The sequence below is a fragment of the Hibiscus syriacus genome, unplaced genomic scaffold (assembly GCF_006381635.1).
Source record: "Hibiscus syriacus cultivar Baekdansim isolate YM2019G1 unplaced genomic scaffold, ASM638163v2 tig00016571_pilon, whole genome shotgun sequence".
NCBI lineage: Eukaryota > Viridiplantae > Streptophyta > Magnoliopsida > Malvales > Malvaceae > Hibiscus > Hibiscus syriacus.
The window spans coordinates 82979-190689 of NW_024062388.1; the positions used below are offsets into that span (position 1 = coordinate 82979).

Below are 107711 nucleotides of genomic sequence, written 5' to 3' on the forward strand. Positions count from 1 at the left end.
GCAACTCTGTTTTCTCTGGTATATGGGATGGAGGCTGTTTTACCTATTGAGGTAGAAATTCCCTCACTTCGGATTTTGTCAGAGGTAAAGCTTGATGAGGCAGAATGGGTCCAAGCTAGGTATGACCAGTTGAATTTGATTGAAGAAAAGAGATTGAAAGCTATTTGTCATGGTCAGATGTACCAAAAACGTATGATACGGGCACATGGTAAGAAAGTTCGCCTTCGAGAATTCCATGAGGGAGATTTGGTGCTTAAAAGGATTTTGCCTATTCAGAAGGATTTCAGAGGAAAATGGATGCCCAATTGGGAAGGACCTTATGTTGTCAAGAAGGCCTTTTCTGGGGGAGCTTTAGTCCTAACTGAAATGGACGGATCAGAATTACCATATCCAGTGAATTCCGATGCTGTTAAGAGATATTTTGCTTGAAGAAGAAATAAAAGAGAAAAAAGAAAAAATGATGGAAAAAACGAAAAGAAAAAAAAGAGAGGAAAAATGGAAAAAGGAATTAAAAGAGAAAAATGAAAAAAGAGAAATAAAAGGAGGGTTCAAGACGAAAACCCGAAAAGGGCGTCTTGGAACCAAAGGAGGTCTCAAGTTGAAAACTCGCAAAGGGCGACTTGAGTTGAGTTTGGAATTCAGAATTCGTGCATGGTGGAGGTTCTGAATCAATTTTGGAAGTGGAAAGAGCTCCTGATATGGATAGTAACAATGACAGTTGGTGATCAGGAATGAGACTAAAGATTAATGAGTCTCGATTGAAATAACCAAGAGAAATTGAATGCATATGAGATTCAATACTGGTTTAGGGCATCCAATGATAGAGATTTGGGAGTTTAGAAGTAGCTTCATACTCGTAAGCATCACAATTTTGGAGATCCTTCTGACAGAAGCTACACTCGAGATATTCTAACGGCGTGCCAGTTCAAAAGCATTTGCATTATTGATATTTGAAGACGCCTACTCTTTTGGTTTTTTACTGTTTCCAGTTAAAAGTTTGCCATTTAGTTGCCTAAAATTCTCTGTATTTATATAAATAAAGAGATGTCTTTTCTTGATAATTTCCTTTTTTGCAAACATCTTATTTTGAAATGTTAAAACATATGGCTTAACTTGAAGTACATGAGGTCATTTTGTATTATTGTGCAAAAGGTTTTGGAGAATGTAGGTATTCTGAAGTTGACAATGGTTTAAACATGTGAGCTTGTGTGGTTACAGGAAAATGAGATCTTGAAGTTCGTAGAAAATTTCAGCCATTAAAAGATGACCCAAGGAGGTTATCATTGGTCGAGAAGTTGGTCAGGGATACTGACGGGTTTCAAGAAAGAAATAAGTCAAGGTACTGTTAAGCCGAGAGATATGGAATTGAGATTGTTAACTGGGGTGAACTGGTCAAACGTTCTGTGCCCAAGATGAAGCCGAGTTCCATCGAGATCAAAAGGAGATAGAGTTCCTTCAAAGAAGAAAACGCATTGAATTGCATAATTGCATACATTTTAGGCATGAGTAGGATCATGGCATTCATAATCGCATGATGGCTTAAATATCTACAGGTTTCCCAGGGATAGTTGAGGATTGAAGATATGAAAGCATCGAGATGAAGATAACTGGTCTTGAGATTTTGACAAGAATGATGTTTATACGAAAATTGAGTCAAAGCAGATTTAAATATCCAATGGCTCCAGACAAGTTTTCACGATGGAGATGGATTTTCAAAAAATATCTCAACTTCTAAATTTTTTAGTATAATATTTTTCAAATATACATTCATGATGAATAATGTTTGATTTTCAGGTTTGACCTTTGAAGCAAATCATCTATAAGCCTTCACGAAAGAGTAGTGAAGCAAATTCGTTCGTTGAAGATTGAGTCCTATACTCTCTGAATGAATAGGGAGCGGACAAGTTCGTTGAAGATTGAGTCCTATACTCTCTGAATGAATAGGGAGCGGACAAGTTCGTTAAAGATTGAGTCCTATACTCTCTGAATGAATAGGGAGCGGACAAGTTCGTTGAAGATTGAGTCATATACTCTCTGAATGAATAGGGAGCGGACAAGTTCGTTGAAGATTGAGTCCTATACTCTCTGAATGAATAGGGAGCGGACAAGTTCGTTGAAGATTGAGTCCTATACTCTCTGAAAGAATAGGGAACGGACTAGTTCGTTGAAGATTGAGTCCTATACTCCCTGAAAGAATAGGGAGCGGACCTGTTTATTGAAGATTTTTCGAGTTCTATACTCTCTGAAGGAAGAGAGAGCGGACCCGTTTTATTAAAGATTGTTCAAATCTTATACTCTCTGAATGAATAGAGAGCAGACACGTTTTATGAAGATTGTTCGAGTCTTATACTTCCTGAAGGAATAGGGAGCAGGCTCGTCATTTGAAGATTTTTCAAGTATTTATCCTGACGTAACATTCTCAAGACCAGACAAATTCGGTCATCTTTTGATCTTTGCTCTATTCTCGTTACACGACAATGAACAAAGAGGGGCAGCTATAGATGCTTAATTTGTCTGGGTAGTTAAGAAACCAGAAAAAATTAGAGGGAACGGTTTGTAGAGAGTGGGGGTATTGTGAGTTATCAAAAAAATTGTAAATGGGGGATGGTCAGTTTTTTTAGATATAACCATCACAAATTACAGGGGAGCGGGAGGAGAGACCTTTCATACTTCACGGGGAGAGAACAAAAAAAAACAAGAGAAAAACAGAGAAAAAGGGGAAGGGAAGACCGCCACTTTTGGTTGATTTTTTTTTTTTGAGGAAATAGAAAAACAGAAATGACATTGTACTGAAATTTACTTCTATTTTGGAGATCAAAGGAAACAGAATTTACTTGTTTCAACAAACCAAGGCAATTCAAAGCCAATTCTTCTAAGGTTCATTTTCTTATCATTACGTACAGTAGCATTTCCTTCGCCAATTTTCAATTTTCAATTTTTTTCTTTTTCGAATAAATCAGTAAATAAATTACATGTTATATTTCTAAAAAGTTCCATAAAAAATTAGGAAATAGGCAAGAGATTTAGTCGGTTTACCTTTTTCGCTTTAATTATCGCTATTGGTTTTGCCGAGATGGATAGTGAGAACTGGTCATGTGGCCTAGCCAGAGTGAGCGTTGGGGTTTAGTGCGGTCGTCGGGTTGTTGTGTACAGTAGTCGGCTTTATTAGGCTAGAGTTGTGTGCGGCCAAACCCTCGTCGGGTTTAGATGGTGTTCTCATCGGAGTCGAGCGTAGGAGAGGGTGAGAGGCTCTTTAGGCTGTGAAGGTGGTTGTGAGTGAGGAAGAGTTAAGGGACTGTTGGAGGTCGTTTGGTTTGCTCAGTCATCGCTGGTGTCCGGGGTTTTGAGTTTGAAGGTTTGGTTTTGTATGGTGGTCTAGTTTATTTTAGGTTTTGGTCTTACAGTGAGGTTGGTTTTGATCACCGGCTTGCGGTGGCCGGTTGAGGTTGTGAGACCCTTGAAAGCTCTGTTGGGGTCTCGGCGGTAAGTGAAGAAGAAGAAGGGGAGAGCGGCTGAAGGGATAAGGGAAGTGAAATTAGGGTAACTCATCACCTAAAAAATCATATATTAGGATTAGTGAAACGGCAGCGTTTAGTGGGCAAAGGGGAATCCGTGTTTTAGGTATAATAGCTGATTAGACCCTTGTAGCTTCAACCTGTTCTGTTGTGGTCCCTAATTCGAGGTTTTTTTTCTTTTTGGAATGCTAATCTAGTCTCCTAACTTTCAGCGTGTCTTATTTTAGTCCAGTTGCATATTAGGGCCATTTTTGCACTGTTTTTTACATTGGGTATGTAATTTACAGAACTTTAATTTTGGTCCTTGAATGAATCTTTTGTGCCTTCTTAATTTAGTCTTCATATTTATGAACACTTTTCATGTTAGTCCTGAAATGTTTTTATGTTTTATTTTTGAAATGTAATTTGTAATTTTGGTTGTTTGACAATTTAGTCACTTAGCATGTTTTTTAATTTAATAGTTAATTCCTACTTTGCATGCTTAGTTTAATTTTATTTTATTATGGTCCTTCATGGTAATTTTGAATGTGAAGTCGAGTTATTAATAGTATGTTTTATTGTATATATGGTTTTATTCTAATGTATGTTAATGTCGTAAATACATATTTTTTTTATTTATTTTTTTAGAAATTTGTTTGAGTGCATGGCATATTTTAATTAGTTTTTGCATGACATTATTTTGCATAATATGCATGATAACCTCATTTGCATAACTTGACATATATCACATAATTGGATTAAGGGTAATACTCTTTTAATTTAAAATTGTTGAAGTGGGCAGTCATAACTGATTTGAGGTCCGCTTTTAATGATTTTAAAATAAAAGTGTATCCCGAAAGTGAAACAAAAAAATTGATTTGTCACCTAAAATTCGGGAACGAGAGAAAAAGAAATGTTCGTTTATTTAAATATATCGAGGAAAGGTTGTTATATCTTTAAGATCTGGTCTCGATATTTGTAAATAATCGAACATTCTTTATCTTTCTAAAATGACTTGGTAATTTTAATTTAATTCGTTTGAGTGTTCTTGAATGTTTTTAATTTTACATTTTTGTTTTATGGGATCAAAATTCAAATTAACTTCGAATTTGTAAAGTTTATTGCAAAAACGTTAATTAATCGACTAGGTATCGATTTAGGGCGTTGTGGGGGTGCTAATCCTTCCCCGCACGTAACCGACTCCCGAACTCGGATTTTGGTAACGCAGACTTTAATTTGTTGTTTTAATTAAAATTAATTTTTATTTAAAATAACAAGCATTTTTGGGTGCCCAATCACACCCTAATCAAAGATTGGTGGCGACTCTTTGAACTGTATTTTTTCGATCATAAAGGAAATCCAAAATTTTTCGAAACGAGAGGTTTTCAAATCACATTTGTTTTTAAATTAAAAATCAATTGAAAGAGGTAAATTAAAAATTAATGGGGCTTTTAAATCTCACATTTTTTCACCATTTTAAGAAAAAAATCGTTTCGACATATTTATTTAGAAATATCAGAAAAGGACTTCTAGGTGCCTTAAGACAGCTCTTTTCTTCGATATTAATAAATATTAATATAATAATTTAAATAAAATTAAATTATTATTTTTTATAATATTTAATTTTAAAATACCAGAATAGGACATCCAGTTGTATTAAGACTGCCCTTTTCTTCGATATTGAAAAATAAATATTAAAATAATTTATGTAAAAAAATATAAATTATTATTTATTATATATATATTTATATAACTACATAATAATAATAAAAATAACATTTAAATATATAAACAAGTAAAATTAAAAACAATAAAAATACAATTAGAACTATATATTTAAAAGCAGTAAAATAAAAGAAAATATTTAAAATTAGTGACTAGATTATAATAAAATTAAAATTCAATACCTAATTCATAACTAATTATTTAAAATTATAAGGATTAAACATGCTATTTTCCTTATTTATTAATTTAGTGACTAAAATAAAATTATAAAAATAAAGAGCAATAACTTAAAGGACTAACTTTAAAGAAATTAAAATTAAAGACAAATTAAAAATAATTATTGAATATAAAAAGACTAAATTAAAATAAATAAAATATACAAAGTTAAAATTAAAGCATTCAGTAAAGGACTAAATTGAAAGAAATAAATAAAAATAGCACCAAATTGTATTAGAAATAAATAACAAAAACATGAATGACCAAAATATAATCAACAAAAAATAGCATCCAAAATTAAAATATAACAAAATGCAAATATGATTGGAATGTAAACAAATAAATCTGCATGTCCGAAATTAAAATAAAATAAAGTGCAAGAGTAACCAAAATGTAGTTTGTGGCTAAAGTATGGGGACCTAAGTGATGGTTAGACCAAAAGTAGTTATCAGAACGCGAAAGGAGACTAAACAAGGAGGACTAACTTGCGAGTTTCCCCAAAATTTATATTAAACCCCATTTTCATTCTGTTTCACTTTCAAACCCACCTAAACAATTCATGGGTCTTCCTCACGCAGCAGCCGCTCCCAACACAGCTCACCAACGTCGGCAGCAAACGCTCTCCAACCACCATCACCGGTGGTCGGTCTACTTAGACAAACCCCCTATGACCCTCAAACTTTCTCTCCTTCAACTCTAAACTCAAAAATAAGACCTCTAATCCACATGCAAAACATCATAACCACTAACCCGAATCCATATAGATCTCTATGACACCAACTCCGGCGAAGATATGACTCGAGCTAAGGTAAACGCATTCTTCTATTTTCTTATATATTTTTTATTCGAACATTGCTAAAAATAAGTATATAGAAAGTAAAAAAAATGCTCACTGTTATATTTGGTATATTGCTTCGAAAAGGAAAAAAAGGAGGAGGATCCCTCTTTTACATATTTGTTCTCTTCGAAAAATGGTGGCCGAGAGAAGAAGAGCCTCTTTTTTACATTGTGATTGGGGTTTTTATAACCCTTTACAATTATGAAAATAAAAATCTAAATTAGTTGTTGTTGTTTTCTGATTTGTTGATGAGGATGCTAGGACGTGGACGGTGCTCAGGAGTCCACGGGTGGAGCTACCAGAAATTACTGGAATGTGGAGGGATAGATGGGTTGCTTGCTGGAAGTTACTGGATGGAGGGGGAACAACTGGTTTGGGAACTGCTGGTGTTTGTTAAAACGTGGAGGGGGCAGCTGTTCTTACTGGAAGCTGCTGAAACGTGGAAAAAGGGTAACCATGGGTTGCTGTCGGCGTGGAGTGGAAGCTGCTAAAATGCTAAGGTAAAAACAAAAATGGTGATTACACAGAACATTGTCTTCCTCGTGATAATCACTTATTGGCAGATCCCCCAACCTGAATATTTGCAACTTGGAAAAACTAGATATCAAATTCTGTGGGATTCTTTCGAGATGCTCCATGTAACTCAAGTCCAATATTTTCAGTTTGGTTAAGGATGTCATTTCCATTGGCAACTCTGTTATATCAATTTCGGATAGATCAATACATTCTAGAGAAATCAACTGTGAAAGTCCCTTTGATAGTGCTTCTAATTCACTGTTCCACGACAAATTCAAAATAGTTAAATGAGACATAAACCGAAAGAAGCCATCATTGATCACCTGCAACTTATTTTGGCCAAGAAACAAAGTTCCAAGGTTAAGGCATTTAGAGTTTCCTCTCAGAACTTTAATTTGATTTTGGGTCACCGACACCCTTTTTGCACCTTCCTATGCCTTACCATTTGGCTCCACCAGTAATTGAGCCCCTTCTTTTACAAAAAAAACTCTTCTCTTTCTCTTCAATCTCCCATGTTATCCACAGGCTCATGTCACAGATCACATCATGCATCTTCACACATTCTTCTCCCTCAACTGATTCACGGGCTCTTTCCAATAAACATGCATTGAGGAGAGAGTTGATAATGTGGTCTTCTTCCATTTGGGCTTCACTAATTTTATCAGATTCAAACATCACTTCACAAAATCAATACTCCACTAATCTCTTTGTGGGGATACCATGATCTTCAGGATACAGGCAACAATATAGGAGGCAACATTTCATTGTGGGATCTAGATAATCATAACTGAATTTTAAAAGCGGAAACACCTCATTTTCCATTTTGGGTAACGCGGATCGCTTCAACTTCTCGATTGCATATCTCCATTCCCTAGTTGTTGTCTTGCAAGCCATGGCACGACCGATTGTAATCAGATAAAGAGGCAGTCCACCACACTCTTTGGCTACTTGCTCGGCTAGTTTTGGATTATCTGGATGGCTATTGAGGGTTTCATCTTCAACCTTGTCTTGCATCAATTTCCAAGCCTCTTCTGGTTTAAGACACTCCACCTTAAATTTTTTTTGAGCTTCTATTTCGCCACAAACCTCAAACGATCGAGTGGTGAAAATAAGTTTGGAAACCCAACTTTGCTCAAATCAACCCTTTCCCATAAGTCATTCAATAATACAACGAATTTTTTGTTGCGCAAGACTATCCTCAGCTTTCTGCTCAAGGCTTCTATTTTTCCAGTATTCATCGGAAAAACCAATTTTCCCACCAATACTATCTTGAATCTTCTCAACATTGTAATCTTTAGGCGCTGCCCAAATTACAATATTGAAACCCTCCAAGTGTGGTGCTGAAGTTGTTGATTTGAGTCAAGAGTGTTGTCTTTTCGACGCCTCCTAAACTGTAGAGGCCAATGATCCCCACATCTTTGTCCACGATGCAGCTCCATACATTGTCCATTGTGGAATCATCTCCAAATGAAACATTTCCGCTTACTGACTCGTCTAGCTCCACGAACATGTCTTTCCTTCCACACATGTGATTGCTTGCACCACTGTCAAGATACCAGGAATTTGCTTGGCCACCATCACTTTCCTTTCGTGCTAGAAGAAGAGTTTCTTTACCCTCTATCTTTTCCTTCACGTAGTTGGCCTTCTCCTCAATTTTGTTGTTGGGAGCTCTACATTCTGAAGCATAAAACTTCTGACAATTATAACATCGAACTTGAGATTTGTCATGCCTTGAGTTCGGATTGATTCTTCCACGGCCTCGTGTTGAGCTTTCTCCTTTCTCATATGTTTTGTTGGAATTGTTGTTGTTGTAATTCCAGCCTCGTCCACGACCTCGACTTCCACCTCGTCCATAGCCTCTAACTCTGCCTTGGCCACGTTAGTTTCTATCATTGCGTTGGCTTTCATGCATATCCTTGAGTTGCAGCTTGAGGAGTTGCTCAGTAAACTCATGCTTCTTCTTATGCTTCTCTTCGTATGCTTGCAATGATCCTTGAAGTTGCTCGATCGTCATTTCTTCCAAGTCTTTAGTTTCTTCAATCGTCACGACGATGTGCTCAAATTTGGGATCCAACGAACGGAGTATCTTCTCTATTATCCTCACATCTTCTAACTTTTCACCATTTCTTTTTAATTGATTAGAAACAACTACTACTCTTGAGAAATAATCTAAAATAGACTCGGATGCTTTCATGTGTAAGGATTCGAATTCACCTCTTAATGTTTGGAGACGAACCTTCTTCACTTGCTCGAATCCTTTGTAAGAGGTTTGCAGCTTCTCCCACGCTTCCTTGCTAGAGATTGCACTTGAAATCTTTTCAAAACCATCATCATCTAATGCTTGATAGATGAGGTAGAGAGCCTTCTTGTCTCTCTTTCTTGAATCCTTCAAAGTTGTCTTTTGATCTTGTGTAAAGAGTAGCAAAAACAACATCATCTGCAATCTCATTATAACCTTTCTCTATGATATCCCACACATCTTGTGATCCAAGAAGTGCTTTCATTTTGATACTCCAATTGTCGTAGTTGTTGTTGTTGAGTGTCGGAACTTGGAATGGTGCCATACCATTTGCCATATTTTCTCAATATAATGACTTGATTTTCAGGCAGCAGTTTTTCGGCGGTGCGTCAGAACTCAGATTGAGAAAATTCTGACGGCGTCGGATTCCTCTCGTCGAGACCTTCGATCTTTCCAACTCGCTCTGATGCCACTCTGTTGGAAATGAAACACTCACACAAAGAAATTTTATTGAAACTCAAACAAATATTACAAGAACACTCTCACTCAAGAACAAGAACTACAACTCACTTTTATAAGACTTTGCTTCTTCACTCACTTAGAAGCTTTTAATTTTTCTTGATGCTTAAACTAAAATGAGGAGGGGTATTTATACTACTTAAGAACTATCCTACACCTTACAAATAAATTATTCCAAATAATCCTACACCACACAAATAAACTAATTCAAACCATTTGAAAATAAGACATACCTAACTTTAACCTAACTAAATTGATGTCATTGCTTACATCAATTAGGGGAAGATGTCATTGCTTACATCAATTTATTTTAGGTGTGGGTTTGGGTTTGGGTTCTCATAATGGATCAAGTTTATGATCCAACACATCTTCAATCAATTTTCAGCCTCTGTTATCATAGTTGCCGCTTGTGAAAGCCATAGCTGAACTTCATGGAGTCGCTTCAGTTGCCGTTATTCTTCCAGATCAACCCTCCATTGCACGTCATCCCTTCGTGCCTTCAGTCCATCAAGAGTAGCAGATAAAGTAGGGAGAGTTTGTTTAAGCTTGCACACACAATTAGCCTGCCCAACAGTGGAATCCCAGCCTCGGATGAGGATATTGTTGAAGCTAAATTGTACAGAGAGGCAATTGCCCATGGTTCTGGTAAACAAAACAAAGGAAACAAATGAGATAATTATTAAAAACGTATATTACAACACCTCGCATTACCTTATAGCTAGTTTGTTTTAGGACTACATGCCTGTATATATATTTATACAGCCAATTAGATGAAAATAGAGAATGGATGAAGGAAAAGTGAGTTTACCTCAGCAGGACTTGAAGGCGTGGAACAAGTCTGGGATACTTGAAGGATTCTTCTTCCTCACACAATTGATCACCTCTACGATCTGCTTTTTTTCCGGTAATAATGACTCTCACTGATCGGCGTTTATCGTTCCGCCTCTTTGTATTCTACTTCTCTGTTGGGATCCCCTACGGTCAACCCTTTCTTGGTGCTTGTTCTTTCGTGTTTTAAGGGTCAATGGGTGTATGAAGAGCTGCCAGATATGACATACGATTTCGAAACAATTATATGGACATGAATTGATTTACATGTCATGTTTGAGCATGCTATTTGATGATATGATCAAAATAGGAGTTAAATGCTAAATTGATCTTGATTAATAAAAGTAAGATTATTTGGTAAATTTTTATCTTGTAAACTAAAGGAAAAATATTAAATATAATTGATATGTTATAGAACTCTGTGTATTTTACGATTATCTTCGTGCTTTGCGTTATACAATCAACTTTGTGCTATATTGATATTCCACTCTTTGGAGTTAGAGGTGAGCAAAATTCGACTCGACTCGAAAAATCAATCTTTTAGACTCGAATCGATTTGAGAAAACTCAACTCGAATTAACTTCAAGTTGTAATTTTATAAACTCGACTCGAACTATGTGACTGCTGCTACCTTCTTCCCTGATTTATTTATTTTTTGGATAATTAATCTTTATTACCCAAAATAGCAGATCCCGGCTACAAAAATACAATCAGAGTATCAAAAGAATGGGGAACCTATGAACAAACAAAATTAAACTATACCCCAATTGTTACATAGAACTAGATTTGTGCTATCATTTCTGTTAATATTCCTATTACTTAGAACAGTTCCTACAATCATCTTAACGTTGTTGATGATTTCTTCATCGCTTCTGCTTTTCCCCGTAAAAATCCTTCGGTTTCTTTCCTCCCAAATGGTGTAATTAAAACCGCACCAAGAGAGCCTCAAAATAGTAGAAATCAGGGACTTACCTTTCCAAGACTTGGCTGCCCACTCCAGCAGGCTGGACCAGGAAGTGATATGCTTGTTCAACCCCGACAGATGGAGCAGTGATCTCCAAATAGAAGCAGTTTGCATACAAGTGGCGAAAAGATGGTCTCTAGTTTCAATTTCATCCGAGCAGAAAATACACCCAGCATTGGAAAGAACCCCGAAACGTTGTAATCTGTCTTTGGTTGGGAGACGATCCAGAATGATCATCCAAGAAATCATGCTATGCTTCGGAACATGGAGAGAAAACCAGATCAGATTATGCCAAGGGACTTTGCTGTTTTTGGGTCGAATCTCTTCCCAAATTTGTTTAGTGTTAATTGCAGAAGCAGTGGTCTGGCTATGGTTCGTAATTTCAGAATACGCCTAAATATCCAACTTGAATTCGGCGGTTCTGTCATGGTCCAGAAATATCTTACATCTTCTCTTAGTTTCATTTTGTTCTGCAATTACTGGTTTGGTTCTATAATTATTTGATTTGAACTGGTTCTATTGCTTGGTAGCTGATCCATCATTTCAGGTCATTCCAAGTGCACTATGCTACCAATGTCTACTTCTTTTAATGGAAATATTTAGCACATTTAGTATCATGAAAAGGATTGCAAGAATGTCATTTTGAGTAGAGAAAAGTGGTGAGCATGATAGTTGGATTGAGTGAAAATCCAATGCTTGCAGCCATCCTGTACTTATAACTAATTGAAGTGGACTTGGAATGAGATGGTTACCATTAATTCCCCATGTTAACAAGTTCATGTCTTTCTTTTCATGTATGTATTATGCACATATATGTCTGCTTTAGAAATGATGATTATGTTGTTAGTTGAATGGTGTACAGTGAAAGAGATGCAGATTGCATTTACTGATTGTCCAGGGGTTGAGAAATACAAGAACAAAAAACATGACGTCTAATGAAAGGGAAAAAAGTCAGCCTGTAAAGAGTTCTAGAATAATTTCAAAGAGGGCAGAAAAGCACGTCGACTGGCATCATTCTCCCATTCTAGCTCCTCCCACCATTCTCGAAGTCCCTTAATGGTGACGTGATTCCCTTTTGCGCTGTCGGAGTTGAGGGGAAGCTTCTTCAGTTTCGGGCAGTTTAGTGTATGAATATGATTCAGACATGGGAAGGGCAGGGCACCCCAGTATATGCTCTTCAATTCTGGTAGAGAGGATAAATGAAGATTTTCAAGCTTCATAAATGGTGTAGGGTATGGAATTCCGACCACATCTGCAACTTCTCCAAGTTTACTCTTACTCAATATTTCTTCCATTTTTACACACGCAACAATCTCAACAGACCTTAGATTTGGAGCAAGAATCAGCCAGGTAACGTCCTTCAGTTTTTGACACTTTGCAATTCTAACTTCCCTCAATGTGTAAAAGAGAGTAGTATAATCAGTAATAAGAGAAACCCTGCTATGTTGTGTTCCAATCTGCATCTCCTCCATATTTTCACAGAGCAAGATATGTAATCTCTCCAGACGCTCCGTATTTTCCAAACATAAAACATCAAACACAATTGACTCCCTGAAATCTCTCAACTCTAGTGCTTCGGTGCAGCATCGAAGCAAGTGGATGCTTAGAAATCTTTCTAAAGCTGACATGCTTCTTATTGGTGGTATCCTTAGTATCTTCAAATGTTGCAAACTTTTCAATTCCTCTATAAGCTTTTCATTATTATCCCCATCCAGAACATTGTCTTCCTCCTGATATCCTTCTGACATATACCACAATCTGAATATTTGCAGCTTGGAAAAACTAGATATCAAATGTTGAGGGATTTTTCTGAGAGAGTGCATGTCACTCAAGTCCAACATTTTCAGTTTTGTCAAGGATTTCAACTCCATTGGAAACTCTCTTAGACCGGTCCTCGATATATCAATACATTCCAGAGAAATCAATTGTGAAATTCCAATAGGTAGTGCTTCTAAACATATGTTCACCGACAAATCCAAAACGGTTAGATGAGGCATGAACTGAAAGAAGTCGTCGCTGATCACCTGCAACTCATTTTTTCTAAGAAATAAAGTTCGAAGGTTTGCACATTTAGGTGTTTCTCTCAGAACTTTAATATGATTTTGCATCACGGACATTCTTTTTGCACCATCCCATGCCTTAACATCTGGCTCTTCAAATAATTGAGCCCCTGCTTTTACAAAAAAGCTTTTTTCTTCTGCTTCAAGCTCGCATGCTATCCATAAACACATGTCTCGGATCACGTCATGCATCTTCACATATTCTTTTCCATCAAATGATTCTTCTGCTCTTTCCAATAAACATGCACTAAGAAGAGAGTTGATAATGTGGTCTCCTTGCATTTGAGCTTCACTAATTCTATCGAATTCATTCAACAACCCTTCACAAAACCAGTATTCCACTAATGTCTTTGTTGGAATTTGATAATCTTCAGGATACAGACAACAATATAGGAGGCAACATTTCATTGTTGGAGTCAGATTATCATAACTGAATTTTAAAAGCGGATATACCTCCTTTTCCATTTTAGGTAACATCGATCGCTTCAACTTCTCGATAGCATATTTCCATTCCCCGGGAGTTGTCTTGAACACCATAGCACGGCCGATTGTAATCAATGCAAGAGGCAGTCCACCACACTCTTTGGCTACTTGTTCAGCTAGTTTCGGAATATCTGGATGGCTGTTGAGGGTTTCATCTCCAACCTTGTCTTGGAACAATTTCCAAGCCTCTTCTGGTTTCAGGCACTCCACTTTAACTATCTTTCGAGCTTCCATTTCACCACAAACTTCTAACGATCGAGTAGTGAAAATAAGTTTGGAACCATTTTCTTGGGTTGGTTTTGGAATCCCAACTTTGTTCAAATCCACCCTCTCCCATAAATCATCCAATAATACAACAAATCTCTTGTTGCGCAAGATCCCATAGATATTCTCAGCTTTATGCTCAACACTTTTATTTGATCCACCCAAAACACCAATTTTCACACCAATCCTGTCTTGAATATTTTCAACATTGTAATCTCTAGACACCAGGGCCCAAATTACGACATCGAAATGATTAGGCGTAGTGCTGAACTTGTTGTTGATTTGGGTTAAGAGTGTTGTCTTTCCAACACCTCCTATGCCGTAGAGGCCAATGATCCCCAAATCTTTGTCCATGATGCATCTCCATACGTCGTCAATCGTGGATTCAAGAGAAATTGGCTGTTCATCAGGTCTCACTACCACAGAAGCTACAGGCTGACTCTCTGCTACCTTCTCAAAAGCACCTTTACTCATGTGGTCTTTTATGTCTCGAAGCATTTTGGCCACTTTCTTCCCAAACTTGTAGCTAGCCACACAATTCTTGGAAACGCAGCTGCCTAGACACAGGTTATCTATTTCTTGTGGACCATCTGCAATCAAATTTTCAGCCTCTGCTATCATAGTTTGCGCTTTCGAAAGCCATAGCTGAACTCGCTCAAGTCGCATCAGTGACCGTTGTTCAGCCAGTTCGACCTCTCTTTGCACGTCGTTCCTGTGAACCCTCATTTCTTCAAGAGCCGCAGATAAAGTTGCAAGAGTTTGCTTTAGCTTGCGCACATAATTAGCCTGGCCGACAATGGAATCCCAGCCTCGAATGATGAAATTCTCGAAACCACATTGTATGGATAAGCAATTGCCCATGATTCTGGTAGCAGAGAAAACCCTTCCAACTATGATGGGTATTTGTTTATTTTCAATAAAGAAATTAAGAATCTTTTGGTTGGTACGAATTGGTAGGGGCATGGTCCATGACATGACATGATACGAAAACGACTTAGAAAAATCAGGCAGAGCTGATAATCACCCTTTCAAACATGAGCTGTGTTTGATTGAGAAGTCTCGTGTTCCTTTCAAATTTCTTCCGCTAGATTGACATTGCTTCCCATATCTGTACTGCTGAAAAATATCCTGCAATTGAGACTATGGTTGTAAATGAGACGAGACAGATCGCGAACTACTCGAGATCGACTCGATCAAGGCTCGATAAATACTTGGATCGAATGGACTCGACTCGACTCGAGCTCGACTCGACTCGAGCTCGACTCGAGTTCTTAACAAATCGAAACGAGCTACTTGATATTCGACTCGAAAAGCTCGTGAGCAGCTCTAAAATATAATATATTAAGATTTTATTTTTAAAAAAATAAATTATTAATAATATTAATATTTATGTATTGATTTTTTTTTTTTAAAATACAGTAATATTTTCATGTATTTAAGGTTTATGTTTGAGTTTGAGGCTTTAATCGAGTTAAATTTAAGAAAAAAAATCATTTTAGAACCCTTTCGAGCTGCTCACGAGCTTCAGTTCAGGATTTCGAGTTCGAGTCGAGCTTGAAATTTTTAAGCTCGCGAGTTTTCGAGTCGAATCGAACTCCATTTAAGAGTTTTCAAGTAGAGTTGAGCTCAGCAACACTCGAGCTCGACTCGGCTCGTTTACACCCCTAATTGAGACCTAGAAGAGCATCCCTAGACATATAACCTCCATAGCTTTATATTTAGGAGAATCATGATCCTTCGAGATGACTTCTGACAGGTAACACATAATCTGTCAGAGTCAAAAATCAATAACAATTAGTCAAATCAATTAGTAATGGATCTAGGTGTTAAAAATAAGATTAAATAATTCAATACTCTATTCTAAAAAAAATTGGATATGCAAATTTTATCATTTTGTCCATTTTCAATTATAAGTAAACTAAATTTAACAATTTTCCTAAAATAAGTACATACATTTGCCCCTGAATAGACATGCTAACCTACAAGCAGTTATAATGATCCTGCGCTGACACCAACACTAAAAGAATGGTCGAAATCTTTATGAAATCTATCTTTCTTCCTACACTTTGAAAACCAACATTACTAACTGTTTGATCATCGATTATAACTCTATGTTCAAATCATAAGAGATAAACCGTTCAAACCCGACATAACCATGTAGTTGCATGAAGGTATTTGATTACTTTGAATTTTGAAACCGGGTTTCAATTATTTGTAAGATTTTTTCCACTTCTTTGAAGCCCCTCAACAATGATGGGTATTTGTCTATTTTCAATAAACAAAAGTGGAATCTTACTCAGCAACTAGTTGGTTTGTGCATGGCCCATGCATTTAGTTTGCAATTACTATTGATAGAACTATGAGCATACTCTTAAAATTTACATTTTTTAATATTTGTTATTAGAGACTCATTTTTTCAATACTTGTTATTATGAAGAAAATTTATTTTTTCAACATTTATTATTATGAACAATTACTTAAATAACGGTCTGTAACCAGAACAATAATTATTATGCAGTGGTAATGACATAGTCCAAATTGTGATATCCACAATTATCATGTCCACAATAGTATATATTACTCCTATTAAGAATCAACAACCACGATACTTGTAGTGACTGTAATATCATCTGTTATGTTCACAATAGCGAAAAACTCAACTAAACCAATGAAACAAATGCAAATTGGAATTTAAATCTCCAAGTTTTTTAGTTTCCTCAGGGTCCCCATAATCCTACGAAGAGGTATGTCAGGCTGAAAAGATGGCATAAAAGCATTTCGAGTGGCTTCATTCTCCCATTCTAGCTGTTCCCACCAATCTTGGCTTCCTTCAATGGTGATGTGATTTCCTTTCGCGCTGTCAGAGTTGAGAGGAAGCTTCTTCAGTTTTGGGCAATCATTTATGCAAATACGTTTCAGACATGGGAGGGGTAGGGCATCCCAGAACATGCTCTTCAATTCTGGTAGATCGATGAAAAAAATAGTTTCAAGCTTCAGAAATGGTGTAGGGTACGGAATTCCCACAACATTTGCAACTTCTCCAAGTCTTCCCTCGCTCAGCATTTCTTCCATTTTTGCACACCTGGTTATCCAAAGAGACCTTAGATTTGGAGCAAGAAACAACCAGGTAACGTCCTTCAATTTGTAACAACTAGAAATTCTAACTTCCCTCAATGTGTGGAAGCGTGAAGTATAATCAGTAATAACAGAAACCCCTCTATGCTGCCTTCCTATTCCCATTTTCATTTCCTCCATGTTTTCACATCCCATGATATCTAATCTCTCTAGACCTTCCACGTTTTCTAAACATAAAACATTGAACACATTTGTCTCCCAAAAAGACCACAACGTTAGTGCTTCAGTGCAGCATCGAAGGCTTAGAAATCTTTGCAGAGAAGACATACTTTGTATTGGTGGTATCCTTAGTATATTCAGATGTTGCAGACTTTTCAATTCCTCTATAAGCTTTTCATAATCATTACGCCAATCCAGAACATTGTCTTCCTCTGGATAACTTCCTGTGGCCAGATACCCCAACCTGAATATTTGCAACTTGGAAAAACTAGATATCAAATTCTGTGGAATTCTTCTGAGATGCTGCATGTTACTCAAGTCCAACATTTTCAGTTTTGTCAAAGATTTCAACTCCATTGGCAACTCTTTTATACCGGTCCGGGATATATCAAGACATTCTAGAGAAATCAATTGCGAAATTCCCTTTGGTAGTGCTTTTAAATCTATGTTAAATGACAAATCCAAAACAGTTAGATGAGGCATAAAGTGAAAGAAGCCATCATTGATGACCTGCAGCTTATTTTGGCTAAGAAACAAAGTTCGAAGGCTAGGGCATTTAGGGGTTCCTCTCAGAACTTTAATCTGATTTTTCATCACCGACATTCTTTTTGCAGCTTCCCATGCCTTAACATCTGGCTCCTCTAGTAATTGAGCCCCTGCTTTTACAAAGAAACTCTTCTCTTTATCTTCAAGCTCGCATGCTATCCACAAACCCATGTCACGGATCACATCATGCATCTTCACATATTCTTTTCTATCGGATGATTCTTCCACTCTTTCTAATAAAGAAGCCCTAAGAAGAGAGTTGATAATGTGATCTCCTTCCATATGGGTTTCACTAATTTTATCTGATTCAAACAGCCCTTCACAAAACCAATACTCGACCAATGTCTTTATGGGAATATGATAATCTTCAGGATACAGACAACAATATAGGAGGCAACATTTCATTGTAGGAGGCAGATAATCATAACTGAATTTTAAAAGCGGATATACCTCATTTTCCATTTTGGGTAAGATCGATCGCTTCAACTTCTTGATTGCATAATTCCATTCCCCAGGTGTCGTCTTGCAAGCCATGGCACGTCCAATTGTAATCAGTGCAAGAGGCAGCCCACAACACTCTTTGGCTACTTGTTGAGCTAGTTTCGGAATATCTGCATGGATATTGAGGGTTTCATCTCCAACCTTGTCTTGGAACAATTTCCAAGCGTCCTCGAATTTCAGACAGCCCACCTTAATTTTTTGTCGAGCTTCCATTTCGCCACAGACCTCAAATGACCGAGTAGTGAAAACAAGTTTGGAACCATTTTCTTGATTTGGTTTTGGAATCCCAACTTTGTTCAAATCCACCCTCTCCCATAAATCATCCAATAATACAACGAATTTTTTGTTGCGCAAGACCCCAAAAATATCCTCAGCTTTCTGCTCAATGCTTCTATTCTTCCACGATTCATCGGAGAAACCAATTTTTCCACCTATGCTATCTTGGATCATCCCAACATTGTAATCTTTAGACACCAAAGCCCAAATTACAATATCGAAACCCTCCGGTGTGGTGCTGAACTTGTTGTTGATTTGGGTCAAGAGTGTTGTCTTTCCGACGCCTCCGACGCCGTAGAGGCCAATGATGCCCGCATCTCTGTCCACGATGAAGCTCCATACCTCGTCCATTTTGGATTCAATAGCAATTGGCCGCTCCCCAGGTCTTACTACAACTGAAGCTGCGGGTTGAGTCTCTGCTACCTTCTCAAAAACCCCATTACCAGTGTGATCCTTTATGTCTTGAAGCGTTTTGGCCACCTTTTTCCCAAACTCGTAGGTAGACAGGCAATTCTTGGAAACGCAGCCGCCGAGACACAAGTTATTTATTTGTTGAGGGCCATCTTCAATCAGTTTTTCTGCCTCTGCTATCATAGTTTCTGCTTTTGAAAGCCATAGCTGAACTTCATGGAGTCGCTTCAGTTGCCGTTGTTCTTCCAGATCAACCTTCCATTGCACGTCATCCCTTCGTGCCTTCAGTTCATCAAGAGCAGCAGATAAAGTAGGAAGAGTTTGTTTAAGCTTGCACACGTAATTAGCCTGTCCAACAGTGGAATCCCAGCCTCGGATGAGGATTTTCTCGACATTTAATTGTATGGAGAAGCAATTTCCCATGATTCTGATAAATACTTGGGGAGAGGATCTGGAATTTTTGGTGAGTGAAAGAAAGCAAATAAAACTGAAGACAAAAAAAGAAACCTAAGAGATTGGACTTTGTTTTCAAGGAAAGGGGAAACAAAAAAGAACAGAGAAGAAATCAAAGTTGCTCAAAGAAATTAAGGGTCCAACGTTTTCCTAATACTTCTAACTGGAGCCCTTGTTTGAATACATTTTCAAAAGGTTGGGCCCATATTTGAGCAGATTAAAAAATATTAAACCCTTATTCAATCCTTTTAAAAGGTTAGACCTTTATTCGAACGTACACAAAAACAGTAAACTCTTATTAACTTTTTTGAAAAGTTAGATCCTTAGTTAAGTAATCTCTAAAACATTAGGTCCTTATTTGAGTGTTTAACCAAATTCTAACAAATAAAAGTAAATGGTGAAAATCACGGAGATCATCACTCAACTATCTTCTTCCTTCTATTTAGGTTTCTAAACTTTCAAACTTTTCAATTTACTAACTAAACTTTTCTATTTTCTATTTAGGTTCCTTCTATTTCCTTCTATTTATTTGCTAACAAATAAAGTAGATTCTGACTTTGTTTCTTTTGTTTTGTTTAGGGAAAGAAAATTCTTGAAGGTGTAGACAACCCTATTGGTCCTTATGGCACAAAGGTTGGTATGGGTTGAAAATGTCTTTCACAGTGTATTACAGTTGGAAATATCTTTTGGACCTTGTATGTTTCATCTTATATAGAAGGATTGGCAGATAGTTTTTGACCCTTTATTTATTTTATTTTTTTGCTAGAAGATTTGCCCCTTTATCATGCATTTGTTCTGTTTTTCTGTTTGTATAGTTTTCTGCATAGCTTCAGATCTTGGATTTATTGCACTTCTACCTGATGATTTATGTTTAAATCATGGCTAGCTAGTAATATTCTTCTGTAAATTTAACATTTTGTGTTTGTGACTTTATTTTTTTATGGTGATAAAACCGTTGTTTTTACCCAAAAATACCCAACCGTTAAATAATTACATGTAAGGCACCGATCGCCCTATTTTTACCGATCTAACGCCTTTTTAACACCTTTTGTGACAAGGTGACAAAAAGGCGTTGATCACCATCCGTGCCTTCCTGGGGTTCGTCCGAGCTGGCGCCACGTAGGGATAAAACTTGGATCACCATTCGTGCCTTCCAAAATTACCCCAACCGTCCGCTTTAATTACCGCGTCTCCCTCCCATATAAATACCTCATCATACAATCCTCAAATCACACCAAAACGAAAATAGTCTCTTCTTATCACTCATTCTATCAAACCTCAAGTATGTTCTGTTATTAATCTTAGAAGGTAAAATTATTGTTATTATATTATAATCACTAAATAGTTAATTATTTTATTATATTTTACTGCCTAAACTTTTTTATGTTTTGCAATTATAAAAATGGAAGACAGATTGTTGCGTTTAGATGGGAATTATATCGCTGGTCATTTTGCCGATACGATAACAATTTATTTTATTTGTATTAGTTTTATTATTGTGTTATGTTAATTATTGCGCATATTTTATTTATTTATTTATTTAGTATTATTTTATATTTTAATTTGTGTATTATTTATTTAATTAGGAGAATAATCTTATATTAGATCCATTTATTCGTAATGCTAAGTTAGAAATATCAAGTCGTGTCTGGACGTATTTAGTAGAGGTTCGATTTGGTTACACAGCTAGATATAAAGGGCATTGTAACCTTGAAAGAAATCTTATTCTGCATTGGTCAAGAGGTGGAGACCGGAGACATGCACGTTTCATCTTCCGTGTGGGGAGTGTACGATTACGCTGGAGGATGTTTCCTTAGGGCTGTTGGTAGATGAGGATGTCATTTTGGGTGTGGATGATGGTGACTATAATTCATTGTGAAAAGAGTATCTTGGAGGTATTTCGCCTAATTTTAATGGTGGTTGAATATCGTTATCATGGTTGACGACATATGTTGAGCATTTGAGTGAAGATTGTTCCGAGGAATAGGCTAAAAGAGTAGCATGAGCTTGCATATTGCGACTGATAGAAGGGATCTTGATGCCTGTTAAATCTCACAACCACGTTCATTGTATGTGGTTGCATCACCTCGCCGATTTTCGAGTTGTCTAGTCATTCAGTTGCGGCTCCGCAGTTTTGGCATCTTTGTATAGAGAAATGTGTCGAGCAACAGATTATCAAAAAAATACTATCGACGGATGTCTCATGCTTTTGTAGTCATGGGCGTAGTATCGCATGCCCTTTTTATGTATGGTGGTGAAGAACTCGTTAGTCTTCCCGTTATTATTGAGGTAATTTCAATATTGAGTTCTATATAAATATTTTTTTAAGTATATAATGAATATTTTTTACACTGAATAGGTGATCATGCTTAAGGAAAGATCATCATGATATATCAGACGAATTAGAAGAAATTTGACTACTCATTGATCAAAAAACTGGTACACAGGTATGCATTTAAATTTTGTTATTTAACTTTAATTATCGTTATATAATTAAAATATTATTTTGAAAAGAATTTTATATATTTATTGTAGTTTCAATGGACTCCTTATGCTACTGACGAAATGAGACATTGTATCCACCTAATATGAGTGGCCCATTAGATGTATGGATGAAGATGGTCCCTCTGATATGTTATGCTATTGTCGAGTGGCATCCGACTGATCATGTGCTCAGGCAATTTGGTTTCATACAATCTATTCTAGAAGTGTATATGAATCTCGACAATTTGTATAACATTGATATACGGAGAAAAATAAGTCAATTGGCTGATGAAACAGAGAGAGTGGGTGATGATGTTGGAGGATCGACGTGGATGCATTCCCCTTAGAGAGTCAATTTATGTGGATCAGTATTCAGTTGTGGATAACTACTACCAGTGGTTGAACACGAACGGTAAGCCATTCATGCTTTCCGAGGAAGCACGAGCCCATATCATTTATCGACGTCGAGAAAGGTGTCCATTGTCCCAGTCGCATCGTCCCTCGACTCATGGATAGAGAGCATGCACTTCTGATTCGTCTTTAGCTGTAGCACCGAAACCATCACAGTAGCCACCGTCTACACCAGGTTACAATTCGCAGCCGTTCTAGATGGGGATGTAGCCATTTTATATGGCTCCACAGGTGTTTCAAATATTGCCACCTCCATTTCAGATGCCACCACAACAGGTTCTGATGCCATCATTGCAAGGTTTTATAACCCTCTAGATGGATATTACAGTTCCATGCTTGTAGATCCAACGTAGGCTTTATATGCTGTTTATTTGGCAGGTGATGCGCCGCCACAGACTCAAACACCTCAAATTCAATTTTTGCATTCATCGATGTTTATGTTTTCATTATTTTCACAGTTTTCTATGAGCGGTGGGATGGTTAGTCATACACCTCTAGGGTCATTATTCTATGGAGGTGGTACATCATCATCCGTCCTTGATCAACAAAATGTATCTGCTGATGATATGATGATGATGAGAGTGAAGAGTAAGAACAACTTATACGAAGAAACCCTCATCGAAATAGACAGCCACCGCCCTGTAGAACACATTCGAGACACAGAAATTGATAGAATTGTTTAGTTTGTAATTTTTTTTATTTATTTTTCTTTATTTAACAACAAATGTAATCTTTTTATATAATAATGACTTTTTTATTTATTTTGTGTCTATTAAATAATTTGTTGAATTGTTTTTATTATTTAGTTTGTCCAGTTTTTGTACTTAATCTTCACTTGAGTAGCACATTATTTGAACGTAAACGAAAATGAAATAACACAAACTGATATTTTAGAAAAATAATTTCATCGGCACAACAATTGTTACGTGATGATAAAAGAGATGAACATTTTTCCTATTATGGCCTAGGTTTCTACAATGCCCACTTCTTTTGTTTTCTTTGGACGTCTCTCGAATATTCATATCACAGTGAATTCGAATAGATTTTGGACGATCTGATTCCCTTAATAAGGACAGATCTGGTACAATCGAAAGCCAATTTTGCACCTCGTCTGGGTCTTTCTCATTACCTATGAGGATAACTCAAATTCATATACCTTAAATACTTCTGAAAGTCGGTATACGAGATCCACAAAATGGTTAAAGTCTTTAATGGTATAAGAGCAAGTCACTATGACATGGAGCATGGATACTTTAGAGCTTGAAAACCCCACAATCACACTACTTGTTTTGTAGATTAACTCTGAACGAGATAGATTCAATCCTTTAAAGAGGTTGTGGCATTTCTATGACACGAAATAATTCATGGGTTCGAGAGAAGATACTTACAAACATTCCATTTTAAGCGTCAATTCTCTTTTTTTATCTGTAACTAATTTTAGGTGATAAACATGACCATTTTGCATCAAAATTTGAGTTTTTCTACTGAGCTTGGAAAAAAGTGCTCCTAAACAAAAATACATCGTTTTAACCAAAGTTGTAACTAGTAAATAACATGCCTCCTTTAAGGTCAAATTAATAGCCTCATCCAAGTTGGTCATCACGTGTCCATATTAATATCAACCATCATATGCATTTGTTCACATTTCTTTGTTGATGAGGCTGATATAACTGTTTCATTGTTCGTTTTTCCCTCATAATTCTTGAAGTGTGGACTCAAACGTCTGAGGTAATAGTTTGTAACCTAAGCAATTTATGTAGTACTTATAGTTAAGTTCCCATAAAAAATTCTACAGAAATAAAATTAAGAAATGTTACATACCCATGCGCACAAGTAATTGACGTTCATCATTCTTCTTGAACTTTGATACTTCGTGGAAATATGTCAGACACAATACCGATGTTGGACATAGGGTGGTTGCCATATTGGACCCAAAGAGTTCATTATTTCTTTGATCCCAACTCTACAATCTGAAATGACACATATTTTTTCCTCGTGACAACATGTAAGCGTAAATGTTTTAGGAAAAAAACCCAAGAGTTTGTATCTTCTCCTTCAACAAAGGCAAAAACATTTGGATAATATTGTGATTATCATCTTGAACAACTGTCAATAGTAGAACTTGCTTGTATTTTCCATACAAGAATGTCTCATCAATATGGATCACGAGCTTGCAGTATTTCACAACATTAATGCATTGCGGGTAAGTCCAAAACAATCGGTAGAATTGGTATCAATCATGAAGCACTCGATCATTTTTGTATGCATGAAAAGTTTGGAAGTCCACTATTGTTCCAGTATTCAGTCTGCGCACTACCCTAAACCAACTTGGTAATTCGGTGTACAATGAATCCCACTCACCGTGTAGTTTTTTAATGGCATCATGCTTTGTCTTCCATGATTTCCTGTAGGAGACGTTGTACCCATATTGAGAGTGTATAGCTAAAATCAGCACTACAATAGCTATATGGGAGCTTGCTTTGACCAAGGGTATGATGGTTTGGCAGATAATGTCGGAGTCCAAGTTGGGATGGTCCTGGCTGATCCCTCTAGCACAGCATGTATGAGGACTTTTGTATATTGTTAGTTCACATATGTTATTTTTCCTCTTTCTCTTTGATACACGAACCATCCAATTACATCTGTTATCACGTTATACACAATAGTATATATATTATTCGGTGGTGGATTCGTCGACTCTGGAGTGAACAGAATTACAAATGTTGTAATTATTAATAGCAATCATTGCTTCTTCTTTAGATGAAACTCAATTCCGATATATAACTCACCATCATTGACTGATGAGTTAAATCTATAGTCACCAACATTAGGCATATCCGTAAATTATAGCTCGTACATTGCACCATAGTCAGTTTCATACATATGTGCTGGAGGTTTGGTGTGTACCGTAATTATGGGAACTTCATCTATATCATCATCATCATCAGAGTCCATGTTGAATTGCGGTGATTATGACTCAACAAATAGTCCAATCTCAGTACCATCTGACCTGGCTCGCGAAGAGGTTCTTTTGGTAGAGATGAGGGTTCCTCTACGATATTGATATTTAGGTCGAACAAGTTGGTAGTTGAATGTATTCCCCTTGAACTTAAAGACATCGTGTCATATGGGTTTTGGACTGAGTGTTGTGTCACAGACATCTCGCCATTGAGGTTAAAGAAGCTTGCAATTGAATGTTTCCCCTGGAATTTGAAGGCACCGTGTCAAATGGGTACTAAACAGATTGTTGTGTTGATGGCATCCTCATATTCAAGTCAAGGAAATTGGTAGATGAATGTCTTCTCTTTGAACTGTAAGAAACTTTACCATATCGTGAAGCCACTTCGATAGACATCGTAACAAGTTGTTGATGAACGTCTCCCCATTGAACTTGATGGGATGGTGTCATGATGTAGATTTACCATTATGGCGTTAAAATCATTGCACATTATTGTAGTTGGGCTATCAACTTGATCAGGTTGTTGAGCCAGCCCATAGTGGGAGTTAGGGGTGGGAATAGGCCATGCCAGACTTTAAAAGGCCTGAGCCTGGCCTACGATGAATTTTGTAGGCCTGAGCCTGTCCTATAGCCTATCAAAGGCTTTTATTTTTGCTCGACCTGGCCTTTTTAAAAGCCTGGCCTGATAGCTTTTTTAAAAGCCTTTTTAAAAAATAACACAATTTCTATAATAGCTAAATTTGGCTTAATTTTTAATATAAACTGAAATCAATATAAAATAATCCAAAACAAAAGAGAACCTCATACTTAGGTAGCATCATCCAAGTCTATCAAACCAACATATTAACTATTACAAACAAAAAATAAAGCCTACATCTCCATTCCATTTGAACAGAACTGGTACATCAAAACTTCAATGTGATTGTATCTCTTCTTTTTCAGCCTTCAAAATAAGAAGAAGAAAAATACATATATGTTAGTTACTAGATTGAAAAACACTACATAAATAAATTGCTCATCTTCTATTGACTACAATTTTGCCTTCCCCTCAGAAAAAAATGAGGAAATGAGGCAGCATACATGCTATGTTTATATTTGATTCCTAAAATAAGTATAAGACCAGTTTACTACATAACTGTTCATGCTTTGCTACAAGAAAACCATCCTAAACTTCAACAAACACAAGTTGCGATCAAATGAAACATCTCCGCTACAGGAAAATGCTCTAAAAAATACAACACATGCCAAGCACAGGCGAACATAAGAAAAATAAACTACATTAAAATTTGAGTGAACTTCTAGTACTACCTCAAATAAAAACATGTGTCAACCAAAAACTAAAAAAATACCTGATCAACTGATCGTATATCAGGAGAAAGGCCACCATGTACACATAGCACCTGCAAAATAGAAAATAGTAGACCAATTAAAGATGTGCAAGGTGCTTACTGCTTAGCTATAGATGGTTTACAGAGAGAATGCTTACTGTCCCATTTATAATTGCAGAAAGTGTATGATAATCAAAAACATCAGTACAATATCACCATGCATTAGCATTTCCATACTTCCTTTGCCAGTGAATACAAAGAGCATGAGAACAAATTAGAATCAGAGAAATAATGCACCCAACTACATTATTGAAAACCAGTAGATAAACCCCAATAAAGATTATAGAAACGCCGAACTATGTATCCACTATCGAGGGCATACCTTGCCTTAAGAAACAGAAGAATAGTGAAAACTTCAAGACTATTATAACCTCGATCAACAAAATCTCCCTGTCCAAAGGAATAGAAAGGTTAAGCACCGATTAGTCGAAATCAATAATACACCAGACAATAATTTCCACCGCATGAACTGGGGTATAAAATATATCATAAAAATGTAACTTGTATCCGGCACATGAACTGGGCGAGAGTGATGGCTTCGGTGGGTGTCCGACAGCCATGGATGGGCTCGGTGGATTCGTGTGCCAGTGGCGCACTGTTTCGGGCAGAGTGCTGGCATGGTCTGATTGTTCTGTAATTTGTACTGTTCTGCAATAACAATATATATTGATACCAAAAAAATAATATAAATATGCATATCTATATAGGCCGGCCTATCAGGCTTATAAGACTTTATAATAAGCTTAAGTCTGACCTATTTAAGTTAATAGGCTTTTACAAAAAACCCGAGTCTGATCTTTTTATTAAATAAGTCAGGCCAGGCTTTATGTAGGCCAGGCCGTAGGCCCCTGTAGGCCGGTCTGGCCTATTCCCACCCCTAGTGGGAGTATAATAACATACCACGAACCGCATACACTTCAACAAATATCGCATACATCTATGTATAGGAGTCTGAATTTTGATTCTGAGAATCAACCATCATAGCAACATCTTCATCGTTGAAGAGTTCGAACGTTGTATAAGTTAACGGAAATACTGTTGTTGGAAATTTGTACTGAAGTGAGGACAGTCTTCCAGTACTTCCAATATAAACCTTCCTTGAAATTTTAGTGATCAGCTCCTCGATAGTGATGTTTCTCTTGAAATATATTCTGACAGAATGATTAGATGCGACAACGCCTGTTTCATCTTCCCTAATTTCTCCATCATAGTAAACAATAGTTAAAATACGCCTCATTTTTAGAGTTTGAAAGTTTAAAAGATTAGGAGTTTTATATACGTAAAAACAATAAATTAAATACACCTAATTAAATAAATAATATACGAATTTAAAAATAAACTAATGCTAAAACATTTAAAAAAAAATCACAGTAAATTTAATAACATAATTTAACATTGTTATCATCTCAGGAAAATGTCTCAAGATTTGATCCCGCCTTTCATTTTATACCCGCACAAAATAAAACAAAATCATTAGTACAAAAAAATTTAATCCAATAATTAAATTTAAAATGACAATAATATAATAAAAATTATTTTTACCTTCTAAGAACTATAACAAAATCTACTTAACTTGATAGAGGAAAATTATAGAACGAAGAATATGAAATTAACTTTTTGGTGTGATTTTATGTTTATTAACGATGTTATTTATAGGGAAGTGGTGAGTGATTCTCAAGGTTCGAGTAATGATAGAATACACAATAATTTAAGGAAATAATAGAAGGCGTGGATGATGATTCACGCCTTTGTCGCGTGTCAAAACCACAGGAAGACTCGGATGGTTATCCGCGCTTTACACCCTACTTACGCTAGCTCGAACAAACCTCAAAAAAGGCACGAATGATAATATGTGCCTTTTTGTCACGCTATCACAAAGGGTGTTAGATCGATAAAATTAGAGCAATCGTGCGTGACAGATAATAATTAAATGGTTGGGTGATTTTTTTGGGTAAAAAGACCGATAAAACCTTTATTTCTTTATGCTGGATACAGAAATATTGACCTTTTATGAAATGACAAGAGTGATGTCATTACTTGACTTTTGAGCTTTGAATTATTCTACTTGTAGGAAGAACTTGCTGCTGTCAAATCCTAATGTGACAAAAGAAAAGTTGGATGCCAGGAAGGTGAAGTCGGTACGTTTCTTTCACCAAATATTGACCTTTTATGAATTCATAAGAGTAATGTCATTACTTGACTTTTGGGTTTTGAATTCATCTGCTTGTAGGAAGAACCTGCTGTTGTCAAGTCCTACTATGGCAAAAGAAAAGTTGGATCCCGGGAGGTGAAGGCGGTATGTTTCTTTCATCAAATATCTGTTTCTTCTCTTCTAGGTCTGGACCCGGCCGTGGTTATACGAAGTTGAATCATTCTGCTGGAACTAATATTAATTCATTTAACTATTTAAAAAATGCAGAGGATGAGCATGATGTGGTCTGGTTCTGGCCGGAGAAAGGAAAGCCACGTGATTGCTCACAGCATTTTGTGGTGAGTAGATATCTCAAATTCGGAGAAAATTCATTTCATATTTCCTAGTATTGAGCTTATCTATTTGAGCTCACATTTAAATATCTGTTTCTTTGCATTATCCGGATCCATATCGTGTTTAGAAATTTCTGTTTCTCACACATGGATTCACCAATAACTCTGAAGATTTTAATTAGTCATGGAACAACTAAACTGTATTAGTTTATTCTCTGGTCTAGATCATGGTTAATCAACCCAGATTGTGCAATAAATAGCTCGTGTATATTACGTTAAATTGGTAAATGAGATCAGTAATGCTACTAACAATCATCTATTATATTGAGATGCAAATGATCGAGCTATATGGTATTGTATGATTTTCCTATGTTGTCCCTGAAGGATACACTTGAAACTACAATGACATTGCTGTCTGTGTTGGTTTTCCTGCACAAAGTCACAAGCATCAAATTCTGATTTTGAGGTTGACGTGAATCAGTTTCAGGTTGGGGCCATGAATGAATCGAGTCCTGGAAGCCTTGAGGTTTACATACGTTTCAACGCGCTAGGTTGTTTCAAGCATTGTAGGATTTTCCTAATTATTAATGTTGGTGTTTGACATGGTGACGACGATCATCATCATTAATTGCAGTTCAGTTTTTTTCCTCCCGTATTGGAATAATATTGGAGAGAATGGAGCGAAGTCCAGTAGATGGTGCATTGCACCTTCAATTGTTCAAAAACCTGTCATGTTTGGTTTCTGATTGGCCCTTGGTCTTGTTTCAGGTGGTTCTTTAGACACGGTGATCGTACTTTTGAACTGTGAATCTTCATAGGTCTAACTTCAATGCTTTGCCAAATAATTTATGGCTACCGTCCCCATTATTTCATTGAACATGTTAAATTTTGAAGCAATCTTACAGGTTTATTCACATTCAATTGGATTGGCTTCAGGTTAAGTAATCTCGGGTTTAAAATTTTCAAGTTATGTCCATGTTGGTGTTAGTACGAGTTCAGGGTCACCTTACCTAAACTGTTACAGCATTAATGTTACAATGTTGTGAATTGTGACACTTTATATATATTCCATAACATTTTAGATAATGTTATGTGCTCAAAATATTACAAACTTTGAATTTCCACTAAGTTGAACTTTGAATCTTTGCTATTTTCCACAATTGGCTTACGATAAGACTCGGGCTCGAATGATCCCGTTGAACTCTACAAAACCTTCGGTAAATCGACTCCCTTCCCTTCCTCTCCCAACATCTTCTATACAAAAACACTAATCCTGTCATTTGTCTGTTGAGAAATCGACCGCGTCAACGCACCAATAACCGTGCTGCCAAAGATATTGTCCTCGGTAAATCGATTGTCTTCGACTCGAGCTCGAATGACGCTCGAATCAGATGATGACACAATTTTTATTTACGAACTGATCTCAACTTCTCAATGTCCTTTTACAGGTAGCCAGCTTCAGATACTTTGTCCTTGTTATACTTGAGAGATGATTCCTTGCTATGTTTTTATCCTGCCCTATGCTGTTTAGCACTAATTTTTTAAGCAGTAGAAGTCATCTTACATTTTTAATTTGGTTGAATTATGGTTTTGACCCCTTTACTATACACTATTTGTAATTTAGTCCCTATAACTTAATTTAGTATAATTTTATCATTTACTTTTATCGTGTCATAAATTTTCCATATAAATTAAAATTTCCAAATCATCATCTTCTTTATCTCATCCTCTCTTTCCTTAATCTTAAAGCATCAAATCTTCATGTTTTGCTCTACTTTTATCATGTTTTCCTTAACACAGAGATTTAACGCGTAAGATTGGGGAAGAAAATGATAAGATAAAGAACCATTTTTAATTTAGATTATAATGTTGGATTAAAGAAAGAGTAGAGCAAAACATCATATAAAAATATATAATAAGAAAATAATAAATTCGAAAGAAATTTAAAAATTTGTATTTCAAATCATAATTATAATGATAAATCAAAGAAAGAACGTAGAAAAACATGAAGATTTTTTGTCTCCTAGTTTCAAGCATGTATTATGGTATAAGAGTAATAGTGAATTTCTGAAAAGACGGCAGAAAAGCATTTCGAGTGGCCTCACTCTCCCATTCTAGCTGTTCCCACCAGTCTTGCCTTCCATGAATGACGATGTGATTCCCTTTGGAGTTGTCAGAGTTGAGAGGAAGCTTCTTCAGTTCTGGGCACTTCTTTACATGAATACTTTTCAGACATGGGAAGGGTAGGGCATCCCTGTATATGCTCTTCAATTCTGGTAGGCGTTCTAAAGTAAGATCTTGAAGCTTCAGAAATGGTGTAGGATATGGAGTTCCGACCACATCTGCAAGTTTTCCCTCACTCAAAACTACTTCTATTTTTTCACACTCATTTATCCAAAGAGACCTTAGATTTGGAGCAAGAAACACCCAGGTAACGTCCTTCAATTTGTGACAGTGCATAATTGCAACTTCCCTCAATGTGTGGAAGCCTGCAGTATGATTACTACTCGGAGAAAGCCTGGTATGCAGTTTTTCCATTCTCATCTCCTCCATATTTCCACAAGCCCTGAACCATAATCTCTCCAGACGCTCCATGTTTTCTAAACAAGAAACGTTAAACACTTTTGTCTCCTTAAAATACCACAACTCTAGTTCTTCGGTGCTGCATCGAAACAAGCGGAGGCTTAGAAATCTTTCTAATGCAGACATGCTTTGTATCTCTGGCATCCCTTGTATATTCAGATGTTGCAGACCTTTCAATTCCTCTATAAGCTTTTCATTATCACCCCCATCCAGAACATTGTCTTCCTCCGAACTGCCTCGCACATTCCACATCCTCAATATCTGCAACTTGGAAAAACTAGATATCAAATTTTGTGGGATTCTTGTCAGATGGTGCATGTCACTCAAGTCCAACATTTTCAGTTTTGTCAAGGATTTCAACTCGATTGGCAACTCTGTTATACCAGTCCCGGATAGATCAAGACATTCTAGAGAAGTCAATTTTGAAATTCCTTCGGGCAATGTTTCTAAATTCCAGTTTCCTGACAAGTTTAGAACAGTTAGATGAGGCATAAACTGAAAGAAGCCATCACCGATCATCTCAAAGCTATTATCGCTAAGAAACAAAGTTCGAAGGTTAGGGCATTTAGGGGTTCCTCCGAGATCTTCAATCTGATTTTGCATCACCGACATTCTTCTTACACCTTCCCATGCCTTAACATCCGGCTCCTCTGATAATTGAGCCCCTGCTTTTATAAAAAAACTCTCCTCTTTCTCTTCAAGCTCGCATGCTATCCACAAACACATGTCACGGATCACATCGTGCATCTTCACATATTCCTTTCCATCAGATGATTCTTCCACTCTTTCCAATAAACATGCACTAAGAAGAGAGTTGATAATGTGGTCTCCTTGCATTTGAGCTTCACTAAAACTATCAAATTCGTTCAGTAGCCCTTCACAAAACCAATATTCCACCAACGTCTTTGTGGGAATATTGTAATCCTCGGGATACAGACAACAGTACAGGAGGCAACATTTCATTGTGGAAGACAAATTATCATAACTGAATTTTAAAAGCGGATATACCTCCTTTTCCATTTTAGGTAACGTCGATCGCTTCAGCTTTTCGATTGCGTATCTCCATTCCCCAGGTGTTCGCTTGCAAGCCATGGCACGACCGATCGTAATTAGTGCAAGAGGCAGTCCATCGCACTCTTTGGCTACATGTTCAGCTAGTTTCGGAATATCTGGATGGCTGTTGAGGGTTTCATCTCCAACCTTGTCTTGGAACAATTTCCAAGCCTCTTCTGGTTTAAGACACTCCACTTCCAAGTTCTTTTGAGCTTCCATCTCGCCACAAACCTCCAATGATCGAGTAGTGAAAATAAGTTTGGAACCATTTTCTTTGCTTGGTTTTGGAATCCCAACTATCTTCAAATCCACCCTCTCCCATAAATCATCCAATAATATAACAAATCTCTTGTTAATCAAGACCCTGTTGACATCTACAGCTTTTTGGTCAACCCTTTTATTCTTCCAGGACTCATCCGAAAAACCGATCTTTCCACCAATCTCATCTTGAATCTTTCCAACATCGTAATTTTTAGACACCTGCACCCAAATTACGACGTTGAAATCCTCTGGTGTGGTGCTGAACTTGTTGTTGATTTGGGTCAAGAGTGTTGTCTTTCCAACGCCTCCTATGCCGTAGAGGCCAACGATTCCTACACCTTTGTCCATGATGCAGCTCCATGCCATGTCGAACGTGGATTCAAGAGCAATTGGTCGCTCCTCAGGTCTAATTACCACTGAAGCTTGGGGCTGAGTCTCTGCTACCTTGTCAAAAACTCCTTTACTAGTGTGATCCTTTATATCTTCAACCATTTTGGCCACCTCTTTCCCAAACTTGTGGGCAGACAGGCAATTCTTGGAAATGCAGCCGCCGAGACACAAGTTATTTATTTGTTGAGGGCCATCTTCAATCAAATTCTCCGCCTCTGTTATCATAGTTGCCGCCTGTGAAAGCCATAGATCAACTTCATGGAGTCGCTTCAGTAGCCGTTGTTCTTCCAGATCAACCTTCCATTGCACGTCATCCCTTCGTGCCTTCAGTTCATCAAGAGCAGCAGATAAGGTAGGAAGATTTTCTTTAAGCTTGCACACGTAATTAGCCTGTCCGACAGTGGAATCCCAGCCTCGGATGAGGATATTCTCGAAACTAAATTGTATGGAGAAGCAATTTCCCATGATTCTGGTAAATACTTGGGGATTTCAAAATCAAACTAGATTTCCTGCTTAGAGGATCTGGAAGTTGATGATTGAGTAAAAGAAAACAAGTAAAATTGAACACAAGAAAGAAATCTAAAGATTGGGTTTTGTTTTGAAGGGGAAACAAAAAACAAGAAAGAAAAAATCAAAGTTGCTCAAAGAAATTGGTGCAAAATAAAGGATGCGTTTTTGGTTTCAGTTTAGAAGGAAAGTAGCGAGTAGGCAAAGGATTTGTGATATGAGATTACTGCAGAATGTAGAGAAAACGCTTCAACTTACAATAAATAAGGGATCCAAAGTATGGGTTTTTGTTTTTTTTTTTCTTTTTCAATTGTGCCATAGTGGGTTGGTGAGAAAAGAGGAATCTTCCTATGCATGTAGTTGGTCTGTGAATGGCCCCATGACAGACATGACATGACATGAAGACAACTCAGAAAAGTCATGCAGACTTGATAAGAACCAATACAAAGTACAAACAAGAGCTGTTTGATTGAGAAGAAAACAAGAAACCGCTCTGACACCAACACTTTCCTTGAAGTTAAGGGATTTGATGTCTTTGAAGCCTTGTTTCAAGTTCAATTATTTGCAAGATTTTTCCACTACATTTACATTTCTTTGAAGCCCTTCAACAATGATGGGCATTTTTCTATTTTCAATAATGAAAAAAGGAATCTTTCTCTGCAACTAGTTGTTATTAATTGGTTTGAGCATGGCCCATCCGTTTATTTTGCAATTACTACAACACTGTTCTCTTTTTTTCTTCTTATAGTAGGTAGGGTAGCCTACCCTATACTAAATAACCTTCTTTGAGTTTGAGACATGTAACAATGCACTTCATGGAAGAATCCAACGAACCTAAAATTCTTCCAGCCATTTGGAAGGTACATGAAGTGAAATGTTAGTTACTAGTTACTACATCATGCATCATTCTTTAGTGAAAAGTGATATGTTAAGCAAGAGCAAGTGCTGAATAACCCGAAACGATGAAAACATGGCCATTCTATTCATCATCATTAAGGCTAAAACTTTTCAAAAAGTCCACCACCTTAGAAACCAAGTAGCAGGCTTATTAAACTTAGAATATCTTGAATCACATGTAATATCTTGAATGAAATAAACAGCCACAGATTAAGTACAGGCGCAAACTATATCTAAGAGAGAAAAATAACCTTTCTTTATATCAAGTGGTCTGAAAGAGAGTTAATTTTTTGCTCTCTGCTGATAATGGTGGTGCCGGGGAGTTTTGGGGTTTACATTTTGTCTGTGATGAGGGACGTAGGGGGGAAATAATGTTTTTGTTCTGCTAAATTAAGGGTCCAACGTTTCCTAATATGTCTAAATGGAGCCCTTATTTGAATACATTTTCAAAAGGTTAGGCCCTAATTTGAGCAGATTAAAAAAATATTAAACCCTTATTCGATCCTTTTAAAAGGTTGGACCTTTATTCGAACATACACAAAAACATGAAACTCTTATCTTTGTAAAGTTAGACTCTTAGTTAAGTAATCTCTAAAAGATTAGGTCCTTATTTAAGTATTTAACCAAGTTCTAACAAATTAAATGATAAGAGTCCACGGAGAGGCATACAAAATAGTTTTGGGTAAACTACGCGTTTAGTACTTAACCTATTAATTTTGGCCCATTATTATTCTTAAACTTTTTTCAAAATTATGTTTAATGTTTAGTTTTTATTTTATTTTAATACCCACCGTTAAAAACTTAATGTGCTTAGTTCCTAAATTATCAGTTTTAATACATTTTAATATCTAAACTTTTATTTTTTTAAACTTAACGTTAAATTTTTAATGGTTACTAAAATAAAATAAAATCTAAATGTTAGGTATAATTTTAAACAGAATTAAAAATTTAGATACTAAAACAGATTAAATCAGATAATTTAGTACTGAACAACCTAATGTACCCAATCTGTTTTGGTATAAATGGTAGCCAAAAGTCTACGTAGAGCCATACAAAGTCTCTTATGAAACACTTTTTATCAACAAAAAAACCTGAATCTTTTAGCTGCTGGTTTTTTTTTCAGTGGCGGTCCCTCTTTCCAATGGTTTCACACGGTTAACCATCTCGCCTCCTGCCCGGTTCAGGAACCGGTCCACCGTCTTCGCCACTTTAGCCTCTTCCCGGCTTGATTCTGTGAACTGGGTCGAAGCCACTTCCAGCTTCTTCGACTAAGACACCAGGCCCATCATGTTGTTCGAAGGTATCAAAGCTCTCATTTTTAATTATAACCAGACATGTTCACTTCAAAATTTCTCATTTCTGTTTTGTTTTGTTCCAACAGGAGTTTGCAACTTATGTAATGGAGGCGTCAGGTTTGTTTGTGATGTTGATCGGAAAAGGTCGGCCAAATGAAAAATTTCTTGTTTAAACCCCAATATGTTTCAGCTATCAGTTCGTTCATGCATTGTAATTATTGATTCTAGTCGTAGTTATTCGATGTATTGATTGTAATTTGTTAATAGGAGAATTAAGGTTCCATGATGATAGGAGAAAAGATAGAAAGTTTAGGTACTAAAACATCTAATTTTTCACCTTTTGATGTTAATAGGAGAAAAAAGTTCGATGTTAATAGGAGAAAAGATGAAAGTTCAGGTATTAAAAAGACCAAAGTTAATATTTTAGATACTAAATGTATTAAGTTTTTAACAGCGGGTACTGAAATTGTAATTTGGTTTTGACTATAATCGTGATCTATGTTAGATGTTTTTTCACCTTTTCGATGTTAATATGAGAATAAGGTTCGAAGCACTTCAAAGTGAAGCAGGGAAGAAGCTACTGAGATCTGGAAGAGTTCCTGATGATATTTCCAGTGTTGTTCTTGTTGAAAAAGATAGGTAAAATGATTCATGTCATAAACCGCAACTGGTGAGGTACTATCCCGGAATCGTATTGTATCGGTATCGTAAGCACAATATCGGTGTATCCTTTTTATCGTCCGCTTAATCTCGAGGTTTATGGACAACCGGAAAGGATAATAGCGGCTTATGGACATGTAGACATGTAGTAGTACCTCGCTGTTCATTAAGTTGTTAAGCTTTCCGACTCAATTTGGTTTACCGTCTTTAATCATTAAATTTGTTGATGGAATTTCAGATCATATATTAAATCAGAAGCGGTGTTGAAGATCATGGAATACCTGGAATTGCCTTTCCCTCAGCTTGCATTCTTCATGCAATTCATACCCTTGTAAGTCATCCCTTTCGGCTTCTCAATGGTGATATCTGTCATCATTTCTTTGTTTTCGATTTGCACCGATTGCAGATTCGTAAGGGACTTCATGTATGACAACGTCGCAAACAACCGGTATGCGATTTTTGGGTATTCGGATTCGTGCTAGATATGAAGCAATATAATGAATAGTAAGTCATATATCACACAAAGATGGAGGGCATCATGATAAGCCCTGCTGTATATGAGTCCTGATGTTTTATCCTGTTTCTTGACTGTTTATGTTGTAAATTATGAAAGGTTTCTCTATGAATACGATACATATATTAAGCATCTATCGTGTTTAAATGTGTCGGTGTCATGTTTATTACATTGTTTCATCCTGCTGTATATGAGTCCTGATGTTTAAACATATAATAATCCTATAGCGATCCAGAGTTCTAACTCTGCCTCGTAAAATCGTGTCGAAATGTACCTAAAACTCGATTTTCACTGCACATAATCATACATGGAATGATCTCCTAATGCATCATGCAAGGTATGTTTTAATAGTTTTGCCCGCAAGTAGCCTCTCTAAGCCAACTGCAAATCTGCAAAAAAAAGCAGAGAGTAAGCTGAAAGTCGGGTTAGTTCCGGTTTTAAAATCTTCGGCAGATCAAAAAATTTACCCAATAATCACATGAACTAAAGTGAAAACGAATAACACATATTGGTACAATCTGTGCTTTGGGACTTTATGTTTTATCCGAAATCTCTCTGGAATGTGTCTCGGGCTTATGTACCCGAACTGAGGTCGTATTAGAAGGACAAATCCAGCTAGTAGTTCGGAGATGAACCCTTCTATATGAGCTGAGTTACCGACTTGAGGTAGAAATCCGACGGTTAGGTTCAGGTAAATAACCACCTACTCGAGCAAGTACGGCTATGGCTTTCAAAAGCGGAAACTATAATAACAGATGCGGAAAATTTGATTGCAGATGCCCCTCGACATATAAATAACTTGTGCCTCGGCGGCTGCGTTTCCAAGAATTGCCTGTCTACCTACCAAGTTTGGGAAAAAGGTGGCCAAAATGCATCAAGACATAAAGGATCACATGAGTAAAGGAGTTTTCAAGGGTAGCGGAGACTCAGCCCGCAGCTTCAGTGGTATTAAAACCTGACGAGAAGACTGTTACTCTTGAATCCACACCCGACAAGGTATGGAGCTGCATCATGGATGAAGATGTGGGGATCATTGGCCTATACGGTATCGGAGTGGTTGGAAAGACAATACTCTTGACCAAAATCACCAACAAGTTCAGCACCTTACCACAGGGTTTCTACATTGTAATTTGGGCTATGGTGTCTAAAGATTACAATGTTGAAAGGATTCAAGATAAGATTGGTGGACAAATTGGTTTTTCGGATGAATCATGGAAGAATAAAAAATGTTGAGCAGAAAGCTGAGGATATATATGGGGTGTTGCGCAACAAAAACTCAATGTATTATTGGATGATTTATGGGAGATGGTGGATTTGAACAAAGTTGGGATTCCAAAACCAAGCCAAGTAAATGGTTGCAAACTTACTTTCACTACTCGGTCGTCGGAGGTTTGTGGTGTAAATGGAAGCTCGAAAGAAAATTAAAGTGGAGTGTCTGAAACCGGAAGAGGCTTGGGAATTATTTCAGAACAAAGTTGGAGATGAAACCTTTAACAGCCATCCAAATATTCCAAATCTAGCTGAACAAGTAGCCAAAGAGTGGAGTGGACTACCTCTTGCACTGATTACGATCGGTCGGCTTGCAAGACAACACCTGGGGAATGGAAATATGCAATTGAAAAGTTGAAGCGATTGATGTTACCCAAAATGGAAAATGAGGTATTTCCGCTTTTAAAATTCAGTTACGATAATCTAGCTCCCACAATGAAATGTTGCCTGCTATATCGTTGTCTGTATCCCGAAGATTATCCTATTCCTAAAAAGGCATTAGTGGGGTATTGGTTTTTTGAAGGGTTGTTGAATGAATTCAATAAAATTAGTGAATCCCAAATGCAAAGAGGCCACATTGTCAACTCTCTTCTCAGTGTATGCATATTAAAAAGAACTAATGAATCACCTGAGGTAGAAGAATTTGTGAAGATGCATGATGCCATCCGTTACATGTGTTTGTGGTAGCATGCGAGCTTGAAGAGAATCAAGAATATCTTGATGATGACTTTGGTGGTAGGTTAATTTATGGCACGTTTTAACTTAAAATATTACATGTTTTACTCTAAAATTTTACATCATTGATAATAATTTCAGTTACAAACAAAAATATCTTGATTGTAACTTTTTAAGGTACAATTAGAATAATAATAAATTTACATAATTTATTAAAGAAAAATTAACATTTTCGAATTCAACCTAAAATATTATCCAAATTATTATAAAAAGTTACGCGTTATAAATTTTTATTATCAAATCAAAACCCCAACTTCAAGGGAAGTGTTAGAGCGGTTTACTGTTTTCTTCTCAATCAAACAGCTCCTGTTTGTATTGGTTCTCATCAGGTCTGCATGATTTTTCTAAGTCATGGGGCCATGCACAGTCCAACTAGTTGCGTAGGAAGATTCCTCTTTTCTCACCAATCCACTGTAGCACAATTGAAAAAGGGCAAAAAGAGAACAAAAATCCGTAATTTGGATTCCTTAATTATTTTTTGTTGAAGGGTTTGCTCTGCAGTCTGCAGTAATCTTATACCACAAATCCTTTCCCTACTCAGTACTTTCTTTCCAAAATGAAACCAAAAACGCATCCTTTATTTTGCACCAATTCCTTTGTGCAACTTTGATTTCTTCTATATATATTTTTCAGTTTCATTTGCTTTCTTCCACTCACCAAAAAAAAAGGTAAACTACGTATTGAAAATCATTACCTTTTTGTTCAATATTGGTGGCGCATTTAAAAAAAAAGGTAAACTAAGTATTCAGTATTTAAACTATAAGCTTTAGTCTATTTTAGTATCTAAACTTTCAATTTTTTCAAAATCATACCTAATGTTTAGTTTTCATTTCATTTTAGTACCTCACCATTTAAAACTTAACGCGTTTAGTACCTAAACTATCAGTTTTGATCTATTTTAGTACTAAAACTTTTAATTTTTTCAAATTTAATGTTAAATTTTGAACGGGTATACTAAAATGAAATAAAAACTAAACTTTAGGTATGATTTTAAAAGATTAAAAGTTTAGATAGTAAAACAAACCAAAATTGATAGTTTAAGTACTAAACGCGAAATTTACCCAAAAATATTATCGGCTCAAATTTATAGCAAGGCATATACGCATCGTCGCTATTAATATGCATATTCGCTACTATTTCACCAAGTTTCCTTCATTAACATTCGCTAATAATATACATATTAGGATATGGTTGTGATGTCAGGATCGAAAAAGTAAAGTGCGAAGACTTTACTTTCTCTTAGTTTTCTTTGCTATCATGTCATGTCGGTAAAAGAAATGCATGGCCATGCACAAGCCAATCACTAACGAATGAGTTGCAATTTTTAAAGAAAGATTCCTCTGTTCTTATCAATCCACTACTAAAGAACAATCGAGAAAAGACAAATACCCATTATTCTTATTCCATATTTGCTGTTAGTTGAAGGGTTTTCTCTGCATTTTGCAGTAATTTCATAGCACAAATCCTTTGCCTACTCAGTGCTCATCTTCCAAACCAAAACCAAAAGCTCAGCCTTTATTTTGGAGCAATTTCTTTGTGAAGCTTTGATTTCTCTGCATATTTGAAGGGTTCTCTCTGCATATTTGAAGGGTTCTCTCTGCATTTTAGTAATAAATGATGAATAGTGTGTATATATATGGAGCAAATGAGCAATTCATTCATTCATAAAAGTAAGACAATGTAATTATTTAAAATATTAATAAAATAATACAAAATAAAAAAATAAAAGTTACAAACAAATATAATTATTTGTGGCAAAGATTAGACAACATAATAATAAAAACATGAAAACACACTTGATCCAGTTTGTCAAATTCCATTTAATTTGATAAGGAGTCTTTAAAGAAAAATCAATTCAAAGTTCCTTATTTTTTGCATTTAGGTTTTAAAATCTTTTAATACTAATTAAAAAATGGGTAAAGTATATAAATGATCATCTGATTATAAGATATTGCTTTGTTGAGTTCTTTGACTATTAAAAGTTACAAAACAGCCTCTCGATTATAGGGAGTTGTTTTGTTGAGTCTTCAACTATTAAAAGTTACAAAATAGTCACCCGACTACGCATTATGTTTTAAACTCGTCATTTTCCATTAAAAGATTAATGGCAGTCTGAGTTAGACGTTAACCTACTAACTGAGATATGATAAAAAAATTGATTTCTTAATCTCAAATGAATATGATATCTCAGCCAATATGTTAATGTCTTGCTCGAATAACTATTAATTTTTTAACGAAAAATGACGAGTTTGGGACATAATGAATAGCTATATGACCATTTTGTAACTTTTAATATTTGAAGGTCTCAAAAAAGTAACTCTCCATAATAAAATGATCATTTTATAATTTTTAATAGTCGATTAACTTAACAAAACAGTAAATTTACTAATTACTTGAATTGGGTACTAAAATAAGTTAAAAATATTGTCTCAAGCATTTTTTTAATGAAAAATCATCGGCTTTTTTGTTCCATCAATATTGGCGGCGCATTTTAAAAAAAGGGGGTAAATTATGTATTATGTACTTAAGTTATAAGTTTTAGTCTGTTTTGGTATCTAAACTTTTAATTATTTTAAATCATACTTAACGTTTAGTTTTAATTCCATTTTAGTACCTCGTCATTAAAAATTTAACACGTTTAATACCTAAACTATTAGTTTTGATATATTTTAGTACCTAAACTTTTATTTTTTTTCAAAACTTAACGTTAAATTTTAAACGGGGTACTAAAATTTTTAACGACATGATACTAAAATAAAAAAAAACTAAACTTTAAGTATGATTTAAAAAGAATTGAAAGTTTAGATACTAAAACAAACTAAAATTGATAGTTTAAGAATTAAACACGTCATCGCTAATAATATACATATTCGCCACTATTTCACCATTTTTTTTTTCTTTATTAACATTCTCTAATAAAATACATATTCGGATATGCTTATAGATGCGGCAAAGCTAATAACAGTTTTGCTACTTAAGAATACTTGAGTTGAATTCGGTTTGGAAGGTGTTAGGGATAGATTAAGAGAGGTGTTGGAGTGCGAGGATCTCTCGAAAATTTTAAATTTTCATATTGATGAACTAATTTCATTTCCTCCAAATTATTAAATTAACTTCCTAAATGTTTGTAGATCTCACACAAAATTACGCATCTATCCCTATTTTTTACACCCAATTAAGTTCCTATGTTTTTAAATTTTATATATTCATCCTTGTAGAGAGGCACTGTAATTGCTACATGTAGAGAGGGGAGTCGCATGGTAATCCGGAGGAGGGGGAGTCGCTTGGTGTTCCATGCAACCTTGGGGAGATATGGAAAGCCCAATACGACTCAGTTGTATACTGTAACATTTACCCATTCGAGCAAATAATCTCTCGGATACACTATTCAAACAATTTTTTCGACTGCAGAATTGCAAAAAATCAGTCCTTTTGTGTGTCTCTTTATACCCCTCCAATAAATTTTATACACATGTACTTTTTATTTCATGACAACTTATATAATCTTCCAAAATAATTATTTTCTATTTTTCTTTATCTTCAACCTTTAAACCCATTAAAACATTTACCTTTTCTGCAACAAAACCCGTAAGAACAGTCTTATATGAATATGAAACTATCAAATACAAACAAGGAAATATAAGCAGACCTCACACAATAATATTAAGTTATTAACCTCTTGAAAATGGATTCAAAATCCTGCTCAAGCCATCGATATTAAAGAATATTCTCATCAAGTCCTGTCGGTTAGGCAGAAGAGATCTTCTCATGTCTCCCCTTTTCACATCTCGATTATAGCCATAATGTCGATCACCTTCTTTCTTAACAACAATCGTTACAAGTTTTGTTTCTTTTTGCTCTATCTTAAGAAAACATATGCGTCTTCACCATCACTGTTACTTGAATAAGGCCCTTAAGCTTTCAACTATTTGATGATGTCCCACTTGAATCGCTCTCGTTGCATTTTCTGGGTTCAAACTCTGTTGATGTTGCTACCTTTGGTGTCCAGACACAGTAAGTCCATGATGTTATATTGTCGATATCATCAGCTTCCGAGGATGAACGCGAAGTCGGTTTTCTTTCTTAGCTTATGAGTTCTCTCCATGATAAACGATGGGTTTGTGGTTTCAAATTGGAATTTTTACCCAAAAATCACCTAAAAATAAAATATTCTAGATCAATCGTCTTTTTCTAAATATTTTTTATCTAACACATTTTTAGAGGAGAGAGAAGGAGGCACGATTGGTGAAAAGTGCAAGAAAGAGAATATAATTGTTAGATTTACTTGAAGGCATATTTGCTGAGACGCGTCTTCTCCAATTTTTATTATTTTTATTAATTAATATTTTAATCAATGGTTTTTTAATTATTTTTGTTTAATTATAATAAAGACAATTAAATAAAAAAAATAAAATTAAAAAACGTGTGTACCTCTAGGGATGATATGGGACCCGAATTCGACAGGTTCCGACCCAATTTAACCCAACCAGGTTGAATTTTTTTTTAAAAAATCAGGTTTTTTAAAGGCGATGTTTGGGTCGGTCGGATTCGGGTTTATGATGAAAAATACCTAATCCGACTCGATCCGAAAAAAATATAATTTTATCTTATATATTTAAAAATAATTACAATAATACTTTTCTAAATATTATTTTTTCAATTAAATCCCTATTTGTATCGAATAAAAATAATATTTTTATAATTTCAAGCCGGATCGGGTTTTGTTCGGGTGGAGTGTTTATATTTTCGAATCGGGTCGGGTCGAGTAGAGGGTGTGAAATTTTAGATTCGGGTCAAATCGGATGAAGTGAGTGAAATTTTTGGAAAATCTTCTCCGAGTATGTGCCGTCAAAGGAAAATCTTCTCTCTCTTATAAAAAGTGTTAAATCAAGAAATATTTGAAAAATAATGATTGATCGAGAATATTTTATTTTTAAGATGATTTTTGGGTAAAAAAACCCTTCAAATTGAATACATTAACATTAGGAGTTGATCAATATCGTTGATTAAGCTCGTTTCGAAAAATGGATAAGTTGACTTGATTTGTCCATCGTAAAAGATCTAATCCGCTGACAGAGGGTTTCGAGAACTGTTTTTATGGGTTTTGTTGCAGACAAAGTAAAAGATGTTCCAATGGGTTTGGAGGTTGAAGAAGAAGTAATACAGAAAATTAATTCTTTTTGGAAGATTATATAAATTTTGTTAGAGATGACTATCCAGTTTAGTGTGTAGAACACAAGAATTTTAATCTTAAGGTCATGGGATCGAGTCTCACGGAAGGTATTTTATAATTCGGAGGTCTTCTACGGAAGCTGTTCTCGTGTTGGGACAGCCTACTATCTTACCTCCCCTTACCCCATTACATATGGGAACAAAAGACAACCATTTTATATAAATTTTGCTATAAAATAAAAATTACACGTGAAAAAGAAATTATTGGAGGGACTCAAAAGGGTAGATGATTTTTGTTCATATTTTGCAGGTTCAACAGAAAAATGGCAGTGAAACCAACGGTGGTCATGACGGCATTTCTTGTAGGAGGGGAAAGCTCGGTGCGGGGCTACGGTTGGATGTCTGGATCGAAACAGGACCAAGCAGTGAAACTACATTCAAAGTGATTTTCTGCAAATAATTGGGACTCCCTGCTTCAATGTAATCAAACGCAATTATTGAAGCTTCAAGGACAGTGTGAGAGCAAATGGTATCCGTTTCTACTGAGTGGATCACCTTTACTTTTGAAAAGTGCCAAATAACTCTCCTTTTCGACATTTCGAAAAAGTGAAGTGCGAAGACTTTACTTTCTCTTAGTCGTCTTTGGTATCATGTCATGTTGGTAAAAGAAATGCGTGGGCCATTCACAGACCAATCACTACCGAACGAGTTGCAATTTTTAAAGAAAGATTCCTCTTTTCTTACCAATCCACTAATAAAGAACAATCGAGAAAAGACAAATACCCATTGTTCTTATTCCATGTTTGTTGTTAGTTGAAGGGGTTTCTCTGCATTTTGCAGTAATTTCATAGCACAAATCCTTTGCCTACTCAGTACTCATCTTCCAAACCAAAACCAAAAGCGCATCCTTTATTTTGGAGCAATTTCTTTGTGAAGCTTTGATTTCTTCTTTCTTGTTTTTGTTTCCCCTTTCCTTCCGAACAAAAATCAATCTCTAGATTGTTTTTGTGTGAGTTCAATTTCACTTGCTTGTTTTTCTTCTCAATCATCAAATTCCAGATCCTCTCATCAGGAAGTCTAGTTTGATTTTGAAAGCCCCAAGTACTTACCAGAACCATGGGCAACTGCTTCTCGGTACAATGTAGTTTCGAAAATATCCTCATTCGTGGTTGGGATTGCATTGTTAGACGGGCTAATTACGTGTGCAAGCTTAAAAAAACTCTTCCTACTTTATCTACTGCTCTTGCAGAGCTGAGGGTAAAAAAGAATGATGTGCAACGGGAGGTTGATCTGGCGGAGCAGCGACAACTGAAGCGACTCGATCAAGTTCAGCTATGGCTTTCGAGAGCAGAAACTATGATAACAGAGGCGGAAAATTTGATTGCAGACAGCCCTCAACAAATAAATAACTTGTGTCTCGGCGGTTGCCTCTCCAAGAATTGCCTGTCTACCTACAAGTTCGGGAAAAAGGTGGCCAAAATGCTTCAAGACATAAGGGATCACATGAGTAAAGGAGTTTTTGACAGGGTAGCAGAGACTCAGCCAGCAGCTTCAGTTGTAGTAAGACCTGAGGATCGGACAGTTGCTCTTGAATCCACCATCGACAAGGTATGGAGCTGTATCATGGACAACGATGTGGGGATCATTGGCCTCTACGGCATAGGAGGCGTTGGAAAGACAACACTCTTGACCCAAATCAACAACAAGTTCAGCACCACACCTAATGATTTTGATGTCGTAATTTGGGCGTTGGTGTCTAAAGATTACAATGTTGAAAAGATTCAAGATGAGATTGGTGCAAACGTTGGTTTTTCCAACGAGTCCTGGAAGATTAAAAGGGTTGATCAGAAAGCCGTAGATATCAACGGGGTCTTGCGCAACAAGAGATTTGTTGTGTTACTGGATGATTTATGGAAGAGGGTAGACTTGAACAAAGTTGGGATTCCAGAACCAAGCCAAGAAAACGGTTCTAAACTTATCTTCACTACTCGATCTTTGGAGGTTTGTGGTGAAATGGAAGCTCGAAATAAAATTAAAGTGGAGTGTCTGAAACTGGAAGAGGCTTGGAAATTATTCCAAGAAAAGGTTGGGGATGAAACTCTCCACAGCCATCCAGATATTCCAAAATTAGCTAAACAAGTAGCCGAAGAGTGTTGTGGGTTGCCTCTTGCACTGGTTACGATCGGTCGTGCCATGGCTTGCAAGACGACACCTGGGGAATGGAATTATGCAATCCAGAAGTTAAAGCAATCCACCTTACCCAAAATGGAAAATGAGGTATATCCGCTTTTGAAATTTAGTTATGATTATCTGTCTCCCACAATGAAATGTTGCCTCCTATACTGTTGTTTGTATCCTGAAGATTATACTATTCCCAAAAGTAGATTAGTGGAGTATTGGTTTTGTGAAGGGTTGTTGAATGAATTTGATAGAATTAGTGAAGCTCAAATGCAAGGAGACCACATTATCAACTCTCTTATCTATGCATGTTTATTGGAAAGAGCAGAAGAATCATTTGATGGGGAAGAACGTGTGAAGATGCATGATGTGATCCGAGACATGGGTTTGTGGATAGCATGCGAGCTTGAAGAGAAAGAGAAGAGTTTCTTTGTAAAAGCAGGTGCTCAATTACTAGAGGAGCCAGATGTTAAGGCCTGGGAAGGTGCAAAAAGAATGTCGATGATGCATAATCAGATTAAAGTTATGAGAGGAACCCCTAAATGCCCTAACCTTCGAACTTTGTTTCTCAGCCGAAATAAGTTTCAGGCGATCAACGATGGCTTTTTTCAGTTTATGCCTCAACTAACTGTTTTGGATTTGTCGCGGAATAGAAAATTATACGCATTACCAAAGGGAATTTCAGAATTGATTTCTCTAGAATGTCTTGATCTATCCGAAACTGGTATAACAGAGTTGCCAATGGAAATGACATCCTTAACCAAACTGAAAATGTTGGACTTGAGTTACATGGAGCATCTCGAAAGAATCCCACAGAATTTGATATCTAGTTTTTCCAAGTTGCAAATATTCAGGTTGGGGGATCTGCCAATAAGTGATTATCACGAGGAAGACAATGTTCTGGATTGGGATAATGATAATGAGAGGCTTATAGAGGAATTGAAAAGTCTGCAACATCTGAATATACTAAGGATACCAGAGATACAAAACATGTCTGCTCTACAAAGTTTTCTAAGCCACCACTTGTTTCGATGCAGCACCGAACAACTAGAGTTGAGGGATTTCAGGGAGACAAATGTGTTTAATGTTTTATGTTTAGAAAACATGGAGCGTCTGGAGATATTACGTATCGGTGGTTGTGGAAATATGGAGGAGATGAAAATGGAAAAACTGCATACCAGGGGTTCTCCGAGTACTAATTACACTTCACGCTTCCACACATTGAGGGAAGTTAGAATTTCTAGTTGTTACAAATTGAAGGACGTTACCTGGCTGTTTCTTGCTCCAAATCTAAGGTATCTCGCGATATGGCATTGTTCAGAGATGGAAGAAATACTGAGCGAGGGAAGACTCAGAGATGTTGCAGATGAGGTGGGAATTCCATACCCTACACCATTTCTGAACCTTCAAACACTTAGTCTACGGGAACTACCGGAATTGAAGAGCATATACTGGGATGCCTTACCCTTCCCATGTCTGAAACGTATTTATATAGAGGACTGTCCTAAACTGAAGAAGTTTCCTCTCAACTCTGACAGTGCAAAAGGGAATCACATCACCATTAAGGGAGAAAGAGACTGGTGGGAACAGCTAGAATGGGAGAATGAAGCCACTCGAAATGCTTTTCTACCATCTTTTCAAGCCTATTGACGGAAGAAATCAATTGTGAACCTCATCGTGAATGGATCGATCCTTAAAAGACTTTAAATTATTTTTATATTTTATATATTAATTTTATATTTGTATCTTTAAAATTTTATAATATCTTACCTCTGAGTTTTTAATATACTTTCTAAAAATAAAATCCAACGTGGGTTTCATAACTTACTCATGCTCACACTGTTCTTAAGGGTCAGGAAAAATGGTCTTACCTTATACCATGGTCAAGCCTACAAGCAAAGTTTTAGTATTCGACACGAGAAGTCAATTGAAACGAAATCATCGCCTAGAAGTAACGTCTGCATCCAACACATCTCATGGCATGACATTTTAAAAATATATATATAATTATGTTTAATTTATTTTTCAAAAAACAAAAATCATAAAAACAATTAAGAAACACATCTCATGCTCATGGCATGACACATCTCACGGTTAGGATTTTATTTGAATTTTTTTACATTTTTCAATATATATTTTTTATACCGGGAGAAACCTAATTGAGTGACATTATAAACACTCTCTTTTATCAACGAAATCGTTCGGTCAGTTGATATAAAAAGAGAGTCAAAGTGAGAATGTCGGTATACTACTTAGCCATTTTAGGTATTAAGCCTTCTTTCAATATCATTTTTATCTTTTGAAAAAGTCCGTGGCTCTCGGGGCTTGAACCTGAGTCATGTTGATGACTAATCCTATGCCTTAGCCGATTAAACTATGCCTTCTTTTAATATTATCAATAAAAAAAGTCCAGCAAAATCCAAACTGCAATAGTTTGCATAGTTAAGGCATATGAAATTGATTGTTTTTAGATTTCGATCTAAAATTTTATGAAGAAAAATAAAAAATTAAATATTTTATTTTAGTAAAAAATGTATCTTAAACCCAGGATGATTCTTCTAGGCTCAACGAGCAGCGATGAACACCATTAATTTAATTTATATAAATTTAAATGTTAAATGATTCAACGTATGATTATAAATTAGTTAAAAATTTAAAGATAAATTAACTAAAATAAAGGGTAAACTATATTAGTGATCACTAAAATAAAGGGTAAATGAGTCAAATTGGTTTTTTAAAATTCAAGGGGTTTTTTTGATTTTTTTTAAAATACAAATATTTAAAATTAAAAATATTTAAAAAAAATTAAAGTTCAAGGGCTTATTTGATTTTTTTAAAAAATACAAATATTTAAAATTAAAAATTAAAAAATATTCAAAAAATTAAATATAATAATACCAAAAAAAATTAATTATATATATATATATATATGCATAAAGCTTATTTTTACTTGGAAGCAAAATTTTAATCTTATTAAAAGAAAAATATGTAATGGAAGTGAAGATAAAAGAAAAGAAAACCATCGAATTACCTTTGTACTCCATCTCTCACTTGAACTTCACTATAACAGTCTTTCCAGTCAGATTGTTCTAGAACGGCTTCGGGTTAGTTGGTATCGTATAAAATTTAACCAGGAAAACTTGACTTCAATCCGATTATCAGAACCGATTTGCCCGACTCAATACTCGATATTAAACCGAACATGATGATCAATTTTGATCTGAAACCTAAACCATACTCGACCCAAACCGTACCAATTCAAAATTTAGCTGACCCAATATGGACCTATATCTAATTTGACTTGAACCAAAAATAACCTGAAGCGAAAACAACCCAAACCAAAAACAATCCAAACTGAATTTAATCCGATCCAATCTGACCTGAAGCGAACAAAGGAAATAATAAATTAATATTAGAGTTATAATGAAAATAATAGAAAGTTTAGTTATGTTACAACTAAAATGTAACAAATAAAGTTATTTGTTATTTTTTAAAATTTAATAAAAATATTAAATTTATAATTAAACATTAAATATTTTATTGAAAATTTTGATTGAAAATAACATTTTTAATAAAAATATTTTTTATTTCTTTATAAAATAGTTCCCGTTATAAACCTTTAATGCAAGATCAATATAAAATTTTGGCAACAAATTGTAACACACGTTATAGGATCGTATTTGTGTCAAATTATCATATCTAAATGATGATTTAATTTAAAATATTGAACGATTGAGAATTGTAATAAAGCTTAAATGATAAGATTAACAAACAAGAAGACATATTTTTATAAAAATATATGAATAATTGTATATATACTTGATTAGATTCATAACGAACTCAACCTGAGTTGACATGATCCAAAGGTTAACCCAAACAGAAAATCAATCGATATGATATTGATCCGACCCGAAATCTAACTGATTTGGTATTGATCCGAACCGAAAAACAACCGATATGATAATCACCTGACCCAAAAATTGACCCACCAGAAAATTGATCCGACCCGTTATCTGACCCTACCCGATTTATCATACAGCCGAACCAAATCCGATCCGACTCGAATAAAATTAAACCGAATATAATCTCGACCCAAAATACCCCGAATGACCCATTTGCACCTCTATATAAAATGCTTAAACAGATTTTAATACTTAGATACCAAGTTACAATAAACAAAGTTTACAAAGAAAAAAATGACAGATTAAATAAATTAACTATCTTGTTCACTTGACCACTATAAATCATTGTGCATCATTTTTCTATCTCTTTAAATCTACTTACTCCCTAAATTTTTATCAAAAAGCCAATTCACCCATGTTGACAATATTTTTTATTATCTTATAGAACTTCTTCAAATCCGAACAGTCACATTGTTTTTTTTGTGGAAAAATACATGAGCTCAGGTACCCTTTCGCCTTTATTTTCTTTAAAGTTCGATATGATATTCGATATGATTGTACTTTAAGGTAACTCAAATTTTACATTAAAATATGATATATAAGAATTTGGACCAAGTATTGTCTACAACAAAAAACCCCATACCTGACCAAGTACAACACAGTCATGTCCATGATTGATTGAAGCATCAAAAAGTTTGAGAGCTGAACATAATGCCTACGGCCTGGTGCAGGTTGTGTGTACTTGGTGTGTGATTTGATTGATGAGTTTTGAGTATCCAACAGTCAAACCCTCACAATTCGTTACACTATAAATAATGACAAAGAAGCACTGAGGGAAGCCGTTAATGCTGATTTGGAGATTTCTCTTCAGATAATTCAATCAAGACATCAGTTGCATTCAAAAGTACAGAGCTTTGCTTGGATTTTAGCAAAAATTTGAAGTCCCCCCACCCACCCGCATGTTATGTTATTAAAGACTTTGGCTTTAGTTCTGCATCGGGTATCTTGCACCAGCTGCTAGCACTCTTTGCTGCTGTATCTGAATCATTTATGATGTTTGACAATGGTAAGTGAGCAATTAATGGTCATGAAATTGGGTTTATGGTTTTTCAGAAAAATGGTACCTGGAAGAGTTCATGCAATTTATTCTTGAGGAAACAATACTCGTGTTCTAGCAGCTCTAATGCTCTCCGGCACCTACATCCAATGCCAAAACATCTAGTTACCACACCAATGTCATTAAATCGTGCCTTACATGACTTTATACACTAGCATCGAATAATAAATTTAACTCTGAAAAATCAAATGAATCTGTCTGTGGTTATGTCAATGAATTATAGCTAGTCGGGATATATAAAGCTTTAAAAAATTTAAGAAACTCCGAAGATCTCAAAAGAGAGAGACATAACAACAGAAGTGTAACTTCCGAATTAATATAATACTAGAGTTGGGGTTAGGGGGCCTAGAAGGAACAAAAGTAGAGGAATAAGGGTGTAATGCAGCATGCATACCCAGCACGGTTGTTCTGCTCAGAAGCGGCTCGAAACGCAACGCAGACATTTCTTATCCTTTTAGCACCAATGCTGGAGCTGCTTCCCATGAACGGATTCAAATGGATTCCCATCTTATTGTAACCCGAGAACTCTCTATCCATCCTACGCCATACATTATCAAAATCAATGAATTAACCCAACAAGGAGAAAAATGAAAATAATTCCCACTCTTTGAGAAAAATAAACGAGCATTTACAGCAATGATCTGAGGTTCCTCAGAAGCTTCTCCGATTCGTGGAAATGAATGTTGACGACTTCCGATACGAAGTTGGGCGACGATTCATCTTGGAGTTGTTGGAGCTGCAAGAATTGCTCGTCGAGTATACCCTGGTTGAAGAGTAATGCGAGCAGACGGTTCGCGTCTGCTCGCAACCAATCGGCGGCCAACCAACATCCACCCCGGCAGACCAGTTTTGGCCGCTGGGACTGTTGAAACTGTTCGAGTTTTAGCAAACTTCAACTCGAAAACAATGATGGGCCAGGTTTCGTTAGGAAGAAGATACTTCTCTTCCTCTGTTTGTAGGTCTCAAACTTACCGGGGTCTAGGGTTTTTCTTTGTTTTGCTGGGAATAAGAAAGAATGTCATGAAAGTTTTCAAGTTCAAGAGCTATTTAAAGTTTGAGAGCTTGGACCCCAACTCCAACACTCAAAAGTCAAAACCACTAGTTTTATTAACCGCGCACACATCCCGCCAACGTAATTTTTTTATGTAAATCGAAGCCGCTAGTTTTATTAAAAAAGAAAATTCTAAAATTACAATAATAATTTACAATTATAAGTGTAAACTAAACGTATAATTAGGACATTTTCTATAATCATTGACATGAAACTAGTTACCTAAGGTCATATAAAGAAAATGTTAAAAAATACATCTAAAAACTTGAAAAAATAAAGATGTGAACAGATCTGTACTGACAAAAGAACAACAATAGGGGATCAAGCTACTGAAAGACCATCGAATCCCAAATAAGAGTCGAGCGTCTTGAGAAAACTATCTCCGAGCACAACCGCATATCCAAATTCATCCAAGGGTCCAAGGTAGGACAACAAATAAAACGTCACCTTGATCAATCGATGTGATGTCAAATTCAAACCTAAAAAAATTAAACAAAAAAAGAAAGACCAAACGACTAGTAGAAAAGATTGAAAACGTGCCAAAAGGTAGATAAAAGTGTATAAAATCATGTCATGAAGGCAAATGTATTAGAAATTAAAAAACATAAAAAAAAAATAAAGATGCAATATAAGAAAATAGATGAAAAAGAAGGAAAATCAGCGATCAACATTATAGTTAGTGTCGTCCAGTGGCGGACCCAGAAATACTTTCCAGGATAAAAAACACATGTGTTAACAACATAACATTTTTAAATGGGACGGGTACAAATAAAATTTCAGTGTGGACATCATTCTTAAAATAAGTAACTAATCAAAAAAAATTCAGATTTCAGGGTGATCACCATCAACAAAATAAATAAATAAAAATTTAGATTTCAAGGTGAACATGTGCCCACTCTAACCAAGTCGTGGCTCCGCCACTGGTGCCAGCGTCGATCAACAAAATTAAGGACAAAAGTCGAACGTCTTTAAAGAAAAAGAGAAAATCCTCTTAATCAACATATTTTAAATTAGAGACTTACAGTGAGATAAAACAGCATACACAGTGGTTTTCTGCTGCACTTTTTCCAACTTACAGTGAGATAGTTACTGCAGTCTGCATTGAAGTATGGGGTGGGGGGGGGGAGGTTAAAAAAACCAGTTAAAAATGGAAAAGAAAAACGCACGCTAAACAAGGCAAAGACTGACAAAATTGGAAGGAGGACACGTGGCGAAATGGGTATGTTTTATTTTGTTTTGTCTTATGTATGTTGTAGATGACGATCATGATGAAGTTTTCAAAGAGAGCAATGGAACCTGGAACAATAGTGTGGTAATATTTACTTAATAATGAAAAGCACAAAAATATAGGTGGTGATTCTCTCACTTTTATATGGGACCATGATCAATTAATCTCTACTTCTTTGGTTAACCCTTTCATATCCTCGTTTATTTTTTTAATATCATTGATAATATCTATCGATCGATTATTTGGATTGAATCATACAAAGATTTATCATGTTAGAATTATGTGACCCAAATTCTCTTTTGATGGAACAAGAGGTAATTAAGAAGAAAATCACTTAAATAGAGGTTAAAAGGAGGATCGACTATAGTAGGAGAAGTTCAATATGTGTATCACTTCACTTTCTTTCTTCCATTTGCAAGCCGGTGAAGAACAGAAAACTCAGTATAATAAACAAGAAACTCGTCCCTATACATAGGTACTAGAGATTAGGGTTTAAAGATAATTTGTATAGATTGTAAATCCCATTTAGACGCTCTAACTTCTTATATTTTTTCAGTATAATAAATTCTTTCTTCACTTTTGTCAATATTTTTTTTTGAAATGATTTTTTACTTAAATTTTAGTGTTCTTTATTTTGTGATCGTTCTACATTCGTTATTATCATACTATCATTATTACAAGAACGATTTTCCCAATTCGGTTTTCTCTATTCACAATGTCGGGATTTAAACTTAAAACATTTTCTTAAGAGACTTAATGTATCATTCTACTAGATATTTGATAGTCAATATATTCCAATTAAGGTTTACTTGTGAGATTTTGTATTATCTTTTACATAGATGACTCAAAAATTGATCAAAAACTTGGACTTCAATTCCTACCCTTTTTCTCATGAGCAGAGGAATTCTAACATTTGGTTTTTTTTATCTAATAATAATTTAAGTTCTTATAAATTAAATATTAAATAAATTAACACTTACCCTCATAATTTAAATTTAAATACTTAATTATCGTGTTTTTAATTTCTCTTCGAATATTTGATTTCAATTCGGTCCTTAATCAAGTTGTCAGTTAAAACCTAATCTAAAATTCAAACTTTGGATAACTCTCATATCTACTAGAGAGTGGTCAAAGACTGAGTTTTTGTATTAGTTACTAATAATAGGATTAAAGAATAATTACTAACGAAGTTGGTTCTAGTGATAAATAGTTTAATATTGGTTTAAATATGTCTCGATTTCGAGTCCTTGTGTATGAATAAAACTTCTGCTGAGAGACTCACCATCAAAACCAGGTGTGCGACATGAGTTGCTCTGGATTAATCATGACACAAGCTACGAAAATCTGGAGGGAAACCAAACAAAAAAATATTGGGAGAAGATGAAGTGAGTAATTTATGGCAGCTATGGAAATATAAAATATTTATGAGTTGATCACGAAATACCTGGAATTTCCTTTCGCTCAGCTTGCATTCTTCATGCAATTCATACCCTTGTAAGTCATCCCTTTCTTCTTCTCAATGGTGATCTCTGTCATCATTTCTTTGTTTTCGATTTGCGCCGATTGCAGGCTCGTAAGGGACTTCATGTATGACAACGTCACGAACAACCGGTATGCGATTTTCGGGTATTTGGATTCGTGCGAGATATGAAGCAATACAATGAATACTAAGTCATATATCACACAAAAATGGAGGGCATCATGATAAGCCCTGCTGTATATGAGTCCTAATGTTTCATCTTGTTTCTTGATTGTTTATGTTGTAAATTATGAAATGTCTCACTATGAATATGATACATATATTAAGCATTTATCGTGTTTAAATGTGTCGGTGTCGTGTTTATTACATTGTTTCCTCCTGCTGCATATGAGTCCTGATGTTTAAACATATAATAATCCTATAGCGATCCAGAGTTCTAACTCTGCCTCGTGAAATCGTGTCGAAATGTACCTAAAACTCGATTTTTCACTGCACATAATCATACATGGAATGGTCTCCTAATGCATAATGCAAGGTATGTTTTAAATAGCTTTGCCCGCAAGTAGCCTCTCTAAGGCAACTGCAAATCTGCAAAAAAGAAGCAGAGAGTAAGCTGAAAGTCAGGTTAGTTCCGGTTTTGAAATCTTCGGCAGATCAAAAAATTTACCCGATAATCACAAGAACTAAAGAGAAAATAACACATATTGGTACAATCTGCGCTTTGGGACTTTATGTTTTATCCGATATCCCTCTGGAATGTGTCTCGGGCTTATGTACCGAACTGAGGTCGTATTAGAAGGACAAATACAGCTAGTAGTCCGGAGATGAACCCTCCTATATGAGCTGAGTTATCGACTTGAGGTAGAAATCTGACGGCTAGGTTCGAGCAAGTACGGCTATGGCTTTCAAAAGCGGAAACTATGATAATAGAGGCAGAAAATTTGATTGCAGATGCCCCTCGACAAATAAATAACTTGTGTCTCGGATGCTGTGTTTCAAAAGAATTGCCTTTCTACCTACGAGTTTGGGAAAAAGGTGGCCAAAATGAATCAAGACATAACGGATCACATGAGTAAAGGAGTTTTCGAGAAGGTAGCTGAGACTCAGCCCGCAGCTTCAGTAGTATTATGACCTGACGAGCAGACTGTTGCTCTTGAATCCACACTCGACAAGGTATGGAGCTGCATCATGAACGAAGATGTGGGGATCATTGGCCTATACGGCATCGGAGGGGTTGGAAAGACAACATTCTTGACCAAAATCACCAACAAGTTCAGCACCACACCAAAGGGTTTCGACATTGTAATTTGGGTTCTGGTGTCTAAAGATTATAATGTTGAAAGGATTCAAAATAAGATTGGTGGAAAAATTGGTTTTTCGGATGAATCATGGAAGAATAAAAATTAGTGAAGCCCAAATGCAAGGAGACCACATTGTCAACTCTCTTCTTAGTGCATGCTTATTGAAAAGAACTAATGAATCACCTGAGGTAGAAGAATTTGTGAAGATGCACGATGTCATCCGTGACATGTGTTTGTGGATAGCATGCGAGCTTGAAGAGAATCAAGAATATCTTGATGATGACTTCGGCGGTAGGTTAATTTATGACGCGTTTTAACTTAAAATATTACATGTTTTACTCTAAAACTTTACATCATTGGTAATAATTTCGGTTACAAACAAAAATATCTTGACTGTAACTTTTTAGGGTACAATTGGAATAGTTATGAATTTACATAATTTATTAAAGAAAAATTAATATTTTCGATTTCAACCTAAAATATTATCCAAATTATTATAAAAAGTTACGATACTCGTCCTAAGATATAACCTAAAGACTTTTTTTTAATGTCTTTGCTATCATATCATGTCAGTAAAAGAGCAAATGAATATTTAGCATAGTAATGTACATAATCTTTATTAAACAATGCATATAATATATAAATTCATCAACAAACTCAATATTAGCTACATTCATTTAACTCAAACTTATAATTTTCTTCAAATTTTAGAGGATTCCACCAAATCTTGTTCTAACTTGAAGCTTAACTTGAATAGCAAAGCTTCGACTTTCAGAATCTGTTCAAAAGTTTAGAGATTTTATCAACAATGGCCATAACAGCTCTTGTAAATGTAGTGGAGAAGTCTTTCAAATAATTGAATTTGAAACGCGGCTTCAAACAAATCAAATCCCTCAACGCAACTTCAAGGGAAGTGTTAGAGCGGTTTACTGTTTTCTTCTCAATCAAACAGCTCCTGTTTGTATTGGTTCTCATCAGGTCTGCATGATTTTTCTAAGTCGTCTTCATGTCCTGTCATGGGGCCATGCACAGACCAACTGGTTGCGTAGGAAGATTCCCCTTTTCTCACCAATCCACTGTAGCACAATTGAAAAAGGGCAAAAAGAGAACAAAAATATGTACTTTGGATCCCTTAATTATTGTTTGTTGAAGGGTTTTCTCTGCAGTCTGCAGTAATCTCATACCACAAATCCTTTCCCTGCTCAGTACTTTCCTTCCAAAACGACACCAAAAACGCATCCTTTATTTTGCACCAATTCCTTTGTGCAACTTTGATTTCTTCTCTATTGTTTTCAGTTTCATTTGCTTTCTTCCACTCACCAAAAATTCCAGATCCTCTCCCCAAGTATTTACCGAATTATTTGATGGAATGGAATATGTGAAGATGCATGATGTGATCCGTCATTCGTGATAAGGGTGTTTGAAAAATGATGATTGATAGAGAATATTTTATTTTTAGGGTAATTTTTGAGTAAAAAAAACCTTCAAATTGAATACATTAACATTAGGAGTTGATCAATATCGTTGATTAAGCAGTGAAACTACATTCAAAGTGATTTTCATATGTCCCCCCCTAAAAAAATATTGCAAATAATTGGGACTCCATGCTTCAATGTAATCAAACGCAATTATTGAAGCTCCAAGGACAGTGTGAGAGCAAATGTTATCCGTTCCTACTGAATGGATCACCTTTTGTTTAGAAAATGCCAATCAACTATGCTTTACGACATCTCGAAAAAGTAGAGTGCCAAGACTTTTACTTTCTCTTAGTCGTCTTTGCATCATGTCATGTCGGTAAAAGAAATGCCTGGGCCATGCACAGACCAATCACTACCGAACGAGTTGCAATTTTTAAAGAAAGATTCCTCTTTTCTTACCAATCCACTACTAAAGAACAATCGAGAAAAGATAAATACCCATTATTCTTATTCCATATTTGTTGTTAGTTGAAGGGTTTTCTCTGCATTTTGCAGTAATTTCATAGCACAAATCCTTTGCCTACTCAGTACTCATCTTCCAAACCAAAACCAAAAGCGCATCCTTTATTTTGGAGCAATTTCTTTCTGAAGCTTTGATTTCTTCTTTCTTGTTTTTGTTTCCCCTTTCCTTCCTAACAAAAATCAATCTCTAGATTGTTTTTGTGTTTGTGTGTGTTCAATTTCACTTGCTTGTTTTTCTTCACAATCATCAAATTCCAGATCCTCTCACCAGGAAGTCTAGTTTGATTTTGAAAGCCCCAAGTATTACCAGAATCATGGGCAATTGCTTCTCTGTACAATGTAGTTTTGAAAATATCCTCATTCGTGGTTGGGATTGCATTGTTGGACGGGCTAATTACGTGTGCAAGCTTAAAGAAACTCTTCCAGCTTTAGCTGCTGCTCTTGCAGAGCTGAGGGTACAAAAGAATGATGTGCAACGGGAGGTTGATCTGGCGGAGCAGCGACAACTGAAGCGACTCGATCAAGTTCAGCTATGGCTTTCGAAAGCAGAAACTATGATAACAGAGGCGGAAAATCTGATTGCAGATGGCCCTCAACAAATAAATAACTTGTGTCTCGGCGGTTGCCTCTCCAAGAATTGCCTGTCTACCTACAAGTTTGGGAAAAAGGTGGCCAAAATGCTTCAAGATATAAGAGATCACATGAGTAAAGGAGTTTTTGATAGGGTAGCAGAGACTCGGCCAGCAGCTTCAGTTGTAGTAAGACCTGAGGATCGGACAGTTGCTCTTGAATCCACCATCGACAAGGTATGGAGCTGTATCATGGACAACGATGTGGGGATCATTGGCCTCTACGGCATAGGAGGCGTTGGAAAGACAACACTCTTGACCCAAATCAACAACAAGTTCAGCACCACACTACAGGGTTTCGACATTGTAATCTGGTCGCTGGTGTCTAAAGATTACAATGTTGAAAAGATTCAAGACAGGATTGGTGGGAGAATTGGGTTTTCGGATGAATCTTGGAAAAATAGAAGTGTTGACCAAAAAGCTGAAGATATCTATGGAGTCTTGCGCCACAAGAGATTTGTTGTATTATTGGATGATCTATGGGAGAGGGTGGATTTGAACAAAGTTGGGATTCCAAAACCAAGCAAAGAAAATGGTTCCAAACTAATTTTCACTACTCGATCATTGGAGGTTTGTGGCGAGATGGAAGCTCAAAAGAACTTGGAACTGGAGTGTCTTAAATCAGAAGAGGCTTGGAAATTGTTCCAAGACAAGGTTGGAGATGAAACCCTCAACAGCCATCCAGATATTCCAAAACTAGCCGAACATGTAGCCAAAGAGTGCGATGGACTGCCTCTTGCACTAATTACGATCGGTCGTGCCATGGCTCGCAAGAGAACACCTGGGGAATGGAGATACGCAATCGAAAAGTTGAAGCGATCGACGTTACCTAAAATGGAAAAGGAGGTATATCCGCTTTTAAAATTCAGTTATGATAATTTGTCTTCCACAATGAAATGTTGCCTCCTGTACTGTTGTCTGTATCCCGAGGATTACAATATTCCCACAAAGACATTGGTGGAATATTGGTTTTGTGAAGGGCTACTGAACGAATTTGATAGATTTAGTGAAGCTCAAATGCAAGGAGACAACATTATCAACTCTCTTCTTAGTGCATGTTTATTGGAAAGAGCAGAAGAATCAATTTATGGGGAAAATCAAGTGAAGATGCATGATGTGATCCGAGACATGGGTTTGTGGATAGCATGCGAGCCTAAAGAGGAAGAGAAAGAGAAGAGTTTCTTTGTAAAAGCAGGGGCTCAATTACTAGAGGAGCCAGATGTTAAGGCATGGGAAGGTGCAAAAAGAATGTCGGTGATGAAAAATCAGATTAAAGTTCTGAGAGGAACCCCTAAATGCCCTAGCCTTCGAACTTTGTTTCTTAGCCAAAATAAGCTGCAGGTGATCAATGATGGTTTCTTTCAGTTTATGCCTCATCTTACTGTTTTGGATTTGTCGTGGAACAGAGATTTAAAAGCACTACCAAAGGGAATTTCACAATTGATTTCTCTAGAATGTCTTGATCTATCCGGAACTCGTATTACAGAGTTGCAAATGGAGTTGAAATCTTTGACAAAACTGAAAATGTTGGACATGAGTGAAATGTTGAGACTCAGAAGAATCCCACAGAATTTGATATCTAGTTTTTCCAAGTTGCAAATATTCAGGTTGGGGATTGACGTGGCTGTAAGAGGAGGTTTCCCGAAGGAAGACAATGTTCTGGATGGGAATGATAATGAAAAGGTTATAGTGGAATTGAAAAGTCTGCAACATCTGAATATATTAAGGATACCAGAGATACAAAGCATGTCTGCTATACAAAGTTTTCTAAGCCACCACTTGTTTCGATGCAGCACCGAAGCACTAGAGTTTACTTTTCAGGAGACAAATGTGTTTAATGTTTTATGTTTAGAACACATGGAGCGTCTGGAGATGTTAGACATCCGTGGCTGTGGAAACATGGAGGAGATGAAAATGGAAAAACTGCATACCAGGGGTTCTCCGAGTACGAATTACACTTCAGGCTTCCACACATTGAGGGAAGTTAGAATTTTTAGTTGTAACAAATTGAAGGACGTTACCTGGCTGTTTCTTACTCCAAATCTAAGGTATCTCGGGATATGGAATTGTTCAGAGATGGAAGAAATACTGAGCGAGGGAAAACATGGAGAAGTTGCAGATGTGGTGGGAATTCCATACCCTACACCATTTCTGAACCTTCTATATCTTCGTCTATGGGATCTACCGGAATTGAAGAGCATATACTGGGATGCCCTACCCTTCCCATGTCTGAAACATATTAAAATAGGCAATTGTCCTAAACTGAAGAAGCTTCCTCTCAACTCTGACAGCGCAAAAGGGAATCACATCACCATTCAGGGACCCCAAGACTGGTGGGAACAGCTAGAATGGGAGAATGAAGCCACTCGAAATGCTTTTATGCCATCTTTTCAAGGGCCTTTTGACGGAAGAAAACAATTGTGAACCTCATCGTCTCATCCCTATTTTTCCTTGCACTTGTTTATTGAAGTGAAACAATGTCAAATTTTTTAAACAAAAATATTTTTCCTTAAATCGTCTCATCCCTATTTTTAATTAGTGTAAACAATATATATATATATATAACTTATGTATTTGAACTTGAAATTTAGTCAAATTATCAATACTATTTTTATTTGACTTAATTAGTTTTTGGATAAATTAAAAATCCATTACCTAAATTATTAGTTTTAGTCTGTTTTAGTACTTAAACTTTTAATTTTTTCAAAATCATACATAATGTTTAGTTTTCATTTCATTTTAATACCACTGATAAATAATTAACACGTTTGGTACCTAAACTATTAGTTGTAGTTTGTTTTAGTACCTAAACTTTCAATTTTTTCAAAATCATACCTAACGTTTAGTTTTCATTTTAGTACTCGTCGTTAAAAATTTAATGTGTTTAGTACCTAAACTATAAACTTTTAATTTTTTCAAAACCATATCTAACATTTAGTTTTCATTTCATTTTAGTACTTTGTCGTTAAAAAATTAACGCATTTAGTGCCTAAATTATCATTTGTGATTTGTCTTGGTACCTAAAATTTCAATTTTTTTCAAAATCATACCTAACTTTTAGTTTCATTTCATTTTAGTAACTGTTGTTAAAAACTTACTGCGTTTAGTACCTAAACTATCAATTTTGGTCTGTTTTAGTACCTAAACTTTTAAGTTTTTCAAAATCATATCTAACGTTTAGTTTTCATTCTATTTTAGTACCATGTCGTTAAAACATTAACGCGTTTAGTACCTAAACTATCAGTTTTGGTCTGTTTTAGTACCTAAACTTCCAATTTTTTCAAAATCATACCTAACGTTTAGTTTTCATTTTAGTACTCGTCGTTAAAAATTTAATGTGTTTAGTACCTAAACTATCAGTTTTGGTCAGTTTTAGTATCTAAACTTTCAATTTTTTTCAAAACCATATCTAACATTTAGTTTTCATTTCATTTTAGTACTTTGTCGTTAAAAATTAACGCATTTAGTACCTAAACTATCATTTGTGATTTGTTTTGATACCTAAACTTTCATTTTTTTTTCAAAACCATATCCAACGTTTAGTTTTCATTTCATTTTAGTACCCGTCTTTAAAAATTTATTGCGTTTAGTACCTAAACTATCAGTTTTGGTCTATTTTAGTACCTAAACTTTCATTTTTTTTCCAAATCATACCTAACGTTTAGTTTTCATTTCATTTTAGTACCACGCTGTTAAAAAATTAACGCGTTTAGTACCTAAACTATCAATTGTGATTTGTTTTGGTACCTAAACATTCATTTTTTCCAAAACCATACCTAACGTTTAGTTTTTATTTCATTTTAGTACCCGTCGTTAAAAACTTAATGGGAGAATGAAGCCACTCAAAATGCTTTTATCCCCTCTTTTCAAGCTGATTGACGGAATAAATCAATTGTGAACCTCATCGTGGATGGATCGATCCTTAAATAACTTTAAATTATTTTTATATTTTATATATTAATTTTATATTTGTATCTTTAAAATTTTATAATATCTTACCTCTGAATTTTTAAAATACTTTCTAAAAATAAAATCCAACGTCGGTTTCATAACTTACTCATGCTCACACTGTTCTTAAGGGTCAGGAAAAATGGTCTCACCTTATACCATGGTCAAGCCTACAAGCAAAGTTTTAGTATTCGACACGAGAAGTCAATTGAAACGAAATCATCGCCTAGAAGTAACGTCTGCATCCAACACATCTCATGGCATGACATTTTAAAAATATATATATAATTATGTTTAATTTATTTTTCAAAAAACAAAAATCATAAAAACAATTAAAAATTTTAAACTTTTAGTTATTTTTATTATTTTAAAGAATTTTTTAAAAGCATTTTAGGATTTTATTTGAATTTTTTTACATTTTTCAATATATATTTTTTATACCGGGAGAAACCTAATTGAGTGACATTATAAACACTCTCTTTTATCAACGAAATTGTTCGGTAAGTTGATATAAAAAGAGGGTCAAAGTGAGAATGTCAGTATACTACTTGAGCCATTTTAGGTATTAAGCCAAACTGCAATAATTTGCATAGTTAAGGCATATGAAATTGATTGTTTTAAGATTTCGATGTAAAATTTTATGGAGAAAAATAATAAATTAAATATTTTATTTTAGTAAAAAAGGTATCTTAAACCCATGATGATTCTTCTACGCTCGACGAGCAGCGATGAGCATCACTAACGACGAGCACCATTAATTTAATTTATAAAAATTTAAATGCTAAATGACTCAACGTATGGTTATAAATTAGTTAAAAATTTAAAGATAAATTAACTAAAATAAATGGTAAACTATATCAGTTACCACTTAATTATTGTCCCTTTTCATTTAAACCAATATTTTTAAAATTTTGTCAATCGGGTCACTCAGCTATTTAAATGCATTCAATTAAGTCACTCGCCGTTAATATTTAAGGGAAAAGCTTATGTGCCAGTTAAAATATTTGGTATAATTACACATTTTGGTCATTGTTACTTATATATTCTATCAATTTAGTCCTAATTTAAATAAATTAAAATAAACTTAACCCTCAAATCAAATGATGCCATGTATAATTACCAAAATTCAACTTTTTATTTTAATTTATTTTAATTTTAAAAGTTATGATATATTTTATATTTATAACAAATCTTTTTTCTAAAAAATTGAATAACTCAAGCAATAATTTATGATATTAAATTTAAAGCAAACTAAATTTATCGCCCTTTTGATATAGGTCAATCTTTTAGTGAAATTTTTTTCATGCTAAGTCCATCGAGAATCTTATCAATGTAAACTTTTATTAAAGATGAACATAAATTTTTATGGTAGGAGGTGAATTTTTAAAATTTTAAAGGAAGATTTTGTCAAACGTGAAAAAAATATATGTCACATTTTCTATTAGAAATTTACTAGATAAAAATTTCTTAGTTTTACAGGTTATATTATATCACCTTTTTTTTAGTAGAATGTCATTTACAAATAGTAGTAGGACAAAAATTTTGTCCAGTGAATTTTATATGCATGGGCTAATCAACTATATTTTCCTTACAATCAAAAGAGGTTATGATACCATTGACGGTATGCTTCTAAGAACCATAAATAGAATTTATAGTAAAAAAATTATTTCGTTTTAAATATAGAATATGCCATACCTTTTAAAATCTTTTAAAATTAAGATTTGAGGGTTAAGTTTATTTTAATTTATTAAAATTAGGACCAAATTGATAATATATATATATATAAGTAACAGTGATCAAATGTGTAATTATACCAAATATTTTAACTGCCACATCAACTTCTTTGTTAAATATTAATTGCAAGTTGCTTAATTGAATGCATTTAAATAGTTGAATGACCTGATTGACAAAATTTCAAAAATATTGGTCAAAATGAAATGAGACAACATTTAGGTGGTCTACTTGTATAGTTTACCCTTTATTTTAAATAAGGAATCTTTAAATTTTTAACTAATTTATAATTATCATTGAGTCCTTGAGAATTTAAATTTTTATAAATTAAATTAACATGACCTTTTGCGGCGTTTTGTGTTCACAAACGCCGCTAACTTTTGTGGTACTGTTTTGACCAGGGCTTCTTGCGGCGTTTTTACTATCGCCAACAAGGAAAGCTTTTAGTGGCGCTTAAAAACGCTTCTATAGGACTAAAAAACGTCACTAAAAGTTTATTTTGTTGTAGTGATGACAAGAACTATAATAATCTTTTTAGAAATATATTTTCTTATTTTTTTTAATAATTTGTGTGATTATAAAATAATATTTATTCATAATTTTATAGTATAGTAATAACGTACACACATCATGTTAACACAATTACTCAAATATAAATTCTAAAAAAAATATATAATAGTTTATTTTATATTCGATAAATTTAGAAATAATTTCCAAATATAAGTTCCATGATCAAAAGGATTGACTTTGATCAATTGGTGATGTGATGAGGAATGATCGTTCCATGGCTCCGGGGGCCACTGCCCCTCCCCTAATTTTTTTTTACTATTAAAAAAATAGAGATAGTTACCAATGTAGATATTTAAATTTTGATTTATTTTGATTTTGTCCCTATTTTCTATTATTAGTTATACTTTGTCCCTGAATTAAAATCTTGACTCGGTCCTGAATGAAATCCAGTTATTTCTGTGCTATCTTTTTGTTTTAGCCCTTGAGTTTCCTAAATAATCTTCCACTGTCATCTTCATGGATTAGATATTATTTCCCAGATTTTCTCTCTATATACTAATTCAATTCTTTCACCTTTTCTAACCAAAAGTTCTCTCCTTTTTCATCATTGTATCTTGGGAACAAAAGGGTATTCTCCATTGGAAGAAAATGGAAGCTGCTGCACCAATCTTTACATCTCCAACTCAACCCTTTTCATCATCCAATCGTTTGAGAGGTACAGTGTTTGTATTCATGGATCGGTCGAGGGGAGTTCAGGATGATCACTACTGAAATTTTTAAATTTTCATATAGTTTAATTATTTTTTATATTTTTTTATTGATGATTTAATTCGGTCCTAAAATTTTATGATTCGTAGATGGCATAAAATTAGGGTTATTTTCACGTCTAAAGTTTTGTGCTTTTCAATGCAGCTAGTAGCTTTATGGGTGCCTCATTGCCCAGTAATTCTCCAAAGTTGAAGAGATCAGTCAAGATTAGTGGGAGAATTAGTGCTGCTGCTACTACTGTTACAAAAGGTCCCATGGAAGATATTAAAGAGTATGGACTCCCAACTTACTTCTATTGATTCCTTTTTCTTACAAAAAGTTGTATGGTGAGATTTGAACCCAAGACCTCGAAGTTCTCGGGATGTCTTGCTTGTCGTTTACGACAAGCCAAGAACTTGTAGGGGTGGAAAATGGAGGAATTCATCATCTCCATGTGTGTAAATGTTACATGTTGAACTTAAATGTGCCTCTCAGGTATACGCGTCCTTTCTATGCGATGTTCGAACTGGGGAAGGCTCCTGTTTATTGGAAGACGATGAACAGTCTTCCTCCGACTTACGTAAGTGCACCATTGCTACTTTTTGATGTCATGTTGCTTGAGCTATACTCTTTAGTCTTTTTTGAATGACAGGGAGAGAAGCTGAAGCTTTTCTACAATCCAGCCTCAAGCGAACTTGCTCCAAATGAAGACTTTGGGATTGATTTTAATGGTAATTTCTCATACTCTTGTCCCTGTGCCTTTACTAATGTGATAAGAAGTACAGTCCATTACTCGGTGACGAAAATAACACAAACCTGTCGAAAACCCAAAATTACTCAAACATGAAATGATTTGAACTCAAAAAAATCAGAGTCCGATATGAGCCTATGACTTGATGAATTTGTAACTCTGCAGGAGGTTTCAATCAGCCTATCATGTGTGGTGGTGAACCGAGAGTCCGAGACAAATGCTGAGGAAAGCTAGAGGCAAAGCTGATAGTCCAATATACACCATACAAATATGTATTCCTAAGCGTGGTATGTATGTTTCATAGATTTCAATTTTCTTTCTTGCGAATTTCCGATTTCTTTTTCCTTTTGATTTCCGATCGATCACTTGTCATCATCTTCTCTAGTTTCATTTCGCAGCTGTGAACTTGATATTCTCATTCACAAAATGGAGTTGATTGGGATGGTCCTTACAGACTACAGTTTCAAGTTCCAAAGGCATGGCAAAACAGACCAACTGAATTCTTTAACCAGGTAAAATATGTTTGTATTTGATGCATATTTCGATATGGACATGAAAATATGATCTTCTAAGCTCTCGAAATGCATGAAAGTTTGGAAAATTTTGAATATACTCGTATTCGATTCGACACGCACACCTTAATCCGAATATCGTGGTAACAGGGGCTAGCAGGGGAGCAGAATAAAGAAGGTGCATGTGACAGCAATATTTCCAGACACAAGTATTGTTGTGGATAGATGTGTGATGATTGGTAACTTGTCCAAGGAAGGAGTAAGTAAAAAAGAAACCTGTGTTATTTCATCTGTTTTCTTCCTCATAAGGTGAAGCATCGAGTTCATATATGAAAATTCGTAAATCCTTGACTCCATTTGCAGGGCGATCGTTGCAGTCTTGAATCTTGATCTGGTTATGGGGTGCATGGACATGAACTCGCACCTGTACAACCCTCTGGCCAATGTAGACGACGGCTCGTGTCCTATTGATTCCAATGCTGAGGACTAGTTGTTAGCCAGTTGCATCTCTTATGCATCTTAAATTACTCCTTGTAGTTCTCAAGATTAAAATGAAATGTTAGTTGTATAGGATGTAGATAATGGAGTCATCAACAGTGTTACAAAACAATAGAGGATTGGACCGATCAATTGAACCGAAAATCAATTGTTTATCCGGTTTGACATGTCCAACCAAGAATCTTTGATTCGGTTAAGAACAGAAAAAAAATCGAAATCTCTCATCAAGTATCTAGTAGTACTACAACCCAAGACTCGAACTAAAATCATATCAATAGATGGAGTACTCTAGTTTAATAACATTCACCAATATCATCAAACACAAGTGCACAGAAGCTGATTATAAAAGCAGTATCTTTTTCTTCAAAATTCGAAGATCTAAGAACATGTTCATTGACAATACTATTACTAGTTCCTCCCTATTGACTACGCTTACTTCATTGGTACCTCACGTAAGAGCAGCTTTTTTCCTGCTCTCTATATACTTGCCCGCGAGCGAATCGAATAAAATCCCGGCACCGACGCCAACCGCCAAATCGATCGTGTAGTGACCCCTTGTACCGAGCAATCTCATGGATTGAAGCACATTGAGTGTGTCGAATAACCATGCCAATTCCCATCTCTGCATTCTCCTCATGTCCAACGATGCAATCACCGATCCAGCAACGTGGCCGGAGAAGAAGAGGAAAAATGAGACATTCCCTACAGGAAAATCCATCCGACCCTACAAATTCCTGCCATTCATCAAAGCTTCAAACGTTAGCGCTTATATCAAAACCATATGTATGTATACCAATGTTTCAGATCAGAATATTTCAAACCATGAAAATTTAACACAAGCAGCTGACCAATCAGATAGTCTCGTTTTCCCAACCGGATAGCATTATGCAGACGGTCTGGTATTGTGCTCTTCGGAATTAGCCACCCAAGGTTGGAACCCGAAACCAAACCTAGGGTAGCAAAGCTTTAAGGCACTAGTAGGTGCTCAAACAAGACAATACCGAATCGCGAGCACGTTGCTATGCGATGCTACGGGGAGAATGAAAATATTCAGTCAACTGGCGGGTCGTGACAGAAATAGATTAAGAGTTAACCTGAGGTAATGGGAGCTGCGTGGAGTAACCAAGGATCCCACGACAAGTGAACATGAACAAAGCAGAAATCGTCGCCCTTGGTCGACCCTCAACTAACCAGGTCCCTATTATATACACTGATTGCATCCCAACAAACACCTATCAAACATATAAGCAGAGTTCATCAGACCATTAATCTAGCAAAAATTAACGCCCTTACCTCTTCAGATTATCACATTTCTACTTCATGTTAATTTTTATAGAAAACTTTAGATATTTTTAGCATGCAATTACATCAGACTAACCTAGTGGGCACGCCTGATCCAGAGGGTATGTCTGCTGTTGCTATTGATTTTTTCACTAACCTAGTGGGCACGCTTGATCCAGAGGTCCGTGGGGTTAGTGTAATTTTTTTGTAAGGATTTGCTCCAGTGTGTGTTGCCTGCTGGTGATTCTGAGTCTCTTTGTCGGGAGGTTTTGCTTCTGAAATAAAAGAAGCTATTTTCAGTCGGAGAAGTGACAAGGCTCCTGGACCTGATTGGTATACTTCTTTATTTTTCAAAGTTGCCTGGCCTGTTGTGGGAGAGGATTTTGTTTCTGTTATTCGGTTTTTCTTCTCTTTCACGTGTATGTTGCCTTCTTTTAATGCCACTGCACTGATCCTTGTTCCTAAGGTCTCTAATCCGTGTTTGCCCAAGGATTTTAGACCTATTTCTTGCTGCTCTTTCGTGTATAAGACTGTTACTAGGATTTTGGTTGGCAGACTTGACCCTTTGTTTCCTAATATGATTGTTTTTAATCAAACTACTTTTGTGAAAGGTATATTCTCGTAAGTCGCTTTCGCCTAGATGTGCTCTGAAGGTTGACCTTCATAAGGCTTTTGACACGTTGAGTTGGGATTTTATTTTGACTGTGCTTGAGGCTTTGGGTATGCTTGATCAGTTTAGGGGATGGGTTGCAGTTTGTTTGACCACTCCTAGGTTCTCGATTGTTCTAAATGGCAGTCTTGTTGGGTTTTTTAAGGGTGGTAGGAGCATCAGGTAGGGATTAAGTGTGTGTTGGAGAAATTTTATTTGTCGCCTAGATTTCTTTCTTGTGTTCAATTTTACTTGCTTTCTTTTAGTCAATCATCAACTTCCAGATCCTCTGAGCAGGAAATCTAGTTTGATTTTGAAGTCCCCAAGTATTTACCAGAATCATGGGAAATTGCTTCTCCATACAATTTAGTTTCGAGAATATCCTCATCCGAGGTTGGGATTCCACTGTCGGACAGGCTAATTACGTGTGCAAGCTTAAAGAAAATCTTCCTACCTTATCTGCTGCTCTTAATGAACTGAAGGTACGAAGGGATGACGTGCAATGGAAAGTTGATCTGGAAGAACAACGGCTACTGAAGCGACTCCATGAAGTTGATCTATGGCTTTCACAGGCGGCAACCATGATAACAGAGGCGGGAAATTTGATTGAAGATGGCCCTCAACAAATAAATAACTTGTGTCTCGGCGGCTGCGTTTCCAAGAATTGCCTGTCTGCCCACAAGTTTGGGAAAGAGGTGGGCAAAATGCTTGAAGATATAAAGGATCACACTAGTAAAGGAGTTTTTGACAAGGTAGCAGAGACTCAGCCCCAACCTTCAGTGGTAGTTAGACCTGAGGAGCGACCAGTTGCTCTTGAATCCACATTCGACAAGGTATGGAGCTGCATCATGGACAAAGGTGTAGGAATCGTTGGCCTCTACGGCATAGGAGGCGTTGGAAAGACAACACTCTTGACCCAAATCAACAACAAGTTCGGCACAACACCTAATGATTTTGATGTCGTAATTTGGGCGTTGGTGTCTAAAGATTACAATGTTTAAAAGATTCAAGATGAGATTGGTGCAAACATTGGTTTTTCCAACGAGTCCTGGAAGAATAAAAGGGTTGATCAGAAAGCTGTAGATATCAACGGGGTCTTGCGCAACAAGAGATTTGTTGTGTTACTGGATGATTTATGGAAGAGGGTAGACTTGAACAAAGTTGGGATTCCAGAACCAAGCCAAGAAAACGGTTCTAAACTTATCTTCACTACTCGATCTTTGGAGGTTTGTGGTGAAATGGAAGCTCGAAAGAAAATTAAAGTGGAGTGTCTGAAACTGGAAGAGGCTTGGAAATTATTCCAAGAAAAGGTTGGGGATGAAACTCTCCACAGCCATCCAGATATTCCAAAATTAGCTAAACAAGTAGCCGAAGAGTGTTGTGGGTTGCCTCTTGCACTGGTTACGATCGGTCGTGCCATGGCTTGCAAGACGACACCTGGGGAATGGAATTATGCAATCCAGAAGTTAAAGCAATCCACCTTACCCAAGATGGAAAATGAGGTATATCCGCTTTTGAAATTCAGTTACGATAATTTGCCTCCCATAATGAAATGGTTTCTGCTATACTGTTGTCTGTATCCTGAAGATTATAATATTCCCAAAAGTAGATTAGTGGAGTATTGGTTTTGTGAAGGGTTGTTGAATGAATTTGATAGAATTAGTGAAGCTCAAATGCAAGGAGACCACATTATCAACTCTCTTCTTAGTGCATGTTTATTGGAAAGAGCAGAAGAATCATTTGATGGGGAAGAGCAAGTGAAGATGCATGATGTGATCCGAGACATGTGTTTGTGGATAACATGCGAGCTTGAAGAGAAAGAGCAGAGTTTCTTTGTAAAAGCAGGGGCTCAATTACTAGAGGAGCCAGATGTTAAGGCATGGGAAGGTGCAAAAAGGATGTCGGTGATGAAAAATAAGATTAAAGTTCTGAGAGGAACCCCTAAATGCCCTAGCCTTCGAACTTTGTTTCTTAGCCAAAATAAGCTGCAGGTGATCAATGATGGCTTCTTTCAGTTTATGCCTCAACTAACTGTTTTGGATTTGTCGTGGAACATAGATTTAAAATCACTACCAAAGGGAATTTCAGAATTGATTTCTCTAGAATGTCTTGATATATCCCGGACCGGTATAAGAGAGTTGCCAATGGAGTTGAAATCTTTGTCAAAACTGAAAATGTTGGACTTGAGTAACATGCAGCATCTCAGAAGAATCCCACAGAATTTGATATCTAGTTTTTCCAAGTTGCAAATATTCAGGTTGGGGAATCTGCCACGTGGAGTTTATCCCGGGGAAGACAATGTTCTGGATGGGGGTGATAATGAAAAGCTCATAGAGGAATTGAAAAATCTGCAACATCTGAATAGACTAAGGATAATAATAAAAAGAATGTCTGCTCTACAAAGTTTTCTGAGCCTCCACTTGTTTCGATGCAGCACCGAAGCACTAGAGTTGGAGTATTTTCAGGAGAAAAATGTGTTTAATGTTTTATGTTTAGAAAACATGGAGCGTCTGGAGATATTACGTATCGGTTGCTGTGAAAACATGGAGATGAAAATGGAAAAACTGCATACAAGGGGTTCTCCGAGTACTAATTACACTTCAGGCTTCCACACATTGACGTTACCTGGCTGTTTCTTGCTCCAAATCTAAGGTATCTTGGGATAACTGGGTGTGCAAAAATGGAAGAAATACTGAGCGAGGGAAGACTCGGAGATGTTGCAGATGTGGTGGGAATTCCATACCCTACACCATTTCTGAACCTTCATACACTTAATTTATTAGATGTACCAGAATTGAAGAGCATATACTGGGATGCCCTACCCTTCCCATGTCTGAAACGTATTCAAATAGAGGACTGTCCAAAACTGAAGAAGCTTCCTCTCAACTCTGACAGTGCAAAAGGGAATCACATCACCATTAGGGGATACCCATACTGGTGGGAACAGCTAGAATGGGAGAATGAAGCCACTCGAAATGCTTTTATGCCATCTTTTCAAGAGCCTTTTGACGGAAGAAATCAATTGTGAACCTCATCGTCTCATCCCTATTTTTCCTTGCACTTGTTTATTGAAGTGAAACAATGTCAAATTTTTTAAACAAAAATATTTTTCCTTAAATCGTCTCATCCCTATTTTTAATTAGTGTAAACAATATATATATATATAACTTATGTATTTGAACTTGAAATTTAGTCAAATTATCAATACTATTTTTATTTGACTTAATTAGTTTTTGGATAAATTAAAAATTCATTACCTAAATTATTAGTTTTAGTCTGTTTTAGTACTTAAACTTTTAATTTTTTCAAAATCATACATAATGTTTAGTTTTCATTTCATTTTAATACCACTGATAAATAATTAACACGTTTGGTACCTAAACTATTAGTTGTAGTTTGTTTTAGTACCTAAACTTTCAATTTTTTCAAAATCATACCTAACATTTAGTTTTCATTTTAGTACATTGTCGTTAAAAAATTAACGCATTTAGTACCCAAACTATCAATTGTGATTTGTTTTGGTACCTAACTATCAATTTTTTTCAAAATCATACCTAATGTTCAGTTTTCATTTCATTTTAGTACCCGTCGTTAAAAATTAAATGCGTTTAGTACCTAAATTATCAGTTTTGGTCTGTTTTAGTATCTAAACTTTCATTTTTTTTCAAAACCATATCTAACATTTAGTTTTCATTTCATTTTAGTACATCGTCGTTAAAAAATTAACACAATTAGTACCTAACCTATCAGTTGTGATTTGTTTTGGTACCTAAACTTTCAATTTTTTCAAAATCATACCTAACGTTTAGTTTCATTTCATTTTTTTACTCGTCGTTAAAAACTTAATGGGAGAATGAAGCCACTCGAAATGCTTTTATGCCATCTTTTCAAGCAATTGTTTATTGAAGTGAAACAATGTCAAATTTTTGAAACAAAAATATTTTTCCTTAAATCGTCTCATCCCTATTTTTATTTAGTGTAAACAATATATATATATATATATAACTTATGTATTTGAACTTGAAATTTAGTCAAATTATCAATACTATTTTTATTTGACTTAATTAGTTTTTGGATAAATTAAAAATTCATTACCTAAATTATTAGTTTTAGTCTGTTTTAGTACTTAAACTTTTAAATTTTTCAAAATCATACATAATGTTTAGTTTTGATTTCATTTTAATACCACTGATAAATAATTAACACGTTTGGTACCTAAACTATTAGTTGTAGTTTGTTTTAGTACCTAAACTTTCAATATTTTCAAAATCATACCTAACATTTAGTTTTCATTTTAGTACATTATCGTTAAAAAATTAACGCATTTAGTACCTAAACTATCAATTGTGATTTGTTTTGGTACCTAACTTTCAATTTTTTTCAAAATCATACCTAATGTTTAGTTTTCATTTCATTTTAGTACCCGTCGTTAAAAACTTAATGCGTTTAGTACCTAAACTATCAATTTTGGTCTGTTTTAGTACCTACACTTTTAAGTTTTTCAAAACTATATCTAACGTTTAGTTTTCATTTTATTTTTGTACCCTGCCGTTAAAAAATTAACACGTTTAGTACCTAAACTATCAGTTGTGGTTTGTTTTAGTACCTAAACATTCAATTTATTTCAAAACCATACCTAACGTTTAGTTTTCATTTCATTTTAGTACCCGTCGTTAAAAATTTAATGTGTTTAGTACCTAAACTATCAGTTTTGGTCTATTTTAGTACCTAAACTTTCAATTTTTTCAAAATCATACCTAACGTTTAGTTTTCATTTCATTTTAGTACCCATTAAAAAATTAACGCGTTTAGTACCTAAACTATCAGTTGTGATTTGTTTTGGTACCTAAACTTTCAATTTTTTTCAAAATCATACCTAACGTTTAGTTTTGATTTCATTTTAGTACCCGTCTTTAAAAACTTAATGCATTTAGTACCTAAACTATTAGTTTTGGCCTGTTTTAGTACTTAAACTTTCATTTTTTTCAAAATCATACCTAATGTTTAGTTTTCATTTTATTTTAGAACCCCACCGTTAAAAAATTAATGTGTTTAGTACCTAAACTATCAGTTGTACCCGTCGTTAAAAATTTAATGTGTTTAGTACCTAAACTATCAGTTTTGGTCTATTTTAGTACCTAAACTTTCAATTTTTTCAAAATCATACCTAACTTTTAGTTTTCATTTCATTTTAGTACCCCGTTAAAAAATTAACACGTTTAGTACCTAAACTATCAGTTGTGATTTGTTTTGGTACCTAAACTTTCAATTTTTTTCAAAATCATGCCTAACGTTTAGTTTTGATTTAATTTTAGTACCCGTCTTTAAAAACTTAATGCATTTAGTACCTAAACTATTAGTTTTGGTCTGTTTTAGTACCTAAACTTTCAATTTTTTTCAAAATCATACCTAATGTTTAGTTTTCTTCACCATCACTATTACTTGAATAAGGCTCTTAAGTTTTCATCTATTTGATGGTGTCCCACTTGAATCGCTCTCGTTGCATCTTTTATGCCACTCGAAATGCTTTTATGCCATCTTTTCAAGCACGTTTATTGAAGTGAAACAATGTCAATTTTTTATTTAGGGTAAACAAATATATATATATATATATATAATTTATGTGTTTGAACTTGAAATTTAGTCAAATTATCAATACTATTTTTATTTGACTTGATTAATTTTTGGGTTACTCCGTTTTAGTACTTAAAACTTTTAATTTTTTCAAAACCATATGTAACGTTTAATTTTCATTTCATTTTAATACCAACTGTTAAAAAATTAACACGTTTAGTATCTAAACTATTAGTTGTAGTTTGTTTTAGTACCTAAACTTTCAATTTTTTCAAAATCATATCTAACGTTTAGTTTTCATTTTAGTACTCGTCGTTAAAAATTTAATGTGTTTAGTACCTAAACTACAAACTTTTAATTTTTTCAAAACCATATCTAACATTTAGTTTTCATTTCATTTTAGTACTTTGTCGTTAAAAAATTAACGCATTTAGTGCCTAAATTATCATTTGTGATTTGTCTTGGTACCTAAAATTTCAATTTTTTTCAAAATCATACCTAACGTTTAGTTTCATTTCATTTTAGTAACTGTTGTTAAAAACTTACTGCGTTTAGTACCTAAACTATCAATTTTGGTCTGTTTTAGTACCTAAACTTTTAAGTTTTTCAAAACCATATCTAACGTTTAGTTTTCATTCTATTTTAGTACCATGTCGTTAAAACATTAACGTGTTTAGTACCTAAACTATCAGTTTTGGTCTGTTTTAGTACCTAAACTTCCAATTTTTTCAAAATCATACTTAACGTTTAGTTTTCATTTTAGTACTCGTCGTTAAAAATTTAATGTGTTTAGTACCTAAACTATCAGTTTTGGTCAATTTTAGTATCTAAACTTTCAATTTTTTTCAAAACCATATCTAACATTTAGTTTTCAGTTCATTTTAGTACTTTGTCGTTAAAAATTAACGCATTTAGTACCTAAACTATCAGTTGTGATTTGTTTTGATACCTAAACTTTCATTTTTTTTTTCAAAACCATATCCAACGTTTAGTTTTCATTTCATTTTAGTACCCGTCTTTAAAAATTTAATGCGTTTAGTACCTAAACTATCAGTTTTGGTCTATTTTAGTACCTAAACTTTCATTTTTTTCAAAATCATACCTAACGTTTAGTTTTCATTTCATTTTAGTACCACGCCGTTAAAAATTAACGCGTTTAGTACCTAAACTATCAATTGTGATTTGTTTTGGTACCTAAACATTCATTTTTTTCAAAATCATACCTAACATTTAGTTTTCATTTCATTTTAGTACCCGTCGTTAAAAACTTAATGGGAGACTGAAGCCACTCGAAATGCTTTTATCCCCTCTTTTCAAGCTGATTGACGGAATAAATCAATTGTGAACCTCATCGTGAATGGATCGATCCTTAAAAGAACTTTAAATTCTTTTTATATTTTATATATTAATTTTATATTTGTATCTTTAAAATTTTATAATATCATACCTCTGAATTTTTAATATACTTTCTAAAAATAAAATCCAACGTTACACTTCATACAAGGGGTTCTCCGAGTACTAATTACACTTCAGGCTTCCACACATTGACGTTACCTGGCTGTTTCTTGCTCCAAATCTAAGGTATCTTGGGATAACTGGGTGTGCAAAAATGGAAGAAATACTGAGCGAGGGAAGACTCGGAGATGTTGCAGATGTGGTGGGAATTCCATACCCTACACCATTTCTGAACCTTCATACACTTGGTCTATGTTCACTACCGGAATTGAAGATCATATACTGGGATGCCCTACCCTTCCCATGTCTTAAACGTATTTGTATAAATGATTGCCCAAAACTGAAGAAGCTTCCTCTCAACTCTGATAGCGCGAAAGGGAATCACATCACCATTGAAGGAAGCCAAGATTGGTGGGAACAGCTAGAATGGGAGAATGAAGCCACTCGAAATGCTTTTATGCCATTTTTTCAGCCTGACATACCTCTTCGTTAAAAAATCAACGCATTTAATATTTAAACTATTCGTTGTGATTTGTTTTAGTACCTAAACTTTTAATTTTTTTAAAATCATATTTAACGTTTAGTTTTCATTTCATTTTAGTACTCGTCGTTAAAACCTTAATGCATTTAGTACATAAACTATCAGTTTTTGTTTGTTTTAGTACCTAAACTTTTAATTTTTTCAAAATCATATCTAACGATTAGTTTTCATTTCATTTTAGTATCCCGTCGTTAAAAAATTAATGTCTTTAGTACCTAAACTATCAGTTTTGGTTTGTTTTAGTACCTAAACTTTCAAAAAAAATTCAAAATCATACCTAACGTTTAGTTTTCATTTCATTTTAGTACCCGTCGTTAAAAACTTAATGCGTTTAGTACATAAACTATCAGTTTTTATCTGTTTTAGTACCTAAACTTTTAATTTTTTCAAAATCATACCAAACGTTTAGTTTTCATTTCATTTTAGTATCCCATCGTTAAAAAATTAATGCGTTTAGTACCTAAACTATCAGTTGTGGTTTGTTTTAGTACCTAAACTTTCAATTTATTTTCAAAATCATACCTAACGTTTAGTTTTTATTTTATTTTAGTACCCGTCGTTAAAAACTTAATGTGTTTAGTACCTAAACTATCAGTTTTGGTATGTGTTTAGTACCTAAACTTTTAATTTTTTCAAAATCATACCTAACGTTTAGTTTTCATTTCATTTTAGTACTCCGCCGTTAAAAAATTAACGCTTTTAGTATCTAAACTATCAGTTGTGATTTGTTTTAGTACCTAAACTTTTATTTTTTTTCAAAATCATACCTAACGTTTAGTTTTCATTTCATTTTAGTACCCGTCGTTAAAAATTTAATGCGTTTAGTACCTAAACTATTAGTTTTTGTCTGTTTTAATACCTAAACTTTCAAATTTTTTAAAACGTAACTTTGAATTTTGAACAGAATACTAAAATGAAACAGAAACTAAAGTTTTTAACGATATGATATTAAAATGAAGTAAAAATTAAAGTTTAGATATGATTTTGAAAAAGTTGAAAGTTTAGGTACTAAATGCATAATTTACCTTAAAAAATTATGATGATGATATCTTTATAAAATTTTGGATTGAATTGGTGTCACCAGTTAACCGATTATCAATTAAGTGGAGAAATTATTAAAATCTCTCTTTTAAATGCATATATTGATTCTTCCAAAGTGAATAGGGGATTCAACAAAAACACTTACATGGAAGAATGCATAAAATGCCAACAAAATCATGCTATTTAGTGATAGCTTATTGAAAACATCTGAAATTTTTGCTGCAGATTATGGTATAAGGAGTTCTTATAGAGAAAATAATGGAGCTTAGAGTGTGATCCGAACACGCAATCCGTCGTAGCTCAGCTGTACGTCGAAGTCCTCGGTTTCCATCAAGTTTTTGAGGTCTCTGTTCACTTCTGCTTGGTCCATGAGACGCATCATGCCTTCATAAATCACAAATTGCATAATTAGGCAACTGATAAGAAATGATATTTTCATAGTTACACCCTGCAGACGCTGCAAAATGGAAGAATGATCACATCAAACAAATAAATAACCTATACAAAGTACAAACAAGAGCTGTTTGATTGAGAAGAAAACAGGAAACCGCTCTAACACTAACACTTCCCTCGAAGTTAAGGGATTTGATATTTCCAGTGTTGTTCTTGTTGAATAAGATAGGTAAAATGATTCATGTCATAAACTGCAACTGGTGAGGTACTATCCCGGAATCGTATTGTGTCGGTATCGTAAGGACAAATCGATGTTTCCTTTTTATCACCCGCTTAATCTCGAGGTTTATGGACAACCGAAAAGGATAATAGCGGCTTATGGACATGTAGACATGTAGTAGTACCTCGCTGGTCATTAAGTTGTTAAGCTTTCCGACTCGATTTGGTTTACCGTCTTTAATCGTTAAATTTGTTGATGGAATTTCAGATCATATATTAAATCAGAAGCGGTGTTGAAGATCATGGAATACCTGGAATTGCCTTTCCCTCAGCTTGCATTCTTTATGCAATTCATACCCTTGTAATTCATCCCTTTCGGCTTCTCAATGGTGATCTCTGTCATCATTTCTTTGTTTTCGATTTGCGGCGATTGCAGGCTCGTAAGGGACTTCATGTACGACAACATCGCGAACAACCGGTATGTGATTTACGGGTATTCGGATTCGTGCGAGATATGAAGCAATACAATGAATAGTAAGTCATATATCACACAAAAATGGAGGGCATCATAATAAACCCTGCAAGTCCTGATGTTTCATCTTGTTTCTTGACTAATTATGTTGTAAATTATGAAAGGTCTCACTATGAACACGATACATATATTAAGCATTTATCGTGTTTATTACATTGTTTCATCCTGCTGTATATGAGTCCTGATGTTTAAACATATAATAATCCTATAGCGATCCAGATTTCTAACTCTGCATCGTGAAATCGTGTTGAAATGTACCTAAAACTCGATTTTTCACTTCACATAATCATACATGGAATGGTCTCCGAATGCACCATGCAAGGTATGATTTAAATAGTTTTGCCTGCAAGTAGCCTCTCTAAGCCAACTGCAAATCTGCAAAAAAGAAGCAGAGTAAGCTGAAAGTCAGGTTAGTTCCGGTTTTGAAATCTTCGGCAGATCAAAAAATTTACCCTATAATCACATGAACTAAATTGAAAACGAATAACACATATTGGTACAATCTGTGCTTTGGGACTTTATGTTTTATCCGACATCTCTCTGGAATGTGTATCGGGCTTATGTACCCGAACTGAGGTCGTATTAGAAGGACAAATCCAGCTAGTAGTTCGGAGATGAACCCTTCTATATGAGCTGATGATGCAGGGGGATCCGAGACAGATGATGCTGAGCTGTCAGATTGCACGTTGATGGCGCTGAGATACCATGAGTTGGCAGATCAGCGCAAAGGCGGGAATTGATTGTGACATGTTCCTTATTGGGGTCGTTTTGAGTATGTTTCAGTCTTTTGGCCATAACTTTGGCTACAGGTTCAACTTCAGACAACGCAAGTTCAACTTCACGACGAAGGGATCGCTGCCTGTCAACAACTTCTCAATTTCAGAACCAATTTCAACTTCACAATGAAGGATATTGGACTTCAGACAACACAAGTTCAACTTCACGACGAAGGGACCGCTGCTTGTCAACAACAACTTCTCAATTTCAGAGCCAATTTCAACTTCACAACGAAGGATATTGGACTTCAGACAACGCAAGTTCAACTTCACGACAAAGGGACCGCTGCTTGTCAACAACAACTTCCCAATCGCAGAGCCAATTTCAACTTCACAACGAAGGATATTGGACTCCAGACAATGCAAGTTCAACTTCACGACGAAGGGATCGATGCTTGTCAACAACAACTTCCCAATCTCAGAGCCAATTTCAACTTCACAACGAAGGATATTGGACTCCAGACAACGCAAGTTCAACTTCACGACGAAGGGACCGCTGCTTGTCAACAAAATTTCATTCAGATTCAATTTCAACTTCACGATGGAGGATATTGGACTCTGAACAATGCTACTTACTTGGATTTGAACTTCACGACGAAGGATATCCAATTTCAGGCTCAACTTCACGACGAAGGGAATCTTGCACACAAGCATCATCCATCTTTAGATTGGATTTCAACTTCATGGCGAAGGATATCCAACTCAAAAAGGGAGTATATGTCAACAAAGACCTTCGAGTTCGACTACGCTCAGCTCTAAGGCACATCATTTACAGCATAACTCAATGCTAGAAGGGTTATCTGCCATCAAAATTGTTGAGTTCGATTCCATTTAGCTCGATGACACATCAATCGCACTACTTTCTGGTTGCAGTCGATGTTTTCAAGTCGAGAAGAGGACCTGGGTTAACCGTGACTTAGTGACAAGCAACCATTTTCAAACAAAAGCTATATGTCAATGAAGATTTCTGAGTTCGATTCCGATCCAAGGTCTTTAAACCGAGAAGAAGACCGAAGGGCAACGAGAAGCCACGTTATGATTCAAATTCCGAACTACGCCTTTAATTTCATATCATTCCAAGATGAACTAGACTTCACGACGGAGGAGTCATCCGTAACTCAATTCGACAGGGAGTTATTGAAACATCAGAGTCAATTTTCAACTCCACCGAACGAAAAGTGTGTCTTTTAATCTTTGCCCTATCCCCGTTACACGACTATGGGCAAAGAGGGGCAGCTGTCAACACACCTTTTCGTCCTACTAGAATTCAAACTCCTAAAGATAGGATAGAATTTTGCTAGGATTCAAAAAATAGGATAGAGTTCTACTATGATTTAAACTCCTAAAGATAGGATCCACAAGCACTATAAATAGCCATTGTAACTCACTATTGTAGGAAACGATTTACACACAAAACACATAGGAAAGCACGGAAAATACAAAGGCAAAGTTGTTGTAAACGATTCGAAAAGGAAATAAAAGGTAGCATCTTTTTTTACATTGGTTCGTTCATTTCTCGCATGTGCACGATATTGTTCTTGTGATTTGGTTCGAATAACCCAAAACGTGGGTTGTGCCGATGACCAAAATGGGTGGGGTTTCGAAGTTTCGAACCTAGATCTACCCCGAGGCTTATTTTTTAAAAATCGGTTTGATTTTCGGTTAAAGGAGGGGAAGAGCTTTTTTAAAAATCTATATTAGTCCCTTTATTTATTATATGGATATTTTATTCATTTATTTTTATTATTCATGTTATTATTATTATATGTATATATATATATATATTAAATTATTTTCATTTATTTTTTTACTATATTTTATTATTATTATATATATATATTTCTTTAATATTTTACTTATAAGTCTAATATTACTATATATATATTGTAATTATCTTTATTTAGTCATATATATCTTTTATACTTTTAATAGTTATCTATATACCTATTATTAAATATATATATTCTTAATTATTTTTATTTGATTATTTCTTTATTTATGTAATATCTTATAACTTTATATATTTATATTATTTTTTATTATTTTCGTTTTTTTATTCATTATTATTATACATTTAGTTTTTTAAAAAAAACCTTATGTCCTTATCATTATTATTATTAAACATTATATTATATATTACTAACCTAGAGGACCCATTTTTTTGTCTTATTTCTTACTAAAGCCCCCCACTTTCGGTGAATTGGGAGGGTATCTTTTTTATTTTTAAGTATTTGGTGTATATATATAGCTTATTTATTTTATTAATACTTTGATATATATATATATATATATATATATATTTATATTTTTCCTTTTTTCAAATATTACTATATATAATTATTACTTTACTATTTTTTTTCTTATCTTACTTATTTATTTTATTTTTCCCTTGTATCTTATTTGTTTTCTTTACCTTGTTTATCTAACACATTTCTCGATTTTTTTTAAAGGATATTTTCAAATCAATCAAGGGTAAGTAATTAGGATCGAAACTTTACATTTTAATTTAACTTGTTATTTTTCTTAATTAAGACAACTGGAAATTACGTAGTACCGAAAGTGCGGTTCAAGGGTGCTAATCCTTCCTTGACTGTAACCGACTCCCGAGCCCGACATATTTCTGGTAAGACGCAGATCAGGTAAGAAATAGGGTATCCGATCAACCCATTTATTTTTAAATAAATGATCGGTGGCGACTCCAATCCACATTTTTCTAAGTCGAAGCCTAATTCCGGGGCCCAACCGAAAGGTGGTTGCGACACAACTTGAAAATGAATTCAAAATCATGCTCAAGCCATCGATATTAAAGAATATTCTCATCAAGTCATGGCGATTAGGCAGAAGAGATCTTCTCATGTCTCCCCTTTTCATATATCGATTATAGCTATAATGTCGATCACCTTCTTTCTTAACAACAATCGTTACAAGTTTTGTTTATTTTGCCCTATCTTAAGAAAACATATGCGTCTTCACCATCACTGTTACTTGAATAAGGCCCTTAAGCTTTCATCTATTTGATGGTGTCCCACTTGAATCACTCTCGTTGCATCTTCTGGGTTCAAACTCTGTCGAATGTCGATGTTGCTACCTTTGGTGTCCAGACATAGTAAGTCCATGATGTTACACTGTCGATGCCATCAGCTTCTGAGGATGAACGCGAAGTTGGTTTTCTTTCTTCGCTTATGAGTTCTCTCTATGATAAATGGTGGGATTGTGGTTTAAAACTGGGTTTTTTTACCCAAAAATCACCTAAAAATAAAATATTCTCTATTAGTCTTCTTTTTCTAAATATTTTTCAATCTAACATATTTTTAGAGGAGAGAGAAGGGGCGCTAGTGGTGAAAAGTGCCTTAAGAAGAAAGATAATATAATTGCTAGATTCCCCTTGAAGGCGCATCCCTTATAGAGAATTTTACCTGGTTTGGAAGACGCATCTCCTGAGATGTGCCTTCCTTGTTTTTTATTATTTAATTAATTAATATTTTATTCAATATTTTATTATTTTTTGTTTAATATATAAAGACAATTAAATAAAAAAATTAAAATTAAAAAACGTGTGTACCTCTAGGAATGGCATGGGACCCGAATCTGATGGGTTCCGACCCGACTCGACCCAACCGGGTTGGATTTAAAAAAACAATTGGGTTTTTATCTCAAAAAAACAGGTCGGGTTTGGTTTGGGTAGAGGGTTTATATTTTTTTCAAGTCGTCCTTTTCTAAATATTTTCTGATTTAACACTTTTTTTTTATTATTTTATTAATTAATTTTTTATTATTTTTGTTTAATTATATAAAAACAATTAAATAAAAAATTAAAATTTAAAAACGTGTGTACCTCTAAGGATGGCATGAGACACGAATCTGACAGATTCTTACCCGATTCGACCCAATTGGGTTGGATTTTTTATAAAAAATTCAGGTTTTCTAAAGGCGATGTTTGGGTCGGTCGTGTTCGGGTTTAGGATGAAAAATACATGATCCGACCTGACCCGAAAATAATATAATTTTACCTGATATATTTAAGAGTAATTACAATAATACTCCTCTAAATATTATTTTTTCAATTAAATCCCTATTTTTATTTAAAAATAATATTTTTGTTATTTCAAGTCGGATCGGGTTTAGATTTTATCTCAAAAAGTTAGATTAATTTGGTTCGGGGAGGGTTTAGGGTTTTCTGCAAATAATTGGGACTCCCTACTTCAATGTAATCAAACGCAATTATTGAAGCTTCAAGGAAAGTGCGAGAGCAAGTGTTTATCCGTTTCTACTGAGTGGATCACGTTTTGTTTAGAAAAGTGCCAATCAACTATGCTTTACGACATCTCGAAAAAGAAAAGTGCCAAGACTTTATTTTTTTCTTAGTCGTCTTTGCTATCATGCCAAGAGAAACTCATGGGCCCATGCACAGACCAATCACTACCTAAAGATTTCTAAAGGAAAATTCCTCTTTTTTTACCAATCCACTACTAGAGCACAATTACAAATTCTCATTATTCTTATTCCATATTTGCTTTTAGTGGAAGGGTTTTCTCTGCATTTTGCAGTAATTTCATAGCACAAATCCTTTGCCTTCTCAGTACTCATCTTCCAAACCAAAACCAAAAGCGCATCCTTTATTTTGAAGCAATTTCTCTGTGAAGCTTTGATTTCTTCTTTCTTGTGTTTGTTTCCCCTCACCAGGAAGTCTAGTTTGATTTTGAAAGCCTCAAGTATTACCAGAATCATGGGCAATTGCTTCTCAGTACAATGTAGTTTCGAAAATATCCTCATTCGTGGTTGGGATTGCATTGTTGGACGGGCTAATTACGTGTGCAAGCTTAAAGAAACTCATCCGGCTTTGGCTGCTGCTCTTGCAGAGCTGAGGGCAAAAAAGAATGATATACAACGGAAGGTTGATCTGGCCGAGCAGCAACAACTGAAGCGACTCGATCAAGTTCACCTATGGCTTTCGAACGCAGAAACTGTGATAACAGAGGCGGAAAATCTGATTGCAGATGGCCCTCAACAAATAAATAACTTGTGTCTCGGTGGTTGCCTCTCCAAGAATTGCCAGTCTACCTACAAGTTTGGGAAAAAGGTGGCCAAAATGCTTCAAGACATAAGGGATCACATGAGTAAAGGAGTTTTTGAGGAGGTAGCACAGCCCGCTCTTTCAGTTGTAGTACGACCTGAGGAGCGGTCAATTGCTCTTGAATCCACATTTGACAAGGTATGGAGCTGCATCCTGGACAAAGATGTGGGGATCATTGGCCTCTACGGCATAGGAGGCGTTGGAAAGACAACACTCTTGACCCAAATCAACAACAAGTTCAGCACAACACCTAATGATTTTGATGTCGTAATTTGGGCGTTGGTGTCTAAAGATAGCAATGTTGAAAAGATTCAAGATGAGATTGGTGCAAACATTGGTTTTTCCAACGAGTCCTGGAAGAATAAAAGGGTTGATCAGAAAGCCGTAGAAATCAACGGGGTCTTGCGCAACAAGAGATTTGTTGTGTTACTGGATGATTTATGGAAGAGGGTAGACTTGAACAAAGTTGGGATTCCAGAACCAAGCCAAGAAAACGGTTCTAAACTTATCTTCACTACTCGATCTTTGGAGGTTTGTGGTGAAATGGAAGCTCGAAATAAAATTAAAGTGGAGTGTCTGAAACTGGAAGAGGCTTGGAAATTATTCCAAGAAAAGGTTGGGGATGAAACTCTCCACAGCCATCCAGATATTCCAAAATTAGCTAAACAAGTAGCCGAAGAGTGTTGTGGGTTGCCTCTTGCACTGGTTACGATCGGTCGTGCCATGGCTTGCAAGACGACACCTGGGGACTGGAATTATGCAATCCAGAAGTTAAAGCAATCCACCTTACCCAAAATGGAAAATGAGGTATATCCGCTTTTGAAATTCAGTTACGATAATTTGCCTCCCATAATGAAATGGTGTCTCCTATACTGTTGTCTGTATCCTGAAGATTATAATATTCCCAAAAGTAGATTAGTGGAGTATTGGTTTTGTGAAGGGTTGTTGAATGAATTTGATAGAATTAGTGAAGCTCAAATGCAAGGAGACCACATTATCAACTCTCTTATCTATGCATGTTTATTGGAAAGAGCACAAGAATCATTTGATGGGGAAGAGTATGTGAAGATGCATGATGTGATCCGAGACATGTGTTTGTGGATAACAGGCGAGCTTGAAGAGAAAGAGCAGAGTTTTTTTGTAAAATCAGGGGCTCAATTACTAGAGGAGCCAGATGTTAAGGCATGGGAAGCTGCAAAAAAGAATGTCGATGATGCATAATAAGATTAAAGTTCTGAGAGGAACCCCTAAATGCCCTAGCCTTCAAACTTTGTTTCTTAGCCAAAATAAGCTGCAGGTGATCAATGATGACTTCTTTCAGTTTATGCCTCATCTAACTATTTTGGATTTGTCGAGGAACAGAGATTTAAAAGCACTACCAAAGGGAATTTCACAATTGATTTCTCTGGAATGTATTGATCTATCCGAAACTTGTATAACAGAGTTGCCAAAGGAAATGACATTCTTAACCAAACTGAAAATGTTGGACTTGACTTACATGGAGCATCTTAGAAGAATCCCACAGAATTTGATATCTAGTTTTTCCAAGTTGCAAATATTCAGGTTGGGGGTTGACTGGGGAGATTTCCCGAAGGAAGACAATGTTCTGGATTGGGATAATGATAATGAAAAGCTTATAGAGGAATTGAAAAGTCTGCAACATCTGAATATACTAAGAATACCACCAATAAAAAGCATGTCTGCTCTACAAAGTTTTCTAAGCCACCACTTGTTTCGATGCAGCACCGAAGAACTAGATTTGGTGTTTTTTCGGAAGAAAAAATGTGTTTAATGTTTTATGTTTAGAAAACATGGAGCGTCTGGAGAGGTTAAATATCTATGGCTGTCAAAACAAGGAGGGGATGAAAATGGAAAAACTGCATACCAGGGGTTCTCCGAGTACTAATTACACTTCAGGCTTCCACACATTGAGGAATGTTGTAATATCACATTGTGGAAAATTGAAGGATGTTACCTGGTTGTTTCTTGCTCCAAATCTCAGGTATCTCGAGATATGGCAGAGTTCAGAGATGGAAGAAATACTGAGCGAGGGAAGACTCGGAGATGTTGCAGATGTGGTGGGAATTCCATACCCTATACCATTTCTGAACCTTCAAATACTTCGTCTATGTGATCTACCGGAATTGAAGAGCATATACTGGGATGCCCTGCCCTTCCTATGTCTGAAACGTATTTATATAAGCAATTGTCCTAAACTGAAGAAGCTTCCTCTCAACTCTGACAGTGCAAAAGGGAATCACATCACCATTAAGGGAGAAAAAGACTGGTGGGAACAGCTAGAATGGGAGAATGAAGCCACTCGAAATGCTTTTATGCCATCTTTTCAAGACTTTTGACGGAAGAAATCAATTGTGAACCTCATCGAATGGATCGATCCTTAAAAGAACTTTAAATTCTTTTTATATTTTATATATTAATTTTATATTTGTATCTTTAAAATTTTATAATATCTTACCTCTGAATTTTTAATATACTTTCTAAAAATAACATCCAACGTCAGTTTCATAATTTACTCATGCTCACACTGTTCTTAACGGTCAGGAAAAATGGTCTTACCTTGTACCATGGTCAAGCCTACAAGCAAAGTTTTAGTATTCCACACGAGAAGTCAATTGAAACGAAATCATCTCCTACAAGTAACGTCTGCATCCAACACATCTCATGGCATGAAATTTTAAAAAAATATATATAATTATGTTTAATTATGCTACTTCTCTTTGGAATTCTATAATGAATCTTTCTAGCATGAGAGATACACACAGGTCATGGGAATCAAGGATTGAATGGGCTACTCAAACTTGGAAGGGTAAATCTCTCCTTTCCACCATGTTGAGGATCGCATGGACTGCTTTTATATACTTCATTTGGGAGGAAAGAAACAGAAAACTTTTCAACAGAGGATCAAGAACTGCAGATCAACTTCTCACGTCTAAAAATGAGCAAGTTCGAATCAAACTCAGTGACAAGAATACTAACAGACTAGATTATGTTAATTCTAGACTTTGTAATTATTGGGGTATAGACTAAGCTTTTTGTTTGTAAATATGTGTTTATACTCCTAATTGGGATGTCTGTTGCACTATGAACCATTCTTCTTGGGTAATAAAATCTATTTATCCAAAAAAAAAAAATTTGTGAAGATGCACGATGTCATCCGTGACATGTGTTTGTGGATAGCATGCGAGCTTGAAGAGAATGAAGAATATCTTGATGATGACTTCGGCGGTAGGTTATTTTATGGCGTGTTTTAACTTAGAATATTATATGTTCTACTCTAAAACTTTACATCATTGGTAATAATTTCGGTTACAAACAAAAATATATTAATTATAAATTTTTAGGGTACAATTGAAATAGTTATGAATTTACATAGTTTATTAAAAAAAAATTAATATTTTCGAATTCAACCTAAACTATTATCCAAAGTATTATAAAAAGTTACGCGTTATAAAATTTTCAGTTAAACCTATGTATGTTGTATTTTATACTCATCCTAAGATATAACCTAAAGACTTTTTTTTAATGTCTTTGCATAGTAATCTATATAATCTTTATTAAACAATGCATATAATATATAAATTCATCAACAAACTCAATATTAGCTACATTCATTTAACTCGAACTTATAATTTTCTTCAAATTTTAGAGGATTCCACCAAATCTTGTTCTAACTTGAAGCTTAACTTGAATAGCAAAGCTTCGGCTTTCAGAATCTGTTCAAAATTTTAGAGTTTTTTTATCAACAATGGCCATAACAGCTCTTGTAAATGTAGCGGAGAAGTCTTTCAAATAATTGGATTTGAAACGCGGCTTCAAACAAATCAAAACCCTCAACGCAACTTCAAGGGAAGTGCTAGAGCGGTTTACTGTTTTCTTCTCAATCAAACAGCTCCTGTTTGTATTGGTTCTCATCAGGTCTGCATGATTTTTCTAAGTCGTCTCCATGTCCTGTCATGGGGCCATGCACAGACTAACTAGTTGCGTAGGAAGATTCCTCTTTTCTCACCAATCCACTGTAGCACAATTGAAAAAGGGCAAAAAGAGAACAAAAATATGTACTTTGGATCCCTTAATTATTTTGTTGAAGGGTTTTCTCTGCAGTCTGCAGTAATCTCATACCAAAAATCCTTTCCCTGCTCAGTACTTTCCTTCCAAAACGAAACCAAAAACGCATCCTTTATTTTGCACCAATTCCTTTGTGCAACTTTGATTTCTTCTATATTGTTTTCAGTTTCATTTGCTTTCTTCCACTCACCAAAAATTCCATATCCTCTCCCCAAGTATTTACCAGAATCATTTGATGGAATGGAATATGTGAAGATGCATGATGTGATCCGTCATCCGTGACAAAGGTGTTAAATTAGGAAATATTTGAAAAATGATAATTGATCGAGAATATTTTATTTTTAGGATGATTTTTAGGTAAAAGAACCTTCAAATTGAATACATTAACATTAGGAGTTGATCAATATCGTTGATTAAGCTCGTTTCGAAAAATGGATAAGTTGACTTGATTTGATCATCGTAAAAGATCTAATCCGCTGACAGAGGATACGTCGTTGGGTTTCTAGAACTGTTTTTATGGGTTTTGTTGCAGACAAAGTAAAAGATGTTCCAATGGGTTTGGAGGTTGAAGAAGAAGTAATATAGAAAAGTAATTCTTTTTGGAAGATTATATAAATTTTGCTATAAAATAAAAACGACACGTGAAAAAAAAATTATTGGAGGGACACAAAAGAGACACACAAAAGGGTAGATGATTTTTGTTCCTATTTGCAGGTTCAACAGAAAAATGGCAGTGAAACCAACGGTGGTCATGACGGCATTTCTTGTAGGAGGGGAAAGCTCGGTGCGGGGCTACGGCTGCGATGTCTGGATCGAAACAGGACCAAGCAGTGAAACTACATTCAAAGTGATTTTCTGCAAATAATTGGGACTCCCTGCTTCAATGTAATCAAACGCAATTATTGAAGCTTCAAGGACAGTGTGAGAGCAAATGTTTATCCGTTTTTACTGAGTGAATCCCTTTTGTTTTGAAAAGTGCCAATTAACTCTCCTTTTCGACATTTCGAAAAAGTGAAGTGCGAAGACTTTACTTTCTCTTAGTTGTCTTTGCTATCATGTCATGTCGGTAAAAGAAATACATGGGCCATGCACAGGCCAATCACTACCGAACGAGTTGCAATTTTTAAAGAAAGATTCCTTTTTTCTTACCAATCCACTACTAAAGAACAATCGAGAAAAGACAAATACCCATTGTTCTTATTCCATGTTTGTTGTTAGTTGAAGGGGTTTCTCTGCATTTTGCAGTAATTTCATAGCACAAATCCTTTGCCTACTCAGTACTCATCTTCCAAACCAAAAGCGCATCCTTTATTTTGGAGCAATTTCTTTGTGAAGCTTTGATTTCTTCTCAATCATCAAATTCCAGATCCTCTCTCCAGGAAGTCCAGTTTGATTTTGAAAGCCCCAAGTATTATCAGAATCATGGGCAATTGCTTCTCTGTACAATGTAGTTTCGAAAATATCCTCATTCGTGGTTGGGATTGCATTGTTGAACGGGCTAATTACGTGTGCAAGCTTAAACAAACTCTTCCGGCAGATCAAAAAATTTACCCGATAATCACAAGAACTAAAGAGAAAATAACACATATTGGTACAATCTGCGCTTTGGGACTTTATGTTTTATCCGATATCCCTCTGGAATGTGTCTCGGGCTTATGTACCCGAACTGGTAGTCCGGAGATGAACCCTCCTATATGAGCTGAGTTATCGACTTGAGGTAGAAATCTGACGGCTAGGTTCGAGCAAGTACGGCTATGGCTTTCAAAAGCGGAAACTATGATAACAGAGGCAGAAAATTTGATTGCAGATGCCCCTCGACAAATAAATAACTTGTGTCTCGGATGCTGTGTTTCAAAAGAATTGCCTTTCTACCTACGAGTTTGGGAAAAAGGTGGCCAAAATGAATCAAGACATAAAGGATCACATGAGTAAAGGAGTTTTCGAGAAGGTAGCGGAGACTCAGCCTGCAGCTTCAGTAGTATTATGACCTGACGAGCAGACTGTTGCTCTTGAATCCACACTCGACAAGGTATGGAGCTGCATCATGAACGAAGATGTGGGGATCATTGGCCTATACGGCATCGGAGGGGTTGGAAAGACAACACTCTTGACCAAAATCACCAACAAGTTCAGCACCACACCACAGGGTTTCGACATTGGAATTTAGGCTCTGGTGTCTAAAGATTATAATGTTGAAAGGATTCAAGATAAGATTGGTGGAAAAATTGGTTTTTCGGATGAATCATGGAAGAATAAAAATTAGTGAAGCCCAAATGTAAGGAGACCACATTGTCAACTCTCTTCTTAGTGCATGCTTATTGAAAAGAACTAATGAATCACCTGAGGTAGTAGAATTTGTGAAGATGCACGATGTCATCCGTGACGTGTTTGTGGGTAGCATGCGAGCTTGAAGAGAATGAAGAATATCTTGATGATGACTTCGGCGGTAGGTTAATTTATGGCGTGTTTTAACTTAAAATATTATATGTTTTACTCTAAAACTTTACATCATTGGTAATAATTCCGGTTACAAACAAAAATATATTGATGGTAACTTTTTAGGGTACAATTGGAATAATTATGAATTTACATAATTTATTAAAGAAAAATTAATATTTTCGAATTCAACCTAAACTATTATCCAAAGTATTATAAAAAGTTACGCGTTATAAAATTTTCAGTTAAACCTATTTATGTTGTACTTTATACTCATCCTAAGATATCACCTAAAGACTTTTTTTAATGTCTTTGCTGTCATATCATGTCAGTAAAAGAGAAAATGAATATTGAGCATAGTAATCTACATAATCTTTATTAAACAATGCATATAATATATAAATTCATCAACAAACTCAATATTAGCTACATTCATTTAACTCAAACTTATAATTTTCTTCAAATTTTAGAGGATTCCACCAAATCTTGTTCTAACTTGAAGCTTAACTTGAATAGCAAAGCTTCGGCTTTCAGAATCTGTTCAAAATTTTAGAGATTTTTTATCAACAATGGCCATAACAGCTCTTGTAAATGTAGTGGAGAAGTCTTTCAAATAATTGAATTTGAAACGCGGCTTCAAACAAATCAAAACCCTCATCAGGTCTGCATGATTTTTCTAAGTCGTCTTCATGTCCTGTCATGGGGCCATGCACAAACCAACTAGTTGCGTAGGAAGATTCCAATTTTCTCACCAATCCACTGTAGCAAAATTGAAAAATGGCAAAAGAGAACAAAAATCCATACTTGGATCCCTTAATTATTGTTTATTGAAGGGTTTTCTCTGCAGTCTGCAGTAATCTCATACCACAAATTCAGTACTTGGATCGAGAATATTTTATTTTTAGGGTGATTTTCAGATTAAAAAAAAACTTCAAATTGAATACATTAACATTAGGAGTTGATCAATATCGTTGATCAAGCTCGTTTCGAAAAATGGATAAGTTGACTAGATTTGTCCATCGTAAAAGATCTAATCCGCTGACAGAGGATACGTCGTTGGGTTTCGAGAACTGTTTTTATGGGTTTTGTTGCAGACAAAGTAAAAGATGTTCCAATGGGTTTGGAGGTTGAAGAAGAAGTAATACAGAAAATTAATTCTTTTTGGAAGATTATATAAATTTTGTTAGAGATGACTATTCAGTTTCGTTGGTAGAACACAAGGTTCTTAATCTTAAGTTCGTGGAATCGAGTCTCACGGAAGACATTTTATAATTCGAAGGTCTTCTACGGAAGCTAATTTCATATTGGGAACAGCCTATTATCTTACCTCTCCTACCCTATTACATATGGGAACAAATGACAACCATTTTATATAAATTTTGCTATAAAATAAAAATTACACGTGAAAAAGAAATTATTGGAGGGACTCAAAAGGGTAGATGATTTTTGTTCATATTTTGCAGGTTCAACAGAAAAATGGCAGTGAAACCAACGGTGGTCATGACGGCATTTCTTGTAGGAGGGGAAAGCTCGGTGCGGGGCTACGGTTGGATGTCTGGATCGAAACAGGACCAAGCAATGAAACTACATTCAAAGTGATTTTCTGCAAATAATTGGGACTCCCTGCTTCAATGTAATCAAACGCAATTATTGAAGCTTCAAATGCCAGTGTGAGAGCAAATGGTATCCGTTTCTACTAAGTGGATAACCTTTACTTTTGAAAAGTGCCAAATAACTCTCCTTTTCGACATTTCGAAAAAGTGAAGTGCGAAGACTTTACTTTCTCTTAGTCGTCTTTGGTATCATTCATGTTGGTAAAAGAAATGCGTAGGCCATGCACAGACCAATCACTACCGAACGAGTTGCAATTTTTAAAGAAAGATTCCTCTTTTCTTACCAATCCACTAATAAAGAACAATCGAGAAAAGACAAATACCCATTGTTCTTATTCCATGTTTGTTGTTAGTTGAAGGGGTTTCTCTGCATTTTGCAGTAATTTCATAGCACAAATCCTTTGCCTACTCAGTACTCATCTTCCAAACCAAAACCAAAAGCGCATCCTTTATTTTGGAGCAATTTCTTTGTGAAGCTTTGATTTCTTCTTTCTTGTTTTTGTTTCCCCTTTCCTTCCGAACAAAAATCAATCTCTAGATTGTTTTTGTGTGTGTTCAATTTCACTTGTTTGTTTTTCTTCTCAATCATCAAATTCCAGATCCTCTCACCAGGAAGTCTAGTTTGATTTTGAAAGCCCCAAGTATTACCAGAATCATGGGCAATTGCTTCTCGGTACAATGTAGTTTCGAAAATATCCTCATTCGTGGTTGGGATTGCATTGTTGGACGGGCTAATTACGTGTGCAAGCTTAAACAAACTCTTCCTACTTTATCTACTGCTCTTGCAGAGCTGAGGGTAAAAAAGAATGATGTGCAACGGGAGGTTGATCTGGCGGAGCAGCGACAACTGAAGCGACTCGATCAAGTTCAGCTATGGCTTTCGAAAGCAGAAACTATGATAACAGAGGCGGAAAATTTGATTGCAGACAGCCCTCAACAAATAAATAACTTGCGTCTCGGCGGCTGCCTCTCCAAGAATTGTCTGTCTACCTACAAGTTCGGAAAAAAGGTGGCCAAAATACTTGAAGACATAAAGGATCACATATGTAAAGGAGTTTTTGAGAAGGTAGCAGAGACTCAGCCCGCTCCTTCAGTTGTAGTAAGACCTGAGGATCGGACAGTTGCTCTTGAATCCACATTCGACGAGGTATGGAGCTGCATCCTGGACAAAGATGTGGGGATCATTGGCCTCTACGGCGTAGGAGGCGTTGGAAAGACAACACTCTTGACCCAAATCAACAACAAGTTCAGCACCACACCTAATGATTTTGATGTCGTAATTTGGGCGTTGGTGTCTAAAGATTACAATGTTGAAAAGATTCAAGATGAGATTGGTGCAAACATTGGTTTGTTGTGTTACTGGATGATTTATGGAAGAGGGTAGACTTGAACAAAGTTGGGATTCCAGAACCAAGCCAAGAAAACGGTTCTAAACTTATCTTCACTACTCGATCTTTGGAGGTTTGTGGTGAAATGGAAGCTCGAAATAAAATTAAAGTGGAGTGTCTGAAACTGGAAGAGGCTTGGAAATTATTCCAAGAAAAGGTTGGGGATGAAACTCTCCACAGCCATCCAGATATTCCAAAATTAGCTAAACAAGTAGCCGAAGAGTGTTGTGGGTTGCCTCTTGCACTGGTTACGATCGGTCGTGCCATGGCTTGCAAGACGACACCTGGGGACTGGAATTATGCAATCCAGAAGTTAAAGCAATCCACCTTACCCAAAATGGAAAATGAGGTATATCCGCTTTTGAAATTTAGTTATGATTATCTGTCTCCCACAATGAAATGTTGCCTCCTATACTGTTGTTTGTATCCTGAAGATTATACTATTCCCAAAAGTAGATTAGTGGAGTATTGGTTTTGTGAAGGGTTGTTGAATGAATTTGATAGAATTAGTGAAGCTCAAATGCAAGGAGACCACATTATCAACTCTCTTATCTATGCATGTTTATTGGAAAGAGCAGAAGAATCATTTGATGGGGAAGAACGTGTGAAGATGCATGATGTGATCCGAGACATGGGTTTGTGGATAGCATGCGAGCTTGAAGAGAAAGAGAAGAGTTTCTTTGTAAAAGCAGGTGCTCAATTACTAGAGGAGCCAGATGTTAAGGCCTGGGAAGGTGCAAAAAGAATGTCGATGATGCATAATCAGATTAAAGTTATGAGAGGAACCCCTAAATGCCCTAACCTTCGAACTTTGTTTCTCAGCCGAAATAAGTTTCAGGCGATCAACGATGGCTTTTTTCAGTTTACGCCTCAACTAACTGTTTTGGATTTGTCGCGGAATAGTAAATTATACGCATTACCAAAGGGAATTTCAGAATTGATTTCTCTAGAATGTCTTGATCTATCCGAAACTGGTATAACAGAGTTGCCAATGGAAATGACATCCTTAACCAAACTGAAAATGTTGGACTTGAGTTACATGGAGCATCTCGAAAGAATCCCACAGAATTTGATATCTAGTTTTTCCAAGATGCAAATATTCAGGTTGGGGGATCTGCCAATAAGTGATTATCACGAGGAAGACAATGTTCTGGATTGGGATAATGATAATGAGAGGCTTATAGAGGAATTGAAAAGTCTGCAACATCTGAATATACTAAGGATACCAGAGATACAAAACATGTCTGCTCTACAAAGTTTTCTAAGCCACCACTTGTTTCGATGCAGCACCGAACAACTAGAGTTGAGGGATTTCAGGGAGACAAATGTGTTTAATGTTTTATGTTTAGAAAACATGGAGCGTCTGGAGATATTACGTATCGGTGGTTGTGGAAATATGGAGGAGATGAAAATGGATAAACTGCATACCAGGGGTTCTCCGAGTACTAATTACACTTCAGGCTTCCACACATTGAGGGAAGTTAGAATTTCTAGTTGTTACAAATTGAAGGACGTTACCTGGCTGTTTCTTGCTCCAAATCTAAGGTATCTCGCGATATGGCATTGTTCAGAGATGGAAGAAATACTGAGCGAGGGAAGACTCAGAGATGTTGCAGATGAGGTGGGAATTCCATACCCTACACCATTTCTGAACCTTCAAACACTTAGTCTACGGGAACTACCGGAATTGAAGAGCATATACTGGGATGCCTTACCCTTCCCATGTCTGAAACGTATTTATATAGAGGACTGTCCTAAACTGAAGAAGTTTCCTCTCAACTCTGACAGTGCAAAAGGGAATCACATCACCATTAAGGGAGAAAGAGACTGGTGGGAACAGCTAGAATGGGAGAATGAAGCCACTCGAAATGCTTTTCTGCCATCTTTTCAAGCCTATTGACGGAAGAAATCAATTGTAAACCTCATCGTGAATGGATCGATCCTTAAAAGAACTTTAAATTATTTTTATATTTTATATATTAATTTTATATTTTTATCTTTAAAATTTTATAATATCTTACCTCTGAGTTTTTAATATACTTTCTAAAAATAAAATCCAACGTGGGTTTCATAACTTACTCATGCTCACACTGTTCTTAAGGGTCAGGAAAAATGGTCTTACCTTATACCATGGTCAAGCCTACAAGCAAAGTTTTAGTATTCGACACGAGAAGTCAATTGAAACGAAATCATCGCCTAGAAGTAACGTCTGCATCCAACACATCTCATGGCATGACATTTTAAAAATATATATATAATTATGTTTAATTTATTTTTCAAAAAACAAAAATCATAAAAACAATTAAAAATTTTAAACTTTTAGTTATTTTTATTATTTTAAAGAAATTTTTAAAAGCATTTTAGGATTTTATTTGAATTTTTTTACATTTTTCAATATATATTTTTTATACCGGGAGAAACCTAATTGAGTGACATTATAAACACTCTCCTTTTTATACCGGGAGAGTCAAAGTGAGAATGTCAGTATACTTACTACTTAGCCATTTTAGGTATTAAGCCTTCTTTCAATATCATTTTTTTCTTTTGAAAAAGTCCGTGGCTCTCGGGGCTTGAACCTGAGTCATGTTGATGACTAATCCTATGCCTTAGCCGATTAAACTATGCCTTCTTTTAATATTAGCAATAAAAAAAAGGTCCACCAAAATCCAAACTGCAATAATTTGCATAGTTAAGGCATATGAAATTGATTGTTTTTAGATTTCGATCTAAAATTTTATGAAGAAAAATAATAAATTAAATATTTTATTTTAGTCAAAAATGTATCTTAAACCCATGATGATTCTTCTACGCTCGATGAGCAGCGATGAACACCATTAATTTAATTTATATATAAATTTAAATGTTAAATGACTCAACCTATGATTATAAATTAGTTAAAAATTTAAAGATAAATTAACTAAAATAAAGGGTAAACTATATCAGTGATCACTAAAATAAAGGGTAAATGAGTCAAATTGGTTTTTTAAAATTCAAGGGTTTTTTTGATTTTTTTTAAAATACAAATATTTAAAATTAAAAATATTTAAAAAAATTAAAGTTCAAGGGCTTATTTGATTTTTTAAAAAATACAAATATTTAAAATTAAAAATTAAAAAATATTCAAAAAATTAAATATAATAATACCAAAAAAAATAAATTATATATATATATATATATGCATAAAGCTTATTTTTACTTGGAAGCAAAATTTTAATCTTATTAAAAGAAAAATATGTAATGGAAGTGAAGATAAAAGAAAAGAAAACCATCGAATTACCTTTGTACTCCATCTCTCACTTGAACTTCACTATAACAGTCTTTCCAGTCAGATTGTTCTAGAACGGCTTCGGGTTAGTTGGTATCGTATAAAATTAAACCAGGAAAACTTGACTTCAATCCGATTATCAGAACCGATTTGCCCGACTCAATACTCGATATTAAACCGAACATGATGATCAAATTTGATCTGAAACCCAAACCATACTCGACCCAAACCGTACCAATTCAAAATTTAGCTGACCCAATATGGACCTATATCTAATTTGACTTGAACCAAAAATAACCTAAAGCGAAAACAACCCAAACCAAAAACAATCCAAACTGAATTTAACCCGATCCAATCTGACCCGAACCGAACAAAGGAAATAATAAATTAATATTAGAGTTATAATGAAAATAATAGAAAGTTTAGTTATGTTACAACTAAAATGTAACAAATAAAGTTATTTGTTATTTTTTAAAATTTAATAAAAATATTAAATTTATAATTAAACATTAAATATTTTATTGAAAATTTTGATTTAAAATAACATTTTTAATAAAAATATTTTTTATTTCTTTATAAAATAGTTCCTGTTATAAAGTTTTAATGCAAGATCAATATAAAATTTTTGGCAACAAATTGTAACACACGTCATAGGATCGTATTTGTGTCAAATTATCATATCTAAATGATGATTTAATTTAAAATATTGAACGATTGAGAATTGTAATTAAGCTTAAATGATAAGATTAACAAACAAGAAGACATATTTTTATAAGAATATATGAATAATTTTATATATACTTGATTAGATTCATAACCAACTCAACCTGAGTTGACATGATCCAAAGGTTAACCCAAACAGAAAATCAATCGATATGATATTGATCCGACCCGAAATCTAACTGATTTGGTATTGATCCGAACCGAAAAACAACCGATATGATAATCACCTGACCCAAAAATTGACCCACCAGAAAATTGATCCGACCCGTTATCTGACCCTACCCGATTTATCATACAGCCGAACCAAATCCGATCCGACTCGAATAAAATTAAACCGAATATAATCTCGACCCAAAATACCCCGAATGACCCATTTGCACCTCTATATAAAATGCTTAAACAGATTTTAATACTTAGATACCAAGTTACAATAAACAAAGTTTACAAAGAAAAAAATGACAGATTAAATAAATTAACTATCTTGTTCACTTAACCACTATAAATCATTGTGCATCATTTTTCTATCTCTTTAAATCTACTTACTCCCTAAATTTTTATCAAAAACCCAATTCACCCATGTTGACAATATTTTTTATTATCTTATAGAACTTCTTCAAATCCGAACAGTCACATTGTTTTTTTTTGGAAAAATACATGAGCTCAGGTACCCTTTCGCCTTTATTTTCTTTAAAGTTCGATATGATATTCGATATGATTGTACTTTAAGGTAACTCAAATTTTACATTAAAATATGATATATAAGAATTTGGACCAAGTATTGTCTACAACAAAAAACCCCATACCTGACCAAGTACAACACAGTCATGTCCATGATTGATTGAAGCATCAAAAAGTTTGAGAGCTGAACATAATGCCTACGGCCTGGTGCAGGTTGTGTGTACTTGGTGTGTGATTTGATTGATGAGTTTTGAGTATCCAACAGTCAAACCCTCACAATTCGTTGCACTATAAATAATGACAAAGAAGCACTGAGGGAAGCCGTTAATGCTGATTTGGAGATTTCTCTTCAGATAATTCAATCAAGACATCAGTTGCATTCAAAAGTACAGAGCTTTGCTTGGATTTTAGCAAAAAATTGAAGTCCCCCCCCCCCCACCCACATGTTATGGTATTAAAGACTTTGGCTTTAGTTCTGCATCGGGTATCTTGCACCAGCTGCTAGCACTCTTTGCTGCTGTATCTGAATCATTTATGATGATTGACAATGGTAAGTGAGCAATCAATGGTCATGAAATTGGGTTTTTGGTTTTTCAGAAAAATAGTACCTGGAAGAGTTCATGCAATTTATTCTTGAGGAAACAATAATCGTGTTCTAGCAGCTCTAATGCTCTCAGGCACCTACATCCAATGCCAAAACATCTAGTTACCACACCAATGTCATTAAATCGTGCCTTACATGACTTTATACACTGGCATCAAATAATAAATTTCACTCTGAAAAATCAAATGAATCTGTCTGTGGTTAAGTCAATGAATTATAGCTAGTCGGGAGATATAAAGCTTTAAAAAATTTAAGAAACTCCGAAGATCTCAAAAGAGAGAGACATAACAACAGAAGTGTAACTTCCGAATTAATATAATGCTAGAGTTTGGGTTAGGGGGCCTAGAAGGCACAAAAGTAGAGGAATAAGGGTGTAATGCAGCTTGCATACCCAGCACGGCTGTTCTGCTCAGAAGCGGCTCGAAACGCAAAGCAGGCATTTCTTATCCTTTTAGCACCAATGCTGGAGCTGCTTCCCATGAACTGATTCAAATGGATTCCCATCTTATTGTAACCCGAGAACTCTCTATCCATCCTACACCATACATTATCAAAATCAATGAATTAACCCAACAAGGAGAAAAATGAAAATAATTCCCACTCTCTGAGAAAAATAAACGAGCATTTACAGCAATGATCTGAGGTTCCTCAGAAGCTTCTCCGATTCGTGGAAATGAATGTTGACGACTTCCGATACGAAGTTGGGCGACGATTCATCTCGGAGTTGTTGGAGCTGCAAGAATTGCTCGTCGAGTATACCCTGGTTGAAGAGGAATGCGAGCAGACGGTTCGCGTCTGCTCGCAACCGATCCGCGACCAACCCCATCATCCACACTGGCAGACCCGTTTTGGCTGCTGGGACTGTTGAAACTGTTCGATTTTTAGCAAAATTCATCTCGAAAACAATGATGGGCCGGGTTTCGTTAGGAAGAATATACTTCTCTTCCTCTGTTTGTAGGTCTCAAACTTACCGGGGTCTAGGGTTTTTCTTTGTTTTGCTGGGGTTAAGCAAGAATGTCATGAAAGTTTTCAAGTTCAAGAGCTATTTAAAGTTTGAGAGCTTGGACCCCAACTCCAACACTCAAAACCACTAGTTTTATTAACAGCGCACACATCCCGCCAAGGTAATTTTTTTTATGCAAATCGAAGCCGCTAGTTTTATTAAAAAAGAAAATTCTAAAATTACAATAATAATTTATAATTATAAGTGTAAACTAAACGTATAATTAAGATATTTTCTATAATCATTGATATGAAACTAGTTACTTAAGGTCATATAAGGACCATACAAAGAAAATGTTAAAAATACATCTAAAAAACTTGAAAAAATAAAGATGTAAACAGATCTGTACTGACAAAAGAACAACAATAGGGGATCAAGCTACTGAAAGACCATCGAATCACAAATAAGAGTCGAGCGTCTTGAGAAAACTATCTCCGAGCACAACCGCATATCCAAATTCATCCAAGGGTCCAAGGTAGGACAACAAATAAAACGTCACCTTGATCAATCGATGTGATGTCAAATTCAAACCTAAAAAAATTAAACAAAAAAAGAAAGACCAAACGACTAGTAGAAAAGATTGAAAACGTGCCAAAAGGTAGATAAAAGTGTATAAAATCATGTCATGAAGGCAAATGTATTAGAAATTAAAAAACATAAAAAAATAAAGATGCAATATAAGAAAATAGATGAAAAAGAAGGAAAATTAGCGATCAACACTATGGTTAGTGTCGTCCAGTGGCGGACCCAGAAATATTTTCCAGGATAAACACACATGTGTTAACAACATAACATTTTTAAATGGGATGGGTACAAATAAAATTTCAGGGTTGACATCATTCTTAAAATAAGTAACTAATAAAAAAAATTCAGATTTCAGGGTGGTCACCATCAACAAAATAAATAAATAAAAATTTAGATTTCAAGGTGGGCATGTGCCCACCCTAACCAAGTCGTGGCTCCGCCACTGGTGCCAGCGTCGATCAACAAAATTAAGGACAAAAGTCGAACGTCTTGAAAGAAAAAGAGAAAATCCTCTTAATCAACATATTTTAAATTAGAGACTTACAGTGAGATAAAACAGCATACACAGTGGTTTTCTGCTGCACTTTTTCCAACTTACAGTGAGATAGTTACTGCAGTCTGCATTGAAGTATGGAGTGGGGGGGGGGGGAGAAGTTAAAAAAACCAGTTAAAAATGGAAAAGAAAAACGCACGCTAAACAAGGCAAAGACTGACAAAATTGGAAGGAGGACACGTGGCGAAATGGGTATGTTTTAGTTTGTTTTGTCTTATGTATGTTGTAGATGATGATCATGATGAAGTTTTCAAAGAGAGCAATGGAACCTGGAACAATAGTGTGGTAATATTTACTTAATAATGAAAAGCACAAAAATATAGGTGGTGATTCTCTCACTTTTATATGGGACCGTGATCAATTAATCTCTTCTTCTTTGGTTAACCCTTTCATATCCTCGTTTATTTTTTTAATATCATTGATAATATCTATCGATCGATTATTTGGATTGAATCATACAAAGATTTATCATGTTAGAATTATGTGACCCAAATTCTCTTTTGATGGAACAAGAGGTAATTAAGAAGAAAATCACTTAAATAGAGGTTAAAAGGAGGATCGACTATAGTAGGAGAAGTTCAATATGTGTATCACTTCACTTTCTTTCTTCCATTTGCAAGCCGGTGAAGAACAGAAAACTCAGTATAATAAACAAGAAACTCGTCCCTATACATAGGTACTAGAGATTAGGGTTTAAAGATAATTTGTATAGATTGTAAATCCCATTTAGACGCTCTAACTTCTTATATTTTTTCAGTATAATAAATTCTTTCTTCACTTTTGTCAATATTTTTTTTTGAAATGATTTTTTACTTAAATTTTAGTGTTCTTTATTTTGTGATCGTTCTACATTCGTTATTATCATACTATCATTATTACAAGAACGATTTTCCCAATTCGGTTTTCTCTATTCACAATGTCGGGATTTAAACTTAAAACATTTTCTTAAGAGACTTAATGTATCATTCTACTAGATATTTGATAGTCAATATATTCCAATTAAGGTTTACTTGTGAGATTTTGTATTATCTTTTACATAGATGACTCAAAAATTGATCAAAAACTTGGACTTCAATTCCTACCCTTTTTCTCATGAGCAGAGGAATTCTAACATTTGGTTTTTTTGATCTAATAATAATTTAAGTTCTTATAAATTAAATATTAAATAAATTAACACTTACCCTCATAATTTAAATTTAAATACTTAATTATCGTGTTTTTAATTTCTCTTCGAATATTTGATTTCAATTCGGTCCTTAATCAAGTTGTCAGTTAAAACCTAATCTAAAATTCAAACTTTGGATAACTCTCATATCTACTAGAGAGTGGTCAAAGACTTAGTTTTTCTATTAGTTACTAATAATAGGATTAAATAATAATTACTAATGAAGTTGGTTCTAGTGGTAAGTAGTTTAATATTCGTTTAAATATGTCTCGATTTCGAGTCCTTGTGTATGAATAAAACTTCCGCTGAGAGACTCACCATCAAAACCAGGTGTGCGACATGAGTTGCTCTGGATTAATCATGACACAGGCTACGAAAATCTGGAGGGAAACCAAACAAAAAAACATCGGGAGAAGATGAAGTGAGTAATTTATGGCAGCTATGGAAATATAAAATATTTATGAGTTGATCACGGAATACCTGGAATTGCCTTTCCCTCAGCTTGCATTCTTCATGCAATTCATACCCTTGTAAGTCATCCCTTTCTTCTTCTCAATGGTGATCTCTGTCATCATTTCTTTGTTTTCGATTTGCGCCGATTGCAGGCTCGTAAGGGACTTCATGTATGACAACGTCGCAAACAACCGGTATGCGATTTTCGGGTATTTGGATTCGTGCGAGATATGAAGCAATACAATGAATAGTAAGTCATATATCACACAAAAATGGAGGGCATCATGATAAGCCCTGCTGTATATGAGTCCTGATGTTTCATCTTGTTTCTTGATTGTTTATGTTGTAAATTATGAAATGTCTCACTATGAATACGATGCATATATTAAGCATTTATCGTGTTTAAATGTGTCGGTGTCGTGTTTATTACATTGTTTCCTCCTGCTGCATATGAGTCCTGATGTTTAAACATATAATAATCCTATAGCGATCCAGAGTTCTAACTCTGCCTCGTGAAATCATGTCGAAATGTACCTAAAACTCGATTTTTCACTACACATAATCATACATGGAATGGTCTCCTAATGCATAATGCAAGGTATGTTTTAAATAGCTTTGCCCGCAAGTAGCCTCTCTAAGGCAACTGCAAATCTGCAAAAAAGAAGCAGAGAGTAAGCTGAAAGTCGGGTTAGTTCAAGTTTTGAAATCTTCGGCAGATCAAAAAATTTACCCGATAATCACAAGAACTAAAGAGAAAATAACACATATTGGTACAATCTGTGCTTTGGAACTTTATGTTTTATCCGATATCCCTCTGGAATGTGTCTCGGGCTTATGTACCCGAACTGAGGTCGTATTAGAAGGACAAATACAGCTAGTAGTCCGGAGATGAACCCTCCTATATGAGCTGAGTTATCGACTTGAGGTAGAAATCCGACGGCTAGGTTCAAGCAAGTACGACAATGGCTTTCAAAAGCGGAAACTATGATAACAGAGGCAGAAAATTTGATTGCAGATGCCCCTCGACAAATAAATAACTTGTGTCTCGGCTGCTGTGTTTCAAAAGAATTGCCTTTCTACCTACGAGTTTGGGGAAAAGGTGGCCAAAATGAATCAAGACATAAAGGATCACATGAGTAAAGGAGTTTTCGAGAAGGTAGCGGAGACTCAGCCCGCAGCTTCATTGGTATTATGACCTGACGAGCAGACTGTTGCTCTTGAATCCACACTCGACAAGGTATGGAGCTGCATCATGAACGAAGATGTGGGGATCATTGGCCTATACGGCATCGGAGGGGTTGGAAAGACAACACTCTTGACCAAAATCACCAACAAGTTCAGCACCACACCACAGGGTTTCGACATTGGAATTTAGGCTCTGGTGTCTAAGGATTATAATGTTGAAAGGATTCAAGATAAGATTGGTGGAAAAATTGGTTTTTAGGATGAATCATGGAAGAATAAAAATTAGTGAAGCCCAAATGTAAGGAGACCACATTGTCAACTCTCTTCTTAGTGCATGCTTATTGAAAAGAACTAATGAATCACCCGAGGTAGTAGAATTTGTGAAGATGCACGATGTCATCCGTGACGTGTTTGTGAATAGCATGCGAGCTTGAAGAGAATGAAGAATATCTTGATGATGACTTCGACGGTAGGTTAATTTATGGCGTGTTTTAACTTAAAATATTATATGTTTTACTCTAAAACTTTACATCATTGGTAATAATTTCGGTTACAAACAAAAATATATTAACTGTAACTTTTTAGGGTACAATTGGAATAATTATGAATTTACATAATTTATTAAAGAAAAATTAATATTTTCGAATTCAACCTAAAATATTATCCAAATTATTATAAAAAGTTACGCCTTATAAAATTTTCAGTTACAACCTATTTATGTTGTATTTTATACTCATCCTAAGATATAACCTAAAGACTTTTTTTAATGTCTTTGCTGTCATATCATGTCAGTAAAAGAGCAAATGAATATTTAGCATAGTAATCTACATAATCTTTATTAAACAATGCATATAACATATAAATTCATCAACAAACTCAATATTAGCTACATTCATTTAACTCAAACTTATAATTTTCTTCAAATTTTAGAGGATTCCACCAAATCTTGTTCTAACTTGAAGCTTAACTTGAATAGCAAAGCTTCGGCTTTCAGAATCTGTTCAAAATTTTAGAGATTTTTTTATCAACAATGGCCATAACAGCTCTTGTAAATGTAGCGAAGTCTTTCAAATAATTGAATTTGAAACGCGGCTTCAAACAAATCAAAACCCTCAACGCAACTTCAAGGGAAGTGTTAGAGCGGTTTACTGTTTTCTTCTCAATCAAACAGCTCCTGTTTGTATTGGTTCTCATCAGGTCTGCATGATTTTTCTAAGTCGTCTCCATGTCCTGTCATGGGGCCTTGCACAGACCAACTAGTTGCGAGGAAGATTCCTCTTTTCTCACCAATCCACTGTAGCACAATTGAAAAAGGGAAAAAAGAGAACAAAAATATGTACTTTGGATCCCTTAATTATTGTTTGTTGAAGGGTTTTCTCTGCAGTCTGCAGTAATCTCATACCACAAATTCAGTATTTTCCTTCCAAAACGGCCCCAAAAACGCATCCTTTATTTTGCACCAATTCCTTTGTGCAACTTTGATTTCTTCTATATTGTTTTCAGTTTCATTTGCTTTCTTCCACTCACCAAAAATTCCAGATCCTCTCCCCAAGTATTTACCAGAATCATTTGATGGAATGGAATATGTGAAGATGCATAATGTGATCCGTCATCCGTGACAAGGGTGTTAAATTAGGAAATATTTGAAAAATGACGATTGATCGAGAATATTTTATTTTTAGGGTGATTTTTAGGTAAAAGAACGTTCAAATTGAATACATTAACATTAGGAGTTGATCAATATCGTTGATTAAGATCGTTTCGAAAAATGGATAAGTTGACTTGATTTGTCCATTGTAAAAGATCTAATCCTCTGACAGAGGATACGTCATTGGGTTTCGAGAACTGTTTTTATGGGTTTTGTTGCAGACAAAGTAAAAGATGTTCCAATGGGTTTGGAGGTTGAAGAAGTAATATAGAAAAGTATTTCTTTTTGGAAGATTATATAAATTTTGCTATAAAATAAAAATTACACGTGAAAAAGAAATTATTGGAGGGACACAAAAGAGACACACAAAAGGGTAGCGGATTTTTGTTCCTATTTTGCAGGTTCAACAGAAAAATGAGAGTGAAACCAATGGTGGTCTTGAGGGCATTTCTTCTAGGAGGGGAAAGCTCGGTGCGGGGCTACGGCTGCGATATCTGGATCAAAACAGGACAAACCAGTGCGAAGACTTTAATTTCTCTTAGTCGTCTTTGCTATCATATCATGTCTGTAAAAGAAATGCATGGGCCATGCACAGACCAATAACTACCAAACGAGTTGCAATTTTTAAAGAAAGATTCC

General features: G+C 35.2%; 8 protein-coding genes, 3 long non-coding RNA genes and 6 pseudogenes across 12 annotated transcripts; 10 read left to right on the forward strand and 7 right to left on the reverse strand.

Moving 5' to 3' along the window:
- Positions 1-7476: 7476 nt before the first annotated feature.
- On the reverse strand, positions 7477-8239 carry LOC120208524 (annotated as a pseudogene).
- A 4047-nt stretch (positions 8240-12286) lies between these two features.
- On the reverse strand, positions 12287-15007 carry LOC120208542 (probable disease resistance protein At5g63020). Its single transcript, XM_039207778.1, has one exon. It carries the CDS (start codon positions 15005-15007, stop codon positions 12308-12310), a length of 2700 nt encoding a protein of 899 aa, XP_039063709.1. The 3' UTR covers positions 12287-12307.
- A 1786-nt stretch (positions 15008-16793) lies between these two features.
- On the reverse strand, positions 16794-19694 carry LOC120208525 (disease resistance protein SUMM2-like). Its single transcript, XM_039207769.1, has one exon. The coding sequence runs from the start codon at positions 19595-19597 to the stop codon at positions 16838-16840; it is 2760 nt and encodes a 919-aa protein (XP_039063700.1). The 5' UTR covers positions 19598-19694; the 3' UTR covers positions 16794-16837.
- Positions 19695-20175: 481 nt separating this feature from the next.
- On the forward strand, positions 20176-29528 carry LOC120208546. Its single transcript, XR_005524321.1, has 3 exons — positions 20176-20260; positions 29100-29205; positions 29289-29528. It is a non-coding gene; the product is annotated as an uncharacterized LOC120208546 (long non-coding RNA).
- Positions 29529-31353: 1825 nt separating this feature from the next.
- Positions 31354-34384, reverse strand: LOC120208541 (disease resistance protein SUMM2-like). Its single transcript, XM_039207777.1, has one exon. It carries the CDS (start codon positions 34103-34105, stop codon positions 31394-31396), a length of 2712 nt encoding a protein of 903 aa, XP_039063708.1. The 5' UTR covers positions 34106-34384; the 3' UTR covers positions 31354-31393.
- A 1730-nt stretch (positions 34385-36114) lies between these two features.
- Positions 36115-36641, forward strand: LOC120208555. Its single transcript, XR_005524322.1, has 3 exons — positions 36115-36344; positions 36426-36483; positions 36632-36641. It is a non-coding gene; the product is annotated as an uncharacterized LOC120208555 (long non-coding RNA).
- An 83-nt stretch (positions 36642-36724) lies between these two features.
- On the forward strand, positions 36725-37773 carry LOC120208526 (DCC family protein At1g52590, chloroplastic-like). Its single transcript, XM_039207770.1, has 4 exons — positions 36725-36736; positions 36845-36978; positions 37238-37330; positions 37406-37773. The coding sequence occupies exons 1-4, from the start codon at positions 36725-36727 to the stop codon at positions 37479-37481; spliced, it is 315 nt and encodes a 104-aa protein (XP_039063701.1). The 3' UTR covers positions 37482-37773.
- Positions 37774-38287: 514 nt separating this feature from the next.
- LOC120208548 (probable disease resistance protein At1g12290) lies at positions 38288-48550 on the forward strand. Of its 2 annotated transcripts, XM_039207782.1 has the most exons (2): positions 38288-38373; positions 46160-48550. In XM_039207782.1, the coding sequence occupies exon 2, from the start codon at positions 46169-46171 to the stop codon at positions 48515-48517; it is 2349 nt and encodes a 782-aa protein (XP_039063713.1). In that variant the 5' UTR covers positions 38288-38373; positions 46160-46168; the 3' UTR covers positions 48518-48550. The 2 variants fall into 2 exon arrangements, with proteins under 2 accessions (XP_039063713.1, XP_039063711.1); XM_039207780.1 differs by lacking the exon at positions 38288-38373 and having other exon boundaries at positions 45569-48550.
- On the forward strand, positions 38525-39140 carry LOC120208527 (annotated as a pseudogene).
- Positions 48551-51754: 3204 nt separating the features above from the next.
- LOC120208528 lies at positions 51755-56946 on the reverse strand (annotated as a pseudogene).
- Positions 56947-59200: 2254 nt separating this feature from the next.
- On the forward strand, positions 59201-61939 carry LOC120208529 (probable disease resistance protein At1g12290). Its single transcript, XM_039207771.1, has one exon. It carries the CDS (start codon positions 59201-59203, stop codon positions 61937-61939), a length of 2739 nt encoding a protein of 912 aa, XP_039063702.1.
- A 5029-nt stretch (positions 61940-66968) lies between these two features.
- On the forward strand, positions 66969-68379 carry LOC120208530 (annotated as a pseudogene).
- Positions 68380-68544: 165 nt separating this feature from the next.
- LOC120208531 lies at positions 68545-69571 on the reverse strand (annotated as a pseudogene).
- An 848-nt stretch (positions 69572-70419) lies between these two features.
- Positions 70420-87050, forward strand: LOC120208550 (probable disease resistance protein At1g12290). The gene is made up of 2 exons (XM_039207783.1): positions 70420-70975; positions 85886-87050. The coding sequence occupies exons 1-2, from the start codon at positions 70484-70486 to the stop codon at positions 86966-86968; spliced, it is 1575 nt and encodes a 524-aa protein (XP_039063714.1). The 5' UTR covers positions 70420-70483; the 3' UTR covers positions 86969-87050.
- LOC120208556 lies at positions 79336-79941 on the forward strand. The gene is made up of 3 exons (XR_005524323.1): positions 79336-79375; positions 79634-79726; positions 79802-79941. It is a non-coding gene; the product is annotated as an uncharacterized LOC120208556 (long non-coding RNA).
- Positions 87051-94270: 7220 nt separating the features above from the next.
- Positions 94271-97185, forward strand: LOC120208549 (annotated as a pseudogene).
- Positions 97186-100405: 3220 nt separating this feature from the next.
- On the reverse strand, positions 100406-101369 carry LOC120208554 (pseudo histidine-containing phosphotransfer protein 6-like). The gene is made up of 4 exons (XM_039207790.1): positions 101170-101369; positions 100932-101075; positions 100545-100617; positions 100406-100459 (listed from the first exon to the last, which is right to left on the reverse strand). The coding sequence occupies exons 1-4, from the start codon at positions 101367-101369 to the stop codon at positions 100406-100408; spliced, it is 471 nt and encodes a 156-aa protein (XP_039063721.1).
- Positions 101370-107711: the final 6342 nt, after the last annotated feature.

Bases quoted from the DNA above. Each gene is read 5' to 3' on its own strand.
- LOC120208542 (XM_039207778.1), bottom strand. From the start codon at position 15,007: ATGGGCAATTGCTTATCCATACAATGTGGTTTCGAGAATTTCATCATT.
- LOC120208525 (XM_039207769.1), bottom strand. From the start codon at position 19,597: ATGGGAAATTGCTTCTCCATACAATTAAATGTCGAGAAAATCCTCATC.
- LOC120208541 (XM_039207777.1), bottom strand. From the start codon at position 34,105: ATGGGAAATTGCTTCTCCATACAATTTAGTTTCGAGAATATCCTCATC.
- LOC120208526 (XM_039207770.1), top strand. The intron at 36,979-37,237 runs GTAAAATGATTC...ATGGAATTTCAG, and splicing joins GTTCTTGTTGAAAAAGATAG to ATCATATATTAAATCAGAAG. The intron at 37,331-37,405 runs GTAAGTCATCCC...CACCGATTGCAG, and splicing joins TTCATGCAATTCATACCCTT to ATTCGTAAGGGACTTCATGT.
- LOC120208548 (XM_039207780.1), top strand. From the start codon at position 45,806: ATGGGCAACTGCTTCTCGGTACAATGTAGTTTCGAAAATATCCTCATT.
- LOC120208529 (XM_039207771.1), top strand. From the start codon at position 59,201: ATGGGCAATTGCTTCTCTGTACAATGTAGTTTTGAAAATATCCTCATT.
- LOC120208550 (XM_039207783.1), top strand. From the start codon at position 70,484: ATGGGAAATTGCTTCTCCATACAATTTAGTTTCGAGAATATCCTCATC. The intron at 70,976-85,885 runs GTATGGAGCTGC...ACATTTGACAAG, and splicing joins TTGAATCCACATTCGACAAG to GTATGGAGCTGCATCCTGGA.
- LOC120208554 (XM_039207790.1), bottom strand. From the start codon at position 101,369: ATGATGGGGTTGGTCGCGGATCGGTTGCGAGCAGACGCGAACCGTCTG. The intron at 100,618-100,931 runs GTATGCAAGCTG...CATTGGATGTAG, and splicing joins GAGCAGAACAGCCGTGCTGG to GTGCCTGAGAGCATTAGAGC. The intron at 100,460-100,544 runs GTACTATTTTTC...TAAATGATTCAG, and splicing joins AATTGCATGAACTCTTCCAG to ATACAGCAGCAAAGAGTGCT.